General features: G+C 45.1%; 1 protein-coding gene across 6 annotated transcripts; it reads right to left on the bottom strand.

The window, feature by feature from the left end:
• Window positions 1–36,241: 36,241 nt before the first annotated feature.
• MTMR3 (myotubularin related protein 3) lies at window positions 36,242–122,393 on the bottom strand. Of its 6 annotated transcripts, none has more exons than XM_040416690.1 (21): window positions 122,247–122,393; window positions 91,349–91,406; window positions 85,913–85,994; window positions 85,751–85,840; window positions 85,524–85,640; window positions 84,887–84,969; window positions 77,054–77,220; window positions 76,480–76,576; window positions 58,404–58,517; window positions 57,735–57,943; window positions 57,508–57,633; window positions 55,935–56,046; window positions 55,619–55,814; window positions 54,177–54,362; window positions 52,115–52,285; window positions 51,611–51,756; window positions 49,668–50,985; window positions 49,133–49,243; window positions 47,050–47,138; window positions 46,868–46,894; window positions 36,242–37,895 (listed from the first exon to the last, which is right to left on the bottom strand). In XM_040416690.1, exons 3-21 carry the CDS (start codon window positions 85,913–85,915, stop codon window positions 37,739–37,741), a joined length of 3,519 nt encoding a protein of 1,172 aa, XP_040272624.1. In that variant the 5' UTR covers window positions 85,916–85,994; window positions 91,349–91,406; window positions 122,247–122,393; the 3' UTR covers window positions 36,242–37,738. The 6 variants fall into 6 exon arrangements, with proteins under 6 accessions (XP_040272624.1, XP_040272623.1, XP_040272626.1 ...); XM_040416689.1 differs by having other exon boundaries at window positions 122,262–122,393; XM_040416692.1 differs by lacking the exon at window positions 91,349–91,406.
• Between the last annotated feature and the right edge of the window lie 21,786 nt (window positions 122,394–144,179).

Here is a 144,179-nt window from a genome sequence, read left to right as displayed (position 1 = left end):
CGGAGCCAAACGGATCCGTCCTGAATTACAATGCAAGTCAATGGGGACGGATCCGTTTGACGTTGTCACAATATGGTGCAATTTCAAACGGATTCGTCCCCCATTGACTTTCAATGTAAAGTCAGGAGTCCCTATTATACCATCGGATCTGAGTTTTCTCCAATCCGATGGTATATTTTAACTTGAAGCGTCCCCATCACCATGGGAACGCCTCTATGTTAGAATATACTGTCGGATATGAGTTAGATCGTGAAACTCATATCCGACAGTATATTCTAACACAGAGGCGTTCCCATAGTGATGGGGACGCTTCTAGTTAGAATATACTACGAACTGTGTACATGACTGCCCCCTGCTGCCTGGCAGCACCCGATCTCTTACAGGTGGCTGTGATCCGCACAATTAACCCCTCAGGTGCTGCACCTGAGGGGTTAATTGTGCATATCATAGCTCCCTGTAAGAGATCAGGGGCTGCCAGGCAGCAGGGGGCAGACCCCCCTCCCTCCCCAATTTGAATATCATTGGTGGCCAGTGTGCGGCCCCCACCCCCGGCCCCCCCTCCCTCCCTCTATTGTAATATCATTGGTGGCCAGTGTGCGGCCTCCCCCGGCCCCCCCTCCCTCCCTTTATTGTATTATCATTGGTGGCCAGTGTGCGGCCCCCCCCGGCCCCCCCTCCCTCCCTCTATTGTAATATCATTGGTGGCCAGTGTGCGGCCTCCCCCGCCCCCCCCTCCCTCCCTTTATTGTATTATCATTGGTGGCCAGTGTGCGGCCCCCCTCCCTCTATTGTAATATCATTGGTGGCCAGTGTGCGGCCTCCCCCCCCCCCTTCCCGATCATTGGTGGCAGCGGAGAGATCCGATCGGAGTCCCAGTTTAATCGCTGGGGCTCCGATCGGTAACCATGGCAACCAGGACGCTACTGCAGGTCTGGTTGCCATGGTTACTTAGCAATATTACAATATTAGAAGCATCATACTTACCTGCTGCGCTGTCTGTGACCGGCCGGGAGCTACTCCTACTGGTAAGTGACAGGTCTGTGCGGCGCATTGCTTAATGATCTGTCACTTACCAGTAGGAGGAGCTCCCGGCCGGTCACAGACAGCGAAGCAGGTAAGTATGATGCTTCTAATATTGTAATATTGCTAAGTAACCATGGCAACCAGGCCTGCAGTAGCGTCCTGGTTGCCATGGTTACCGATCGGAGCCCCAGAGCGATTAAACTGGGACTCCGATCGGAACTCTCCGCTGCCACCAATGATTGGGGGGGGGAGGCCGCACACTGGCCACCAATGATATTAATACAATAGAGGGGGGGGCGGGGGGTGGGGCCGCACACTGGCCACCAATGATATTACAATAGAGGGAGGGGGGCCGGGGGGGGCCGCACTGGCCACCAATGAAATTAAAACTGGGGAGGGAGGGGGGTCTGCCCCCTGCTGCCTGGCAGCCCCTGATCTCTTATAGGGGGCTATGATATGCACAATTAACCCCTCAGGTGCAGCACCTGAGGGGTTAATTGTGCGGATCACAGCCCCCTGTAAGAGATCGGGTGCTGCCAGGCAGCAGGGGGCAGTCATGTACACAGTTCGTAGTATATTCTAACTAGAAGCATCCCCATCACTATGGGAACGCCTCTGTGTTAGAATATACTGTCGGATATGAGTTTTCACGAAGTGAAAACTCATCTCTGAAAAAGCTTTTATGCAGACGGATCTTCGGATCCGTCTGTATGAAAGTAACCTACGGCCACGGATCACGGACGCGGATGCCAATCTTGTGTGCATCCGTGTTCTTTCACGGACCCATTGACTTGATTGGGTCCGTGAACCGTTGGCCGTCAAAAAAATAGGACAGGTCCTATTTTTTTGACGGACAGGAAACACGGATGCGGCTGCAAAACGGTGCATTTTCCGATTTTTCCACGGACCCATTGAAAGTTAATGGGTCCGCGAAAAAAAACGGAACAACGGCCACGGATGCACACAACGGTCGTGTGCATGAGGCCTAATGCAACTTAAAAGGTGAAACTAACATATGAGATAGACTCATTACCTGCAAAGCGAGATATTTCAAGCCTTTATTTGTTATAATTTGGATGATTATGGTTTGTGAAACACCAAAGTCACAATTTTGAGGTACCCTCAGGGGATTAGCTGACTAGAGTGTGACATATTGAGCCTAGAATATTGAACCTTTTCACAAAATTCTAATTTTAAGCTGCATTAATGCAATTCCTTTTAATTTGCATTACTGAAATAAATGGACTTTTGCATGATATTCAAATTTTTTTGAGTTTTACCTGTATATACAGCCTATACCTATACAGTCTACGTACACATAGCTACAAAAGTTATAGTTTTTATTTTCTTATATAAAAACTGAATTCAAGCCACAGTACACTGAAGACAGTGAAGCATGGTGGCGCAAGCATCATGATATGGGGATGTTTCTCACACTACGGTTTTGGGCCTATTTATCGCATACCAGGAATCATGGATCAGTTTGAATACATCAGAATACTTGAAGAGGTCATGCTGCCTTATGCTGAAGAGGAAATGCCCTTGAAATGGGAGTTCCAACAAGACAACCACCCAGGGCCGGATTAACGTAGGGGCTGATGGAGCTGCAGCTCCAGGCCCCTACCATAAAATAGGCCCATCTGCCAGCCAAAAGGCCGTCCGGAGGGTTAAAAGTCCTGTGTTGTACACAGGGCACAGCACACAGTCAATGCAGAGACGCTCACCTCACGCTGGCAGCAGGGAGCCTGAGGGCGGGACTCGGGAGGAGCGTAATATGATCCTAGAGTGGAAGCTGCTTCTGCCAGCCCCTCCCCTCCCCGCCCACCAACCAATCAGAGCTGAGGCAAGGCAAGCACTAGCAGCTCTGAGTAGTACAGGGAGTCTTCACAGGTCCTGTAAGGGAACTGCACAGTGTAAAGTGTAGTTCCCAGGTTAGAACAGTGCATCTGCCAGGACCTGTGATGACATCATCTTCAGCATCACAGGTCCTGCAGAATCTAGCAAAGGAACTGCATCAAAAATGGTGTAGTTCCTAGGTTTGAAAGGTACATCTGCCAGGACCTGTGATGACATCATCACAGGTCCTTCAACCCCTAACAGCAAGTATTAGAAGTTCACAATCAGCTCTGCAGTGATCCATACAGACTGGAATGGAGTGGTAAGAGGAGGTCCTCCACTTTTCATCATTTACCCCCCCCTCCATGCCCTGTTTTTACTGATTGCTCACTCATGTATAATACTTCAGACAGTTACAGTGACCACTACCTGATGTACTTCACACACACAGTGACTATAATGCATAACTGACCACATATTTCTATAAACACTGCATCTACAGTATTATACCTTGTATGCCTCATATATATATATATATATATATATATATACACACACACACTGCATATATTAAACAGTATTATAGATGCAATATGTACAGATATATAATATATATTGCAGTGTACTGATATGTGAGGTACAAGGTATAATATATGTTTCAACAAAGAGAATCGGTACAACATGTTTACCTAATAAAGTTAAATTTTTATTGTGACATAAAACAAACATACAAACATACATGTAGAGCCCATACAGTGTGCCTCTAGAGGCAGTTCACAATGCATTCACTAGTAGCAGATCTAAATTGTTTGAATGCCTGCATTCACATGGAGGGTGTTGTGAGTGCAGGGCCTGGATCAGCATGTATTATTTGAAGCTATATCCAGCCCTGTGATCATTCCTTTCTCCAATTTAAAACAGGTATAAGTGTGTATGCAGGCAGGCATAGGTTGCATATATATGCTATGATCGTGACTATTCAAATCATTAATCATCAGGCACTAAAGCCGTGTATATCAGACCGATCTAAATCCTTCACCTACCCGATATCCAGTGGCGTGCGTGTGAGCTGTCTCTGTGCGGCGTACTCCCCGACGTACGTTCCGCTTAATGCTTCTTCAGGAGGATCTGAAGAAGCATTAAGCGAAACGTACGTCGGGGAGTACGCCGCACAGAGACAGCTCACACGCACGCCACTGGATATCGGGTAGGTGAAGGATTTAGATCGGTCTGATATACACGGCTTTAGTGCCTGATGATTAATGATTTGAATAGTCACGATCATAGCATATATATGCAACCTATGCCTGCCTGCATACACACTTATACCTGTTTTAAATTGGAGAAAGGAATGATCACAGGGCTGGATATAGCTTCAAATAATACATGCTGATCCAGGCCCTGCACTCACAACACCCTCCATGTGAATGCAGGCATTCAAACAATTTAGATCTGCTACTAGTGAATGCATTGTGAACTGCCTCTAGAGGCACACTGTATGGGCTCTACATGTATGTTTGTATGTTTGTCTTATGTCACAATAAAAATTTAACTTTATTAGGTAAACATGTTGTACCGATTCTCTTTGTTGAAACATATTAAGGAGGTACACCCTTGTTAACGCAAGGCTGTTTCGATCCAGTTGAAATATAAGGTATAATATATGCAGTGTGTACAGATATATTGTATATACAGCAGTGTACTGATATGTTAGGTACGAGGTATAATAGATGGTGTGTACAGGTATATTGTATATACAGTATTGGATTGATATGTGAGGTGTAATTTATACCTCATATATCAGTACACTGCTGTATATACTATATACCTGAACACACTGCATATATTATACCACGTTCCTCACATATCAGTACACTGCTGTATACACTATACATCTGTACACACTGTATCTATTATGCCTCTTTTGTGTGCCAGGCCTGTTTTGTAATCCCAATCCGGCCCTGATGGCATAAATTATAAAACAGCAGCGAACATAGTTCATGGAACAAAGAGAGAGGCCTGGAATGGGTAGTGGGAGGGGCTATAAAAGGGGAATGGGGGCCCAATTTAGATTCTTGCTATGGGGCCCAGTGATTTCTATGTACGCCTTTGACAGGAGCAGAGAGATAAGAGAAGTGACAGATGACACAGAGTTTAGATTACAGGTTGAATTAACCCTTTAGGATCAAATTGGCTTCTCAGGAGATAAATATGTTAAAGGCATCTCATTCAGTAGCTATATAACTAAGGGTGGGTTCACATCTCCTTTATGGATTCCGTTAAGTGGGGACTGTGGGGACTATTTTATTATCAGCCAGTGACTGTTACTGTAATACTGTTATCAATTCAGCACATAGTTTTCCCTGTGCTGCATTCACATTTCACTTCACTTGGTTCGTTGTACTACTGTCAGTGTCAGACTGTTGTCACTGTGGGGAACAATGCACAACAGACAACAATGCACACCACAGTGACAGCTCCTGACTCCTGTCCCGAGTCCTCCTGTCCGGCGTCAGCCTCAGCTTCCCTTCACCATCACTATAATCAATCACTCTTCCTGATCCGGACTCACTCATTAGAGAGCTGAAGAGCCGACTGAGTCAGCAGCAGCAAGTTAATCGAATGGATAGCATCTGCGCATGCGCACCGGGACCTAGAGTCTTCGGTTCACTTGCGAGTCAGCTCAGCAGTCAGTGACTCAGCAAGTGAACCGAAGATCCGATTCATGAACCGATTCATCTGAAAGATCCGAACTTCCTATCACTACTGAGGTCATATCCGGCGGGCCGCGGCATTACAGGAACAGCACCAGCTGCTCTGACGTCCTGCCGCCGGATATACGTCACAGGATATCCGGCGGCAGGACGTCAGAGCAGCTGGTGCGGTTCCTGTAATGCCGGCCCGCCGGATATGACCTCAGTGCGCCCGCGGTTATCCCTCCTGCACGCTGCGCTGTGTACAACCTACTCAGCAGTTTCGACCAGCACACGGCCCACAGCGCTCAGCCACACCAGCCCATGAGACAGCAGGAGCTTCTGGAGCAGGGCAGGTATCAGATAAACTCATCCAGTTGGAAGGGAGGGCAATCATAGTGCTGTTATGATTTATGGACACAGCTCTCAGTATGCTTAGCCAGCCTTCTATCTGGCTGTTTCTGAGCCTGTGGACTGTGACTCTCAAGAAGCACAGCCAGATAGAAGGCTGGCTAAGCATGCTGAGAGCTGTGTCCATAAATCATAACAGCACTATGAAAATTACTGACTGGCTAAGCATGCTGAGAGCTCAGTCTAAATAACATAACACATTAAAGAAATTACTGTTTCTAGCTGCTAGTCCACAGCAGCTAGAAACAGTAATTTCTTTAAAGGGATTCTGTCACCAGGTTTGACCCCTGTCAGCTAAACATATGCTAATGTTCAGGGCGTCTTCACTATTCCTAATGTGGGCTTATAAATGTCATCTGTGGGCCTATTTAGCTAAAAAACAGCTATTACTAACCTGTCAGTCAAACAAATAAGGTGCCCAAGGGGATGTTAATGGGTGCAAGATGCCCGCCGCACCCACCGCCGTTCGTGCCCAGCGCCGCCTTTCCGGACTTCTGCACCGCCTCCTAATCCTCTGTGCCGCCTCTCGCTCTCCCTCCCTCCCCCCTCCTTCTGCTGTAAGATCTCGCGCTTGCGCACAGGGCTCTGCCTGATGCGCCCGTGCAGACTTCTCCATTTGGCTTCTTACAGCGAAGTGCACATGCGCCGGCACTTCGCTCAACCCCTGTATGCGCGAGATCCTACAGCAGGAGGAGGGGGGAGGGAGGGAGAGCGAGAGGCGGCACAGAGGATTAGGAGGCGGCGCAGAAGTCCGGAAAGGCGGCGCTGGGCACGAACGGCGGCGGGTGCCTCCTAATCCTCTGTGCCGCCTCTCGCTCTCCCTCCCTCCCCCCTCCTTCTGCTGTAAGATCTCGCGCTTGCGCACAGGGCTCTGCCTGATGCGCCCGTGCAGACTTCTCCATTTGGCTTCTTACAGCGAAGTGCACATGCGCCGGCACTTCGCTCAACCCCTGTATGCGCGAGATCCTACAGCAGGAGGAGGGGGGAGGGAGGGAGAGCGAGAGGCGGCACAGAGGATTAGGAGGCGGCGCAGAAGTCCGGAAAGGCGGCGCTGGGCACGAACGGCGGCGGGTGCGGCCGACACCTTGCATTCATTAACATCCCCTTGGGCACCTTATTTGTTTGACTGACAGGTTAGTAATAGCTGTTTTTTAGCTAAATAAGCCCACAGATGACATTTATAAGCCCACATTAGGAATCGTGAAGACGCCCTGAACATCAGCATATTTTTAGCTGACAGGTGTCAAACCTGGTGACAGAATCCCTTTAATGTGTTATGTTATTTAGACACAGCTCTCAGCATGCTTAGCCAGCCTTCTATCTGACTGGCTAAGCATGCTGAGTGCTGTGTCCATAAATCATAACACAGCTCTATGAAAATTACTGTTTCTAGCTGCTGTTGTCCACAGTCCACAGCAGCTAGAAAACAGTAATCTTCATAGTCATGTTAAATGATCACTATAGTGTCAGGAAAACAAAGCGGTTTTCCTGACACTATAGTGCCCTGAGGGTGCCCCCACCCTCAGGGTCCCCCTCCCGTGGTCCCCCTCCAGTGGTCCCCCTCCATGTTGCCAAGATAGATGCCAAATGAAGGGGTAGTTGCAGGAACAAAATACTTTAATGGTATCGATAAAATATATATGTAATTAAGACACTGAGTGCAGTTCCATAAAAAGGCCCAGCAAAATCCTCAGCACCAGGCCCATGATGCTCTTAATCCGGCCCTGCAACCACCCCAAACACACCAGTAAACGTGCAACATCATGGTTCCAGACCAACAAGATTGACATTATGGAGTGGCCAGCCCAATCCCCGGATCTTAATCCAATAGAAATCTTGTGGGTGACATCAAAAATGCAGTTTCTGAGGTAAAACCAAGAAATAGAGAAGAAATGTGGAATGTAGTCCAATCATCCTGGGCTGGAATTACTGTTCACAGGTGCCAGAAGTTGGTTGACTCCATGCAACACAGATGTACAGCAGTTCTCAGAAACAGTGGTTATACACCTAAATATTAGTTCATTGATTCAAAGGAAAGCAAAATCTTCAAACATTTTTCAGTTTATATAGTGAATGTTTGAGTTTGTAAAGAATAATACAAACACTGCTATTTTTTTTGAACAGTCTAATATTCACTTTTCTTCATTTTTTTTAGAGGAACAACACAAATTTGATATATTTTTCTTCATGTTTTGATTTGGAATATAATGTGTAGTGTTCCCAATGCATTTGTGTGTATTGAAATAAAAGCTATTAGAAGGATTTTGAGTTTTATTCACTTTTTTAAACACACTGCTATTATTTTGAACACAACTGTATGTGCATATTGAAGGATGGAATAAAACACCACTGAACACCATGCAGAGTAAGATACGCCAAATGTAATGAAGAGGTACACCGCTCTCAATAAATACACTGCTCAAAAAAATAAAGGGAAGACTTAAACAACACAATGTAACTCCAAGTCAATCACACTTCTGTGAAATCAAACTGTCCACTTAGGAAGCAACACTGAGTGACAATCAATTTCACATGCTGTTGTGCAAATGGGATAGACAACAGGTGGAAATTATAGGCAATTAGCAAGACACCCCCAATAAAGGAGTGGTTCTGCAGGTGGTGACCACAGACCAATTCTCAGTTGCTATGCTTCCTGGCTGATGTTTTGGTCACTTTTAAATGCTGGCGGTGCTTTCACTCTAGTGGTAGCATGAGACGGAGTCTACAACTCACACAAGTGGCTCAGGTAGTGCAGCTTATCCAGGATGGCACATCAATGCGAGCTGTGGCAAGAAGGTTTGCTGTGTCTGTCAGCGTAGTGTCCAGAGCATGGAGGCGCTACCAGGAGACAGGCCAGTACATCAGGAGACGTGGAGGAGGCCGTAGGAGGGCAACAACCCAGCAGCAGGACCGCTACCTCCGCCTTTGTGCAAGGAGGAACAGGAGGGGCACTGCCAGAGCCCTGCAAAATGACATCCAGCAGGCCACAAATGTGCATGTGTCTGCTCAAACGGTCAGAAACAGACTCCATGAGGGTGATATGAGGGCCCGACGTCCACAGGTGGTGGTTGTGCTTACAGCCCAACACCGTGCAGGACGTTTGGCATTTGCCAGAGAACACCAAGATTGGCAAATTCGCCACTGGCGCCCTGTGCTCTTCACAGATGAAAGCAGGTTCACACTGAGCACATGTGACAGAGTCTGGAGACGCCGTGGAGAACGTTCTGCTGCCTGTAACATCCTCCAGCATGACCGGTTTGGCATTGGGTCAGTAATGGTGTGGGGTGGCATTTCTTTGGAGCGCCGCACAGCCCTCCATGTGCTCGCCAGAGGTAGCCTGACTGCCATTAGGTACCGAGATGAGATCCTCAGACCCCTTGTGAGACCATATGCTGGTGCGGTTGGCCCTGGGTTCCTCCTAATGCAATGCTAGACCTCATGTGGCTGGAGTGTGTCAGCAGTTCCTGCAAGACGAAGGCATTGATGCTATGGACTGGCCCGCCCGTTCCCCAGACCTGAATCCAATTGAGAACGTCATGTTGCACCACAGACTGTCCAGGAGTTGGCAGATGCTTTAGTCCAGGTCTGGGAGGAGATCCCTCAGGAGACCGTCCGCCACCTCATCAGGAGCATGCACAGGCGTTGTAGGGAGGTCATACAGGCACGTGGAGGCCACACACACTACTGAGCCTCATTTTGACTTGTTTTAAGGACATTACATCAAAGTTGGATCAGCCTGTAGTGTGTTTTTCCACTTTAATTTTGAGTGTGACTCCAAATCCAGACCTCCATGGGTTGAAAAATTTGATTTTCATTTTTTTATTTTTGTGTGATTTTGTTGTCAGCACATTCAACTATGTAAAGAACAAAGTATTTCAGAAGAATATTTAATTAATTCAGATCTAGGATGTGTTATTTTTGTGTTCCCTTTATTTTTTTGAGCAGTGTATTTGGCCGCCCATATGCCTGGTTGTTATCTAAGTATTTCCACTGATTTCAAAGCTTCTCTTTCTACAACCTACCACAGGTCATAAAATGTTCTTCCAAAACTTTCTCAGGAAAGGACATCCCTCGGATACAGCCATTGAGCAAGAGACTGGATGTACTCTATGGTATTGAGACTTCTTGACAATGCTCCATTGTGCCTAAGCTGCTTTCAATGCATTCCACTGACCCAGCCAGTATCTTACTCCATGCTGATGAGGGGCAATCAGCACAAAACAGTTGCATATGCATGGGTATCTGGCTTCCCTACGTTCCCTTGTAAATCTCAAGGCTTGTTGGAAAGTCGGATCTTGACTGATATGGTGCCACTTCCAATAGGTGTTGCTGGCGAGATGATTCTTCTTGGGACAAGAAAGGGTGGTGCTGGCAAGATGATTTTTCTTGTGACAAGAAAAGATTTTAGGCAACTACAAGGCTGATAAGAGGAGATTTATGAAGAGAAATAAGCTAGATTTCTAGTTCAGTTTGATCTAAAAAGCAAAGTAAGTTAACTAATGAGTAGTGTGAAGTTAGACAAACTTTACAAACCCATACAAATCAGTGGGGCTATTCACAAACCCATTTAGTGGATCTGTGTGCCACATTTGGAGTTCTGTGCATTGCATGTTTTATTCTGGTCCATTTTTGCAGATCAGAATTGCCCTTTAACCACCTCAGCCCCCAGTGCTTAAACACCCTGAAAGACCAGGCCACTTTTTACACTTCTGACCTACACTACTTTCACCGTTTATTGCTCGGTCATGCAACTTACCACCCAAATGAATTTTACCTCCTTTTCTTCTCACTAATAGAGCTTTCATTTGGTGGTATTTCATTGCTGCTGACATTTTTACTTTTTTTGTTATTAATCGAAATTTAACGATTTTTTTGCAAAAAAATGACATTTTTCACTTTCAGTTGTAAAATTTTGCAAAAAAAAAACGACATCCATATAGAAATTTTGCTCTAAATTTATAGTTCTACATGTCTTTGATAAAAAAAAAATGTTTGGGTAAAAAAAAAATGGTTTGGGTAAAAGTTATAGCGTTTACAAACTATGGTACAAAAATGTGAATTTCCGCTTTTTGAAGCAGCTCTGACTTTCTGAGCACCTGTCATGTTTCCTGAGGTTCTACAATGGCCAGACAGTACAAACACCCCACAAATGACCCCATTTCTGAAAGTACACACCCTAAGGTATTCGCTGATGGGCATAGTGAGTTCATAGAACTTTTTATTTTTTGTCACAAGTTAGCGGAAAAAGATGATTTTTTTTTTTTCTTACAAAGTCTCATATTCCACTAACTTGTGACAAAAAATAAAAAGTTCTATGAACTCACTATGCCCATCAGCGAATACCTTGGGGTCTCTTCTTTCCAAAATGGGGTCACTTGTGGGGTAGTTCTACTGCCCTGGCATTCTAGGGGCCCAAATGTGTGGTAAGGAGTTTGAAATCAAATTCTGTAAAAAATGACCTGTGAAATCCGAAAGGTGCTCTTTGGAATATGGGCCCCTTTGCCCACCTAGGCTGCAAAAAAGTGTCACACATCTGGTATCTCCGTACTCAGGAGAAGGTGGGGAATGTGTTTTGGGGTGTCATTTTATATATACCCATGCTGGGTGAGAGAAATATCTTGGCAAAAGACAACTTTTCCCATTTTTTTATACAAAGTTGTCATTTGACCAAGATATTTATCTCACCCAGCATGGGTATATGTAAAAAGACACCCCAAAACACATTCCTCAACTTCTCCTGAGTACGGGGATACCAGATGTGTGACACTTTTTTGCAGCCTAGGTGGGCAAAGGGGCCCATATTCCAAAGAGCACCTTTCGGATTTCACTCCTCATTTTTTCCTGAATTTGATTTCAAACTCCTTACCACACATTTGGGCCCCTAGAATACCAGGGCAGTATAACTACCCCACAAGTGACCCCATTTTGGAAAGAAGACACCCCAAGGTATTCCGTGAGGGGCATGGCGAGTTCCTAGAATTTTTTATTTTTTGTCACAAGTTAGTGGAAAATGATGATTTTTTTTTTATTTTTTTTTTTTCATACAAAGTCTCATATTCCACAAACTTGTGACAAAAAATAAAAACTTCCATGAACTCACTATGCCCATCAGCGAATACCTTGGGGTCTCTTCTTTCCAAAATGGGGTCACTTGTGGGGTAGTTATACTGCCCTGGCATTCTAGGGGCCCAAATGTGTGGTAAGTAGGTAAATGACCTGTGAAATCCGAAAGGTGCTCTTTGGAATGTGGGCCCCTTTGCCCACCTAGGCTGCAAAAAAGTGTCACACATCTGGTATCTCTGTATTCAGGAGAAGTTTAGGAATGTGTTTTGGGGTGTCTTTTTACATATACCCATGCTGGGTGAGATAAATATCTTGGTCAAATGCCAACTTTGTATAAAAAAATGGGAAAAGTTGTCTTTTGCCAAGATATTTCTCTCACCCAGCATGGGTATATGTAAAATGACACCCCAAAACACATTCCCCAACTTCTCCCGATTACAGGGATACCAGATGTGTGACACTTTTTTGCAGCCGAGGTGGGCAAAGGGGCCCATATTCAAAAGAGCACCTTTCGGATTTCACAGGTCATTTTTTACAGAATTTGATTTCAAACTCCTTACCACACATTTGGGCCCCTAGAATGCCAGGGCAGTATAACTACCCCACAAGTGACCCCATTTTGGAAAGAAGAGACCCCAAGGTATTCGCTGATGGGCATAGTGAGTTCATGGAAGTTTTTATTTTTTGTCACAAGTTAGTGGAATATGAGACTTTGTATGAAAAAATAAATAAATAAATAAATAAGCATTTTCCAGTAACTTGTGACAAAAAATAAAAAATTCTAGGAACTCGCCATGCCCCTCACGGAATACCTTGGGGTGTCTTCTTTCCAAAATGGGGTCACTTGTGGGGTAGTTATACTGCCCTGGCATTTTCCAGGGGCCCTAATGTGTGGTAAGTAGGTAAATGACCTGTGAAATCCTAAAGGTGCTCTTTGGAATATGGGCCCCTTTGCCCACCTAGGCTGCAAAAAAGTGTCACACATGTGGTATCGCCGTATTCAGGAGAAGTTGGGGAATGTGTTTTGGGGTGTCATTTTACATATACCCATGCTGGGTGAGAGAAATATCTTGGCAAAAGACAACTTTTCCCATTTTTTTATACAAAGTTGGCATTTGACCAAGATATTTCTCTCACCCAGCATGGGTATATGTAAAATGACACCCCAAAACACATTCCCCAACTTCTCCTGAGTACGGCGATACCAGATGTGTGACACTTTTTTGCAGCCTAGATGCGCAAAGGTGCCCAAATTCCTTTTAGGAGGGCATTTTTAGACATTTGGATACCAGACTTCTTCTCACGCTTTGGGGCCCCTAGAATGCCAGGGCAGTATAAATACCCCACATGTGACCCCATTTTGGAAAGAAGACACCCCAAGGTATTCAATGAGGGGCATGGCGAGTTCATAGAAATTTTTTTTTTTTGGCACAAGTTAGCGGAAATTGATATTTTTAATTTTTTTCTCACAAAGTCTCCCGTTCCGCTAACTTGGGACAAAAATTTCAATCTTTCATGGACTCAATATGCCCCTCACGGAATACCTGGGGGTGTCTTCTTTCCGAAATGGGGTCACATGTGGGGTATTTATACTGCCCTGGCATTCTAGGGGCCCTAAAGCGTGAGAAGAAGTCTGGAATATAAATGTCTAAAAAATTTTACGCATTTGGATTCCGTGAGGGGTATGGTGAGTTCATGTGAGATTTTATTTTTTGACACAAGTTAGTGGAATATGAGACTTTGTAAGAAAAAAAAAAAAAATTCTGCTAACTTGGGCCAAAAAAATATCTGAATGGAGCCTTACAGAGGGGTGATCAATGACAGGGGGGGTGATCAATGACAGGGGGGTGATCAATGACAGGGGGGTGATCAATGACAGGGGGGTGATCAGGGAGTCTATATGGGGTGATAACCACAGTCATTGATCACGCCCGTGTAAGGCTTCATTCAGACGTCCGGATGCGTTTTGCGGATCCGATCCATCTATCAGTGCATCCGTAAAAATCATGCGGACATCTGAATGGAGCTTTACAGGGGGGTAATCAATGACAGGGGGGTAATCAATGACAGGGGGGTGATCAGGGAGTCTATATGGGGTGATCACCACAGTCATTGATCATGCCCCTGTAAGGCTTCATTCAGACGACCGGATGCGTTTTGCGGATCCGATCCATGTATCAGTGCATCCGTAAAAATCATGCGGACATCTGAATGGAGCTTTACAGGGGGGTGATCAGGGAGTCTATATGGGGTGATCACCACAGTCATTGATCATGCCCCTGTAAGGCTTCATTCAGACGTCCGGATGCGTTTTGCGGATCCGATCCATCTATCAGTGCATCCGTAAAAATCATGCGGACATCTGAATGGAGCTTTACAGGGGGGTAATCAATGACAGGGGGGTAATCAATGACAGGGGGGTGATCAGGGAGTCTATATGGGGTGATCACCACAGTCATTGATCATGCCCCTGTAAGGCTTCATTCAGACGACCGGATGCGTTTTGCGGATCCGATCCATGTATCAGTGCATCCGTAAAAATCATGCGGACATCTGAATGGAGCTTTACAGGGGGGTGATCAGGGAGTCTATTTGGGGTGATCACCACAGTCATTGATCATGCCCCTGTAAGGCTTCATTCAGACGTCCGGATGCGTTTTGCGGATCCGATCCATCTATCAGTGCATCCGTAAAAATCATGCGGACATCTGAATGGAGCTTTACAGGGGGGTAATCAATGACAGGGGGGTGATCAGGGAGTCTATATGGGGTGATCACCACAGTCATTGATCATGCCCCTGTAAGGCTTCATTCAGACGTCCGGATGCGTTTTGCGGATCCGATCCATCTATCAGTGCATCCGTAAAAATCATGCGGACATCTGAATGGAGCTTTACAGGGGGGTAATCAATGACAGGGGGGTGATCACCACAGTCATTGATCATGCCCCTGTAAGGCTTCATTCAGACGACCGGATGCGTTTTGCGGATCCGATCCATGTATCAGTGCATCCGTAAAAATCATGCGGACATCTGAATGGAGCTTTACAGGGGGGTAATCAATGACAGGGGGGTAATCAATGACAGGGGGGTGATCAGGGAGTCTATATGGGGTGATCACCACAGTCATTGATCACGCCCCTGTAAGGCTTCATTCAGACGTCCGGATGCGTTTTGCGGATCCGATCCATCTATCAGTGGATCCGTAAAAATCATGCGGACGTCTGAATGGAGCTTTACAGGGGGTTGATCAATGACAGGGGGGTAATCAATGACAGGGGGGTGATCAGGGAGTCTATATGGGGTGATCAGGGGTGATCAGGGGCTAATAAGGGGTTAATAAGTGACGGGGGGGGGGGGGGGTGTAGTGTAGTGTAGTGGTGCTTGGTGCTACTTTACTGAGCTACCTGTGTCCTCTGGTGGTCGATCTAAACAAAGGGGACCACCAGAGGACCAGGTAGCAGGTATATTAGACGCTGTTATCAAAACAGCGTCTAATATACCTGTTAGGGGTTAAAAAAAACACATCTCCAGCCTGCCAGCGAACGATCGCCGCTGGCAGGCTGGAGATCAACTCTCTTACCTTCCGTTCCTGTGAGCGCGCGCGCCTGTGTGCGCGCGTTCACAGGAAGTCTCGCGTCTCGCGAGATGACGCGTATATGCGTGACTGTGCGCAGCGCTGCCACCTCCGGAACGCGATCCTGCGTTAGGCGGTCTGGAGGTGGTTAAATTGACAGAGAGTGAGTAAAAAAAACAAAACATAATACACACTGAATATATCAGTTTTTCACTGATGCGTTTTTGCTGATGGATAATCACTTTTGTGAATAATCCCTTCTATGCAGATTTCATCCTTTGCAATTAAATAAGCATCAAAATCATTCAAGATGATTTTGCACAGTTTTGTCTGAGGTATATAATTGCGCTATGTGGGAATTCACACTCATCCACTCCTCAGTAAAGAATGGACAGAATAGTTCCACACTCCCTTTAGTGGGTTTTGTACTGCTCTTATGCGTGCAGTAGCAGGTTAACACCATCTTGACAAGCACAGGAATATAGATCTTCTAGAAGATATTACTAGAAGGTCAGAAGGGAGTTGTCAGAAAGCTGGGCCACATCTATTGTACATTAACTTTCATTATGGAGAATGTCCGGATTAATTCTAATTTCAGAGGAATAATGTCTAACCAATCTACTCCATTAGTGAAATGAACCAAAATGAATGCACTACACAGTTCAACTGAATGCCAAACAACTGATGCATATTACTAACCACATAGTTAAAATTCTGTGGTTTCATAATGGCCACCTAAAATAATCTAGAGTACAGGATCTCCTGCTGAGCAATTCAAGTAAACTAAAATTACAGGCGTCTTCTGCCACATAAAGACTTTGTAGAGCAAGCTGGACAATTGGGAGAAGGTTATTGCTATCCAAAGCAGGCTGAATCATATTCTTAATTTTTTTTTTAATTTTAACATTAATTCTATATTTGTTTGAATTGGTGCAACTGTTACCAAAAAGTTATAAACCTCTGTATGGTGAATCATTTTAACAGAACGTTGTAACTGATGGGAGACCAGCACAGAACAAGTTACACCGCTTCTGTAACTTCTGATGCTACAGACTCCCAGAGTACTGTTCTTCTGCTATGGTGTTTGCATAGCTCCTATTCACTACAATAGGATTTACAAAACATTTCCCCCCTTCACCCCATTAATCAGAAATGGCAAGAAAAGGGGGTATGCCACAGGCCCGCAAAAATTATCCAAAAAACTGGCGTAAAGAAAATTTTTAATCTATGGTAGCTAGGAGGTTACCATAGATTTAAAGGGGTTTTCCCGGATTTTAATACTGATAACCTATCAACTGTTCGAGAAGGCAGATGCGCTCTGCTTTTACACTAGACCAGTGATGACACATTCATCGGTCACATGGCCTAGATGCAGCTCAGCCCGATTGAAGTGAATGGGGTGAAAGGATCTCTGGAACCTAGAGAAAGAAATGTTTGGGAATCCCATTTTTCTATTTGCTACCTTCTCTAATGGTTCATCCAGAGCTGGTCCAAAAAGAAATTCACCTTTATATGGGACCATACAAAGCCTACTTTTAGAAACATTGTGTGTGTGTGGGGCGGGGGGGGTTGTCAAAGACTGTTTTATGCTGGTCTGTGAAGAAGCACAGGCCTCATCATAACTTCCATGCATCCTCCAGCGGTCCATTACTGGGTGGTTTAAATAACATCTTTATAATATAGTTTGTGTCATACATGGTGATACCATATATGTGTGCATGGTTTCTTTTTTTCAGTATCACCTGACCCAAGGGAGAGTCACAAGAACCACCCCATAAATGCACATCCGACAATAAGTCAATATAAAAAAAAATATATATATAAAGTTTATTAGACACACCAAGAGACATACATTAAAAATTGTATACAATTAGAGCAAGGTGCGGTATGCAATATAATATATGTAACCGACACACACAGGTCCACTGAATTGCCGCAAGATGGGCATATATACTATAAACCAGCATATAAAAATCCAAAACAAAACATAAGGCAAATGTAAAATGAGGTGAGACCACTAGAAATACACACAGACCATGATGAGGTCTAAATAAGAGAGCCAAACCTACATGAGCCGCTGGTACAGTGGACCTGGAAGAGTGAGAAAACGCCCAACGCGTATCGCCGGAGCAATCCGGCTTCCTCAGGGGTGAAGAGCTGTATGTTGGGGTATCACATTATATAGGATAATAAATGGAATAAATGTACATTCACCTGTGCAGCAGGATATTGTAAGCGGTGTGGAGGCATATCAGGCAATCCATATCCGGAAACCGGAAGTGTGGAGGTCACATGATCGGCAGGTGGAACGCATATGCGTTTCACCTGTCAGATCACAGCCGCGCATCAGAAATGCAAGTGGGGAGGAACATGTAATATGATCTGGTCTAGTATAGTACGATAAACATGTGTACATTTAGAAATTATGTTCCACAGTGGGGAAATACGTTTACCAGCTGAGCTGGTTAGCATGTATAAGCTGGGATCGCAAAAACCGGATGTGTCAGAACACATGACCGGAAGTCGGATGCCGCAGTGGAACGCCTGGTGGAACGCATAATGCGCTCCACAAGGGATAGTGGAGCGCATGATGCGTTCACCACACCGATAGAGGGGCCTGGGCAGCCCAGTGTGCCAGAGGGGATGCAGAAGGGCATGCTAAATAAAAGGGCAATATTGTAAATATAATATATGATATAGTATGATGTAGTGTGATTGTGCCTGCACTGGGGACAGTTTATTGTACATGTATGGATACAAGGGTGCTGATAATAAGGCAACCATACAGCTGCATGTACATAAATACAAATAGAGAGGTATATACATATCGGGGGTCAAGCAATGAACAGCAGATGTATGATTCCCATCCTATATACAGAACATAAAGCAGTCATGAATGATTAAATAAACATATGAATTCATGTTATGACCATAACATCAACATATATTCCTACAGGACAAATTGATGATGAATAATCATAGACAATAATATAAATATAAACGTAAGAGGACCCTAATCTATGATCCAAGACTTGTATCAAACCTAAAAGGAAATAGGCAGTGAAGAAGGGGCAAGTACCCCGAAACGCGTTTGGTGAGGAGCCCCCTGGAACAACCCCAAGGAGTACGTGCTTGTATTATCCAGAGCCGTGCGGCAATTTGAAGTCTTTGTGAACTCCGTGCCTGACTAAACCCCTGAGACGCCGGGATCTACAAGTGCAAACACACGAGGGTGTGTCGCACATTAAACCGACGAGGGAAAAAGCATTCTTGAGTCCCAGTGCTGACCGACTTCTTGTTACCACGGAGCGGCAGTCAGAGGACCGTAAAGGCACAGAGAAAAGACACAGTATCTTTCAGGCTTTGCAGTAGCAGCTGATAAAGACAATTTGTTTCCAATTTTACCTGCACAAGGAATCGCACTGAACAGTGAGTAGTAGCGGGACGCCGCAAGTATACCCACTCAAGTGAACTCTGTTTGACTATAGCTGCATTATTTTCTTCCAGCGAATCAGGACTGTGACCCTGGTAGCACTTTGTGGAGCCAGCCACCACACTAGCTCCAGCTATCAGTGGAGATATACTTCCATTTTTTCTATTCATTTATTTTTCTAACTTTTGTATGGACTGATATATACCATCTCCATCCTATTCATCACTGGTCCTACTATTTATTCTATACTTATGGGTTTTACTGTACTAATGTGTTTTTATATTGCTTGATTGTATTATATGTTTATTAACCTTTAATTAATATTTTTTTTTATATATAAAAAAGAAAATAAATGAATCGCACATCCAGCTGCTATGCTTTGATCTAATCCCTGCTACTTTAGCAGAAAACAGGACTAAATAGCGCATGTGTACCGCCTCCTATTCTACATGCTAAATGAGGCATTAGTTTACATTTTGATCAAAAGGCATAAGCCCACTCACCACGCCAAGGTTGCCTCTATGAGTGGGTCGTCCTACTCTAAAATTGGCGCGGAGCTGCACGGCGACCACCGACGCTATGGCGCCAATCCGGCAGGACCCAGCAGTCAAACAGCACCCCTGCTGCCCGACTATGTGATACCTAGCACTGGGCCCCACCAACCCGCCAGAAAAATAGCACAGTGGACCCCATGCAGTACCGCACCATGTGAACAGTTGTCAAAGTTTAGAGATTGCCACATCTATTCTACTATTAGCCAATTTGGTTGTAAACCCTTTTATATGGTTTCTTCCATTCTTTTTTAAGACAACGCTTTTATGAACATGAAGATGTCTAAGTGGACAGTCTTCTGGCTCCCTAAAATAACATCCTACATGGACCAATGTTCTATAACATTCTTGAAACACATAGGGCCAGATTTATCATTACTCTGACAGCTCACGCCACTTTCACATATGGCTAAAGTCAGTTTTAGCCAAGTCAGATTTATGATCGGCCCTTTAAGACTGTAATAAATGTGATTTGACGGTAGCAGTTTATCCCTCAGTAAGCAGCTTTACAAAAGTCGCACGTCTTTACGAAAAAGTCGCATGTTCTATTAAAAAGTCACATAAGATAAGCATGGTCCTCACTGGAGTGAAATTGCGCATTTTTTGTGACTTTTTTGCGATTTATTAAATAGTCGTGTGAGGAATATGGATTAATATTTACTGTCAGCCATATCCTCACACCCCCATTTGCTGACAGATAGCAGAGGTAGTGAACTCCACAGGAGGACCCTGCTTCAAAGCCCCAGCCCTGATTGTCATTTGATTCACCTCTTAGCATGTTCATCAGTGTACATGCAAAATAAGTTCCCACCCCCCAGCCATCTGAGTGTCAGCTGGCAAGGAAGAAAGCCCCAGGGGTCCAGGCTTCAAGGAGGCCCCAGGTGGAGAAAGTCACACCCCAGTCAACCAGTTTGGAGGCAAGCTAAATCTTGCAGGAAAACCTCCCAGCAGGAGGTATCAGCCCTTGCCAGGATCAAGGATACCTTCCAGACATGTTGGCACCTACATTTCATAAGGGATTATGAATCGCCCGACCATCGCAGGCACAAACCGGATACATATTTGTGTGCCGGTGGCCACGATGTACGTGCCCATGAGCTTTATTTGATGGGGCATGCCAGGGAAAGGAGATATCCATATCTCCCCATAGAAACCACATAATGGTAGCAGGTGTGGACTCTGCTTGTAGCCAGAACCCAGGCAGGTCCGTTGGTCCCAGAACCATCTCCCTGTGACCCTCTGGTCTGGAGCTATGAACCCTAAAGGGTTTTGTGGGTCATTTGCTGCCAGCCCAGAAGAGGGGGAGTGGACCCCTCCCTAAAGCCGGGAGCGGAGGGGCCGGCTACAGATTAAAAGGCTTGTGCCAGCAAGCGGGCGTGTCTTTTCTCTGAAAGGGGGTCACATCGTGCAAATGTGTTTGGAGAGACCTGGAAACCGCTGACATCACCGCCCCCACGTGACTGAAGCCAAGGGCTATTCCACCCTTATGACCCAAAGAAACTTTCATCTACCCGGTAACTGACTTTTACTCTGCTTAACCCTGTTGTACCCAAATAATCTGTATCTGTAACCTCAGACCACTGTATATATTCTCTGTGTATGTTGTGTTAAATCTAGTGTGCCCTTACGGCGATTAAATATATAATTTTATCTTGTGCTATCTTGTATCTCGATCACGAATCCCCACGTCTGTGTTTTGGCCTAGTTATAAGCTACCGCGGGTTGGTTTCTCACCCTATATAATCCCTTTAGCGGACCGTGCTTATATCAAACGAGAAGCTGGTGGCAGATTTCCCGGGCTGAGACAGCGCTGTTTTCACTGTGGCCGTCAAAAGGCTCTCTCAGCTTGTTGCCTCCCTGTGCCTGTGTGGACAGGTGTGTGTGTAAACTGTACCAACCTGACCTTACCTGCTCCTCTGGAGAGCGTAACGTCACGTTTTTGGTAACCCGTGACTATACCGCGTCTCGTGAGCTTGACGTAGGTGACGTCAAGCGGGCACGAGGTGTGGTATTCGTCACAAGTCGCAATAGTAAATCTGTTTAGAGATTCATTTACATAAGAAAACACATGCAGAGCCAATAAAAGTCACAAGTTTTTGCGCAGTTTAAGCGATTGCGCAAAAATTTGCGACTTTTTCACTCTATTATTCTGACTTGAGCTAATGATAAATCTGGCCCATAGTATCCTCTTCTGGAAAGCAGGGGAAACACCTTTCATCTGAATAGGACAAGATATTAGAATAAAGATCATCACATATTGATGTTTCTTTCTATGAACTACCATTCCTGCTGGTGTTGTTATAGCATGCCCACAAAAAGCATGAGCACACTCTTAGAGTGCTCCAGCCAAATCCGGAAGTGCTGCTCCCTTTCTCGGCACTTTCCACATGACTACACAGGTCATAGGCCCATAATCCAACTTCATTAAGACTATTTCAAAGCTCAGCAGAAGCCTCCAACTCATCTGCATATCTCCATGTGGAACAACCAAGGACTGTAGGTCTCTCCCACGGACATGACACCATGGGAGCATATGGATGGCTTCTCTTCCTTTATCTGTAGATTTCTGATAGTATACACAGACCATTGTCATGAGTGGTGCTGTTTCTTTGGGCGGATGGGGTAAAAGCAAAAGTAAACCAGACCTTATTTTTATAAAGTTGTACAACCCGTTAATGAGTACACAGAGGGATATACCAGGAGGAAAAGCAAAAAAACAAAAACAAAAAAAAAATGTTTGCATATTTTTTGGGGATTGATACTGTTGTATGTAATAACAAGTCAGAAGACACATTAACCACTTCCAGACCAGGCCATTTACTCCCTTCCTGACCAGGCCTAATTTTGCAAATCTGACATGTGTCACTTTATGTGGTAATAACTTTGGAACGCTTTTAATTATCAAAGCCATTCTGAGATTGTTTTCTCGTGACACATTGTACTTCATGTTAATGGTAAATTTGAGTCAACTTTTGGATTTTTTTTATAAATAAAGGTAAAACATGTTTTCTAAATTTGAATCTCTCTGCTTTTAAGACAGTGATACCTCATAAACTATTCATTAATTAACATTACCCATATGTCTACTTTATGTTGGCATAATTTTGGTAATGTAATTTTATATTTTTAGGACATTAGAAGGTTTAGAATTTTAGAAGAAATTTTTGAAATTTTTAAGAAGTCGGCTTTTTTAAAGGGGTTATCCGACTTAAATAAATCTATTCTAATTGCATTTATTGTAGACCAGTGAAAGATTCTTAAAATCACTTTCATTACCTATCTATCACTGTTTGGCCAGTTCAGTTCAGGGTCATGTTACACCTGACGTCAGTAACCCTGCTCTGCTGGTGTCCAGGCTCTGTAAACGAGACGTCAGAGCCTCTGGTGCCCTCCCCCTTTCCCCCTCCAGCTCTCCTCACACTGCCCGGCTCTGCTCTGCTGCTGATGTCTCGTTTACAAGCTTTTCCCTGCTTGAGGGATTGGCCAGGCTCTGTAAACGAGACGTCAGAGCCTCTGGTGCCCTCCCCCCTCCAGCTCTTGTCACTGCCTCGGCTCTGCTATGCGATCACTCATGTGCAGTACATACCAAGGTGATCTCTTCTCCAGCAGCACAGGGTATGTTTGTCCATCCTGCATTCACTGGGGCTAGAGGTGACAGTTTGTAAACGTTCCCCTCTGCATCTGGGGATAGTTATTACAGCCCTGGGTCGTTCATTATTCAGCTATATAAAATCCTTATCTGCCACCAATATATGGATTTATCTAAGCAATATCCATATTGAATATATATTTGAATAATATAGATATTGCTTAGATACAGATAATGCTAATGATATTTTCACACTAGCGGCAGGACGTATCCGACAGGCTGTTCACCCTGTCGGATCCGCCCTGCCGCTATTTGACGGTGCCGCTGGACGGATCCGTTATTGCAATTCATTTCTAGACGGATCCGCACCTGGATCCGTCTACAAATGCTGTCACTTGTCACACTGATCGGCGGATCCAGCAGGCACGCAGCTCCGACGACGGAGCTGCCGTGCGGATCCGGCGTTGCAAAACAACTGAAGGACGGATCCGCCCTTCCGGTCTGCGCATGCGCAGAACATGAAAAATGTGAAAAAGACTGACAGAGGGATCCGTCCATCCACATGACAAGCGGATAGACGGATCCGTCCTTCCGGTCTACGCATGCACAGAACATGAAAACTGTGAAAAAGACTGAAAGAGGGATCCGTCCATCCGCATGACAAGCAGATAGACGGATCCGTTATTGCAATGCATTTCTAGACGGATCCGCACCTGGATCCGTCTACAAATGCTGTCAGTTGTCACACTGATTGGCGGATCCGGCGGACAGCTCCGATGATGGAACTGCCTGCCGGATCACACTAACGCTAGTGTGAAAGTACCATAAAAAGTCGAAAATCCAGGACTTTTAGTCAAGTGGCCGCTCGCTGTGCACTGCCGTGCTGCGCCATAGCTCCACCACCGTCCCCTTTATAGTCAATGGGGACAGAGCGGCAGTCCAGCGGCACGGCAAAATAGCGGCTGGCCGGATCCGACAGGGTGAACAGCCTGTTGGATCGATCCTGCCTCTAGTGTGAAAGTACCCTTCACACATCCGCAAATTCACACATCCGCAAATGGGTCCACATTTGTTCTGCAATTTTGCGGAACGGGTGCGGACCCATTCATTTTCTATGGTGACGAAATTTGGAATTAGTGCAAATACGTCCTCCTTGATATACTGTAATAACAGAAAGAAAATTTTTAGACTAGAAACAAAACCAAACATGAAAGAAATGTATGTAAAATAACAACTTACACTGTGCAGCTGCAATGTGACAGGGAGATCTTCTGCCCTGTGTGTGTATTTATTTATTTTTATGCAAAGTGCAGAGCAGGGGGCGGGAAGGTCAGGTTGTTCACGCCCAGAAATATTCATGAGGCAGAGCTCAGGCATTGTTGTTATACGCCCCCTCACCTTGTACTTGAGCATGTAAACAAAGCAATGACAGGACCATGAAAAGGTGCAAATATGGGTTTTAACTTGATGAAATCAAGCTTAACCAAATTATATGTATATCCTGATGGATTTTAAGTGTTGTGTTATACACCCCACAATGGTATTTGTGGTGTACACTACGCACAAATCCACCATTCACACATCCGCAAATGGGTCCACATTTGTTCTGCAATTTTGCGGAACGGGTGCGGACCCATTCATTTTCTATGGTGACGAAATTTGGAATTAGTGCAAATACGTCCTCCTTGATATACTGTAATAACAGAAAGAAAATTTTTAGACTAGAAACAAAACCAAACATGAAAGAAATGTATGTAAAATAACAACTTACACTGTGCAGCTGCAATGTGACAGGGAGATCTTCTGCCCTGTGTGTGTATTTATTTATTTTTATGCAAAGTGCAGAGCAGGGGGCGGGAAGGTCAGGTTGTTCACGCCCAGAAATATTCATGAGGCAGAGCTCAGGCATTGTTGTTATACGCCCCCTCACCTTGTACTTGAGCATGTAAACAAAGCAATGACAGGACCATGAAAAGGTGCAAATATGGGTTTTAACTTGATGAAATCAAGCTTAACCAAATTATATGTATATCCTGATGGATTTTAAGTGTTTTTTTATTATTAACTCGGATAACCCCTTTAAGGACCAGTTCAGTTCTGAAGTCACTTTGTGGTGCTTACATAATAGAACCAACCCATAAATGACCCCATTTTAAAAACGACTCCCCTCAAACTTTTCAAAACTGGTTTTAGAAATGTTGTTAATCCTTTAGGTATTCCATAGAAATTAAAGCGAAATAGAGGGGAAATTTCAAAATTTACATTTTTGTGCAGATTTTCCATTTTAATACATTTTTTCGTGGAACACATCAAGGGTTAACAACAAAACAAAAACTCTATATTTATTACCCTGATTGTGCAGTTTACAGAAACACCCCATATGTGGTCATATACCGCTGTATGGGCACACTGCAGAGCAGGGCACCATTTTGCATTCGAAGAGACCCTGAAGTACCCCCACAGTGAAAACCCCCAAAAAGTGACCACATTTTCTAAACTACACCACCCAAGGAATTTTTAAGGTGTGTAGCGAGGACTTCACTCAACAGGTGTTTCATAGAATTTTTAATACTTGGGTGTGAAAATGAAATTTTTTTTATTTATTTTTTTTACAAGAAAATTGTTCATTTTGGTCCAAACTTTCTTTTTCATAAAAGATAACCGTAGAATTTGCCACCCATTTTCTCCTGAATACAGCAAGACCCCAACTGTGGTCGTAAACTGTTATTTGGGGATATGCCAGAGCTCGGAAGGGAAGGAGCGGCATCTGGATTTTCTAACATGGAATTTTCTGTCATGGTTTTTAAGAGCAATAACTTTTTTTTTTATTGAATGAGCTGCGTGAGGGCTTATTTTGGTTGCTTTTTATCTAATTTTTTTGGGAGGTGAAGTCACAAAAAGAGTTTGGTGTCATTTTTCATCATTTTTTTTTACACCGTTCACTTGATGGGGTAGATCATGTGATATTTTTATAGATCTGGTCATTACGGATGCAACTATAGCAAATATGTCTAATGTTTTTTTTATTTTTACATTTTACACAATAAAAACATTCTTAGAAAAAAAAAATCATGTTTTTGTGTTACCATTTTCCTAAAGCCATTTTTTTTTTCATTTTTCTGGCAATATTCTTGTGTGAGGGCTTGTTTTTTGCGGGATGAGGTGATGTTTTTTATTGCTACCATTTTGGGGGTACATACGACATTTTGATTAATATAATTGATATGTTTTTGTTAGGTGAGGTGACTAATAAAAGCTGTTTTGGTATAATTTTTTTATTTTTTTTTACAACGTTCACTTGATGGGGTAGATCATGAGATATTTTTGTAGAGCCAATTGTTACGAACGTGGCAATACCAAATATGTCTTTTTTATTTATTTTTTTACATTTTACACAATAACAGTATTTTTAGAAAAAAAAAATTCTGGCTATGGTCTTGTGTGGGCGCTCATTTTTTGTGGGATGAGGTGACGTTTTTATTGCTACCATTTTGGGGTACATACGACTCTTTGATTGATTAACATTATGTTTTTTGTGATGTGAGTTCACTAAAAAAATCATTTTTTTTTTTTACGGCATTCACCTGATGGGGTAGATCATATGATATTATTATAGAGCCGGTCGTTGCGGACGCGGCGATACCAAATATGTCTCTTATTTTTTTTCTTCTATTTTTAGCATTTTTTAAATAACGTATTTGGGGAGAATTTTTTTTATAAATGTGAAACTTTTTTTTATTTTATTTTTTCAAAACTCTATTTTATTTTATACTTTATGTTCCCCATAAGGTTATACAAGACCTCTGGGGGACATTTAACTTCATTATTATTATTTTTTTAACTGACATAGTAGCCCCCCCCCCCCCCCCCAGAGAGTCTGTACAGCATAATACTGTGCTGTACAGCCTCAGTGCAGGGCTGATCGTGGTTTATGGAAGACCAGTCAGCTGCTCTCCCCCGGCGGTCACATGGACAGGAAGCGGAAGAGAGCTTCCTCAGCTCATTGAGCGCTGTGTACAGCAATCTAGAAGGCAGGGACACCCAAGAACAGTCCCTGCCTTCTCCCTGAGGTGCCCTGCTGTCACTGACAGCGGGCCCCCCGCTCGGCAGCTGCAAGATTAGCGTGCAGCTGCGATCTCTGAAAGGACTTTTATAGTCAATGGGCGGTCGGGAAGTGGTTAAAAAAAATAAAGCTGTGCACACCTAAAATATGCATCAGAAAATATCCAACTTTATTGAAAAAGCCATAGATTTTGATAGTTATTTTATGTCTTCTTTTTAGTATACCATTAACAAATGTGGAGTGAGCCCTTTCCTACTGCAGTGAAATGTCTGAAGATCATTTTAGGTGTACTTTAAAAGCTTTTGTAAAGTCAGAATTTCCAGCTTATCAGCAATGAACTTATATGAATACATATACTGATCATTTGTGCTTACTATACCACACGGTGGTTTTAAATATATTGTTACTTTAGTAAATACATTGAGGTTTATTTGAGGATTGCTTTTAGCTTGGAGTTGCTATGTGCACCTGTGCTAAATTTATGAACATGGTGCACAGTAATAGTTTTGGTGTAAGTGCAATGTGGTTGCGCCTATTTCAGTAAAAGTATGTCTAGGGGAAACCAGGAGTTCCAAATTTTTAACAGTCGCACTTCAGAGTTGTGTCACAAAAGTGATCTACTCTGAAATTCTGACCAAATTTTCACTGGAGCGTAGTGCTCCAAAAAGTTTGTCCAAGTGACCCCAAAAAGTCACGAAGCATTGCAGGGCTTGATAAATTCCCATTATTTTTATAAAAATGAAGCTACACTTACTTTTATATACACTGTACTCTCCCAGGGTCCTTGATGGGAGTCCACTTTACCACTAAGTATGACAAGCATAAACTTAGTCTTGCAGGGCCGGATGTCTCAGACAGTGATTCTGTGCAATATATCTGCCTGTAAACTACATAAAGCGACCCTATCTGGGTATAGGTATATGACTACACTATAAGCAAAAGAGTCCTCTCGGACAGAATACCAACTTTACCCAGATACCAATGTATCGTAAAACATAACTTTTAATTGTGACTCTAAAATTGTATAATGTGAGCTGAGCCAAAAGAAAAGAGTTAAAAATAAACTGCTCCCTTACTCCATTGGCTGTAGTGTATTTTATGTATCACTGTGCTAACAGGGGTGTGCACAGTCCCTGCTTCAGGCACTAATATCACTTTCTAAGTACTAACAAATTCTGCCTGTGATTAAGCCTAATGTAGAAGGTGAACAGATACATTTAAAACCTAAGAACTGCCCCCCGACATGTTTCACCAGCTAACCTGGCTTCTTCAGGGGTTTAGGGCAGCATTGGATTAGGAACACCAGAGTTGGGGTATAAATAACCTCCCTAAACATGACTGACAATTTGAAAGGCCATACAGCACAGTGGATGTCAAAGAGTGGGGCTGGATAATCTGCATGGTCAACCAATACAAGGGATCCCAAGTGATGACAGAGCCACCTCACCTCCAATCAAAACAACAGTGGGTGTGGCTACCATAACGAGCTGCGCGAGGTACCGATGCGCCCGGACTTAGTGGCTAGTAGTGGTGAGTACATGGAGACTGCCCTGGAACTTCGATTCTATCTCCTGGGTGTACCGTCTAGTGCGCATGTCCTGCACGGTGTGCAGGTACGCCGGGACTTAGTCCAGCTACAATCTTTGATCCAGATTCTAACCAGAAGATGCGCAAAGACTTAAGGGGGGATTTATCAAACTGGTGTAAAGTAGAACTAGCTTAGTTGTCCATTACAACCAATCAGATTCCACCTTTCATTTTTTACAGCTTCTTTGGAAAATGAAAGGTGGAATCTGATTGGTTGCTATGGACAACTAAGCCAGTTATACTTTACACCAGTTTTGATAAATCTACCCCTTAGGGTCAGATCGATGAGATAATAACTCTGACACCACGTCAACAGCATAACCCATATCGCCACACATAAATGCTAACCCAAAGTGAGATAGGAGGTAAGAATATAGGGAAATGGATAAAAAAAAAAAAGACCATGTGGAGCCAACAATAATGGCAAAAAGGGGGGGGGGGGGGGGGAAAGCTACCCCCTATATGATCAACAGCCAGTGGTGATAAACTGCATATCCAGATATTCCCCACAGCTTTAAATTAGGGCTTCCTACAGCTCACAAAAGGCGCATACACAAGACCAATAGGTCGCTGAAAACATATTTGTATGTATTATTGTGTACATCCACAGTTATAAGAATGAGGCAAAAGTGAAGTCTTCATTCAAACCTTTTGGACTTAAACTGTCCAAACGGTAAATCCATTTAGTTTCTTCTTGTAGTAAAATTTTGTCCAGATTACCTTTTCACAACCCCAGAGCTTTCTTGCAAATTCCCCGAAATTTCAAACATTTGGGGTCCCCGTCATGAAATTGTCTCACATGTCGGGAAATTGTTGTATCTGCTTTTGTGTTGATGTTGTCAGATAAGGCGTCTGAATTCTTGAATGGTCTTACCTATGTAAAAAAATTTGCATGGACACTCTGCAATATAGATGATCCCTGTGGTTTGGCAATTTATACATTTATTGATGAAATATTCTGTTGTCCAGTGGGTTCTTAAATGTCTTGGTTTTAACAACAAAGGGACAAAAGGAACATCTGCCACAGGGGGTGTTGTGCCCTTCACTTTGGATGCCAGCCATGTTCTCTGAGGCTGTGCTACACTGAATACACTATGAACCAGAGTCCTTAAGATTTTTTGACTATCCGCTATAGATCATTACTCTCTCTGAGCTCTGATATACTGACCTACAGAAATGCCTCTCTTAAGCGGTATTGGATGAGGACTTTGCCAGTGTAACAATTTGTTAGTGGACGTGGGTTTACGAAACACCTCCGTTAAGATGCGACCACCAGAATCCACGGAGATTCTTAGGTCAAGGAAGGTCAATGTGTGACTATGAATATCTGACGTGAATCTCGTGCCTATATCATTGCAATTTAGAAGTCTCACAAATTCATTAAATTGTGCTACAGTTCCATCCCATAGTATTAGATCATCTATGTATCTGCCCCAAAATAAAATGTGATTGGTGTGATTTTGAAAGTGTTCCGTGAAACCAAGTGTTCTCCCACCATCCCAAAAATAAATTAGCATAATTCGGTGCACATTTACTACCCATCGCAGTGCGATTGGTCTGTATATAATAGTGACCATTAAACAAAAAATAATTGTTAGTGAGTAGGAAACATAAGAGAGTGAGAACAAAATGTGTTATGTTAGTGAAATTGAGTGCCTTTGGTAAATAAAAACAAAGACAGCTGAGATTCCCAAATCATGTCTGATATTTGTATATAATGCTTCTATATCCAAGCTCGCCAGCTTGGTATTAGCTGTGACCTGGATCTCTTGGAGACTGGTGACCGCATGCTTAGTGTCTCTTATATAGGATGGCAGGCCTGGGACAAAAGGAGATAGGAACTCATCAACATATTGACTGACATTTTCTGTAAAACTGACAGACACAATTGGTCAGCCAGGAATAGTACTTTAGGAATGGCGTACAGAGTGGCAATTGTTGGACATGGATTAAATAGATACTTGAACTCATCTATATCTGCCTGTGCCCAGAACACCGGATGTGCTGCTGGCAGCAGCACAGAGTGCAAATTCTTCCTTTTTCTATGAGAAAAGGGGATGGATCTTATACAGTCAGGTCCATAAATATTGGGACATCAACACAATTGTAACATTTGTGGCTCTATACACCACCACAACGGATTTGAACATAAACTAACAAGATGTGCTTTAACTGCAGAACGTCAGCTTTAATTTGAGGGTATTTACATCCAAATCAGGTGAACGGTGTAGGAATTACAACAGTTTGCATATGTGCCTCCCACTTGTCAAGGAACCAAAATTAATGGGACAATTGGCTTCTCAGCTGTTCCATGGCCAGGTGTGTTATTCTCTCATTATCCCAATTACAATGAGCAGATAAAAGGTCCAGAGTTCATTTCAAGTGTGCTATTTGCATTTGAAATCTGTTGCTGTCAACTCTCAAGATGAGATCCAAAGAGCTGTCACTATCGGTGAAGCAAGCCATCATTAGGCTGAACAAACAAAACAAACCCATCAGAGAGATAGCAAAAACATTAGGCGTGGCCAAAACAACAGTTTGGAACATTCTTAAAAAGAAGGAACGCATCGGTGAGCTCAGCAACACCAAAAGACCCGGAAGACCACAGAAAACAACTGTGGTGGATGACAAAGAATTCTTTTCCTGGTGAAGAAAACACCCTTCACAACAGTTGGCCAGATCAAGAACACTCTCCAGGAAGTAGGTGTATGTGTGTCAAAGTCAACTATCAAGAGAAGACTTCACCAGAGTGAATACAGAGTGTTCACCACAAGATGTAAACCATTGGTGAGCCTCAAAAACAGGAAGGCCAGATTAGAGTTTGCCATTCGACATCTAAAAAAGCCTTCACAGTTCTGGAACAAGATCCTATGGACAGATGAGACCAAGATCAACTTGTGATGGGAAGAGAAGAGTATGGAGAAGGAAAGGAACTGCTCATGATCCTAAGCATACCGCCTCATCAGTGAAGCATGGTGGTGGTAGTGTCATGGAGTGGGCATGTATGGCTGCCAATGGAACTGGTTCTCTTGTATTTATTGATGATGTGACTGCTGACAAAAGCAACAGGATGAATTCTGAAGTGTTTCAGGCAATATTATCTGCTCATATTCAGCCAAATGCTTCAGAACTCATTGGACGGCGCTTCACAGTGCAGATTGACAATGACCCAAAGCATACTGCAAAAGGAACCAAAGAGTTTTTTTAAGGGAAAGAAGTGGAATGTTATGCAATGGCCAAGTCAATTACCTGACCTGAATCCGATTGAGCATGCATTTCACTTGCTAAAGACAAAACTGAAGGGAAAATGCCCCAAAGAACAAGCAGGAACTAAAGACCGTTACAGTAGAGGCCTGGCAGAGCATCACCAGGGATGAAACCCAGCGTCTGGTGATGTCTATGCGTTCCAGACTTCAGGATGTAATTGACTGCAAAGGATTTGCAACCAAGTATTAAAAAGTGAAAGTTTGATTTATGATTATTATTCTGTCCCATTACTTTTGGTCCCTTAACAAGTGGGAGGCACATATGCAAACTGTTGTAATTCCTACACTGTTCTCCTGATTTGGATGTAAATACCCTCAAATTAAAGATGACATTCTGCAGTTAAAGCACATCTTGTTCGTTTCATTTCAAATCCATTGTGGTGGTGTATAGAGCCAAAAATGTTACAATTGTGTCGATGTCCCAATATTTATGGACCTGACTGTTTATTGAGTGATCATGTATGCTGAGCACTTTGCTTTAGTGCCCATCTCTCTCATATCTTTCCAACAAGGCACAAATTTAGCCTTTTTTTCCCATTTTGTCTGGTAACCTAGTTCCTCATCACATAGCTGAATTTAGCATTTAGTCTCTGTAGTATAGTTTGAAGGGGTGTATGTTCTTCTAGGCAGTGCACTGGGGTGGGGTCATTATAGACTATCATTTTAATATATCATTATCAGAAGAAAGAAATGTACAGTTATTCTCATGTCCCCTAAAATGTAATTAGTGATATACAGTACAGACCAAAAGTTTGGACACACCTTCTCATTCAAAGAGTTTTCTTTATTTTCATGACTATGAAAATTGTAGATTCACACTGAAGGCATCATAACTATGAATTAACACATGTGGAATTATATACATAACAAACAAGTGTGAAACAACTGAAAATATGTAATATTCTAGGTTCTTCAAAGTAGCCACCTTTTGCTTTGATTACTGCTTTGCACACTCTTGGCATTCTCTTGATGAGCTTCAAGAGGTAGTTCCCTGAAATGGTTTTCACTTCACAGGTGTGCCTTGTCAGGTTTAATAAGTGGGATTTCTTGCCTTATAAATGGGGTTGGGACCATCAGTGGTGTTGAGGAGAAGTCAGGTGGATACACAGCTGATAGTCCTACTGAATAGACTGTTAGAATTTGTATTATGGCAAGAAAAAAGCAGCTAAGTAAAGAAAAACGAGTGGCCATCATTACTTTAAGACATGAAGGTCAGTCAGCCGAAAAAATGGGAAAACTTTGAAAGTAAGGGCTATTTGACCATGAAGGAGAGTGATGGGGTGCTGCGCCAGATGACCTGGCCTCCACAGTCACCGGACCTGAACCCAATCGAGATGGTTTGGGGTGAGCTGGACCGCAGAGTGAAGGCAAAAGGGCCAACAAGTGCTAAGCATCTCTGGGAACTCCTTCAAGGCTGTTGGAAGACTACCTCTTGAAGCTCATCAAGAGAATGCCAAGAGTGTGCAAAGCAGTAATCTAAGCAAAAGGTGGCTACTTTGAAGAACCTAGAATATGACATATTTTCAGTTGTTTCACACTTGTTTGTTATGTATATAATTCCACATGTGTTAATTCATAGTTATGATGCCTTCATAGTCATGAAAATAAAGAAAACTCTTTGAATGAGAAGGTGTGTCCAAACTTTTGGACTGTACTGTACACACACACAGGCCTGTATGCTTTTTCAAAAACAGACTGTAAAGTGCATATAAAGCTAAACAGATGTAAATCACCACATCATGGAGCTTAGGGCAATGCAGCATTTAATAGAACTAGGTTCTGCCAGTCATATGTAAGCCAATTGAACTAGATATAAATATATCACCATCTAGTGGTTAGTTATTCTCCTGACCTATTTACAACCCAATAGAAAACCATAACCAATAATGAAAAGGCAAGCTTAATAAATGAAGTCTATTTCACTACAGACAGCACTGCGAACTCTGAACTTTATTTCACTTTATTATTTATATTGTTAACAATGCTAAATTATTTACCTCTTGCTTTGACACAAAAGAAAAATATAGAAGCTCTTAATCTACTTCATTAGAAGGGCAAGAAAGTGTTTTTATATATATATTTATATATAGATATATACTGTATATACACACACACAATCTAAGTAGTAACAAGTCAGCTCCCATACAGAAAAAAAGGGGAGAAAAGTGCTTTATTGATCAGAGACTGCTACCTAGAATCATCTTCACAGGTTAGAGGCAGCTCCACTGGCGATGCCAACAATACAATGAATGCTAATGTACAGAAGACAAGGGCTGTAGTCCCCAGCATTTGTCTGGTCTTTTTAAAAAGCTATTACCCAAGACTGATATATTAGATTAAGTTTCACACAACTTCATTCTGAAACTTACTGAGCACACCAATTACTTTTATTGGGACTTAAAGGATATGTGCACCTTTGCAAACAATTTGGTATATTGTCCCTATGTAGCTACAAGAAAAATGAAGAAACTTTGTAAATTTCAAAAAATTCCTATGGTCTATAGCTCTTATGCAAACCTGTGTGTCTCCATGGTTACAAAGTACAAAAACTTTGGGGTCATTTACTAATCTGAAATATGACTAAATCTGCGACTTCGTCCCGCTCACAGCAGGTTTAAAATTGTGGGTGTGGCATGGGAAGGGGATAGGCCGGTAGGTCCCTCTCATTTACAATTTTCTACGTTCGTTTTAGGTGTAGAAAATGGTTTATATGTAAGCCTCTTCATAACTTTATTAAGACCGCCATCTAAAACGCTGGTCTTAATAAATGTGCCCCTGTGTGTTGTACAGACATGAGTTACTCCCTTTCATCTGTCCTACTACATTACCAAGAAGTCAGGGGAAAATAGAAGAAAGTGTGACTGCTAGGAGAGAATACTCAATTGTTTGTAGTCTGTTACCACGTAACATCACAGAGAGAAGCTGTAGACACAAAATGATAAATTTTTCAGTTAAAGCCATTTCTAATTTATTTCAGATTCATTGGGATCAATAAAAAAAAATGGTTGCAAAATTGGACGTCCTTTCATTTACATTTGTGTTTCTATCACTTTTACTACTAACCTTGGGCACACTGCAAAGTGAAATCACTCTGCTAAAATATAATAAGCCACATTTTATTGAGGGCCACTAACTGTAAGAGCGTTCTACTAACCTTAAAGGAGTTTTCATTGTGACAGCCTTACTTCATGGGGCTGTTTACATGCACGCAGTCTACTTAGAAGGGCGGCTCAGGGTATAGCAGCTTTATCCCATTTACATAGGATAAAGCTACAATACCCAGCACTTCCATTACCAAAGAGACAGAGTGCAAGCAGATGACCCTATGTAAATTGAAAAGGCCACAGCGCTTGCATGAGTGCTAGGACCTTCAAACAACTGATCATCGAGGGTGCCGAGAGTTGGACTGCCACTGACCTAATATCGATGGCATATCCTGGGCATAGACTATCAATACCCTGAGGTCAGAAAATCCCTTTAAGAGTTAACCACCCTTGACCACAGCTAACATCACAAAATTCCTTGTTTTCTTGACACCATGTTATTTTTTTAAATTTCACTTTTGCTGCACCGCAGTAGAGAAAACATGGGTTTATTGCCCCATTTCATAATTTATTAGCCCTCCTGTCCCCTAAAGCAGACCCAGAGGGAATAACTGCAGGTTTGCTAAGTGCACTCGAGTAGGGGGAGGGGGATTCAAATAAATATCTATAAAATAATGGAAAAAAAAAGTACCCAAAAAAATATTCCCCTCTTGAATCTTCCAATACTTTCCTTATGTCATTCTGTTTCTATAGTATATACTGCAATTTATTTAGATATCTTTCTGCTGGTTTCAGACTGCCACAATACAGGTCAATCTTTACCTCTATACTATAAACTGGGGTTTTCCAAGATTTTTTAACTGATGACCTATACTCTGGATAAGTCATCAAATATCTGATCAATGGCAGTCCAATGCCTAGGACCCCCGCCAATCAGCTGTTTGAGAAGGCTCCAGCGCTTGTAGTAGTGCTGCGGCCTTCTTGCAGCTTTGCCTAGGCCATGTTACGTCACTTTCATCAGTCACATGGCCTAGGCGCAGCTCAGCCCCATTGAAGTGAATGGTGCTGAGCTGGCATACCAAAAACAGCCGCTATACAATGTACGGCACTGTGCTTGGTGAGCTGAGAGAAGGCAGCAGCGCTACAGTGAGTGCTGGTGCCTTCTCAAACAGCTAATCAGGTGTCGGACCCCCAACGATCAGATATTGATGACCTATCCAGAGTAAAGAAGTCTCAGGCCATCCCATGACAAACATTACTCCCATATACAGGATAGGTGATAAATCATTAAAGGGACCCCCCACAACCACAAGAACGGATTTAAATGAAGAGGTGGTCACTCATTCGTTCTTCAAGTGCTGTTCTTTCTGTGCTGTGTTCTACTGATCTGTGGGCTCCCACTCCTTGGATCCCCCTTAATCATACAGCTCAACTATCCCAGATCTTTGCCGTTGGATAACCCCTTTAGTACAGATCTCTGAAACTGGCCTAAGACATATTGTGGACATGGTAACACAATGCATTCCAATCGCTAGGGAAGAGGGGGCAGGTGGTCAGCCATTGAGAAAACCACAGAAATAAAAATCAGGTAAGTGCTGCAGTAGATGAGGTGCTTATAGTCAGGAATCCTCATAGGTTGATCACTTTATGGGGACGGTGGCAAAAGGTGCTTAGAAGAACTGTGGCATAACACGTTGGCCCTACAGTGTTGCCCAGTTACTGAGAGACGAGCGAGGAAATTAGGAGTTTCTTTCTCAGCGGTCTCACTTGTGCAATAGGCTTTCCTGGCAGAAACGATACAAATATCCTTGTGCAGAAAAGCAGAATTATTCGGCCAACCACAAACTATGTCAAGAAGAAATCCTCTCATCCGCCAATGCCACCAAGCAATGAATGTAAACACACGGGCACAATTAGAGCCCATGCTTTTATCAACATGTGCCAATCAGTGAAAAATAATAATAAAATAAATCAGACAATAAGCTTGGTCAATTGTATTTGTCATACAATGTCTACAGTACATACAGTTACATATGAGCCTAGTACTGCTTCCCAGAGTCTGACAAACAGAGGCCTGAACTAGACATCACAGACTGGGGTTAGGCTAGAACTATACTGACAGATGGAGAATACCTTGACACAGATGCAATTTCAGGCTCTTCTCTTTACTGAATCATCATCTTGTGGCTAAGTAGGGATACATTTAATAAAGGATTTGGGCACCTTGGTATCATACTTAGTGTGACATTCCTCCACAATATGCATAACTGCATGCCCCCTATTGGGTTCATGTTACATATTACCCATGGTGTTAACAGAGGCCTCAACTGTCCTTTCATATATACTGAGCTCCTGCAGCTTCCAAAGCAGATATGAAAGCGCAGATTCCGTGATGTCTCTCCCCACCAAGCACAAACGCTGCTCCTACATAAGACAGAAAATAAAGTATGTAGTATGCAGAAATAAAAAATAAAAAAAGAGAGAGCAGTCAATAGAAAAAGAAGATGGCTTTGTCTTAGTATTCCATCTTCAATAGCTTGTTCTTCCAACAGATTCGGAGACTGAGCTGTCTTCTTGCTCTACCCATCTGGAAGGATGATTGCCTAGTTAGAAGAAGCTGTGATTGGGTTGTCCAGTTCCATGCTGGAGTGAAGATTGTTGTAACATGACTTGCACACACGGTTGGGCTCAAACAGTTGCTGACTTGGAACAGGAACCTTCTGGTTGCAGCAGCTCGAACAGAAAACATTTCCACAATTCCTTTAAAAGAAAACAAGCCGTTAAAAAGATATAGTTACAGTGAAACTCCGGATAACATTTCATAATTAGATAAAAACGGACTAACATGGTTAATAATGTACCAGGGGCGTTAATTTTTTTCACTATGGTCTCAGAAATGCTAGGGCTCAATGACAAAGAATCTGTAGTGTACAGATTACCTTGGAAGCTTACATTTGAAGGACCAAAGTGAAGTCATTAACAGCCCTGGCAGATTATATGACCTTATCAGATGCATTTTACTAATAATGACATTTTAAAAAGCAGTTTCACTTGAAAGGTAAAAAACTTAAAATGGTTTTATGGGACTTTAATATTGATGGTCTACCCTGAGGATAGGCCATCAATATCTGATCAGGGGGATCCGAGACCCTGCCGATCAGATACAATAGCTGCAGTGCCAGAACTACACAGCCTTGTCCGTTGAGTAGTGCACAGAGGTCATAACTGTAGTGCTGATGCCATTCAGGCCTCATGCACACGGCCGTTTCCGTATTGCGGCTTGCAAACAGCGGGTCTGCAATATACAGCCCCCGGCCGTTTGTGCACCGCATCATGGATGCGGGCCCATTCACTTGAATGGGTCAGTTATCGAGAAGTTGCTGTCCGGAGGCACGGAACCCCATGGAAGCACCACGGAGTGCTTCCGTGGGGTTTCTCTCCGTGCCTCTGCGCCGCAAAAAAAATAAATAGAACTTGTTCTATTTTTCTGCAGTGCGGACAGATCACGGATGCATTCAAGTTGAATGGGTCTGGATCAGACTGCGGCAGCCGCACTGATGCTGCCTGTGTATTGGGGACCGCAAATTGCCGGCCAATGGCCTTGTGCATGAGGCCTCACTTTCATAGGAGCAGCACTGCAGTTACCAGCTCTGATCACTGCGCAGTGGATGGAGCGGTGTACTCCAGTAGCCTATGCTACTGCAAAATAGCTGATCAGCAGGGGTACAGGGCATATGGCAACAAAGATCAGATACTGACGTCAAAAACAAAACACAAAAAGCAGAGTTCCCCAGTAAAATCCTTCAGCATTTCTGTGCCTCCACTGTTTGCCAAGTAGTGACCAAGTTCAGCTCATTGATTAGCAAAGAATGCCACCGCCAACTGGTGAATCAGCCATGCTCCTGTGAATAAATCATGGTGTATCTGACCATGCTGACAGCATGGGCACTGGCAAGGACAGTCTCCCTGCTTATCCCCTTATTTCAAGGAGTGAAATCGTGCGTTCTGTAGGGAACTTGTAAAAAGCACAACCAAACAAAAAAACACACGGAACAAAACCTCTTAATACTGTGTTACAGCTATAAGATGGCAGCAACATTGTATTTGTTTTTATGGGGTCAGCCTCCTATCCTTGATCCAGCACTGTGGCTATTACTGCCTGTGGACATGTGAACCACGGACTGCATTAGGCCTCTTTCACACTTGCGTTGTTGGGATCCGGCATGCACTTCCGTTGCCGGAGGTGCCTGCCGGATCCGTAACAACGCAAGTGTACTGAAAGCATTTGAAGACGGAACCGTCTTCCAAATGCTTTCAGTGTTACTATGGCACCCAGGACGCTATTAAAGTCCTGGTTGCCATAGTAGGAGCGGGGAGCGGGGGAGCGGTATACTTACAGTCCGTGCGGCTCCCCGGGCGCTCCAGAATGACGTCAGAGCGCCCCATGCGCATGGATGACGTGATCCATGTGATCACGTGATCCATGCGCTTGGGGCGCCCTGACGTCACTCTGGAGCGCCCGGGGAGCCGCACGGACGGTAAGTATGCTGCTCCCCTGCTCCCCGCTACACTTACCATGGCTGTCAGGACTTTAGCGTCCCGGCAGCCATGGTAACTATTCAGAAAAAGCTAAACGTCGGGTCCGGCAATGCGCCGAAACGACGTTTAGCTTAAGGCCGGATCCGGATCAATGCCTTTCAATGGGCATTGATCCCGGATCCGGCCTTGCGGCAAGTCTTCAGGATTTTTGGCCGGAGCAAAAAGCGCAGCATGCTGCGGTATTTTCTCCGGCCAAAAAACGTTCCGTACCGGAACTGAAGACATCCTGATGCATCCTGAACGGATTACTCTCCATTCAGAATGCATTAGGATAATCCTGATCAGTATTCTTCCGGCATAGAGCCCCGACGACGGAACTCTATGCCGGAAGACAATAACGCAAGTGTGAAAGAGCCCTTAGACAACACTACAACTTCTAGCAGACATGCAAGAAAGAGGTTCAGCTCATGCAGTGAAGAGCTAAAAATCAGCATCCTCAACCCACACCGCCAATGTTTATTAGGTAGCAGGCAGCATGCATGTATTTATGTCACAGAAACTACTACTCTACAATGATACTAGTTTTTTGCGAGTCACAAAGAGTCTCCAATTGCTTTACTTATTGTATCTTCTTACAGTTCAAGCTGTGTACATGGGGAGTAGCCAGGGCACAGGGGGTGGCAGCTACCCAGCAGTGGGTACTGCCTGCCCTTACAAATAACATCACTTATCTAAGCAGCTTTACATGATGGCTAATGGGATTTTTTACTAATCTAATTTCCATGAGTCAGTTTTGATCCGGCATGCCCTAGCTGATACCTCTTTATTCTGTATTGCACAACTGGGACAATAGTGGTATGACGAAAATGAAAAAAAATATATATACACTGCTCAAAAAAATAAAGGGAACACTTAAACAACACAATGTAACTCCAAGTCAATCACACTTCTGTGAAATCAAACTGTCCACTTAGGAAGTAACACTGAGTGACAATCAATTTCACATGCTGTTGTGCAAATGGGATAGACAACAGGTGGAAATTATAGGCAATTAGCAAGACACCCCCAATAAAGGAGTGGTTCTGCAGGTGGTAACCACAGACCACTTCTCAGTTCCTATGCTTCCTGGCTGATGTTTTGGTCACTTTTGAATGCTGGCGGTGCTTTCACTCTAGTGGTAGCATGAGACGGAGTCTACAACCCACACAAGTGGCTCAGGTAGTGCAGCTTATCCAGGATGGCACATCAATGCGAGCTGTGGCAAGAAGGTTTGCTGTGTCTGTCAGCGTAGTGTCCAGAGCATGGAGGCGCTACCAGGAGACAGGCCAGTACATCAGGAGACGTGGAGGCGGCCGTAGGAGGGCAACAACCCAGCAGCAGGACCGCTACCTCCGCCTTTGTGCAAGGAGGAACAGGAGGAGCACTGCCAGAGCCCTGCAAAATGACCTCCAGCAGGCCACAAATGTGCATGTGTCTGCTCAAACGGTCAGAAACAGACTCCATGAGGGTGATATGAGGGCCCGACGTCCACAGGTGGGGGTTGTGCTTACAGCCCAACACCGTGCAGGACGTTTGGCATTTGCCAGAGAACACCAAGATTGGCAAATTCGCCACTGGCGCCCTGTGCTCTTCACAGATGAAAGCAGGTTCACACTGAGCACATGTGACAGATGTGACAGAGTCTGGAGACGCCGTGGAGAACGTTCTGCTGCCTGCAACATCCTCCAGCATGACCGGTTTGGCATTGGGTCCGTAATGGTGTGGGGTGGCATTTCTTTGGAGGGCCGCACAGCCCTCCATGTGCTCGCCAGAGGTAGCCTGACTGCCATTAGGCACCGAGATGAGATCCTCAGACCCCTTGTGAGACCATATGCTGGTGTGGTTGGCCCTGGGTTCCTCCTAATGCAAGACAATGCTAGACCTCATATGGCTGGAGTGTGTCAGCAGTTCCTGCAAGACGAAGGCATTGATGCTATGGACTGGCCCGCCCGTTCCCCAGACCTGAATCCAATTGAGCACATCTGGGACATCATGTCTCGCTCTATCCACCAACGTCACGTTGCACCACAGACTGTCCAGGAGTTGGCAGATGCTTTTAGTCCAGGTCTGGGAGGAGATCCCTCAGGAGACCGTCCGCCACCTCATCAGGAGCATGCACAGGCGTTGTAGGGAGGTCATACAGGCACGTGGAGGCCACACACACTACTGAGCCTCATTTTGACTTGTTTTAAGGACATTACATAAAAGTTGGATCAGCCTGTAGTGTGTTTTTCCACTTTAATTTTGAGTGTGACTCCAATCCAGACCTCCATGGGTTAAAAAATTTGATTTCCATTTTTTTTTTTGTGTGATTTTGTTGTCAGCACATTCAACTATGTAAAGAACAAAGTATTTTAGAAAAATATTTAATTAATTCAGATCTAGGATGTGTTATTTTTGTGTTCCCTTTATTTTTTTGAGCAGTGTATATTAAATGTACATATAAATCTTGAGCTCTGTAACAGAACGCGGAAATGTGCTTTTCGGTTCCCCCACAAACTGTTCCAGGAAAATGTCTTAAAACACCATCATAAAAGGGGTTCTCTACCTTAAGACTCATACACATGGCCATATTATGGACTAGTAACATGGCAGGCATTTGTATCTCGGTAAGGAAGACAATTATAGCATGTCCCTTTAAATGCTAATACTCCCCAAAATTTCAGGAGTATGTGATCTCCAAGCCAGTGATCTCCAAGTAAAACTGCAAGGCCCGAACAACGTCCAATCGGTGAAGTGTCCGTTCCTGGGGGTGGGAAGGGGAGGATGATAGAGGTTGAGATGAAAGGCAGATACCACCTTCAGAAGGAAGGAAGGGACGGGATGGAGAACAGCCCTGTCCTGGGGAAGGACAGAAGGCTCGGAACAAGAAGGGCCGCCATTCAGACACCCGTCTGAGAGGCACGATGGCTACAGAAAAACAACAGTACAGGACAGAAGGAGTAGAGAGAACTTCTGTAACGACTCCAAAAGGAAAGCTTGGAGCGCCGAGAGCTCAGTATGTAGTTCCCAGGGCGGTACCGGGGACGGTACAGAGGAACCAATGAGCCACTCCGTGGAAGAAGGTCCTGACAGGCCCAAGAGGGGCCAGGAACGCTGGAAGATGGACAGTGCCGACACTTGCCCTTCAAGGAACAGAGTCCCAGTCCCAGGTCCAGGCCGGACTGGAGAAGGAAAGAACCATGGGGAGAGAAAGGCAGAGTGGGGAAAAGCTCAGCTTCCCACAGAACCTCAGGTAAGAACTCTAAGTCCGATAATAGATCCTGGATGAAGCATGGCCGGGAGCGAACACTAGCGTGCCCGCTGGAATCGCCTGGGCAAGTGGGGAAAAAACCCAATATGATCAGGCGCAGACCAGTAACACGGGCAGACGAGTCCGGCAAAACTGGTCCCGTCAGCCCCCGAGCAACGTCGCCCCGTACCCACCCGGAACCTGGGCGGGGCAGACGCCACATCGGAGTGATATGGCCAGAGCGGGAGCCAAAACAGAGCCGGCAAGAAAAAGCAGTCGAGACAGAGGCCGGCATAACACCCTCCAACCGAAAGGAGGAGTGGGCAACAGGGAAGTCATAGTAGGACAGCTCAAAGGCAGAACACCCACTACTCTGAGACGCCCGGCTCACCGCCTCACAGAAGGCGAATACCCTGAAGAACCCAAAGTGGAGGTCCCACGGACCTGGACAATCGAGCACCCAAGAGAAGTTGGATGACCTTCCTGAGAAGAGCGGCCCGAACCTGGTAACAGAGCAGAAATGAAGCGCAAAGGGCGCCAACAGGAAGGACTCATACCACACTGCATCCGAAGAGGAGGAAATGGTAGTAGGCGAGGGAACCGTAGTCCCGCCAAAGCCAACGTAGATTTCGAGGGGCGATGCAGACAGCACTCTCGACCATGTGACCGCTTGCGCAGGAAAGCAATGCCGCGGGAGGACGAATGGGTACGCATCTAGGAACCACGAGCACTCCCCAGGTGGAAGGGCCAACAAACATGGTGGATACCGTCACAACGGAACCGCAATATACAATCCAAACCCGAAAACGAGTACCGCCGAGCTCGGTGCAGTAGAGAGCAAGTAGAGCCCGTCCGGGTCAGGTGGAAACAGAATGATCTCTTCAGAGAAGAGTGCAAGGCTCGAGGCCAGCATCGTATGCCTCCCTTCGCAGGAGGAAGGGAGGCATACGTACGAGCAGCCCCGTAAGCAGTGAGAAGGCCAACCCACCTACGGGAGGAGAAGGCATACACGGCCCAAACAACGCACAGAGCGCACAAGAACGTCCGCTCACTGCAAAATAGTCACTCAGCGAAGGGGGCCAGCCACAGAGTCCCACAGTATCTACGGAAGTGCGAAGTGTAGCCTGAAAGGTAGTTATGCACAAGACTAGTATGGCATGCGATGGAAGGCAGGCAGTCCGCCCAGAAAGGGGAGAAATGTACCTGGCAAACACTGCAGTCAACAAGAGTGCAAAGGCCCGCCCCAAAAGGGGGTGATGCCTAAGGCCAGTACCAACTTCAGAGAAGTAGGACATACCATATTTTGCCCAGAAGGGGACCATGCACATGGCCGCACAGTATCCAGCAGGAACGCAGGAGGTCCGCCTAGTGAAAGGGGGACATGCACAGGGTTATCCTAGCATTAAGTGATTGTGCAATAATCCACCTGACACCGAATTCTGTGAGAGTGCAACTACTCCGCCAATGAAGGGGAACATGTACGAGTCCAGCACAGCATATACAAGGACAGCCATGAGTCTCGTGAGCGTGCAAAATTCCGCCCATGGAATAAGGGGTGGTCATGCACAAGGCCAGCACAGTATCCAATGGGAGTACAAGCATTCCACCCATGGAAGAGGGCAATGTTCATGGCCAGCATCGCATCCAGTGAGAGTGCAAGCACCCAGCCATGGATGAGGGTCATGCACATGGCCAGCAACGTACTGGCGAGAGAACAACCACAGTCAGTGAGAATGTATGTATGTATGTATGTATGTATGTATGTATGCATGCCGCCTGAGGAAAGGAGGCATGCCCTTGGCCGGCAGCGAATCAAGTGAGAGTGCAGCACACCGCCCATGGAAGGGGGGTCATGCACATGGCCGGCAGCGGATCCAGTGAGAGCGCAGCATACCGCCTATGGAAGGGGGTCGTGCACATGGCCTGCACCGTATCCGGTGAGAGTGCAGTATTCCGCCGACAGAAGGGGGTCATGCACAAGGCCAGCCCACAACCAGGGAGAGTGCAGTATTCTGCCTAGGATGGGGGGTCATGCACATGGCCAGCACCGTAACTGGAGAGGGTGACGAATTCTGCCTATAGAAAGGGCGGCCTGCACCTGGCCAGCGCCGTATCCTGGGAGAGGGCAAGGATCCGCTCAGAAGGGGAACATGCACCTGGCCAGCGCCGCGGCCGAGGAGCGCGACATGCCGCCTATGGAAGGGGGGCTTGCATACGGCCAGCACTACTGAGGTCAGGCTGCAGCGTCCTGCGCAGCCAACAAGAATTCCGTTATTTCTCTTTTTTTTATTAATTTTTTTTTTTTTTTTTAAACACAGCCTCTCTGAGGCAGAAAGGGGGCCACCATACAGGGGCACAGCCTCTCTGAGAGGCATCTTAGTTTCCTGCCAGACATCTTAGGGTCTCCTCTAGATGGGAGCCGGCCGGTACCCAAAAGGTTAACAGGGATCCGGCCTGGGGGGCGGCGCAGCGAAGAAGAATTCGCACCTGGAGAAGTTCCCGCCCCCTCCAATCGAGGCCGGAATTTTGCGGCCTAGTAGGCCGCGAAGCCGGGGCCTGAATTTTTGCGGCGCCCGGGAGGTACCGGCCGGGACCTGGAGGGAGCCGGAGTGGCGCATGCACATACCGGCCGCGGGTACCCACCCCGCAGGCCGGAAGAGTCAGGTGGCCTGGGAAGGAGCGCCGGAATTGCGGCCCAGCGTAGGGCCGGAGAAGCCACTCTCTCACCATCAGCTGTCTTCACCCTCGGTCCGTTCCAGCAGGGTCGCCCCTTCAGCTTCTGGCACCGTAGTGGCAGGACGCTGGAAGAGAGACTTGCCGGGCGGGCGGGCGACCCTTGCGCTGGCGGGATGCAGGGGAGCTAGGCTGCCCTGGTCCACCTTGCCTTCTGTGGGGGAGGCAGCAGTGCGGGTGACCGGAACTGGCGCAGCTCAACCCCACCCCGGGAGAAACAGAGAGGTCTATTGCATCTTTGTTGTCCCTGATGGTCTGGAAGAAAAAGAAAAAAGTAAAAATCAAAATTTAAACAAGGAGAAAACAGTCCTGCAGAGCAGGGAGTGTCTTGCCTCCTTGGACACTAAGCAAAAACTGACAGTCTCTCTCTCCAGGCTGAGGGTATAGCTGCTGGAGGAGGGGCTTAACAGTTTTCACTTCGTGTCACGCCTCCTAGGGAGCTGAGCTATACCCATGGTCTCCTGTGTCCCCCAAGGAAAATGGGCGAGAAATCCACCTTTCAGAGATATGCTGCACTGATTTCAGTTTCAGCCACAACACAGGTATCTAGTGTATACATGTTAAGGGCTCATTTAGACAGTCGTATGCCATCTGCAAAAATGCGGATCCATTTTTTTGCGGATTAGATGCTGACCCATTCACTTCTTTGGGGCCCTTTTCTATTCCACAGTTCCGCAAAACAAATGAAACATGTCCTATACTTGTCCGTGAAAATTTAGGACATGGCCCCATTGAAGTCTATGGGTCCGCAAAAATACTGAATGCTATCCGTTTTTTTTTGTTTTTTTTGCGGATCTGCAAAAAAATGGATAGCATTTAGTATTTGTGCGGACAGCATACGGCCGTCTGAATGAGCCCTAAATGTGACATGACCTCTTTCTAAGGCCTCATGCACACGGCCTCAAGTCACAAATTCACATGACTCGAAAGAATCTATGCATTAACACACAACTCTAGTGGTCACCAAGTTTGCACACAAGACATCAGAATGATGATCCAAACAGTTTCATGTTCTCAGTTGCTAAACCTTTCTGGCGAATATTTCCTACTGTACACGTAGCGGTCTTTGCTTCTTTTCTCAGGACATGTTTTGCACGTGAAAGGTGTAGGATTGCAAGGGGGCAGATGCTGTTAGTTCTGGTGATTGCAAAAGAACAAACTGTCTAACCAACCTCAACAAAAAGCTCACCACGTTTCGGCACCGGCTCCTGCATTCCTGCAAGGAAACATGGCTGAGATGGAGGAAGGTTTCATTGGCGTTGTAGTTTATTTGTGTGCTGGTGAATGTAGTAACTAAGCAACATTTAAAATATGAATTAGCAATCAGTGGGTAAACAGATTAATGTCCTTGGTACTCTTGACGGTACTTACCTACAATGGTGTTTTCTGCTCGCCAACCAGAACTTGCCATCACAGTTGTAACAGTTAGCTGCTAAATGGTCTGGAAGCCATCTTGTCACCTGCAATCAAAATTGTTTTTGGAATAAATTTCAGATATCTCCTCTACATTATGGCACCAGAAAAGCTGACCATTTTGGGGTGTGTATGACTTTTTGCTAACTTTTTATTACATTTTTCTGGGAGGTAAAAATGACGAATCGGCCATTTTTTTTCCAATTATACCATTCACCGTATGGGATACATTTTTTAATACTTTAATAGTACGGGCATTTTTTGCACACAGTGATGCCCATTATGTTGATTTTTTAAGTATTTTGATTTTGGAGGAAGGGTGATTAAAATTTTTATATTTAAAAAAAAAAAAAAAAAATTATTTTTAGGTCCCCAAGTGGACTACAATATGCAATCATCAGATTGCAATTTGTATAAGGTAATGGAATTTTGTCCTTTATCATATACAGAAATAGCCATGTTACAATTCAGTGCTGGCACCTGCTGGCCTGAATTGTAACGTACAAGTAATGAGCCTGGAAGTCTAGTACAGGCGGACATTAGCCACGGGTGTCTGCTGTATGAAATAGCTGGCACTCACTCCGCTCCGGAGTGAGCACATCTTAAAAGATCCGACATCTGTCGTACATGTACGGCGGATGTTGTGAAGGGGTTAAAACATTATACTGGAGCTAGGCTACAACTAGTGGGCAATATGGGATGGGATGTCACATCTCAGCCACAGCAGCAATACTGCCAGCCTGGCTGTATGAGAAAAATGTAGGCAACCATTGGTTTCTAGGAATTTCATCTGTACTAGTCATTATAAAGCTTTCAATTATGAACTTTGACTGCCCTTCCATTCTCTAACTGCATTCTGGTTTGCAAGTATCCATAGGTTGACTTTTGCTGCAGTTTGGCAATCCACCCCCCTCCCCCCGGGCAGACGTGCAAAGACAAGCATACTTACCTGCTTCCCATCACTGTCTCCCAGCTCCTTCTCTCCCCAGCGTTGGCTGCTCCACTGTGCAACCAGGATGTGAACTTCTGTTTTGATGCCGCTGCAGTCAATCACTATCCGCAGTGGTGACCTGCTCCCCTTGCATCACGTGAAATCAAAACAGAAGCTTACATCCTGACAGCACAGCGGAGGCCGGGAACAGAAGGAGGCGGGAGAAAGCAACGGGAAGCAGGTAAAAATACTTCCCTTCGCAAGTCTGCCGAAGAGGGGGTGTTTGGCAAAGACGCACAACCCCTTTAATGACACCCTCCTGTATGTCCATCTGAAAAAGGCCATACTTACTGATACAAGAGACTAGTTCACTGCTGCATGCAGACCTGCCACAATATTATATGAGAGAGCATAATAACCTGCCCTTGTATAGGTGAGTATAGCTTTTTTCACTGATACAATGTAGTTTTGGCTTCCTTTTTAGTGACTTGCTTTTGCTTTTTAGTGTAGAGACAATAAAACGTGACCTGCAAGTTGCATGGGCAAAATATCCACTAGTACCTCTGGTATATCATTTACAAAGGATACAGCCAGCCCTGTAATCTTGGGGAAGTAAGAGCTGGCAGTACCTGTGGGATGCACAAACAGAGGTGCTGAGTAACCCATCTGATCCAACAGTATGAGAATGACCAATAGGCCTTTAGCCCGCATGGTGCATTTCATGTAACGGTGTGACTAGCACCTTAGAGGAACCTTATCTGTGTGCAAGGTTAAAACAATGCATCCACCCAACTGACAGGCATGTAAGTGGATGTTCATCAGTACTCTGCACCAGTGCAATCTCTGTCCTAAACCATTGGGGACTGTCTGCATGCGGTAGTAAACTAGTAATTTACCTTCTATCCCCAAGTATGGTCTTTTCCAGTGAGAAGCTGTAAATCTGACTTCCTTTTCAGGGACCATCTACTAGTGGTACTCACATGCACAGGAACAGATATGATAGCAGAACAGTCACTTCATGTATAATTTGAGGGCTGAATAGCTATTAGCTCTGGCATCCTCTTCGCACGTTAATTATCAAGGTGATGGTTCCATTGAGTGCTGTCATACCTCTGTGTCCCGCTTGTCCACCTGCTCCCAGCTGGCTTCTGAGAAGAGTTCTGTACTGCAGCCTGACAAACAGCTAGGGTCTCTGTTGCTTTCTGAGTCAGGAATTGAGGTCTGTAAAGAGCAAAAATGTATGTTATCTAGAAATGTTAAGCGACAATACCGATATTTTCAATATATTTAATAAAAAAAAGATTTCTTTTTTTTTTTTTAAAGCAAAATACATCAGATATCTGTTTCACAGTAAAGCAATGTTCCCAAAACAGTGGCTGTGAATCCACCTGCAACTCTTGGCCTTTTCAGCCACTGACAGATGCAGGCAGTATGGTTCCAGGGATGACAGGCTCAGGATCATACAACTGGCACCATACAGGATCATAAAACATCAGACATATTCAGCAGCGCAGAACAGAACTTTGCTGCAGTATTTGCATCAGTGCCAATGGCCCACACTGGTACAGATACCACGATTTACACAAATCACGGCAGGGTTTATTATACAAACTTCACAATTCAGTTTGAGCCTCTGGGAACTCACCACCTCATCTGTAAAATCTCCACTGAAACGTAGAGGGCCGTTATGCAAATGGCTTTCAAGTCGACAGCGCAGCTCTTGCACTTGCTTTTTTAAAGTTTCCACTTCCTGCTGATGACCACTTTCCATCTGCCTCAATCTCTGCTGGATGGCATCCACATACAAAGGCATCCCATCGTCATCCAGATGATTGCGGGCTGGCTGCTCCGGGGAACTCCCAATCCGGTGTCTTCCACAACTGTGCAAGGGGCACTTGTGTAGGAAGTTTCTGAGATTAACCTGGGGGTTGTTTGAACTAGAGTTCTGCCTTGAGAGTATCTGCTTCCCCCGACGATTGTCCACACTAAGACATGGTCCATCAACAACAACGGGAGGGGAAGATTGGTCCCTATTGCACACATTTTGTGTGTTGCATTCAGTAGGGGGAAAGGCACTATGAATATGGGGATAAGAAGAATGCGTCCTTTCATTATGGTTTTGAAACCCTTTCAAACCGGTCATAATTATGCCCTCATCTGACACATGCTCGGATTTCAGTGAAAGTTCATTTGCTGCCGTCACATGGTCTAGTTTGCATGGCCATGATTCTGAATGATCATCGACCAAAGTTTCTGTTGAGCCTTCAAGGACAAGATGTGGCGACAGTTTCTGTGAGAATTCAGAACCTGGACAGCATTGAATTTCCCCGTTTAATAAGTCCAAATCATGCTTTTCACTTTCCTCTAGCTCAGAGGGATCAGAACACTGTTCTCTAATAACCTGACTCACTTCCCCCTCACACACCATGACAGAGACTTCTTCAGACTGGTTGGAAATATCAGCTTCGAAAGGTGCTTGGTCTAAATGTGTACATAACTGTCCAACGGCAGGGTTTGTGTCTTCCTCTTCTCCATCGGTTTTCCCTGCGTTGTCACTCTTCGATGCACTACTATCCATAGAAGATTCCTCCTCCTCCTCGTCTCCCACAGTTTTTTCAGGGTCCCGTGTTTTTTCAGTTTGTTCAACCTTAGCCTCTTTTTCCCCATGAACTAATTTTGCATTCTGCTCTTCTCCACCCCCCTCCTCTTTGCTGGCTTCTTGCAGTATGTTTTCTATTTGCCCTTCGCCAACGCCAGCTGCCATGGAAAGCTGAGCCCCCGGTAGTAGTCGCTCTCCTTCTTGGCACTCTTCTGCAGAATTTGCCAAGCCATTCAGTTCCAAAGAGCGCCGATGCTCCTGCCACTTCTCATTTAGACTGGGGTCACTGCTGCGCCTATTCACACAGGGTACACTTATGTCACAAGCAGTTGGGAGATCATCATAGGATCGAGTCTTGGGTAACCTAGAGGAAGGATATAAATACATTATATATATATATTGCAATGTGTATGCAAATCTTAAAAGAGCTTTGCAAGGTTTTTAAAAACTTGACCCAGAGCAGGTGTCTAAAATAAAGAAAAAAATAATAAAAACAATCCCTTTTTGATTTTTATATGTTCCATCCATGCACTTCGGTCTTAGTCACTTTGATGCTTGCTGGGTTGGAGTGACTGGCAGCAGCAGTCACATAAACGATGGATGTAAAGTCATTGAAGTGCAACCAGTGTAGTGGAGTAAGGAGTTTCCCTACATGTTGGACAGCCCCCTGTTCTGGGCAAAGCTTTTTAGAGATCTCTGAAAACCCTTGACATTTTAGTAACATAGTTTATAAGGCCGAAAAAAGACATCTGTCCATCCGGTTCGGCCTGCTATCCTGCTAGTTTACTGGAAAGTTTTAATTTATCCTTTTTCTCTGGTTACAGAGAATTTCCCGCTTCACTCCACAGGACCTGCAGAATCTAATACACATAGTAAATGCTGCTTGATAATAGGAACATTGTCATAATGCAATAACTAATGACAAGTTGATATCCCTTTGAGATCAGACGAAAAAGAAAATCAAATACACCTACGTTTCGGTCTCTCACCTGCACGGAGGTGGCTCCTCCCCAGCAGATCCAGGTGCTGGGTATGGGGTACAGGATTCTTCACTAGGTGTGGATGGGGAAGAGCCTGGGAGGTAGACCGCACTCCACAACATTAGATTGCGAACGTGGCACACAGGATACAGCACCTGAAAAATATCAAGAACATTAAGGAATTGTCTGCAACTTGACAATCTCAGGTGGCACTTCATTTTGAATTTGATACACATTACAAAGTACAATAGGTACACAAAAGACATAGAAGCTATTATAAACTGAATTCTAATAAGGCCACTTTCACACAGTCAGCATTTGGTCAGTGTTTTCCATCAGGGATTGAGAGACAAAACCAGGTGTGGCTCTAAACACAGAACAGGTGCAGATCTTTCCATTATACCTTATTTCTGTGTAGGACCCACTCCTGGTTTTGGCTGACAATCACTGATGGAAATAACTGATCAAACACTGACTGTGTGAAAGTGGCCTAATACAAGCAAAACTACTTACAGTTTCTGATTGAGAGGAATACAGCAAGTTCTTGAAGGAACGGTTCCCAGCTCTTAGCAGTGACCAAACTGAGCATGTCCGCTCCTGAATGTGTTTTTCACTTCTTTCCTTGGCATTATTACAAAGAAATGTCCCAAACAAACAGGAGTAAGTGTGCTGCACCAATTTCACCTATAAAAAAAAAAAGGTACAGCTAATAAGTAACCACTGAATGCCAATACACAAATGGGCAAATTGCCATATCTCTGACACACAAGACATGGTGATCAAGGGAGGTCCACTCAAGCACCAATATTAACAGGTTCACAGACTCTCAAATGACCACTAGCAAATACCATACAGAATTTATTCACTTAAAGGGGTTGTCTCACTTCAGTAAATGGCATTTATCATTTAGAGAAAGTGAGTACAAGGCACTTACTAATGTATTGTTATTCTCCATATTGTCTTCTTTGCTTGGCCACCATTATTTTTCCATCACATTTAGTGATAATCGAAGCGAGCTTCGTATGCTACATCCGAAGTCGCTTCGTTCAAAACTTTAGACTAAGGCTACATGTACATGAGCGTTGGTTGTTTCCGTGTCCATTCCGTTTTTTTGGCGTATAGGATGCGGATCTATTAAATTCAATGGGTCCGCAAAAAATGTGGACAGCACACCGTGTGCTGTCCGCCTCAGTATGTCCGTTCCGTAGCCCCTCAAAGAAAATAGAACATGTTCTATTCTTGTCCGTTTTGGGCATTGTTACAATGGGTCAGCAAAAAACAAACGGATGGCATACGGAAGTCATCATTTTTTTTTTTTGCGGATCTGCAATTTGCGGACCAAAAAAACACATACGTTCGTGTGCATGTAGCCTAATGCCTCATTCACACGTCAGTGTAATCGGTCAGTGATTTCCATCAGTGATTGTGAGCCAAAACCAGCTGCCGCTCTAAACACAGAACAGGTGCAGATCTTTCCCTTATACCTTATGTCTGTGTAGCTCCACTCCTGGTTTTGGATCACAATCACTGATGGAAATCACTGACTGAACACTGACTGTGTGAATAAGACTTAATACTGTACAGAGATCCTTCTCCGTACAGTATTAAAATGAATGGGCTCTGATGAGCCGGTCAGTTATTCGCAAGTCGCGCAAGACTTTGTTGAATAACTTTGGTAATTGATTTTTAAAGTGGAAAACCACTTTAAAATTGAAACCGAACTTGGCTTAAGTTCTGACTGGTACCTCGGAATCGAAGCAGAGTTTGGTTTCAAGTTTTCAAGTATTTTTCCACAATAATCATTTACCGAAGTTACTCTACAAGGTCACACGCAACTTTGTGAATAACTAACCGGCGCATTGGAGCTCATACATTTTAATAGTGTACGGAGACTGATCTCCGTACACTATTAATTCGAACTTTTGAAGGAAGCGGCTTCGGATATGGCATCCAAAGCTCGCTCATCACATTATAGATTGCTTGTATACAGGGGTTACGGCTACCACTGCAATCGAGCAGCAGGGTGAGCACACTATAGGAAAAAGTGATGGCCGGGACGGTGGGAGTGCTCAGTCACACGTCCAGGCCACCTCGTATCTGCACTGCAGTGGTGGCCGTAACCCCTAGATATGAGCAGTTTATAAAGTGATGGAAAAATAATTCAAGCCAGCAAAGGAAGCAATATGGACAATCGCAATACATTAGTAAGTGCTTTGTATTAACTTTCTCTACATGATAAATGCTATTGGCTGAAATGAGACAATCCGTTTAACCAGGACATTTTTTCCTTTTCAGAAATGTTATTAGATGCTCTTTCTAAATCAGTGTCATTATTCAGTGTAGAAAAGTACCCTTCAGTGTTATTAGCAGAGTGGCCCCGTGTGTCACAGCCGCCACTCCCACTCAAGACTACCCTTTGTTGCAGTTTCGAATGAGCATCTAGATGTGTTGTGACAGATTCTCTTAAAGAAGTGCTCTGCTAGGGCATATATGAGACAACACTATTGAAGAATGTGATAAGGAAGCAGCTAATACGGTTGATATACTTGGATCACCTATTGCAGAACACACTTACCAGAAAAGCCTCATTGAACTCAAAGGAACAAGGGAATTGTCTCTGTAACTGGTGAACACAGTCTAGCCACTGCAGGAAGACCGGACAGCGCTCATTCAGGTCTTCAGAGTTTTCCCCATGCCCACAACGATCGGCAAACTTGTGCCCAAAGTCCAACCACTCTGTCTCCACCAAAACTTGGAAACCCTAAAAGGTGTGTTAAAAGCAGAAAATCATAACCACGTAAACTGTTCATCTGACACAGAGCAGGAAAAAAAATAAAAAAATAAAAAAGACAACCCAAAAAACTGGAAGGAATTTATCATTCACTCCACACCAGTTTTCTGTCATAAAACCATGTTTGCAACTTTTTAAATGCCACTGCCACATCAGACCCTTTAGGACACTGTGTGCTGCAGCACATTAAAGGTCTTTTTGCTAGTCAGCATTAGGACCTGTGCACAGAGCTCTGAACAAAAGAGAAGCCAGGACAGGTATGTAAATGCCTGTTTTTTTTTGTGTCTGATCTGAGATCCGATTCATGATGACTAAGCATGTGAAAAGGCCGTCTGGGATTTTAATATATAAGCAAATTGTATAATGGCATGCTCTGTCACATTAGAAAGACTTTAACTGCAGCACCAAATAAGAGTCAGTAGCTATAAAGGGATGACTTTTGAAATAAACTTTAAATAGGTTGTCCAGGATTAGAAAAACCTGGCTGTTTTCTTCCAGAAACAGGACCACACTTGTCCAATGTTTGTATTTTGTATTGCATCTTAGCCGCACTGAAGGAAATGAAGCTGAGCTGGAATACTACATACAACCTGTGGACAGGTTTAGTGCTGCTTTTGGCGCAAAGTAGACATATTTTTTTTCGGAACCTGCACAACTCCTTTAACTGCTAAATATTCAGTGATGTAAAATTCAGTGCACTTGTATTTTTTAGGAGTGCTCTGGTATGAGCAGAGAATAAACCATAAGCTTATGTTTCTATGTATGTCGCCAGTTTAGAGTCTACAAGAAGCAACAAGCTCCAGTTTGCTCTTGCTATATAAGAGGTCGTATCCCATAATGTATATCACTGGCCAAGAATAAGCATTCTCACTATGATGTACTGTACAGTACACAGAACGACCGTGACAGTCAACAGGTTGTGTTTGTGTGCATAGCATAAGAAAAAATCTGCAGATCTGTGCAAACTCTGTAATCCCATGATTTGTGTCTGCTACAACCATTTTGTGGTATGAACCGAGTACACATTTTATGTGCCCACCATCATTTTACCTGTTACTCTCAGCTGACATCTTCTATAGAGCTTTAATAAAACAGTTCAACATTTTTTTTCATTCCTACAATCCAGTCAATCTTTCTCTGGATGACTGATCAGTGTTCTAGGAATAGTAATCATTTTATTGCTCTTTACCTACAGTAATGTTGGAGTAACAGTGTAAACCAAATACCTCAATGCTCCTGTAATATGGATCCAACAGGAGCTTGGAGAGAGCAACAATTTGTGGAGTGCGGTCCCATCCGTCTGAGCAGTGCACAAGAACAGGTCGCTGATCACGATCCAACGCATGCACTACCAGCAAAGAGGACTTCAGCAGCATAGACAGGTGTTGTAGCCACTTTGTCCCTTCCAGGGCAGACAGCCAACTGAGGAGATTTAAAGAAAAAGGACAGTTGCAGTAAATTGGTAGGTAGATATCTCCTGCATGGAGATGGTTAGGAAGAGAAGCACAACTAGATATGAAAAAGGAGGGGGAAATAACTTACTTAGCTGGGTCTGGCATCTGAGTGCATAGGAGCCGTAAGGACTGGAAGCTCTTGCGGATGGAGTGTATATTAGCCATTCCCATAAACACTACTTCACAGTTCGGATAATACTCTATATAAAAATAACAAAAAAAAAAACAACAACTTTTTTTAATACTTTCTTAAACACTGGACAGACCTTGTCTATTTAACTGTAAAACCAGTACCTGCTAAAAATTCTATTCGTCAGACAAAAACTTTATGCTTAAAGACCCTACATAAAGAGTAATTTCTCATAAAGTATTATAAAAGACAACCCCTGTTTATGTCATATTAGGGCATATGGACACCATATAGGGGGTCCTGAACCCGCACTGCCATGTGATACTATATTTCTTCTGCAGTGGCCTCTTTCTGGCTGAGCAGCTGCCAAAATCAGCAGTTTGCCAGGGCAGCTCTGATGGGTTAAACAGTTTAAGCAAAAATTGTCGGATAAAACGCTCTGTCTGATTCATCTTGTAGATTGTAAGCCCTCGCGGGCAGGGCCCTCTCTCCTTCTGGTCCAGTCTGTAACTCGTCTTGTTCATGCTTAGTGCAATTCTCTGTATTATGTATGTGCACCGCTTATGTGTACAGTGCCATGGAATGAATGGCGCTTTACTAATAAATAATAATAATAATTTCAGGATGTTCATCAGATTCCTGGAGAGTGATTTAGAAATCACTGGGTGTCCTTTATCAAAGACCAGTGTTTTACACCAGTCTCTAATATGCTCTGCTGGAGGATACACTTAATTTATGACGAAGATCAAAGTGCCTCGAATGAAATCAATTCTAGCCCCATAATTGGAGTAGATTTCAATACTCATTTAAGCCAGAAAACTGACGTAAATGTTAGTGCATTTGCCAGGACTGATGGCCCTGCCTATTGCCATGCCCCCACTCACCCCAGTCACTCCCCAGTGTTGATGGTGGTGGGAAAAAGTAAAAAATGGTATTTACAAAACCTTGCATACAGAATTGTAATAAATGAGCCCCTCCCCACTGTGTACCTACATTTTAACCTAAATCCACCAGTTGTTTTTATTTCAGCACAGTCCCAGACTTGATGCCCTAGCAATTTTCAGACATACACAAATTTTGACTGCACAGTCCACTGACTCAATGCCACTCTCAATACAGTATTCTTAAAGGGGTTTTCTGGTCACAAAAAGTTATACCCTATACAAAGGATTGGGAATAACTATTAGATCAGTGGGGTCCTACCGCTGGGATCCCAACTGATCACGAGAACGGGGGCCCCAAACCCTGTGGAGCTCCACCTGAAATGGACAGAGTGGCTAGTCAGAATGCGCTCGCATGTAACCAGAAAACCCCTTTAAGCATCTTAGATATTGATAAGGACTACCCACACAGTTCTGTTGTCCTAGGATGGCAAAAAACGAATTACGCAAAAAACATTGGCATATGACAACCATACTGGGGCAGTGGCACTCATAATAATCAGATTATCCTGCAAGTGAAGTCCTATAATTGGAAAAAAAAATATAAAAATAAATGTATAGTTAGTTACACATTACAAAAACAGACTCACCAGGGCATTCACAGCCTCCACCTTTGGCACGATTAGCCACTGCAGCAGCATAAGACCGCGCATCAAGAATCAATAGCTTTTGAGGCTGGCTCTCAGAAGATGGAGGTACATTAGACAAGGAGGAATCTAAAGGAAACAATACAAGACAGTCACACAACAGAATAAAAGCAACAGTTTTCATATTAATTGGCATTGGAAACTTGTCAATAATATACTATAGCACTTACCAAAATCAATATCAGTAAGCACTCCTCCATTCATATGGCTACGAGAACACGAGCCGTTGGACAATTTCCCTGAACTGCTTCTACTACTGTCAATTGCACAGGACTTGGCTATGGATTGAACAAGGTTCTCATCATCTGCATTCCTCCATCCCCACCAACTAACCTCAGGCTGTCCACAGCGGGCAATAACAGCTCCATTATTCTGGTGCCTGTATGATAGAAGCCAAGATAAAAGGAGTATAACACAAACTTTGTATAGAAAGTGACTACAATACGTTCAGCTTTCACGATGTAAAAATCTTCTACAGATTTGGACTCAGGATATCCACAGGATAGGTCATTATCACATTGGTTTCACCGCATAGCAGCGGTGTTTGGTATTGGAGCTTAGCCCCATTGACTTGAATGGGGCTGAGTTGCAAATTGTACATCAGTCACATGGCCTAGGAAGAGGCCACAGCGCTCAGAGCGTCTAGACTCTTCTACCAGCTGGTCAGTGAAGGCGTCGGATCCACGCTGATCTGATATTGATGATCTATCCTGAGCACAGGCAATCAATATTAACGCCAGGATAACCCCTTTAAGGGGCATTCCCATCTCAGGAATTCATGGCTGAGATCAGACCACCATATAGTTTAATAGTGTTAATAGACTACACTTCTGGATTACCTGTACACCACAGCGGGAATACGTTTCCAAGCGCGAAAACTGGCAACGCTCTCCAGTTCTGGGTCTGTTATCCATGCTGGAACAATCAGTTCTTGTGGATAGCTAGAACACAGTCTTTGAAACAAGAAATTTGTTTCATTAAAAAAAAATACACCATAAAATATCACTTATTAAATGTACACAGCTTTCTATGTGGTAATTTACATTCCTTATGTATAATAAAGCACTGGAGTCTTAAACTCCTATCAGCCTGATCATTGATATAATACACTGCAATACTTGCGTATGGCAGTGTATTAGGTTGTCACACCCTAAGAAGCATACACTGAAGGCAGACCTGGATGCCACTGTTAGCCTCCGGGTACCGAAGCATCTCATCCACATCCCACAATCATGTTGCCAAGAGGTTGATATGCGGGTACGCGGTGACAGAGGGAGCACAGCATCCAAGTAAATATACCAGCCAAGTATCTCACATGGATCTAGATATCTCTCCATTCATTGTTCTACTAGATTGTGTTTTAAAAAAAGGCTGAATTCTTAGAACTAAACAACATTAACGCTTATGTAAAGGTGAAGAATTCAGATTTCTCACTCCCCTTCCCTCAAAGCGGACCTGTCACCTCTCCTGACATGCCTGTTTTCGAAACTACTTGTATCCCCTAAAGAAATTTTGGAGCATCTATTCTAATCACAATATAAAGTGCCATTCTTTAATTATTCCTGCTAGAAGTTATGAATGATTTTCTAGAGGCTCGCAGTGAAGGTCCAGGTGGTGTCTCTGCACTGTATAAGACCATCCTATCAGAGCTTCCAGTGTCAGACTGTGTAGGGACACACCCTTAACTAGTAACACTCATCTGTACCTTCACTGCAAACTGCTACTAATTTATTAATAACGTCTAGCAGGAATAATAAATTAACTGCACAACACACAGTCATAAGAATAGATGCTCCAGAATTATTACATGGGGATGTAAGTAGTTAATAAAACAGACCTATCAGGAGAGGCGACAGGTCCTCTTTAATTCACATCCATACCCATCCCTTGGTTAAAACTGATAGAAAAGTTTTTTTTTCAACTGCACTATAACATTTTAATGTAGGGTCATTTTTCCTTCTAGTAGGCCTCCTATCTGAAGAAAATGAACTGTAACAAATGAGTGATCCTATTCACCGGGCCATGGAACAATTGCACAGAATAACCGTCAAGGAAAAATTAACAGCATATGTTATTTGAATACTTGTGTCCCTCTCTATTAGGGCTTGTTCACACGACCGTGTGCTGTCCGTGCAGTCCGCAATGCACGGGCACCGACCGCGGGGCAACCGCATGCAGATCGCGGACCCATTCACTTGAATGGGTCCGCGATCCGTCCGTTCCGCAAAAAGATAGAACTTGCTCTATCTTTTTGCAGTGCAGAGGCACGAGATGGAACCTACCAAAGCACTCCGTAGGGCTTCTGTAGGGTTCCGTTCCGCATCTCCAGATTTGCAGACCCATTCATCAAGTGAATGGGTCCGCATCCGTGAAGCGGAATTCACATGGCCGGTGCCCAGTGTATTGTGGATCCGCTGTATGCGGGCCGCAATACGGCAACGGAGGGGCAACGTTCGTGTGAATGAGCCCTTGATGAGAATCTGTCATCACGGAAAATATCACTCCATGAAAGTAACAGCTTCAGAAAATGTCATTTTTACATCTTTCTGCTCACTTGCATTCCCTCGCATTAAGCCTGAAAAGGATTCTCTCTATTATATTGCTTAGAAGTCTTCGGTATGCATCAAGATACAGTGTAAACTGCACAGTCCCTTGGTAAGCTTAAAGGGTTTCTGTCACCCCACAAAACTCTTTTTTTTTTTTTTGGATAGTTAGATTCCTTATAGGGCGATATAGGAGAATATAATAGTCTTACTTACTTTCATGCGGCCAATTCTTTATAAAACTAAGTTTTATAATATGTAAATGAGGGCTCTACCAGCAAGTAGGGAGTCTACTTGCTGGTAGCTGCTGCAGAAATCCGCCCCCTCGCCGTGTTGATTGACAGGGCCAGCCGTGATCTCCTCCTCCGGCCGGCCCTGTCAGTAGTTCAAAAATCGCGCGCCTCTGGTCATTCGGCGCAGGCGCACTGAGGGAGTGCTGAGGAGACGAGCCTCCTCATCTCAGAGCGCCTGCGCCGAATGACCAGAGGCGCGTGATTTTTTAACTACTGACAGGGCCGGCCGGAGGAGGAGATCACGGCTGGCCCTGTCAATCAACACGGCGAGGGGGCGGATTTCTGCAGCAGCTACCAGCAAGTAGACGCCCTACTTGCTGGTAGAGCCCTCATTTACATATTATAAAACTTTGTTTTATAAAGAATCGGCCGCATGAAAGTAAGTAAGACTATTATATTCTCCTATATCGCCCTATAAGGAATCTAACTATCCAAAAAAAAAAAAAAAAAAGAGTTTTGTGGGGTGACAGAAACCCTTTAATGGGAGGATGGCGAAATGAAAGGGAGGAGGAAAAAAAATTGTGACTTTCATGTTCCCCTGAGATGTTCATGTTGGCATGAGCTATAAGAATAAGGCTGGGTTCATATCACGTTTTTTATTACATTAAACCTATTAAAAAAAAAAAAAAAAAACACGCATACGTTAAACTGATACCTCCGAAGGACGCCATACAGTATATAGTTAAAAAAATAAAATAAAATTATTGGATTTTTTGTACTCACCATAAAATCCTTTTCTCGTAGTAGGCATTGGGGGACACAGCACCATGGGTATATGTCCAACTACCACTAGGAGGCGACACTAGACATAAAAGTGTTGGCTCCTTTACCCTCTCCACAGACACTAGGGAGCTCAGTTTGTACCAAAAGCAGTAGGAGAGAGAAGAAAAGGCAAGGAACCAACAACTCCCGTACCGGGAAGATCAAGAGACCAGCCCGGAGAAGCGGAAGTAAAACAACATAGGGTGGGATCTGTGTCCCCCAATGCCTACTACGAGAAAAGGATTTGACGGTGAGTACAAAAAATCCAATTTTCTTGTGCATGGCATTGGGGGACACAGCACCATGGGACGTCCCAAAGCAGTCCCCGAGGGTGGGAAGAACAACCATGCCACCTGTTGGGCATACAGGTGCGGGAAAACCATGTGACCCAACAGGAGAAAAGCACGGAATAGGCGGGAAGCCTCAAAACAAGGGAGAAACCCCAAGGAGGCCACAGTGACGACTGCCAGCACCCCAGGACAAATGCCTGGGAGAAGGTCCTAAATGCAAGAAGAAGGCAAAGGGGAACACCGAGCTCAGCCGAAGGCTGGAGAGAAAGTAGGACAGCATCGCGTATTGGATCTACCTAACATCCCAATTGTCTCAGGCGAAAGCACAAACACCCTGAGGTCAACCCCTGAAGGGTCAGGGGAGCAAGGGAACATGGAATCACTGAAGGCCAAACGAGTGAGGGAAGCCATAGCAAGGCTCACATGTGAGTGGAGCGGGTCTCCCCTCACCGCAAAGCAGGTGAAAAAGTTAAGCGCCCTATTGAAAGGAAAAAATCCCAAAGGCGCTAAGGGAAACCGCCAACCCCTGGAAGGGGAGGGGGTTGTAAGTAAAAACCAGGAAAAGAGAAAAGATAAGACCTGCATCCCCAAACCAGGAGACGAGGAAAACAAAATATCGCTGAGAAGCGCAAGACCGGAGAAACTCCGGCGAAACGAATTATCAGGGAAGAAGGGAACCAGATGCAAGCCCAGGAAATCTCAGCAGGGGCACACAGGAGTGAGGGAAGCCATAGCAAGACTCACATATGAAGGGAGCAGGACTCCCCCCACTGCGAAGCAGGTGATGAAGTTAAGCGTCCTATTGAAAAGAGAAAACCCCAAAGGCGCTAAGGGAAACCGCCAACCCTTGGAAAGGGAGGGGGTTGTAAGTAAAGGCCAGGAAAAAATAAAAAAATAAGAGAAGACCTGCATCCCAAAACCAGGAGACGAGGAACGAGCCCCTGAAAACAAAATATCGCTGAGAAGCACTAGACCGGAGAAACCCCGGCCAAATGAAGCATCAGGGAAATGCAGGCCCAGGAAATCTCAGCAGGGACACACTGGACTGAGAGACATGAGAGGAGAAGGAGAGTACTCCCAACAGTCTAAGGAGGAAGGTTCTACAAACAGGAGGAAGTCCCTCCCGAAGGAGACCATAAAGGTGGAAATGCAAACCGTAGCACTAAACCACTCAACACCAGGTCCTAACGTGGGAGGATGGGAAGATAGACACGGATCCCAAGAGGTCCACAAGGCTATTGGAACCCGCAAGGGGAACAATCAACCCAGGCCCCTCCCAAACAACGATAATCCTACAGAATCTGTGTGGTCAAATAAACGGGGACAGGGACTCCAGAAAGGAGTACCCGCAATGGGCTCACAAGGAACCATGAACTGAACCACCAGAGGACAACAAAAAACTGAATATCCAAGAAAAAATGAAAAGAACCACCATATGGGAAGGAATTGGCCATGGACAACTAGCCATTCAAAGAATAGTGGCTAGCAAACTGCATACATTGTCCCGGGGGAGGGCAAATACAGCGGCTTGGGTTGTACCACTAAAACAACAGACGCCATATACATAAGGAATGGCGAAGTCGCTATAAAAGAAACAGGAGTGACTACACGAAATGTAGAAACCAGCTGCGACCGACATACAGAAGGCTCCCAGGGAGAGAGAGTACCAGAAAGGTGCAGACAATAGCAAGGTCCCAGGGGACTGCCCTCTGTTAGATAGTACAACTAAGCAGAGAATATAAGGGAACACCTGGACCCAGAAGGAACTGTCCTATGTCAGAGCAATAAGCAGAAATTCACCTACCAGGCAGGTGTGTGGCGCTCAGTGGTTCTGTCCCTGACTCATCAGGGAGGACGGCCAGCGAGGATAATGTCGCTGACCCCAGAAGGATTCCGTGTGGCGGAGGACATCTAGTGATGGCCGAAAACTGCTGCAGCGGCCGGTGCTCACCAAGCTACTAACCATAACAAGGAGAAGATCCAGTGGAGATCACTGTACTCCACCAGGAATGGTCCGCCCTGTAATAGAAAACAACGTGGGTACTCCTTTATAACATGGGGAACGCGGAGTGCAGCCGAAAGTAGTATTTGATAGGGATGGCAATAGCAACCTTAGCACAAAAACCAACAACCACCTGGCCATGGTGTAGGGAGCGTGGTTGTATGTGGACCACCCACCAGACCAGAACAGATCAGCCATATACTGGGTACCCAGAAGTAGCAATAGACCGACAAGGTGGAGGTGGGGGTTGGGCTGGCCCACCCCTGCCAGATATGGCTACCATGTTCATGCTGAACCAGGATGGCCGAAAAGGGAAGTAACCAACATCCACAGCACAGATTAGAGCCCGGGGAAGGAAGCACCCAGTAATACAGAAACTGTATGGGCCACAGATTGCACCATAGGGCCCAGCACATGGGTACTAAAAATACACGCCTAAAACGGAGGTAAAGAGGCTGCATGTTGCACTCTAAGGAGGGTGGAAACAAAGCCACAGCATCCAGGAATGCGACCGCATTTGGAGGGTACAGGTCCTCAACCTGTAAGGTAGAAATACGGCTGTGTAGTGCAGAGATACGACCAGAGAGGTGCAATGGGTACAGCATCTGGAGATGGCAGAGGTACTAGGTCTAAGATTAGAGCAATGTGGCCGCATTGAGCACCCTAGGACCAGAGAAGTGCAACGGCTGCCACGTTAGCTATGGCACCTATATTTCGCTCGGGAAGGGAAAAATAGGGCCGCACGGTACCACAAGGAACGACAGGTGCACACCACAATTAAGTAAGTGCAATGGCAACTGAAGGATGCCCACTATTTCACCTAAAAAGAGGGAAACAGGGCCGCATAGTACACCATAGAGCCCGACAGGTGTAACGGCTGCAGCATCAGAGACGGTGGAGGAACTCTACCTAAGAAGGGAGTAAGATGGCTGTTTGGTGCACACTATGATGAGGTTGCAGTGGCAACGGCACTACAAAGTGGCCTCAATATCTCGTCCGGTAAGGGAGAAATAGTGCCGCAAGGTACACCATAGGGCCAGACAGGAGCAACGGCAACAGCCCCTGGAGATAGAGAAGGTAAATAAAAATGAAGGGAACAAGGTGGCAGCCTGGTGCCCACTAGAACCAAACAAAGGCAATTGCTCAGCAATTGAGAGTGGCCTCTATATCACGCCGAGAAGGGAGAAATAGTGCCGCACGGAACACAATAGAGCCCGCCAGGGATATTGGATACAGCATCAGGAGATGGTGTAGGGACTCTACCCATGAAGGGAGCAAGGTGGCTGGAGACAGACAGGTGCAATTGCTACGGCAATTGAAGGCGGCCTGTATATCTCGCCGATAGGGGGAAATAGTGCCGCATGGAACACCAGTCAGCAGGAACTAGAAACAGACAGATGTAATCGCCACGGCATAGAAGCCGGCCTGTATTCTCAGGTACAGGCACTACAAAAGAACCTATAGAGGCCGAGAAGGGTTACCAACCCTACAAGTGGCATTTGCCTGAATTATCAGCCTGCCTAGAACATAGCCCCTGGATAGGGGAACCGGGAAGGTCTGTTGTATACAGCCTACGAGGGCGTATGTACCAGAGACACCCTGTAGGTGTGCCAGTTGCTAAGCACGGAGCCGGCTGCCTTACCAGTGCGGAAATGATCTGTGCAGGCAGGAGAGCGCCATCCGAAAGTCCACTAGAGGGGCGCCAAACCTGGTAGGGTAGGTACCACCATGCACGTTTGACTTGACCACGCAGAGGGATTCTGCATGGTGGAAGACCGCCTGATGCTCTGTTCCGAGGGAATCGGTGCAGAGGTGTCCCCAGATAGAAGGCTTCGTCACCAGTCTCAGGCCTGTCCTGGGGGACCCGAGGATGCCGAGGAGGGGTGGAAGCTAGTTGAGACCACCCGAGGTTGGTTCGTGGGCTACTCCTTGCGTGACCCTGTATCTGAGCGTGAGCGTGGCTCAGGGGGGAAGGAGACCGCAATTTGTAGGTAGCGCTCCAGCGACTCCGCCAGGGATTGGGCAAGTCAGGCAAGGTTCCCATGGTTCTACATGGAGGGAGCCCATTCAGGGGGGACCTACACACAAAAGGGTGGGAGGGGGGACAAGGCGACCACGTGGAAACCTCCGTAGACGACGGACGCACGTAAAATACGTGGCGATCCGATAGGGAGGCTGGGAGAGGAGGCCCCACAGAGCAGCAGGGCTGACCTACCCCGGATGCCACAGTTCCCAAGAGCTGCTGCAGCAGCTATATAGCAGGTGGCAGGGCTGCAGAAGAATGCAGCAATCGAGAGGGGAGAGAGGGAAAGGAGCCAGCGGAGCAATTCAGCCAGAGGCTGCCTACCGGACCCCAGGAGCTGTGCAGCGCACCCCAAGCAGGAGAACAGAAGATGGCGACCGGAGAGAGCAGGAGCCGACAGCCGGAGGAAGAACCGCCCCTCAGAGAGAGCAGGGAACCTGGGGCTGGCTTGGCAGGCAGGAGAGGCCCCTCCCAGGCTCCCCCCACGGAGGGGAGGAAACGGAGTAAGCCCGGGAAGGGAGAAAGTGGGCGGGGAGTTGCGGCCCAGTAGGCCCGAAAAGCCGGGGACTAAATTAGTGGACCACGGCCGGGAGCGAACGGCCGCGATAGCGATAGTGCCCCAGAACTGCCGCGACGAACGGGGGGCCAGGTGGGGGAGAGAACTGAAGAAGAGACCCCCAGGGAGAGAAAAAAAAGAAGAAGGCCAGGGGGCTTCTGGGGCCAGGATACAGCTGAGAGAAAAACCCACAACCTAATGTATCAGAGGCAAGGCACTTATCAGAGGCAAGGCATTTACCCACACAGCAATGAGAGCTGTTTAGGTATCCGGGAAGGGAGGAGAGGGGGGGGGGGGGGGGCGCCCCCGGGAAGGAGGGTGGGATCCCTAATCTAACATACTCACCCTCAGACGTCTTCAGGCGCAGCAGTAACCACCCCCTCGGCGGACTCAACACGGGAACCGTGGGACTGACGGAATTCCACTGCGGAAGCAGATTTGGGGACTGGGTGGCTGCCAGGTACCTGAGTAGGCGCCCGCAGGGGGGCAACTAAAGTGGAACACGATGGAGCCACCCCTGCAGCAGGCCAGAACCTGCAGAGAAGAGAAAATAAAAATGATTGAATAAAAAAAAAAAAAGTAGCAGGATGACCTGCACAAAAAGCAGGTCAGGTCTGCCTCCTACGGACACTAGAACAAGACTGAGCTGCCTAGTGTCTGTGGAGAGGGTATAGCCCAACGGGGAGGAGCCAACACTTTTTATGTCTAGTGTCGCCTCCTAGTGGTAGTTGGACATATACCCATGGTGCTGTGTCCCCCAATGCCATGCACGAGAAAGTATACTTTTTTTGATGGACTCTGCAGGATCATAAAGCGTAGTGTAGTAAGCTTTTGCATCCTTTTTTTATCCCAACATCTATGTTTAGGGCAAAAACGTGATGTGATCCCAGCCTAAAATATATTGATCAGCAACCTTCAACATTTCATCTGTTGTTAAAATACAACTCCCAGCATGCACACATACTGTTCTTGTAACTCCCAAAGAAGTGAAAGGAGGATTCCGGGAGTTGTAGTTTCAGAGTGCCAGAGGTTGCTGATCCCTGACTTAGCCTACATTCATACAATCGTAAGTGTTTTGCTGTCCGCAAATTGCAGATCCGCAAAACACATATACCGGCCGTGTGCATTCCGCATTTTGTGGACCGCACATGGCAAGCACTATATAGAGAATGCCTATTCTTGAAATTAATGGGTCCGCACCCGCTCCGCAAAATTGCAGAATGGATGCGGATCCATTTATACGGTAGTGTGAATGCACCCTTAAGCTGATAGAAAATAATTAGAGCAGGGCAGTAGTCAAACGTTCCCATTAAAGGGGCTCAGATATAAAGACTATTTTATATGTTTAGCTGCAGTTGAATGATTTCAGGCAAGTATCAGATGGGCATTATAAGTGCTTTTTATTTTTTTTATTTCTCCTGTGAATGTGAGATTTAAAGGCTATGTGCACCTTTGAACTTAATTTTTTAGGATTGCATTTAACTTATTTTTGGCTAAAAATCATATTTTCAAATGGCCTTTATTAAAAATATTGCTGTTCAGTGACAAAGGGTTAACTGTTTTTCTAACTGTGTGACTGGTACTTTCACTTTCACTTTGCTCTGGTCATCTAAAACCTTCTCTCTAAACTACTGAGATGCCAAACACTTTTTTTAAGCCACATTCTTATCAGTAAGATAAGGATTGAGCTACAGTCAGGTCCATAAATATTGGGACACTGTCACAATTCTAAAATTTTTGGCTCTATACACCCCCACAATGGATTTGAAATGAAACGAACAAGATGTGCTTTAACTGCAGACTGTCAGCTTTAATTTGAGGGTATTTACATCCAAATCAGGTGAACGGTGTAGGAATTACAACAGTTTGCATATGTGCCTCCCACTTGTTAAGGGACCAAAAGTAATGGGACAATTGGCTTCTCAGCTGTTCCATGGCCAGGTGTGTGTTATTCCCTCATTATCCCAATTACAATGAGCAGATAAAAGGTCCAGAGTTCATTTCAAGTGTGCTATTTGCATTTGGAATCTGTTGCTGTCAACTCTCAAGATGAGATCCAAAGAGCTGTCACTATCAGTGAAGCAAGCCATCATTAGGGTGAAAAAACAAAACAAACCCATCAGAGAGATAGCAAAAACATTAGGCATAGCCAAAACAACTGTTTGGAACATTCTTAAAAAGAACGAATGCACGGTGAGCTCAGCAACACCGGAAGACCACGGAAAACAACTGTGGTGGATGACCAAAGAATTCTTTCCCTGGTGAAGAAAACACCCATAACAACAGTTGGCCAGATCAAGAACACTCTCCAGGAGGTAGGTGTATGTGTGTCAAAGTCAACAATCAAGAGAAGACTTCACCAGAGTGAATACAGAGGGTTCACCACAAGCTGTAAACCATTGATGAGCCTCAAAAACAGGAAGGCTGACTGACCTCTGGTTGTACCCCTCTATGCATATTATTGCTCTCTGTACCGTTGAACATTTGAGTGTATACTCTTAATTGTACGCAGCTTCGACTTGTCATCGAGCTGATTTTGTCTTTTGAGGTACTGTCCTTTTATGCTCTTTTCAATAAAAGAAATTGAACAACAAAAACAGGAAGGCCAGATTAGAGTTTGCCAAACGACATCTAAAAAAGCCTTCACAGTTCTAGAACAACATCCTATGGACAGATAAGACCAAGATCAACTTGTACCATAGTGATGGTAAGAGAAGAGTATGGAGAAGGAAAGGAACTGCTCATGATCCTAAGCATACCACCTCATCAGTGAAGCATGGTGGTGGTAGTGTCATGGAGTGGGCATGTATGGCTGCCAATGGAACTGGTTCTCTTGTATTTATTGATGTGACTGCTGACAAAAGCAGCAGGATGAATTCTAAAGTGTTTCGGGCAATATTATCTGCTCATATTTAGCCAAAAGCTTGAGAACTCATTGGACGGCGCTTCACAGTGCTGATGGACAATGACCCAAAGCATACTGCAAAAGCAACCAAAGAGTTTTTTAAGGGAAAGAAGTGGAATGTTATGCAATGGCCAAGTCAATCACCTGACCTGAATCCGATTGAGCATGCATTTCACTTGCTGAAGACAAAACTGAAGGGAAAATGCCCCAAGAACAAGCAGGAACTGAAGACAGTTGCAGTAGAGGCCTGGCAGAGCATCACCAGGGATGAAACCCAGCGTCTGGTGATGTCTATGCGTTCCAGACTTCAGGCTGTAATTGACTGCAAAGGATTTGCAAACAAAGTATTAAAAAGTGAAAGTTTAATTTATGATTATTATTCTGTCCCATTACTTTTAGTCCCTTAACAAGTGGGAGGCACATATGCAAACTGTTGTAATTCCTACACCGTTCACCTGATTTGGATGTAAATTCCCTCAAATTAAAGCTGACAGTCTGCAGTTAAAGCACATCTTGTTGGTTTCATTTCAAATCCATTGTGGTGGCGTATAGAGCCAAAAATTTTAGAATTGTGTTGATGTCATAATATTTATGGACCTGACTTTATAATGAGTGGTTATAATGTCAGAGAGCAGAGATAAGGAGTCCGTCTGCTCCTTAGATGACCGAAAAGATAAAAAATCCTCAGGCAGCTAGTAGAGTATGTCAGCTATGTACAGAAAAAAAGGATTCCATATTGTTAATAAAGACCAATTGAAAAATATATATTTTTAGCTCAAAATAAGTATAACGCAATAATAAAAAATTAATAATAAATAAAAATTGCCCCCAAAGGTGTACATAGCCATTAAAAAGAAAACTAGCCATCTAGAGTCAATCAACACTGCAAGAATTAAAAGCTGAAATTTCCACATACTCATCTAAGATTGATTGTCTATAAAAAATATTACGACTATGGAGGACAAAATAGTATCCTTACATTCTAGGCTAAAGGGCAAAGATAATAAATGGTTAACAACAAAACTGGACGATCTTAAGAAAAGATCAAGGAGCAATAGTATAAAATGGTTATGCTGGATATTCCCAAGGTTCTCGGCCTTAGGGCTCATGCACACGAACGTGCCGTGTTTTGCAGACCGCAAATTGCGGATCCGCAAAACACGGATGCCACCAAAGTGCATTCCGCAATTTATGAAACAGGTGGCCAATTATAGAAATGCCCATTATTGTCCGCAAAAGGGACAAGATTATGTCCTAATCGATAATTTTTGCGGGGCCACGAAACAGAGCAACGGATGTGGACAGCACACGGAGTGCAGTCTGCATCTTTTGCAGCCCCATTGAAGTGAATGGGTCCGCATCCGAGCCGCAAAAGATGCGGCTTGGAAGCGGAACCAAAAAATGTTAGTGCGAATGCGCCCTTAAGGAAGAGATAAAAGTTGAAAAAGTTTAAAACAGGTACGTTCAGTTAAAAGTACAAAAATTCTAAACCAGGGGTGGCAAAACTACTGGATTTTCATGATAAACTAAAGTTGACGAAGGACTATAAAAAGGCGCAGCCTTTGATAATGGGTGGTCATAAAATCCTTATTTTTACAGATTATTCAGCAGAGACCCCAAATGTGGTCCAAACTTTGCGGAAAAAAAAATAAAAAAAAGATTAATTTCTAGGAGTTAATAATCAAAATGGTTCAAAGACGACAATAACTGAATTCACAGGCCAAGGATTTCGTGTGTGTGGGATTAAGGCCCCTTACACATGGGCGAGTTTTCCGTGCGGGTGCAATGCGTGAGGTGAACGCACTGCACCCGCACTGAATCCGGACCCATTCACTTCTGTGGGACTGTGCACATGAGCGGTGATTTTCACGCTACACTTGTGCGTTGCGTGAAAATCGCAGCAAGCTCTATATTGTGCGTTTTTCACGCAACGCAGGCCCCATAGAAGTGAATGGGGCTGCTTGAAAATCGCAAGCAAGCATTTTCATGGTTGCTAGGATGAAAGTCTATTCAGTGTATTATTTTCCCTTATAACCTGGTTATAAGGGAAAATAATAGCATTCTTTAATACAGAATGCTTAGGAGAAGGTCAATTGAGGGTTAAAAAATAAAAAAAATATTAACTCACCTCCTCCAATTGATCGCGTAGCTGCCGGTCTCCTGTAGTTTCTTCAGGGCCTGTCAAAGGACCTGTGGTGACCTCACTGTGCTCATCACATGATCCATCACCATGGTGATGAACCATGTGATGAGCTCTGTGACATCACCACAGGTCCTTTGACAGGTCCTGAAGAAAGAACAGGAGACCGGCAGCTACGCGATCAATTGGAGGAGGTGAGTTAATATTTTTTTTATTTTTTAACCCTCAATTGACCTTCTGCTAAGCATTCTGTATTAAAGAATGCTATTATTATCCCTTATAACCATGTTATAAGGGAAAATAATAAAATTTACAGAATACTGAACCCAAACCTGAACTTCTGTGAAGAAGTCCGGTTTCGGGTCTGGGTACCAAACATGTAGATTTTTCTCACACGCGTGGAAAACTCATTAAAACGCTTTGCACTCGCGGGGGGAAAAAATCGTGCATGTTCCCTCAAAGCACCCGCATCTTTTCCCGCAGCCCCCGTGTGAACTCAGCCTAATGTGCTAATTTCCTCCTCTAATATGCTATAGTAAAATTAGCCAGGGATGTGGGGCATGAGTGAGGGAGGGAAATTAAGAGTTATTCAATGGTTAAATGTTTCCCTTATTATTTTCTCTTTCTTTTCCTTTTTTATTTTTTTTGCGAGGGTGTCTTTCTACATAATTATTATTTATTTAAGTTTTTACCCATTTATTGCAGGTAATTAGGGAAAAGAATTAGAGAGGTGGTCACAATATAAGGATAAAGTTGGGGGAGTTGAAGAAACTGCAGCAGCAGGTGATGGATTGGTAATAAGCTATAAATACATGTGAGGTATAGAGGTATCAAAGGAGGATTAAAGCACATTTGGGTATTTTATGGTTGTTATAGTGGTATGTTTTTAATCTAATAATTTAAGTTTGTTTTTTTAACACAGAAGTAATAGTTGGGTTAATAAATAGATTCAAGTTGAGTAAAGTCAGAGAAGGAATATTTAAAAAAAAAAAAAAAAAACATTTCATGCCTTGCTATGTATTTTATTGATTGGATACATCAAAAAGATAACTTGTAGACAAAAATTTGAAGCACTGGAACAGTAGACAGGGTAATTACATCTGAAAACTGGAGAGAATTTTTTTTTTAATTTAGTAAATAAGATATTATGATTTTGGCAATCCTTTGGAGACATATGTATTGGACTATAAAAGACAATGTCCTATGTGGTAAAAGTAAGGATCCACTGTTTTTTGGGAATGTTATAAAATCAGAATTTTATGCCGAGCAGTAGAACACTTGATATTTTCTATGATCAAAATTTCAGTTAATAAATAGCTTTTCTTGTTGCATAATGAGGATATGAATGTTCTGAGGAAGAAAATTATATTAATACACTTGGGATTATTGGCCACCAAAAAAGTGATTGTGATAAATTGGATGAAGGTTGTGGTTGAGTTATTAGCAAAAATAATGAAGTTGGATTTGGAAGCAAGTAAAAATAAAAGGAATCAAGAGGATTACATAATATTTAAAGAAAAATGTTTTTTTTTTTCCAGAGATTATATAGTGTAAATTCCTAAGATTTATTCATCCAGTTGATGACGAATGGCCAAAATTAAGATAGGCAAAGCCATATATCAATATATCAATTAATAAAGCATGAGAGACAATGATCAGCAAAGGGTATATATTTATTATGCTATAATGTTGGAGATAAATAAAAATTCTAATAAAAAATGTGTGTCTTTTCAGCTGTACAGCAATTACAGTGGTGGAGGTGGGGTTCCATGGTGACAGATTCTCTTTAAAGGGATACTACCATCAAATTTTTTTTAGTCACATATGAAGAGCTTCTATGTGAATATTGTATGTACCGTATTTTTCGCTTTATAAGACGCACCTGATAAGACGCACCTAGATTTTTGAGGAGGAAAATAAGAAAAAAAATTTTTTTTAACCAAAAGGTGTGCTTTTGGAGGGGTTTTGAACTAATGGTGGTCTGTGGATGACGCACTGTTATGGGGGGACCTGTGGATGACGCACTGTTATGGGGGGACCTGTGGATGACGCACTGTTATGAGGGGGATGTGTGGATGATACACTACTACGGGGGATGTAGCATCATATGTAATGGGGGTCACTATTCACACAGGGACAATATACTGTGACACATATGATACTGTGACCAGCATAAGATGATCTTATGCTGGTCACAGTATCATATGTGTCACAGTATATTGTCCCTGTGCGAATAGTGACCCCCATTACACCACAGGGCACACAGTAGATTTTATATGTAAATTCTTTTAATGGCTCTGCTTTCTTCTATAACAGTACTCACTATAAAAGCAGCAGTCTGGCCAGCACGTGACGTCACTCACTCATTCAGTCACGCTCCTGCCAGCTTCATTAATGAAGTGGGAGGAGCATGACCAAGTGAGTGACGTCACGCGCCGGCTGGACCGCTGCTTTCATAGTGAGTACTGTTATGAAAACTGCTTCATTACACTCTGCTTTCTTTTATATGTAAAGTCTATAATCTTCAAGCAGTGTCTTTGCTTTAAACTAGGGCAATCCTCTGTAGTAGTACAACTCACTATGAAAGCGGCAGGCAGAGCGGCAGCGTAACCTCGCGATTCTCCCTCATTCACGCTCCTCCCACTTCATTCATGGGAAGGAAGTGGGAGGAGCGTGAATGAGGGAGAATCGCGAGGTTACGCTGCCGCTCTGCCTGCCGCTTTCATAGTGAGTTGTACTACTACAGAGGATTGCCCTAGTTTAAAGCAGAGATACTGCTTGAAGATTATAGACTGTACATGTGATAATTGCCGTGAGCGGGGCCCGATGTATTACAGTACAGTTACTGCACTGGGCCCCGCCGCGAGTGTTGCCAGCCTCCGTCCCCTCTTCCCACCCCTCTGATACATCGCGGCTTGCGATGCATCAGCGTCACCAAAGTAAACATGGCAGTGTTCGCTTTATAAGACGCACTGCCATTTCCCCCCCACTTTTGGGGGGGAAAAAGTGCGTCTTATAAAGCGAAAAATACGGTAATTTTTGTTTCCAAACATGAGTAAGGCTACTTTCACACTTGCGTTAGATGCAGATCTGTCTGGTATCTGCACAGACGGATCCGCACCTATAATGCAAACGCTTGCATCCGTTCAGAACGGATCCGTCTGCATAACAGCTTTTTCAGATCAGAGTTTTCACAAATCGTGAAAACTCAGATCCGACAGTATATTCTAACACAGAGGCGTTCCCATGGTGATGGGGACAATTCAAGTTAGAATATACTAAGAACTGTGTACATAACTGCCCCCTGCTGCCTGGCAGCACCCGATCTCTTACAGGGGGCTGTGATCCGCACAATTAACCCCTCAGGTGCCGCACCTAAGGGGTTAATTGTGCGGATCTCAGCCCCCTGATCGGGTGCTGCCAGGCAGCTAGGGCCAGATCCCCCTTCCTCCCCAGTATTAAAGCATTTTTTCTTTAATATTATGTAATCCTCTTGATTCCTTTTATTTTTACTTGCTTCCAAATCCAACTTCATTATTTTTGCTAATAACTCAACCACAACCTTCATCCAATTTATCACAATCACTTTTTTGTCGGCCAACGCTACTGCAGTCCTGGCTGCCATGGTTACTTAGCAATTTTAGAAGCATTATACTTACCTGCGCTGTCTGTGGCCCGCCGGTCGCTCCTCTTACTGGTAAGTGAAAGGTCTGTGCGGCGCATTGCTTATAGCACAGACCTGTCACTTACCAGTAGGAGGAGCGACCGGCCGGCCACAGACAGCGCAGGTAAGTATAATGCTTCTAAAATTGCTAAGTAACCATAACAGCCAGGACTGCAGTAGCATCTGGCCACCAATGAATTTAATACTGGGAAGGGAGGGGCCAATGAATTTAATACTGGGGACGGATCCGTTTGGCTCCACACGGCCAGGCGGACACCAAAACGGCCAGAGCGGAATGGAGGCGGAACGGAGCCAAACTGATACCTTATCCATTCAGAATGCATTGGGGATGAACGGATCCGTTCGGGGCCGCTTGTGAGAGCCCTCAAACGGATCTCACAAGCGGAACCCCAAACGCAAGTGTGAAAGTAGCCTAAATTGTTTTTGTTTTTTTTAGATAATTTTTTGAAGTCACGCCATGTATTCTACTTAATGTTCTGGCTTCTAACTTATTCCTTTGTTTGGACTAGCACAGCCTCAATTCGCTTTCTCAGTCAGACCTTTCACAGTCACCAGAGAGGGAAGGAGATCAGTGACTCAATTAGAATATCGCACATTACACTGATGAGTCTAATGCTCTTCTGGGGGTCATCTTTTTCTAGGTCTATCAGAAGAACAATAGAGCGGTCATATTGTTATCCCAATTCTACACCTACTAATGATAATTTACTTCTTCACTTTACAGCAGCAGTAAACTGACAATGGCTTACCTGTCTGTCTAGAGCAGTGATGGCGAATCTATGGCATGGTGCCAGAGGCGGCACTCAGAGCCCTCTCTGTGGGCAACCGCACCCTGAAAAAAAAAAGTCTATGGTGTACCAACATGCCTTAGACTTTTCCTGCCATTCATCAGCGCAGGACGCACTATGAACAGCACAGGCAAAGCATTGGATGTAGGCAGGGTATTATAGCTAATTGATAAAGTACATGGAAGATATACTATATTGGAGTGTAATATTCAGGTTACCTTGCCATGTTGGCACTTTGCGATAAATATGTAAGTTTTGGGTTGCGGTTTGGGCACTCTGTCTCTAAAAGGTTCGCCATCACTGGGCTAGAGTATTATCTCTCTGTGCCAACTACTACCAAAAGACAATATTATGCATTTAATTTTCAATAGTACTGCTGAAATGAAAAAGAAAACAGCCAAAAATTGTTTTTGAATATTGGGACAGATTTATCATAACCCTGAAGTGTACTCCAGGTTATCTTACCAGTCGCACTGCTGGATGCCTCGCCTGATTTATGATGAGGCGTAGGCCACGTCATAAATTAGGCGCGGCATCCAACAGTCCATGCGCCTGAACTGAAATCTATGCCAGTCAGTCTTCTTCTATGTCAGAAAACTGGCACAGAAGATGATAAATGCCCGCTTCCTCAGCACACCCCTTTTTCGGGTAAGATGCGAGACAGATGGAGTAACTTCACTTGCGCAAAAAATTGGCGTATCTGTATGATAAATGCGGCCCGCTGAATACCTGTCGGAAATGTGTCTGAAAACTTTTTTTTTTTTACACATACACACTGCCTTAAACCCCTTTGAGCATTGGCTGTTTAACATACAATAAGGGAAATGCAGTGATCAAATGCTATTAATATTACAAATAAAATATTAATATGGCCAGTGTACACTAGTATAATCTCTATACTTGTATGGTTCTAATAAAGCTTATGTACCTAAATTTTTCATTGATGTTAGAGATTCTCCAAGCATTATCCATGTCAAACCCCATCCGTTCCACTTCATTCTTGAAGCGTGAGATCACATGATCACCTGCAAAAAAAAAAAAAAAAATTTAGCACATAAGCAAAGAGGAAAACAAGAGATATACATATCATTGTCTAAATGAACAGCACAAGACAGTGTTGATTTATTTATAAATGAGCTGATAATTATATGATAGTCCTGGACATAAATAGGTCATTTGGCTGACAGCCATCATCACCAACTCTTTAACAGGACTAATAGTGTGGCCAAATTATTTCTAAGCAAAGCCAGATAATTGTTCCTCCTGTCAGGGGAACACCAACTCAAAACTGGCGATATATGTTTTTCTTGCTGTGGTATAGGAATGCGGCATGTGCCTGAGAACAAAGGCGCCTGCCAGATCCCATTTACTATACTATAATATATATCGGGCGGGATTCTGACATGGAGGCTTTTTTTGTACAGTATATTTCGTGAGAGAGGCAGCTATTGGAACCTCTGCTGCAGATGTGAACCTAGCCTAAGGATAATGTCTTTGCATACCTGGTCGACACAGGTCTCCGTGCTGCTCTTTTTCACTGGCATAAACCTCCATGCACCAAGCATGGTAAGCAAAAGAAAAGAGATCTTCTATACGACTGGGTGGACGCAGTGCAGCATTGAGACGTTTCTGCCATTCCTGAACCTGTTCAAAGTTGAAAAACTGACACCTAGGATTAAAGAAAACCTTTATTAGTTTCTCCATAAATCCTATATAGATCTTCACATGGAAGCTGAAGCTTGTCTCACTTCAGCAAATGGCATTTATCATGTAGACAAGGTTAATACAAGGCACTTACTAATGTATCGTGATTACCCATATTGCTTCCTTTACTGGCTTGATTAATTTTTCCATCCCATTATACAATCCTCGTTACTAGGGGTTATGACCACCCAGCAATCCAGCAGTGGTGGCCGTGCTTGCACATTATAAGAAAAGGCTCCAGTCTCTTTGGTGGCTGAGATTGTGGGAGTACACACAGGCCAGGCCTTTTTTTCCTATAGTGTGCAAGCACGACCACCGCTGCTGGACTGCAGGGTGGTCGTAACCATGGAAACAAGCAAAGTATAATGCGATTGAAAATTAAATCAAGCCAGCAAAGGAGACAATATGAACAATAACAAGATTTTTTTTCATAACTTACCAGTAAAATCTCTGTCTCGCTCTTCCTTGGGTATAAGCGCAGCCCCCTAGGAGGAGTGACACTGAGTGAAAACTGTTAAGGCCCTCCTCCAGCAGCTATACCCTCAGCCTGGAGAGACAGACTGCCAGTTGCGTGTCCAAGTAGTGAGGAAAGGCAAAGACCAACAAAGTGGAACCAACAAGTCAACTACCCGACAGGGGCAACCAAACCGTAACCTGTAGAACAAACAACGATGGGTGGGTGCTGTGTCCCCCAAGGAAGAGCGAGAAAGAGATTTTACTGGTAAGTTATACAAAAATCTTGTTTTCTCGCCCATTTCCTTGGGGGACACAGGAGACCTTGGGACGTCTGAGAGCAGTCCAAGAGAGGAGGGACCACAGCCCAAGGCGAAGCCACCGTAGGCATCAAGAAACAGCCGCCTGCAAGACCAGGCGGCCCAAAGCAGCATCCGCCGATGCATGAGTGTGCACCCTGTAGAACTTGGTAAAGGTGTGCAAGGAAGACCAAGTTGCCTTGCACAATTGTTCAGCCAAAGCCCGATGTCTCTGGGCCCAAGAGGAACCGACCGCTCTGGTGGAATGAGCGGTGACACCGAAAGGCGGAACCCTGCCCTTGGTGCGGTAAGCCTCAGCAATAGCTAATTTAATGAAGCGGGCGATAGCCACCTTGGAGGCCGCCAACCCCTTGCGCGGACCCTTCGGAATCACAAAAAGAGTCCGTGTGTCGAAAGGAGTCGGTGATCTCCAAGTAAATCTTCAAGGCCCTAACAACGTCCAAGCGGTGTAGTTCCCGTTCCCAGGGGTGGGAAGGGGATGGGCACAGAGAGGGGAGGACGATGTCCTCATTGAGATGAAAGGCAGAAACCACCTTCGGAAGGAAGGGAAGGGACGGAGAACAGCCTTATCTTGGTGAAAGACCAGAAAAGGCTCGGAACAAGAAAGGGCCGCCAATTCGGACACCCGTCTGAGGGATGTGATGGCCACAAGGAACATGACCTTACAGGACAGAAGTCGTAGGGAGATCGTCCGTAATGGCTCGAAGGGGGAAGCTTGGAGTGCCGAGAGCACAACATTCAGGTCCCAGGGCGGAATCGGGGAACAATATGGAGGAACCGAGTGAGACACTCCTTGAATAAAAGGTCTTGACAGGCCCGAGAGGGGCCAGGGGACGCTGGAAGAGGATGGACAGCGCCGAAACCTGACCCTTCAAGGAACTGAGGCCCAGGCCGGACTGTAGGAAAGACAGAACCGTGGGGAGAGCGAAACGGAGAGGGGGAACGTCCAAATTCTCACAGAATCCCAGGTAACACCTCCAAGTCCGATAATAAATCCTGGACGAGGCAGGCTTCCGGGCGCGGATCATGGTGCGAACCACATCCGCGGAAAAACCCAGTTGCGTCAAAACTGCAGTCTCAACAGCCACGCCGTCAAACATAGCGACCTTAAATGCTGGTGGAAAATCGGCCCTTGAGAGAGGAGATCTTCTCTTAGAGGCAGCGGCCAAGGCGCATCTCCCAGGAGCAGCATCAGGTCGGCGTACCAAGACCGGCGATGCCAATCTGGAGCGACCAGTATCGTGGGAATGCCTTCTGCTGCGATCTTCCGGAGAACCCGAGGCAGAAGGCGGATGGGCAGGAACACATACAGAAGGGAAAATTCTTGCCACGGAGGAACGAGGGCGTCGGCGCCATACGCCCTCGGGTCCCTTGTTCTGGACATGAAGGTGGGAAGCTTGTGGTTGAACCTGGAGGCCATGAGGTCCACATCCGGACGACCCCAACGAAGGCAAATGGACTCTAACACGTCCGGGTGTAGCGACCACTCGCCCGGGTCGATGGTGGTCCGGCTGAGGAAGTCCGCCTTTCAGTTCTCCACCCCTGGAATATAAAATCGCTGACAAGGCCGGAACGTGAGCTTCTGCCCAGAGGACAATGCGGGTAACCTCTCGCATTGCCGCGGCACTGCGAGTGCCCCACTGGTGGTTTATATACGCCACGGCTGTGGCGTTGTCCGATTGTACACGAACAGGATGGCCCTTTAGTAGGGGAGTCCAGTGTCGGAGCGACAAGAGGATCGCCCTCAATTCCAGTATGTTGATCGGCAGCTTGGACTCCGATCGAGACCAAGTGCCCTGGACGGACCAGGGAGGAAACACCCCCCCACCTTGCAGACTGACATCGGTGGTAACCACCAGCCAGGTCATTGGAAGAAAGGATTTCCCCTGGAGAGGGGTCCGTAACCACCAGAGGAGGGAGGCCCGAACTTGGGGAGATAGAAGGAAGGGCCGGTCCAGACTCTCCGGCAACTTGTCCCAGGCAGAAAGGATCGCCCTTTGAAAGGTGCGGGAATGAAACTCGAACGAACGCCTCGAAGCAGGCAACCATTTGCCCTAATACCCGCATGCTGGATCGGAAGGACTGACGGCAGTGGAGAAGAAGATTGCGAACCGACCGGAGGAGGGCTAGTCGCTTTTCCAGTGGAGGGCTAGTCGCTTTTCCAGTGGATGAGGTCCACGCTGGCGGACGTCTGATAAAAGGAGGGTGCCTCCTAACAAGAGTTACTTAATGCCACCCAAAAATAAACATCCAGTGGAGACATACATCTCCTTATCCCAGAACTTAGTACATAAAATACTAATGGAAAACACACAGGGCCATTTCAAACACACAAATAATTTGTCCCCTGGCGAGAAGTTAGCAGTCGAAGCGTTACAACGTAACAAAAACATTATCATAAAACCCACGGACAAAGGGGGAGCCCTGGTTGTCATGGATAAGGTAGACTATATGGCAGAAATCACGAGACAACTTTCAGACACCGATACATATGAAATACTGCCGAGAGATCCCACTATACAGATACAGGGACTAATTTCCAGCACAGTGGACACATATTCGAAGTTAGGGATTATAGATCCCAAAACGGCCATTTTCCTTGTTAAACAGAATCCTATCACTCCGGTTTTCTACACGCTACCAAAGATCCATAAAAGTCTCATTAACCCCCCTGGGCATCCAATAGTTGCATCAACTGACTCTATACTTTCCCCTCTAGCTATCTACATGTAAAAAATCCTCACACCATTAATCAAGACGTCTAGATCCTTCATACTGGACACATCTGACTTCCTTAAAAAACTAAAGGGAACAACACTAACACCAGACAGTACCCTATTTACTCTAGACGTCAATAGCCTATATACATCTATAGTGCACGACAAGGGCATACAAGCTACAGCAAGACTTTTACAAAATAACTCCAATTTGATTGCCATACAGCAGGAATTTTGCCTTACGATCCTTGAGATAATACTCAAGAAAAACTTTTTCCTATTTAGTGACACCTACTATGGCCAGAGAAGGGGTACCGCTATGGGGTCCAAAGTGGCCCCGCCTTATGCAAATGCCTTTATGATAGCATTCGAGGAGGATTTTGTCTACATGAATCCCTTGTTCCGTCAATACGCCGATCTATGGTATCGTTTTATAGACTATGTCTTTTGCATCTGGAGGGGACCGGCATCTACTATAAACAGATTTGTAGAGGACCTTAATCAGGTATATAGCGAGCTAGGCTTCACCTTGCATACTAGAAAAGACGAGATCAGTTTTCTAGACACACTCATAAAAATTGACCAAACAGGAGCACTATCAATAGACCTTTACAATAAACCTACTGACCGCAACAGTCTCTTACACTACAGGAGTTGCCACTCCCGAGCCACAAAAAACTCCCTATCACGATCACAGTTTACGCAAGTTGATTGGATCGTCACTGACGACACGACCAAAATCACGCGCCTGGACATGATGACTCAAAAATTTTCACATAGGGGCTACTCTGAGACTACTCTAAAAAGGGCCTTAAATAGTCTTAAAGAGACCCGTAGGCCGCAACCGACCAGTCAAAAGAGAATAGCATGCATAACCACGTACCACCCTTTAATGCCAAAGATACAACAGGCTTTTAAAAAACATTGGCCTTTATTGGCTAAAGCTTTTCCCGGAATACAGGAGTTTCAACAACCCCTATTAACTTGCTACAAAAGACCCCCCAATATCAGAGACAAATTGGTCAAGGCCAATATAGGGAGCCTCACTAAACCACTGATACAGACCCATTTACGGAGTAGACGACACGGCACATATTCCTGCCTACACTGCGCTCAATGCTCAAGTGTGATAAAAGGGGAATATGCAACGCATCCACGTACCGGAAAGATTTTCCCAATCCGAGGATTCTATACCTGTGATTCCAGTTATGTGGTCTACTTGATAAAATGCCTGTGCGGTCTCGCATATGTTGGAGAGACTATTCAACATGTGCGAGACCGAATAAGCAAACATAAATCAACCATTAGACTTGGTCATAATTTTTTGCCTATATCACATCATTTCTCAGACAAGAAACACCAAATCTCGCAACTCCGCTTCCAGATCCTGGAACAAGTCGATCGACCCAGGAGAGGTGGTAACTGGACACTCCTCCTGAAACAAAGGGAGGCTTTTTGGACCCACAAGTGACTTTTTTATCAATACTTGATTGTACCGTGGTTAATGTTAAGAATATGGTCTTAATACTACTCCATTTTCTCCACAGACTCGCTGAGAATAATTTTTGTCTGCATCGGGTGTGGGCGAGATCATTTCACCCTCCCTCCCTTTTCCTCCCCATTGCTCGAGCCTGATTTCCCTCCCTTTTTTCCTAATGTTCTCTTTTCCACCCTGCTTTACCTGCCCTTTATCTCCCTTTCATAGTAAATTAACCTTTATCATATATTGCCATATGGTAGTTATCTATCACCTTATCATGCATTTACTAGCTGATTATGCTGAGTTACATTTCCTATCTATCTCTTTTATATTGGATACAAATTTCCCTTTCCCAAGATTAATGTAGTGCTCATCATATAGAATGTGGTACGCAGCGCTCATGTGACTTCACCATGGATAGAAACCTCCCTCTGCCAAGATTAGAACTAGCGCCGTGCCCATAGCATAGAATGGTGGAACGCAGCGCTCACATGACGTCGCTATTGGAACGCACACGCTCGTCCCAGGCGTCACGTGACTTCCGATCACATGACCGGAACTACCATCAGCCCATACGATTTTAAACCGCGGCAATGCGATCCAGACGCCATGCATCCAGCGTCCCACTTGCCTCCATACCTGTCAGAACAGGTACCGCTGATACTTACCAGCCCTAACAAGACTTTTATTCCCCACAGGTTATCGATATTCAGCATTCGATCAACATAGAGGATTATAGAGCGGGTCGCTAGAGGTGAAATTATTACTATGAAATCATTACAATGCATTTTATGATATGAGTGGCTACAAGGGGCAAAAATGAAAAATTTTAAATGTATGTCAGTTTGGGAGAAATCTACATGTGGAGTGTTTGGAGAACCTGCTCACATAGCTGCAGTAATCCAAACATGAATCGCATATACCTCATCATACCATATGGATTTCATTTAATGTAATCAGGATTCAGACTATATATTCTGGCATATATGTGGTTAAAATAACCCCATTGCTCACCAGTGGCATTTAACACTTTGTTATACACAGATTTAGCAGGTGTTTATTATGAGATTGGGGGGTACTATATAGACAAATGCTCCATTACTCATGAACCAGTATTAAGTATATTATCATTGTTTTGATAAATATAGACGTGTATTATATGGTCGATATGAAATAAGTACCCAGCACTAACAGAATTCCCTATTATGGACTCTGTGGATTTCTCACTCCATATTGACATTTGCTATTTAACACATTGTAATATGTTTGAATATATGTATCTAGCTTGATTGTTTTAATAGTTCTAATCCAGCTCATTATTATTGTGTTATAGATAAAAATGTGACTGCAGATGAAGGTCCTATGTGACCGAAACATCTGGTCCAAGAATACTGTTCATATTCACTAAAACAAATATTGGGCAAAAGGATGAAACTACTATGTGATTTGAATGAATAAATCCTTTTGAGATTGCAACACTGAAAACTGTGTGCCTCAACTTTACTACGAGGACAGGGGCTAGGACCTTGGTGAACACCCGAGGAGCTGTCGCCAGGCCGAAGGGAAGGGCGACGAACTGATAGTGAGGCTGAAGACCATCTTGCTGTCTTCACCCTCGGTCCATTCCAGCAGGGTCGCCCCTTCAGCTACTGGCACCGCAGTGGCAGGACGCTGGAAGAGGGACTTTGCGTGCGGGCGACCCTTACGCTGGCGGGATGCAGGGGAGCTAGGCTGCCCTGGTCCACCTTGTCTTCTGTGGGGGAGGCAGAAGTGCAGTTGACCGGCCCTGGCGCAACTCGACCCCGGGAGAAACAGAGAGGTCCGGGCGTCTCTGTTGTCCCTAAAGGAAATAGAAAATCAACTTAAATTAACAAATAAAAAATAAAAGTAAAAGTAAAAGGTAAAAAATTAGAAAAAAAACAAAAAAAAAAAACAGGGAGTGTCTTGCCTCCTTGGACACTAAGCAAAAAACACCGCGGTGATGGACCATGTGATTGGAGCATGTGATCTGACGTCACCAAAGGTCCTTTAGCCCATAGTTCATCTTTTGAGAAGTAAAGAAGAGACCGGGACTTACGCGAACAAACGGAGAAGGTGAGTTAATTTTTTTTAACCCTCAACTGATCACCTACTAAACATTCTGTTTTCAGAATGCTATTATTTTCCCTTATAACCATGTTATAAGGGAAAATAATACAGTGAATAGACTGTCACCTAGCAACCATGCGTGAAAATCGCACAGCATCCGCACTTGCTTGCGGATGCTTGCGATTTTCACGCAACCCCATTCACTTCTATGGGGCCTGCGTTGCGTGAAAAACGCAGAATATAGAGCATGCTGCGATTTTCACGCAACGCATAAGTGATGCGTGAAAATCATGGCTCATCTGAACAGCCCCATTGAAATGAATGGGTCCAGATTCAGTGCGGGTGCAATGCGTTCACCTACCGCATTGCACCCGCGTGGAAATCTCGCCCGTGTGAACGCAGCCTTAGTGTTACGCCTCCTAGGGAGCTGAGCTATACCCAAGGTTCCTGTGTCCCCCAAGGAAATGGGCGAGAAAACAATACATTAGTAATTGGCTTCTATTAACTTTCTCTACATGATAAATGCCATTTCCTGAAGTGAGACAACCCCTTTAAGTTTACTTTCTGTCTTACCTAATTACTTTGCAATCCTTGCAGGTCAAATGGAGCTGAAAGAGATCACGACATTCTACAGATTCTATCAGCTGCAGTGGAACCTATGAGAAATTAAACGTCACTACACTGTACGACACATAAAATGGCTGCACAGCAATTACAAAACTGTACACTTCTTATTCAGACTGCAATATACTTCGTGCATAGCTCGGGTACCATGTGGAATCTGTGCGCTGGAATTACTTTTTTGAATTAGCACATCCCAAGCACAATAAGAACCGGTTTATTAGGATGCCGTGAGAGATCACATTTCTAGAGAGCCGGACCTCAGTCATGCTGATTGTTTCTGGAGATAGTCGGCAAGCATGTTGACAAACACCCAGCAATACAACAGGTTACTGGAGCTCTTAGAAATGCAAGGACACGGCTTCTTTTCTGCTTCGATAGGTTACTGTGTAGCACCTGGTCTAAAGATGGCACTTTCAAGAACACAAATCACCAGAGCAAACTCTGGACAGACACTCAACCAGCAAGGATTGCTGAGACATTAGTGCCGAAGCCCTTAGACCTGTGAACTGTGTCTCTTAAAATATTCTGAATCTGTACATAGTATTGTATACACAAGGATACAGTGTAAGCCAGTGAACGTACTTACATTGTTAGAGGACTCCTTAAATTTGATGTTCAGACGATAATTGGAGAGAGAAATGACGGCATCCTCTGCTCGACCCACAAATTCTGTGCTCTCTCCATGCAGCTCTTGGAAAGGAATCTGAGCAGGTACATTACGAAAACGAACCCCAAAAGGTCATTATACATGGACAAGAAGATGATATCTGGCATATTACCTATTCACAGTGTGACTATTTGTGGCATCCTTACCTGAAGATTTTCATCTTCCCGGATCAGCTGCTTGCGAGGAAAAATCTGATTTGCTTGGATACACTCAAGACTACTTTGACTTTCTTCATCCTAAGAAGGTATTCAGTGTGATTTTCCCCATCTTTATGATAATCTATTCATAACACACATCACATGTCTTACCATGTTTTATCCAGGACAGATATGGAAAGCAATGGTGGATGACTGCTCTTCCCTGAGGCCTCTCCACCAAACAGAATTTCTCCTAAGATACAGAAAAAAAAAAAGTCAAACACCAAAATCAAAAGAGGCAGCATAGCAACACTATGCAATCAATGAAATAAAAGGCTTTTTCTTAATGTCTGTTAGCACAGTGCCACGTGGATCCACAAACCCGAATGAACAACGAACACGTAGTTCTCAAGTAGAAAAAATGTCATTTGCAGGATTGGAGTATCTAGCATTACAATGTATGAGACCACCTAGACTTTACTGGGAGTTCTAAAAGTTTTCATTACCACAAAAACCTCTACTGCTGGATATTCAACCAAATGTCCACAGCACTGATCTGAAACTTGTTACTTCTCCAGCCAAGGCTAGTTTCACACTAGCAGTCACAGATCGGGCAGGCTGTACCGTTCGGGAACAGCCTGCTGCATCAGTCACTGCCGGAATGCTGTCTGGCCCCATAAACTATAATGCAATCGGCTGAGGCCCTGCTGAAATCCGGCAAAAATGCTGAGAATCGGCCAGAGAAATACCGCTGCTGGGCGATTCCCGTCATTCTATGCTGCGATGCTCTAACGGCAGTGAGAAACAGGCCTAACATGAAACTACAACTGCCGGCAGTTCAAGCATGCTGGGAGTTTTACATCAGAAGGAAAGCAACAGGTTGCAGGATATACGTTTATTTCCGAAAAAGCAAAAGGAAAAGCAAATGAAAACAATAAGAAATGATCGAGATACCATCGAAATCACCGCTACATGTGTCACATGTTCCACAAAACATTTTTACAAAAGGATAAAGAAGCTGGTCCTAGTCTAAGATTCAGATACTAATATTTCATCCTCTAGTGTCATGAGGGCTGGACTTCCTAACAAAGACAGGAAAGACATTAGTACTGGTAGAAAGGTAAACATCATTGTACCATACTACCCAAGGCTACTTAGAAATCCTCATCAGGCATAGTTTTAGGCTTGGCTTACACTCCCGCCAAGAGCTTCCTTCAGGGATGTATTGAGGTTTTTGTTAATTTTTAACACAAGGATAGAGCAGGACAGAGCATGACAATGGCCAGGAGGGGGCGTGACCAGTCGCCTCAACAAATTTATGTTCATGTTCGCCAGTTTTCTGACTCAAATGAAGCCAGAAGTACAAATTGATCTGCTCACATAGCGAGGAGCATCCTGTCTATCATCACACGACCTGCTCTCAGCTGACAGCCTAGAAATCATCTATGAATATATGACCCTTCACCTGGGGAAAAAGAGAAATGATTGTAGTCCGACATCTCTGTATACAGGAGGTTCACACATCTGTATATACAGTATAAAGGGGGTCACAAATTACCAGTGTACACTGGTACCTTATAAACAGTATATAGTTGTATGTGTCCTACCTGTACACTGTATATAGAGACACCCCCTTCCCTGTACACTGTGTACTATGATAATAATAATGAGATCCTCCGGTGCAGGGGGTCACACATCTCTATATACAGGGTACAATGGATGGTGGTGGTGGGGGTCACATATCACTGCATACAGTATACAGAGGGTCACACATCTCTATATACAGTATACAGTGGTGGGGGTCACATATCACTATATACAGTGTGCAGGAAGGAGAGGGCACACATTTACAGATGAGACCAGTGACTGCTGCTGATATCACTGACCTCAGCCATATTGACAGCTCAGAAGGGGTTAAACTCATGGTCTGACTGTAATAAACATGTCTGTGATAAGATCACAGAGCAGAGGGGCCATAAACAGGACAGACACTGGGATTGCTCACAGTTTGTGTTCCACAGCACCTTCCTGGCTCTGCTACATCCTCACATACAGCAGTAGCCTCTCAGTACAGGAGACAGAGTGGATGGAGTCTATAGACAGTCAGCTTCCATCAGCCATCACAGCTTCTCCTGCAAAAGTTTCTTTATTTCTGCTTGAATCTTCCTGCTTAGGCTCCATTCACACGTCCGCAAAATGGGTCCGCATCAGTTTCGCAATTTTGTGGAACGGGTGCGGACCCATTCATTCTCTATGGGGACGGAATGGATGCGGACAGCACACAGTGTGCTGTCCGCATTTGCGGAGCGCGGCCCCGATCTTTGGGTCCGCAGCTCCGCAAAAAGATAGAGCATGTCCTATTCTTGTCCGCAGCTGCGGACAAGAATAGGCATTTCTATAGGGGTGCCGGGCGGGTGTGTTGCAGGTCCGCAACACAGCACGGACGTGTGAATGCAGCCTAAGCCCCTCCAGCCCTGCACAGCTAGGAGTGTCAGACACAGAAGGAAAGCACATCTGATACAAGCAGGGTGCTTTAGGACCCAGGGAGCAGCACACTCCTTCAGGCATGGACAAGCTTGCTCCTCCATGGCACTGCAGCTTTGGACAAGACAGGCAGCTGTGAGAGCAGGACAGGAGAAGGCATGGCTGCCAATAGCAGGAAAACCAGGCAGATCTGCTTAAGAAGATATATTAGTAAGTGTAATATCTCCCTACTTTCTTTACAGTTGTAATAAGTGCTAACAAAGTGACCAACCCCTTTAAGCAGTATTAATATTCGTACGACGCCCTTATAATATGGCGCTGATGCACAGATGTTTACATTAAATTCACATACCAAAGTTTGTAAGATAGTGCAAAATGAACAAGTGTTATCTCTTTTCTTCTTATCTCTTTTTCCTTCTTAGCCAATGAAATAATGGCATGAGCCTCAGAGGGGGCCGCCCCCCCTGAAGATGTATAAGCCGCTTTAATCATTGTAATACACAGAGATAGATTTTGACTCACCTGTGTGCGTCGGTGTCTGTCTCTACCACGCGTGGATATTAACCCCTTGGGGTACCCTGATTTGGAGCACTAGAGTGTATCTTAAATGCTTTAATTAAAGCAACTTCTACAGAGCTGACACTGGATGCAAACTGTATTGGCTCAGCTCCTGAGTAGGAGCCATTGCGATACTGTAAATGCCATGGTGTATGAACATGTTTGCTGCCATGCCATACATTTACGGAGTGGTTCAGGAAGGGGTTAAAGAGTAACTGCAGTTTGTAAAAACATTTGATATTTCATAGGACATTATCAAAGGTTTTCATCTGTGAGGGTCCAGGCACTGAGACCTCCACCCCATCAATTGCTAAGACGGGTGTTAGAATCTCTCAACAGAATGCGCTCACTCCTCGCTGCAGAACACAGAACGTAAGATGGCATCAAAGAGTTTCTAATGAGGCAGTCTTCATTTCAGCATTCAACAGCAAAGAAAGAGTGCTCAGCTGAGCATTTCTAGCTCCTCGTTCTTGCAATTAGTGGTCTCAGCCAGTAATTAAAACCTTTAATATGTCACTATGACATATCAAAAGTTTTTACAACGTGCAGTTAGGGCTCTTTCACACGAGCGGATGCCGTGCGTGGAATCTGCTGCGTGAAAGAGTGCCAAGCCCCGCTCCGGACAGCAGAGACATGGAGCATTAACATGATTGATAATGCTCCGTGCCTCCCTGTGATGCTACAAAATCACAGTGAGTATTCCATGCGGGTGCAATGCGAACGCATTGCGCCTGCACGGAACCCGGACCCATTCCTTTCAATGCGTCTGTGTACATGAGCATTGGTTTTCAAGCATCACTTGTGCGTTGTGTGAAAATCGCAGCATGTTCTATATTCTGCGATTTTCACGCAACGCTAGCCCCATAGAAGTGAATGGAGCTGCGTGAAAATCGCATCGCATCCACAAGCAAGTGCGGATGTGATGCGTTTTTCACGGATGGTTGCTAAGAGATGTTGTTTGTATACATTTAGTTTTTTATCACGCGTGTGAAAAACGCATCAAAACGCATTGCACCCGCGCGATAAAAACTGAACAACTAAACACGAATGCGTTCAGTGAAAAATGCGCAACGCATCCTGAGCTAATCCAGACACGTTTGTCTGCAAGGCGCCTTACTCTTTAATTTTTTACATCACTATATTAAAAATCCTGAGCCTCATAATAGACTGGCACTTTGTTTTACAGAGATCACTTCTCAGTAGATATCTTAGGATCATCACAGGCAGGATTACAATGACAGGTGGGTTGGCAAGCAATACTTCCGCTGGGTCAGTACATTGTGCTGCACTATGGTATTTAGTTATTTGGCTGGGGCAGTAAATTGTTCCGCACTGCGATATTTGGCGCTGCTGGGGCAGTATATTGTGCTGCACTGTGGTATTTGGTTCTGCTGGGGCAGTATATTGTGCTGCACGGTGGTATTTGGTTCTGCTGGGGCAGTATATTGTGCTGCACGGTGGTATTTGGTTCTGCTGGGGCAGTATATTGTGCTGCCCTGTGGTATTTGGTTTTGCTGGGCGGTATATTGTGCTGCTCTGTGGTATCTGGTTCTGCTGGGGCAGTATAATGTGCTGCTCTGTGGTATTTGGTTTTGCTGGGGCAGTATATTGTGCTGCTCTGTGGTATCTGGATATGCTGGGGCAGTATATTGTGCTGCTCTGTGGTATCTGGATCTGCTGGGGCAGTATATTGTGCTGCCCTGTGGTATTTGGTTTTGCTGGGCGGTATATTGTGCTGCACTGTGGTATCTGGTTCTGCTGGGGCAGTATATTGTGCTGCTCTGTGGTATTTGGTTTTGCTGGGGCAGTATATTGTGCTGCTCTGTGGTATCTGGATCTGCGTGGGCAGTATATTGTGCTGCTCTGTGGTATCTGGATCTGCGTGGGCAGTATATTGTGCTGCCCTGTGGTATTTGGTTTTGCTGGGCAGTATATTGTGCTGCACTGTGGTATCTGGTTCTGCTGGGGCAGTATATTGTGCTGCTCTGTGGTATTTGGTTTTGCTGGGCAGTATATTGTGCTGCACTGTGGTATCTGGTTCTGCTGGGGCAGTATATTGTGCTGCTCTGTGGTATTTGGTTTTGCTGGGCAGTATATTGTGCTGCACTGTGGTATCTGGTTCTGCTGGGGCAGTATATTGTGCTGCTCTGTGGTATCTGGTTTTGCTGGGGCAGTATATTGTGCTGCACGGTGCAGCAGACTCAAATATCACAAAATGATGGGCCAGCAAAACCACCAAATAGCAAAATAATGTAAATGTACATCTTTCTCTTGAAGAATAAATGCAACTCTTCGCCTCCAGTAACAAGCAGGCAGTTGTCGGGAAGGTGTGCTTCCATCCCAACAATCATCTAAATGCAGCTTTAGCATCTATGAACTGCTTTTTTTGCTTAGGGTATATGCCATATGTGGTGGAAATCCTGCAGATTTTCCACCACAGATTTCCATTCGCAAAAAAGCCGCACAACTTAAAATGCAGTGTGGATTTTCAGCTAGCCATTAAAAGGTTTCTTTTATATGTCTCTGCCATATAAAAGATTTCTCAATTACATGAAGCTTACTTACCTGCAAAAATGTCCGCCTGATGAGAAACTATTTCCTTTAATACATTTTACCCCAGGACCTGTGAATATAAACCATTATGTTAGTGTGTGTGATGTACATGGCTACATCTTCACAAACCTAAGAGAATATTCTGATACAAGAACGCAGCACACCACGTTTTTATCCTGCACAGTCCAGTAAAAAAACTAAAAAACGTATGTTATTTTCACAATGGTAAAAAAATAAAAATTAAAAATAAATAAAAAGTATACTTTTTTTTTTATAATGGAACTCTAAGGTGAACAGATGCCACTGTATGGCATCAGTCTGAGGCATCCGTTTAAGGCTACTTTCACACTAGCGTTCGGAGCGGATCCGTCTGATGTTTCATCAGACGGATCCGCTCCGATAATGCAGACGTTCGCATCCGTTCAGAACGGATGCGTCTGCATTAAAACTTAGAAAATTTTCTAAGTGTGAAAGTTGTCTGAGCGGATCCGTTCAGACTTTACATTGAAAGTCAATGGGGAACGAATCCGCTTGAAGATTGAGCCATATTGTGTCATCTTCAAGCGGATCCGTCCCCATTGACTTCCATTATGAGTCTGGACGGATCCGCTCGCCTGCGCACGGCCAGGCGGACACCCGAACGCTGCAAGCAGCGTTCAGGTGTCCGCTCACTGAGCGGAGCGGAGGCTGAACGCTGGCAGGCGGATGCATTCTCAGTGGATCCACCTCCACTGAGAATGCATTGGGGCCAGACGGATGCGTTCGGGGCCGCTCGTGAGCCCCTTTAAACGGTGCGCATGAGCGGACACCCGAACGCTAGTGTGAAAGTAGCCTAACATGTACATTAAAGGGGTTGTGTCGCTTCAGCAAATGGCATTTATTATGTAGAGAAAGTTAATACAAGGCATTTACTAATGTATTGTGATTCTCCATATTGTCTCCTTTGCTGTCTTGAGTCATTTTTCCATCACATTATACACTGCTTGTTACCACGGTTACGGCCACCCTGCAATCCATCAGCAGTTGTCGTTCTTGCACACTATAGGAAAAAGCACCAACCTATGTGCGCTACCATTAGAGAGGTTGACGCTTTTTTCCTATAGTGTGCAAGCACGGCAACTGCTGATGGGTTGCAGGGTGGTCGTAACCATGGAAACGAGCAGTGTATAATGTGATGGAAAAAATGAATCCAGCTAGCAAAGGAGGCAATATGGATAATAACAATACATTAGTAAGTGCCTTGTATTAACTTCCTCTACCTGATAAATGCAACTTACTGAAATGACACAACCCCTTTAAAAGGATGGGAAAAATGTGATGTGAACCCAGCCTTAGGCCTCTTTCACACGGGCGTCGCGTGAGAGCCGGATAGGATGCAGGTGCGTCGCGGGAAAATGTGCGATTTTTCCACGTGAGTGCAAAGCGTTTTAATGCGTTTTGCACGCGCCTGAGAAAAATCGTCATGTTTGGAACCCAGAGGTTAGGTGTTGTGTATATTTTATTATTTCCCCTTATAATATGGTTATAAGGTAAAATAATAGCATTCTTAATACAGAATGCATAGTACAATAGGGCTGGAGGGGTTAAAAAAAATAAAATAAATTTAACTCACCCCATGCACTTGTTCGCGCAGCCCGGCTCGTCTTCTTTCTTCTTCTTTGATGACCTGGGAGGAAAAGGACCTTTGGTGACGTACTGCTCTCATCACATGGTCCATGACCTGGTACATCACCATGGTGATGGTCCATGTGATGAGCGCAGTGACGTCACCAAAGGTCCTTTTCCTCCCAGGTCATCAAAGAAGAAGAAAGAAGGCGCGGCGGGCTGCTGGAACAAGTGGATGAAGTGAATTTAATTTTTTAGCCCCTCCATCCCTATTTTACTAAGCATTCTGTATTAAGAATGCTATTATTTTCCCTTATAACCATGTTAGAAGTGAAAATAATAAAGATCGGGTCCCTATCCCGATCGTCTCCTAGCAGCTATGCGTAAAAATCGCACCGCATCCGCACTGGCTTACGATTTTTACGCAGCCCCATTCACTTCTATGGAGCCTGCGTTGCGTGAAAAACGCACAATTGATTTGTGAAAATCACCGCTCATGTGCAAAGCCCCATAGAAATGAATGGGTCCAGATTCAGTGCGGGTGCAATGCGTTCACCTCACACATTGCACCTGCGCGGAAAACTCGCCCGTGTGAAAGGGGCCTTACACAATTTACTGTGACTCATTGAGACTTTATATATTTTAATGCAAAGTCCAAGCTGGAAGCATCCAATATAAGAAGGAGCACATCGCACTATGGACTCATATCTGGGACGAATGGAAAGGGAATCCAGTCAAAATGATCACCCGTTCTGTCATATAGATGTGAGATGGATAACTGGAAACACCTATGACTTCCACAAAGAAAAAACGCTCTATATATTTCTGGTACAAAATAAGATTTCAAGGATCCTTTGCATGGAACATGTCCCGGACTTCCAGTAACAGTAGTGCAGTGCCAAAAGGGACTTAAAAAGGTTGTACAAGGTTTTTATTCATTTATTTTTAATTGGCAGAAATGTGATTAAAGTAAAGAATATTACTAACTCTTTAAAGGGAACCTGTCACCTGCAAAACGCATATTAAACCGACCACAGTACTTTACAGTATCCCCCAGTGTGTTGCTAATCATATTTTTCTTTGCTCTTTGCGTTTCTTCATACTTGTTAAAAACGTTATTTTAATGTCGGTTGGCGCTGTCTCCGAGTCAGGCTTGAAGTCAAGGGGGCAGCGGCCTCCTTGCTTCAAGTAAAACTAAGCCCGCCCCTTACCCCTCCTCTACAATTAGATGGACATGCTGCCGGGATCGCGCTCTTCTAGCGCATGCGCGGTACGCCGCCTGTTACAGCGCGATCCTCACTCACCCGCCTACATTTTGCTGACTGCGGATGCTCCGGACAGTTTGATTGCGCGCGCGCCCGTCACGCTGTAACAGGCAGCGTACCGCGCATGCGCTAGAAGAGCGCGATCCCGGCAGCATGTCCATCTAATTGTAGAGGAGGGGTAAGGGGCGGGCTTAGCTTTACTTGAAGCAAGGAGGCCGCTGCCCCCTTGACTTCAAGCCTGACTCGGAGACAGCGCCAACCGACATTAAAACAACGTTTTTAACAAGTATGAAGAAACGCAAAGAGCAAAGAAAAATATGGTTAGCAACACACTGGGGGATACTGTAAAGTACTGTGGTCGGTTTAATATGCGTTTTGCAGGTGACAGGTTCCCTTTAAAAAGAGTTTTTTTTTGTTTGTTTTTTAACTGAGGGCCTATCCTTTAGATAGGTCATCAGTATCTAGGTCATCAGTATCTGGATGGGGTCCTAGGTGTCTGACCCGAACCGATCAATCAGCTGTTCGAGAAGGCAGCGCTCAGGTCATCAGTTAAAACAAAAAAGAAAAAAGAAAACCCTTCTAAATATCTAACTGCTAAAGTTCTTGCAGATCCAGCAGTGACTATGTCCGATTCATTGCACATGCGAGCTCTTTAGCCAATAACTGGCTTTAGAGATCACATGCCGTTCATGAACACTTGACTACTAAGGTCAGTGACTGGCTGCAGTAGTCATGTGAATACTGGGCCAGAGGGGACTGGAGCGGTGAAACACTTAAAGACTGTAGACCCCTTTCTAAATCATTGCATTCTACTAATTTTGGGCTAAAGATGGTTAAATATTTTGATCTACACCTTTGGCCTCTTTCACACGGGCGTCATGTTTTTTGCCCGGATAAGATGCGGGTGCGTTGCGGGAAAATGCACAATTTTTCCACGCGAGTGCAAAACATTGTAATGCGTTTTGCAAGCGCGTGAGAATGTTGGTACCCAAACCTGAACTTCTTCACAGAAGTTCGGGTTTGGGTTAGGTGTTGTGTAGATTGTATTATTTTCCCTTATAACATGGTTATAAGGGAAAATAATAGCATTCTTAATACAGAATGCATAGTAAAATAGGGCTGGAGGGGTTATAAAAAAAAAATAAAAAAAAATAAAAAAGAGTAATTAAACTCACCTTAATCCACTTGATCGCGCAGCCGGCATCTCTTCTGTCTTCTTCTTTGCTGTGCACAGGAATAGGACCTTTGATGACGTCACTGTGCTCATCACATGGTCCAATCACATGGTTCATCACCATGGTGAGGGACCATGTGATTGGATCATGTGATGTGACGTCACCACAGGTCCTTAGCCGGCAGCTCAACATTACAGAAGACAGAGATCCGCAACTACGCAATCAAGTAGACTCGGTGAGTTAATTTTTATTTATTTTTTCAACCCCTTCATCACTATTTTACTTTGCATTCTGTATTCAGAATGCTATTATTTTCCCTTATAACCATGTTATAAGGGAAAATAATACAGATCGGGTCCCCAGCCCGATCGTCGCCTAGCAACCATGCGTGAAAATCGCACCGCATCCGCACTTGCTTGCGGATGCTTGCGATGATTTTCACGCAGCCCCATTAACTTCTATGGGGCCTGCGTTGCGTGAAAAACGCAGAATATAGAACATGCTGCGATTTTCACGCAACGCACAAGTATTGCGTGAAAATCACAGCTCATGTGCACAGCCCCATAGAAATGAATGGGTCAGGATTCAGTGCGGGTGCAATGCGTTCAACTCATGCATTGCACCCGTGCGGAATACTCGCCCGTGTGAAAGGGGCCTTTCAGTTTCAGTGCATTTTTAGCAGACTGCTTTCTGCTTCACAGTAAATCAGTCAGAGAGCTGCTCTGATGGCTCGATCGATAGCCCACATCTGTACTTGTCGAATAGCTCAAACAATCAATAAAGCTAAATTATCATTTTTATACAAATTTAGCTTATAAGAACTCATTTAAGCTATCAGGAGTTCAGAGATGAGGGTTACAGATCAAACCATCAGAGCCGCTTTGTGATGGGTTCACTGAGAAGTCTGCCAGATACACAGAGTGAAAACTAGAAGAACAAAATGAAATACAGACCAATTGAAAAATTATTTTTTGCCAAAAATAAAATCGAATGCAATAATAAAAAATACGCCCTTAAAAAGGTGAGAAATATGTTCTTGTTATTTTATAGAAGTTCCTGCACTTGGCCAATTTAGAAAAAAAATCTCCAAACAACCCCTTTAAATGTTCATTCTGGAAATCATTGTAGGTCCATGGTGCCCCTTTAATGGATCTGCACAGATGGATCCGTTCAGATAATACAAACGTCTGCATCTGTTCAGAACGGATCCGTTTGTATTATCTTTAACATAGCCAAGACGGATCTGTCTTGAACACCATTAAAAGTCAATGGAGGATGGATCCGTCTTCTATTGCGTTTGGCTAAGTTTCATCAGACGGACAGCAAAAGGCTGCAAGCAGTGTTTTGGTGTCCGCCTCCAAAGCGGAATGGAGACGGAACTGATGCATTCTGAGCGGATCCTTTTCCATTCAGAATGCATTAGAATGCAAACTGATCCGTTCAGGGCTCTCGCAAGCGGTCCAAAACGGATCACACAAACGGAAAGCCAAAACCTGTGTGAAAGTAGAACAAGCATTACAAAGTTGTCAAGACTTTACATATGTGCAAAGAGAGCTGCAAGAGTTGGTGCACACGTCCAAAAGCTCGAGAAAAGTCGTGTCAGATCCAAAGTCTAGCAATCCCAGTCCGGAAAATGTTTCACTCCTGTTCATCATTTAAGACACCGTTGCTCCTAGTTGAAGGTTCAGTGGCCCTTTAAGTGACTAAGCCCAAGAAAAACTAAACGGTAGTAAATGCAGATGACATTGGTATAGCAAAGCTCTTCCAGGTTCCTCACTTGTACTGAATTGATTGCACAACCTGTAAATGGAAACAGTTGCTCCATAAAGGTCTTGAGTTGCATGAAATGTACATATGTAGCACACAAAGTAAGGATGAACCTGTACATCTCTTAAAAATACCGATTCCACCTTTAATTTTCCACTGGAGCTGTGAAACATGAAAGGAGGAATCTGATTGGTTGCTATGGGCAACTAAGCCAGTTCTACTGTACACTAGTTTGATAAATGACCCCACAAGTCTTCTCCATCCTTTCCTATACATCCTGCTAGTTATAAGGTATATTGGTCCACACATTCACGGCGACGGATACGATATTTACAAGATTACTACTTTAGGACATATTGCTAACTACTACTACATCATGTTCAAGAATTGCTGATTCAATCCTGAACACATCTTTATTCTACCCAAAGATACTGCATATAGCGGTAGAGGAAAGACACCTATTCCATCTCCACTCCATAAAGAGCTGCGTAACAATGAAGTCTCCAGTACTTGGCTGGTTAACCCAATACTATGCACATCACGCAATATGTTGCAATAAGTGGCCAGACATGAACCCGTCTGTCTATAGGAGCCATGGGGAGCACAAAGCCCGCTCTGTATGTAATAAATACCTGTTCTGTCTCCAGAAAGCAGGGCTGGCAGATTTTATTTCAGCTTGAATTACGGACTCTCTCTTTCCAACCAAGAAAATACACACTTTCTATTTCCACAGCGCTGGCCTCACTGGTCAGATCCCCTAATCCACGGTCCTGTATCTCAGAAGGGGAAAAGATCCCAGCAATGTCAGTCAGGAAGACATAATTACCTGCCACCTCTTCCTATAGTCAGCGTCAGGCGCTCTGCCAGGGAATATAATGAGCGGGTACAGCTACTGCCCGAGGACAAAAACATGCCTGGCTTCTAAATGTCGGCTGCTAGGTTTTAGGTAGGGGGCGACAGATTACGGGCAAGCCTCTGTTCATCCAAATGCTGTTATATCAGAAACGGTCACCCCTGATGAGGATTTACCACGGATTCTGACTGCACTGGTTTTAAAGGGGTTCTCCGGGTCTGAACAAATGGTGACATACCCTTAGGGTAGGTCGTCAATATCAGATTGGCGGAGGTCTGACTCCTGGCACGCTCAGCTGTTTGAAGAAGAAGTTCTGGGTGCCTGAAACAGGAACCAGAACTGCACAGCAGTGGATGGAGCCGTTACTACAGAGCGGTTTCCATTCAAGTACGTTAAGGGTATGGCGACACGGGATGGATTTTCCAGTGAATCTGCACGTGTGAAATGTGGACTTGTGCTGGATTTTGCAGCAGGTGTGCACCGGATTTCACTCCATGCGTTGAAAAAGGTGCAAATCTAAAGCCTTAAGGCCCCATTCACACAAATGTATTTTGGTTCCACATCCGATCCACATTTTTTTTTCGTGGATCGGATGCAGACCCATTCATTTCTATAGGGCCGCAAAAAATGCGGACAGCACATCGTGTGCTGTTTGCATCTGTATGTCCGTTCCGGAGCCCTGCAAAAAAGGGAACAGGTCCTATTCTTGTCCATCTTGCGGACAAGAAAAGGTATTGTTACAATGGATCCTCAAAAAAAAAAAAAGGGGATGCAATACAATGTCATTTGTACTTTTTGCAGATCTGCGTTTTGACCATATGTATTTTGAAGTCCGCAAAACGTGGATCTGCAAAAAAGACGTACAGCGTACGTGTGGCATCCATTACTTTGTGTACCCATTGTAACAATGCCTATCCTTGTCAGCAAAACAGACAATAGGAAATGTTCTATTTTTTGCGGTGCTACGGAATGGACATATGGATGTGTACAGCACACGGTGTGCAGTCCGCATTTTATGGGGCCCCATGGAAATAAATGGGCCTGCATCAAATCCGCAGATCAGTCATGTGAATGAGGCCTTGGTTAACATGCTGCAGACCTTAAATCTTCACCCACTATTCCACAACAAGGGCTCATTCACACGACCGTGCAGTGTTTTGTGGTCCGCTAATTGCAGATCCGCAAAACACGGATGCAGACCGCGTGCCTTCCGCAATTTACGAACGGACTGCCCATTATAGAAATGCCTATTCTTGTCCGCAAAACAGACAAAAATAGGACATGATCTATGATTTTTGCGGGGCCACGGAACGGAGCAGCGGACAGCACATGGAGTGCTGTCCGCATCTTTTGCAGCCCCGTTGAAGTGAATAGGTCCGCACCCGAGCCGCAAAAAAAAAATGCAGCTCGGATGCGGAACCAAACCACGGTCGTATGAACGAGTCCTCAGACATCAGCGGCATATACCCCTCATGTGAACATCCCCTTCAGAGTACATATTCAGGAATGTGTCCCATTAAAGTTTTTCAGCGTTCTGGTGCACATGCAGTCCCACATGCAGTTCTATAAACCACGGCGTGGGACAAGATAATGGACATGATTATTCTTTGTGTGGGTTCTGAGCTAAATCCATGTGCAAAACTGCCACAGAAAAGGGCAAGGCCAAAAACCGTGCAAAGTTTTGATCCAAATTCCACGAGATGCAACTGACATGGGATGATTAGGAGCAGTTCATAGCAAAACCTGCAAGTAATTTGGCTTGTGCTTATGGTCTAGCTGCTCTTAACCCTTTAATAACCCCAAAAAAAGGTTTTGATTTTTGCCTCTCTGCATTTCAGCAACCATAACTTTATATATTTTTTTGTGACTTCGCGTAATAACGTCATAAATGAATTTGTACTGTATAAAACCATTTACCGAACTCGAGTTCGGGAAAGGTTTGTTTTTTTACTGTAAAAATGTCTGAAGTTATTATAAGTCTTGCGAGACTTCGGAGCAATAACTTCGGCTCATCGGAGCCAATACATTCTAAGGCCTCTTTCACACGACTGTATGGCTTTTTGAGTGTTTTGCGGTCCGTTTTTCACGGATCTGTTGTTCTATTTTTTGTTTCTGTTTCGTTTTTCCGTATGGCATATACAGTAATTACATAGAAAAAATTGGGCTAGGCATAAAATTTTCAATAGATGGTTCCGCAAAAACGGAACGGATACGGAAGACATACGGATGCATTTCCATATGTGTTCCGTTTTTTTTTTCTGACCTATTGACTTAAATGGAGCCACGGAACGTGATTTGCGGGCAATAATAGGACATGTTCTATCTTTCAACGGAACGGAAATCCGAAAACGGAATGCATAAGGAGTATATTCCGTTTTTTTGCGGAACAATTGAAATGAATGGTTCCGTATACGGAACGCAAAAAATGGCCCATTAACGAGGGAAAAAAAACGGTCGTATGAAAGAGGCCTAATACTGTAAGGAGGGAAATCACTTCCTCCTGTGCTGTACATGTACGATGCTGGTCAGGAAGGGGTTAAACAATTGCTCATTTTCTAATGACACACTCCAATTAAAATGTGTACATTAATTAGGGCACTTGTACCGTCACCTCTCCTGTCTGCTCAAATAAGAATTGCATTCCACATTAAAGCGGTTTTCCAGGATTTTCGTACCGACGGCCTATCCTCAGCTGTATGAAGAGGCCACAGCGCTTCATGAGCTCTTCCTAGCCCAGTGACGTCATGAACATTGCTCACGTGGCCTAGGTAAAACTCATTCAAGTGAACGGGCCCGGGCTGTGATACCAAATATAGCCACTATACATCGCACATCGCTGTGCTTGGTAATCCGCTCTCACTGGAGCGCCGTGGCCTCCTCAAACAGCTTATCGGTGGGGTTCCGGGAGCTGGACCTCCGACAATCTCATATTAACGACCTATCCTAATCCCAGAAAGCCACTTTAAATGACAATTCTGGGGGAACTATTCTAATAACTGTATATTGAGCCGTTACTCTATTATACCCATTTAGAGGAGACAAAGAGCAGTCTATTATACAGGATGAAACACTGCTCTCTCACTGTATGTGGAAAAAGAAGATCTAAAGAGATAGGCTAATGCCATAAGGACCTTTTTGGATTTGATGGTGGGAAATTGAGCCTTTTCTTTTTTGGGCATGCTGGCATCCATCTGAGATTGACTGGGTCAGTCTGAAGATATGAATAAATCCCCAACTAGGTGTTACCAGTCTGGCCCTGGCAGCACTAATTGCATAATCAGGAAGTTATCTGATTGCCTGATTGGAGTCGGGAAGGAATTTTTTATTCCCCTAAAGTGGGGAAAATTGGCTTCTACCTCACAGGGTTTTTTTTGCCTTCCTCTGGATCAACTTGCAGGATGACAGGCCGAACTGGATGGACAAATGTCTTTTTTCGGCCTTATGTACTATGTTACTAGTGCAAGTCCGTGCAGCGACATCCCCCCCAAATGGGGATACCTAGATGGCCTTTATTCATAAACTGCTAATTGGAATAATAAAGGAATGAAACAATATAGATTATCACAGTCATCAGAAAAGGACCTATTTAAATCCCAATATAATGCTCAACATATTTAAAAAATATATTTTTTTTTTATAAATTCTGCAGTTTGGCCACTAGATCTAATATTAGTCATGATTTCCTGTTTTGTACATACATAGGCACAGAAAACCCTGTAGTCAAACATTGTGAAAAATGACCACTATAGCTGTAGTGAAGTGTGCTCATCCTGTAGGAGGTAAAGACCTTAAAGACTGATGGCCTATTCCCAGGAGAGACCATTAATATCTGATTAGAGGGGGTCAGACACCATGCACCCCCGCTGAACAGTTGTTCTTCAGTAGCTAAGGCCGGTTCGGCTACACAGGGGACCAGTGCGGCAGGGCAGCAGGAGTGGAGATGAGCACTTCCATTGTGAAGCACTCATCTCTAGATTCATCTGTATCGCCGTCCTCAAGACAGTGATACGGATGAATGGTGTGGTGGGGCAGGGGAGAGGAGTCTCCCTTGCCCGTTCCTCTGATAGGTTACAGGCCCCATCAGAGGCCGGTGCAGGCGGCACGATGACGTCATTGTTAGGGCTGCAACGAGTACTCGATTAAATCAAGTAATTAGACACAAAAAAAATCCTCTATGCAAATTTTTTGCATCGAGGATTCGTTTGTGTCATGTGACCACGGAGCGGGAGTGAAGCGCTTGCTATTACTCCCGCTCTGTGGTCTCCCGCTGGCCCGCAATGCACTCATCTTTCCAGCAGGGGGACTCCGGACACTCCACAGCACGTCCATGGTCCCGCGCTGCACGGACCTCCTGACGTACGCACGCCGTGACCTGACGCACTGCGACATCAGGCCCAGAGCAGCGCGGAACAATGTGGTGTCGGCGGCACCCCTGCTGGAAACATAAGTTGGTGACACCGAGGGGATGGGGGCGCGACTAAGGCTGGGCGCCTGGAGTGCATAGCGTTATAGCAACAAATGACACTGTGCACTTCAGGTGTCAGGAGGAGAGCTGAAGGCACTGGGGGATGGTGGAGCTGAAGGCACTGGGGGATGGTGGAGCTGAAGGCACTGGGGGATGGTGGAGCTGAAGGCACTGGGGGATGGTGGAGCTGAAGGCACTGGGGGATGGTGGAGCTGAAGGCACTGGGGGATGGTGGAGCTGAAGGCACTGGGGGATGGTGGAGCTGAAGGCACTGGGGGATGGTGGAGCATGTTGGGGACTGATGGCAGGGGGTCTAATGAGTTTTTATAAAGGAAAACAGTCCATTTTTTCTTATTAGATTACTCGATTAGTCGTAAAAATAATCGGTAGAATACTCGATTGCTAAAATAATCGTTAGCTACAGGCCTAGTCATCGTGCCGCCTGAGCTGTACAGTGCGGGACACAGGCCGGAAAAGGCCTGCATCACATCACTGAAAGCAGCATGGAGGTACGTATGCGAGTTTATTGTTTTCATAATTTTTTGTATAGTATGGGGTGGGGGGGTCCTATGGGGCGCACTATGGGAGCCCTATATATTGGCACATTATGGGGGGCATCTACTGGGGGCCATATACACTGGCACACATTATGGGTGGGCACTATGGAGAAGTGGGGGGAAAGGAGCACTACGGGGGCATCTACTGGGGGCCCTATATAATGGTAGATATTATGGGGGGCACTATGGAGAAGTGTGAAGGGGATGAGGCGCATTATGGGGGCATCTACTGGGGGCCCTATATACTGGCACTCATTATGGGGGGGGGCAATATGTATATAGGGGCATTTAATACTGGAACCCATTTTGGTGCCACTATGGTCGAGGGGGGAGAGGAGCATTATGGGGGCATCTATAGGTGCATTTTATACTGGCATATTATGGAGGGCACTATGGGGATGGGGGAGGATCATTATGGGGGCATTTTCTGGGGGCACTATATAGGAGTATTTTATACAGGCACAAATTATAGGGGTACTATGGGAACCTAAGCTCAACTGGGGGCACTAAAAGTGCTTTTTGTAGTGGCACACATCCCTTGTCCTATTCACCCTGATAGAGATCTACCTCACACTATCCCTGCTGCTCTGTGCACACAGCATCAGGGATGTTACCATGGCAGCCAGGGCTTCAGTAGTGTCCTAGCTGCCATGGTAACTGATTGGAGCCCCAGGCTTACACTGCTGGGGCTTCGATCAGAAGCTGCCACTGCCACCAATGAAGAGGAACGGAGGGGACCCTGTGGCCACTGCCACCAATGATTTTAATACTGGGGGGCTGAGAGGGGCGGACGCACTGTGCCACCAATGATAATTAGCCCTTAATACAGGAGGCGGGTACTGGCAGATCAGCGTCAGTTAACCCCTCAGGTGCCGCACCTGAGGGGTTAACTGCGGCTGATCGCAGCTCCCTGTCAGAGGCAGGGTGTCAGCAATGTGATTCTGCTGCCAGCACCCGCCTCCGGTAATATGTGGTAAAGACTACTTTTCCTGGGTCCAGACTTTAAGTATTAGGCTACACAGAGCGGCACCCAGAGATGTCCCAGCACTTACCATTATTCCTGGGCGCCACTCCGTTCGCCCGCAGTGCCCCATTACTGTCTCCACTCCTGCTCCATATTCTAATTACTATCTTAGCAATGGGGAGGAGACATCAGCTTCTCTAGTGGGTGTTCCTTCTCCCTGGCTGTAGCGCTGTCCAATCGCAGCGCAGGGAGAAGGAATGCCCACTAGAGAAGCTGATGTCTCCTCCCCATTGCTCTGATAGTAATTAGCATATGGAGCAGGAGAGGAGACCGTAATGGGGCACTGCAGGCGAATGGAGCGGCGCCGCTCTGTGTAGGAAAAGTCCTATCATTGGTGGCGCAGTGTGCCCGCCCCTCCTCCGCCCCTCTCTCCGTTCATTGGTGGCAGTAACAGGGGGAGAGACTGCTTCCTTCTCCCCTGTGCTGCTGAGGGAACATGAGCGCGCTGACAGCAGCGCTCTCATGTTCAGAGATACTAGACTGCGCAGCAGCGCAGCCCAGTATCGAAAAAATGGAAATCCCAGTATCTTATCGATACCGGGACAAAAGTATAGATTGGGTATCGAAATTTCAATACCCGCAACAACCCTAGTCTGAATGGAGAAGATGAAGAGAGAGAACATCTACATCAGAGGAGAAGTCACTGGATGTACGAGGTATGTGGCGCTGTATTAGGCTACCTGCACATCTGCGTTAGTGATTCTGGCAGGCTGTTCCAGCTGAGAACAGCCTGCCGGAATTCACTGGATCCGACATTGCTGGATGCAGACGGAATGCCCGCCGGCCCTATTAACTACAATGGGGTAGAGATCCGGCCACAATCTGGCAAAAATGCAGAGAATCAGCGGGACACAAGCCGATGCATGCTGTGGTTTGTGTCCGGCCGATTTCTTGCATTTTCTGCCGGATCAGGTGGCCGGATTGTACTGCCACAGGTGTGACAGTAGCGTTACCCTGTATGTTTTGTATTGCTGTATCATGTAATGTTAGAAGGGAATAGGTTAGGTTGAGAATTTGGCATTGGGGCCCTCTGCTGTGACCGCCCCTGCTAAGGCACCAATATTACACAGCTCTGTCCACTGTGTGGTGGATGGCGCTGGTTACTGCAGCTCTGCTCCTATTCAAGTGAATAGGAGGAACCTGCAGTAACCAGCTCTGGCCACTAAACTAAGGAGAGAGCTACTGCAGGACAGCTGATTGACAGGGATGTGGGGAATCGGACCCCCTCATCAGATATTGATGGCCTATCCTGAGAACAGGTCATCAACTGTAAAATCCTGGAAAACCCCTTTAAAGGACACCTCCAGTCTAAAATTCAAAATCAGCCATCACCTGGTATTTATATGCATTCCTTACTTTTACATCAAGTGTCAGCCAGCTACATGACTAGAGACTGAGTCAGCTGCATAGCAATTACCTCTTAGTACATAGATGTCAGTGGGCGGTGCACACGACTAAGCCCCTCCCCCAGAGGTGAAACTGGTAGTCAGAAATGATGCATCATGGAGCCCAAGAGACATTAACCTGAGGTCATTTTACATCTTAAAGAGGCTCTGTCAGCATGATCAACCCTATTAATCCTTGCCTGGAATTACCCTTCTGCTATATTGATGCCCTATCCTCAGAATAAATAAGTACATTTATGACTAACAATGTTCTTGTTCTTAGCTTGCATGTATCTATTGCTTTAGGCTTGCAGCTCTGCCCAATGAATAATAAAGGGGTTCTCCCTTTAATATTGGAGTGTGGTGTAGACGGGGCCATCTGCCTCACCACCATTTATGCCAGTTTTGGCTAGTTTCTGGATCTATCTGCATTCTGGCATTGCTATCAGGCCCATTTACTATAATGCGGACTGGCGGAGAACGTTCAGCCAATTCTCTACATGTTTAGTGAATGGGACCGGTAGCATCCAGCAATGCCGGATCCAGACATCCCCGGCAGGCTGCTCCATGCCAGAGATGTCTAACGCTACTGTGAAACTAGCCTTAGGCACACGGCCCACTGGAGGTCCAGCACCTCATTATAAATGAAGTTCATCCTCCGGCGGCGCAGGGGATATTAAAGACCGGTCTTTGATAAATGACCATCAGTGTGATATTTTACAAACTTTTTGGTTTGATAAACTTTGAAATTTACAGTATTTAAAGATAATCATACATATTTGTGTATTTGCAGTGGAAATTTGATTGAACTCTGAAAAATGCTGCTGACTGCACATCTTTTGAATAAAATAAATAAATATGCAAACTGTATGGGGGACGAACAATCGTACTAATGATCATTTGTTCCCCATACAGTTTGCATCGGCCTATGTAAAGCATGGGTCTCCAGGAGGTATCCACAATGCGGCAGTAGCAGATTCGCCCGACCATGGCGAGCAATTTGCAGATTAACAGAGGTATTACCTCCAAATACATGTCAGGTCTAGGTTGGCAAGGTAGCGAGCACAGCATTACAGCCAGCTCATGGAGACCCTGCACAAAATGCTCCCTATTAGTCCTCATGCACACGACCGTTGTTGTGTTCCGTTCCGCAAAATGGGGTTCCGTTGTTCCGTGATCCGTTTTTGTTTCCGTGTGTCTTCCTTTATTTTTGGAGGATCACCAGACATGAAGGAAAGTAAAAAAAAGTCTAAGTCAAGTTTGCCATGCAAATGATAGGAAAAAAACGGACGCAGACGACAATCTTGTGTGCCTCCGCGTTTTTTCACGGTCCCATTGACTTGAATGGGTCCGCGAACCGTTTTCCGTGAAAAAAATAGGACAGGTTTTATTTTTTTGATGGACTGGAACCACGGATCACGGATGCGGATGACAAACGGTGCATTAGCAGAGTTTTCAACGGACCCATTGAAAGTCAATGGGTCCGCAGAAAATTACGTAAAACGGAACAACGGACACGGAATAAAACAACGGTCGTGTGCATGAGGCCTTAACCTGATTGACTTGTTAAACTGTCGAGCATTGTTCATATTCCAGGTTGAAATCAGCCATGTAAATTGACCTTAACTCATGGTGCTTGACAGAGCGTGCACCGACCCTCCTGTCTATCCCCGCAACAAGACACCGCATCGCTGTATGTAGCGACATCACTATAGTAGCCTGTCATTAGGAGTCGCATTGGAAATCTCAAAGTTAGCAACTTCAATGCATCTTTATTCACTCCTTCACCTCCTGAACTTGTCCTAGATGATCCCTCAAAACAGTTGAGTTCTGTGCCAAATCTACTTATGGTCCTTGGATGCGGACTCACAATCTAGCCAATTATCGGGGACGAGCGTTTGCAGAAAAGCTCATTCCCGATAAGCGCCTGGCGATCACTTGATGAACGAGCTGACTATTAGATGCTCTATGCTACATGTCACAATTTTATAGCGCACTAAGCCAGTTTATAGGCCTTGTAATGTAATTGGTACTGTATGTACATTGCTTCCAGATGAGTGCAGTCAGCTGACAGGCAGCGAGGAGAGAAGCAGGTGACAGTCACCCCTGGCGTGACGTAACACACAGGCACAGCACAGGTAGTAAACACTGTCAGGCATTCATCAGATGGCTAGGGAATGAATCATTTACCATCCCAGGAGGCGGATACAGCGAGGTAGTAAAAATCTACTAGCTACGGCTGGTCTGCGCTGTGCCAGAGCAGAAAATACATTAGGGCACAGATACAAAGGGGTAGATTCAGTTTGTATGCCTTTCTGAAATCTTCCCCATGTCTGTAATGTGAAGATAAAATGTGGAGGACAGTGTGACAACAACACGTGATCGGGATAGCTCAAAGTCCTACGAACCAGGAGATCAAGTGCTGACGGGGGCAGATCTTGAAATCTGTAAAATAAGTAACAGGGAAGGAGGTTTGGCCTTTTACAGAAGAGGTTAATAATACACTGAAGGAGGAAGACGGCAGAGTCACTGGTCTGTGCAGGCATTCACACTTTATTACCCACGTCTAGACAAACAGCAGCAAGAAGCTCCACCGCCTCAGCCATGTTGACAGCTGGTGCTGAGCGATAAGCGTCAAGTCTGACACTATTGCTCCATACGGTCATGCTATCACCCTGTGCACAGACCATACTGGAACTGGCTGCAACAACACAAATGTAACTGCGGGTCCATCCCAGGACATTCCCATACGGCCCGAGGGTCACAACCTGCTAGATCAGCAATCGGCACTCTGCCCATGGAAAAGGACCCTAAACCTCAAGCACAAAAAAACAACCACACTAAGGCTACTTTCACACTAGCGTTTTTTGCGGATCCGTCATGGATCTGCAAACACGCTTCCATTACAATAATACGACTGCATGCATCCGTCATGAACGGATCCGGTTGTATTAGGTCTTCTATAGCCATGACGGATCTGTCATGAACACCACTGAAAGTCAATGGGAGACGGATCCGTTTTCTATTGTGTCTTGCTCCGCGATGGGGACGCAACCAAACGGAACGGAACTCAATAGCGGAATTGAAAACGCAGATGTGAAAGTAGCCTAATGCAAGCAAAAATTGGGAGATGTTAGGGCATTTTCATGTAGACTTTTTTCGACATGGGTTTTTGCACAGATTCTGTGCGAAACACCTGCAATTCAGCTTAATTGAATTAAATAGGGAAACCATTTATTAATTCATATGGTGCTTTTTTTCCCCGCTTGCGGTTTCAAAAACACAGATCAGATACTGATGGCCTATCCTGAGGATAGGCCATCACTATAAAACAGGCATCCTCCAACTGCGGCCCTCCAGATGTTGCAAAACTACAACTCCCAGTATGCCCGAACAGCCTACAGGTATCAGCCTACAGCAGGGCATTGTGGGAGTTGTAGTTTTACAACAGCTGGAGGGCCGCAGTTTGAGGATGCCTGCTATAAAAGGAGTGGACAACCCCTTTAAAGGGCAATGCATCATTACCTGGTGACAGATACCTTTAGCAAAACACTGTTCAATACACAGTGCAAACCAGAGAGTCCATATATTGATGAAGTACCTGCCATTCCCCCTACAGAGGACTGACATTTGTGTCTCCAGTAATCAGAGGGCGGGGGGAGGCAGGAGCTCATTAATATGAGGACTCAGCAGCGCGCAGTATGTACTGAACAGTTCCTGCGCAGGATTATATACATTTTAGCAAAATGGTTGGGTCAGCTCAAGAAAGTGACCCAACCTTTTGCTAAGGGGATCTGTCACTAGTTTATGCTGCTCATAGGTAGGGCACCATAAAACTGGTGACAGATTCCCTTTAACTATCTGAGTTTCACCTACGTCAAGAACAGGGATCCTGACACCTGTCCCACCAGGTGAGGTGGTAGTCAGCTGCTGCACTGAGGTGGCTGCATATACCAGCGCACTCTCAGGATCACTTCAATACGAGTTATGTAAAAGCCAAGTAAAATGTGAGCTTTATATACACGGCAGTATATATATGATAGAGCTATATAAAAAATATAAAGTAAAAAGGAGCAGTCACTTCTCCTGACACGTCTGTTTTAGTAACACTTATGAATGAATTGCCAGAAGTCTGCAATCCAGGTAGGACCAGGACATTATCCAGTCAGTGCTGCCAGTCTGAGACTGTGCAGGGGCACGCCCCAAACTGGTAACGCCCAGCTTTATTGCAGACTGCTGGCAATTCATTCAGAAGCTTCTAGTAGGAGCCATAGTGCAATGGCACAACATACAGTTACATGTAAAGATGCTCCAGGATTGATGTCAGGAGAGATGACAGCTCCTCTGTCAAAAGAAGAATCTTTCACCAGCAAAACCAACTGTTTCTGAGACCACATTTGTTGCAATTTTTATGGTGCATTTCTTTGCAAAGAAAATCTACAGCATCCAGACAATACATACAATGTGAATGAGATCTGTAATGAACATGGGATAAAAACAATCACCAGGGGCGGACTGGCCATAGACCTTACAGGGAAATTTCCCCGTGAGTGGATGCCCACGGGGCTGCCAGAGCCCTCCTTAGGCTACTTTCACACTGGCGTTTCTGGGTCCGCTTGGATCAGGATAAGGATCCTTAGATAAGGATCCGTTCAGAATGCATCAATTTGGCTGCGTTTGGTCTCAGTTGCGTTTTTTAGACGGTCACTAAAACGCAGCTTGCAGCGTTTTGGTGACCATCTGACGAGGCGGAGCCCAACGGGTCTGTCCTGACTTACAATGTAAGTCAATGGGGATGGATCCGTTTTTCACTGACACAATATGGTGCAATTGAAAACGGATCCGCCCCCCCCATTGACTTTCAATGTAAGTCAGGACGGATCCGTTTTGACTTAGACTTTTTTTTCCATGAATAATGCAAACGGATCCATTATGAACGGATACAAGGGTTTGCATTATTGGTGCGGATCAGTCTGTGCAGATACAAGACGGATCTGCACCAAACGCGAGTGTGAAAGTAGCCTTACATCGCTGATCAGGCACATAACGATCTGATGCTCTCAGCATTAATGAACACTAGGAGCACGATGTACTTAGGTAGGCGGCTGCAGGTGCCCTCCTGAAGACCGCAGGACAAGGACAATGATACAGTTGAACACTGCAGCGAGAGTGTGTTGCGCTGTGGTATTTGGCGCTGCTGGGGCAGTATATTGTGCTGCGCTGTGGTATTTGGCGCTGCTGGGGCAGTATATTGTGCTGCGCTGTGGTATTTGGCGCTGCTGGGGCAGTATATTGTGCTGCGCTGTGGTATTTGGCGCTGCTGGGGCAGTATATTGTGCTGCGCTGTGGTATTTGGCGCTGCTGGGGCAGTATAGTGTGCTGCGCTGTGGTATTTGGCGCTGCTGGGGCAGTATAGTGTGCTGCGCTGTGGTATTTGGCGCTCCTGGGGCAGTATAGTGTGCTGCGCTGTGGTATTTGGCGCTCCTGGGGCAGTATATTGTGCTGCGCTGTGGTATTTGGCGCTGCTGGGGCAGTATATTGTGCTGCGCTGTGGTATTTGGCGCTGCTGGGGCAGTATATTGTGCTGCGCTGTGGTATTTGGCGCTGCTGGGGCAGTATATTGTGCTGCGCTGTGGTATTTGGCGCTGCTGGGGCAGTATATTGTGCTGCGCTGTGGTATTTGGCGCTGCTGGGGCAGTATATTGTGCTGCGCTGTGGTATTTGGTGCTGCACTGTGGTATTTGGTGCTGCTGGGGCAGTATATTGTGCTGCACTGTGGTATTTGGTGCTGCTGGGGCAGTATATTGTGCTGCACTGTGGTATTTGGTGCTGCTGGGGCAGTATATTGTGCTGCCCTGTGGTATTTGGTGCTGCTGGGGCAGTATATTGTGCTGCACTGTGGTATTTGGTGCTGCTGGGGCAGTATATTGTGCTGCACTGTGGTATTTGGTGCTGCTGGGGCAGTATATTGTGCTGCACTGTGGTATTTGGTGCTGCTGGGGCAGTATATTGTGCTGCGCTGTGGTATTTGGCGCTGCTGGGGCAGTATATTGTGCTGCGCTGTGGTATTTGACGCTGCTGGGGCATTATATTGTGCTGCGCTGTGGTATTTGGCGCTGCTGGGGCAGTATATTGTGCTGCGCTGTGGTATTTGGTGCTGCACTGTGGTATTTGGTGCTGCTGGGGCAGTATATTGTGCTGCACTGTGGTATTTGGTGCTGCTGGGGCAGTATATTGTGCTGCACTGTGGTATTTGGTTCTGCTGGGGCAGTATATTGTGCTGCACTGTGGTATTTGGCGCTGCTGGGGCAGTATATTGTGCTGCACTGTGGTATTTGGTGCTGCACTGTGGTATTTGGTGCTGCTGGGGCAGTATATTGTGCTGCACTGTGGTATTTGGTGCTGCTGGGGCAGTATATTGTGCTGCACTGTGGTATTTGGCGCTGCTGGGGCAGTATATTGTGCTGCACTGTGGTATTTGGTGCTGCACTGTGGTATTTGGTGCTGCTGGGGCAGTATATTGTGCTGCACTGTGGTATTTGGTGCTGCTGGGGCAGTATATTGTGCTGCACTGTGGTATTTGGTGCTGCTGGGGCAGTATATTGTGCTGCACTGTGGTATTTGGTGCTGCTGGGGCAGTATATTGTGCTGCACTGTGGTATTTGGTGCTGCTGGGGCAGTATATTGTGCTGCACTGTGGTATTGGGTGCTGCTGGGGCAGTATATTGTGCTGCACTGTGGTATTTGGTGCTGCTGGGGCAGTATATTGTGCTGCTGCATTGTGGTATTTAGCCTATTTTATTGCCTCACATTCTTTAAGTTTAGACCCACCTACAACATGGGGCTACTTTTAGTTTTTTTCCAGGGCCACTTAGAGTTCTCAGTCCGCCCCTGGTGACCACAGTCAACCGCACTTTTCCTGCAATGGTTGCTAATTACATATGTTTTAAGCCTCATTCACACGTCCGTGCTTAAATCCATGAAAAGGTAATCAGTGATGCCTCCGTGAAGATGTCTGTGATGGATCAGTGTTGGGTCCGGGTGCCATCTGTTTTTCACCGACACTGAACAGCTGAGAAATTATTTTCAAAGCAGCTCTTCCTAATGATCCGTAAAACACGGACGGCATCTGTGGCTTTCACGGACCCATAGACTATAATGGGCGTGATGGATTTGTGAACAAAAAAAAAAACTGATGTGTGAATACATACATTAAAATTAATAGGGATGTGTGCTGTCCGTGGAGAACGCGTACAGCATGCATACATGGAACACTGACGTGTGAATGAGGTTTTACAAGGATGTTTTTGGGTCGCGATGAGAAAAGTGCAATACACATGGAGGTAAATCCGCCCGCTGAGGACCACTGTTCTAGAGACGCTTCACCCTCCACCACATGTAATAGAAATGCCACACACATGATAAAGGACAGCAGCGAGGATCAGGAGGACTGGAGGCTTCTGCCGCCGTGCTGATGTGTGACATTTACACAGACTATGTCCATGAAAAGAATGGCTGAGAACAATATGCAGTCTAATCCCTAGGGCTGATATCAGCAGAACCAGCCAGCAAGGCAATGAACCTGGCACAAGGACAGTAAAATGTGGATGGCCCAGAAGATATGCTGGGGGGACGGGGGCAGATATGTGTAATGATCAGCATCTACCCCGCAGGGGGCACACATTTACCAAGTATTTTCACTCCCTTGAAAATCAGTTTGGTAGTCCATAAAAAACATTCAGGGGGCGGAAAAAGGAATTGTTAAGACAGCGCTTGTCATGCACCTTACAGGTGACAGATGAGACTGGTGGCCATTCACAGATCACCCTGCTTTACTGCACGCTTGTACATACGTGTTTCTATAAGAGCTCTGCATCAGTCTTCATACAGTCAGCAGAAGACAGCTAGAAAGTTGGAGGAAAAGCTAGTCTTCTGGTGCCAGATGTACTGCAGATACCAGGATGTCATTTACACCTCGTCACCTTCCCCGAGTATACTGCTACGCGCGCCACTGTGTGCCCATACACCTTAAATTATAATACAGAGTCACGAGCTGCTGTGTGCCCATACACCTAAATTATAATACAGGGTCACGAGCTGCTGTGTGCCCATACACCTAAATTATAATACAGGGTCACGAGCTGCTGTGTGCCCATACACCTAAATTATAATACAGAGTCACGAGCCACTGTGTGCCCATACACCTAAATTATAATACAGGGTCACGAGCTGCTGTGTGCCCATACACCTAAATTATAATACAGGGTCACGAGCCACTGTGTGCCCATACACCTAAATTATAATACAGGGTCACGAGCTGCTGTGTGCCCATACACCTAAATTATAATACAGGGTCACGAGCCGCTGTGTGCCCATACACCTAAATTATAATACAGGGTCACGAGCCACTGTGTGCCCATACACCTAAATTATAATACAGGGTCACGAGCCACTGTGTGCCCATACACCTAAATTATAATACAGGGTCACGAGCTGCTGTGTGCCCATGCACCTAAATTATAATACAGGGTCACGAGCCACTGTGTGCCCATACACCTAAATTATAATACAGGGTCACGAGCTGCTGTGTGCCCATGCACCTAAATTATAATACAGAGTCACGAGCCACTGTGTGCCCATACACCTAAATTATAATACAGAGTCACGAGCCACTGTGTGCCCATACACCTAAATTATAATACAGGGTCACGAGCTGCTGTGTGCCCATACACCTAAATTATAATACAGGGTCACGAGCCACTGTGTGCCCATACACCTAAATTATAATACAGAGTCACGAGCCACTGTGTGCCCATACACCTAAATTATAATACAGGGTCACGAGCTGCTGTGTGCCCATACACCTAAATTATAATACAGGGTCACGAGCTGCTGTGTGCCCATACACCTAAATTATAATACAGAGTCACGAGCTGCTGTGTGCCCATACACCTAAATTATAATACAGGGTCACAAGCTGCTGTGTGCCCATACACCTAAATTATAATACAGGGTCACGAGCCACTGTGTGCCCATACACCTAAATTATAATACAGGGTCACGAGCTGCTGTGTGCCCATACACCTAAATTATAATACAGGGTCACGAGCTGCTGTGTGCCCATACACCTAAATTATAATACAGGGTCACGAGCCACTGTGTGCCCATACACCTAAATTATAATACAGGGTCACGAGCTGCTGTGTGCCCATGCACCTAAATTATAATACAGGGTCACGAGCTGCTGTGTGCCCATGCACCTAAATTATAATACAGGGTCACGAGCTGCTGTGTGCCCATACACCTAAATTATAATACAGAGTCACGAGCTGCTGTGTGCCCATACACCTAAATTATAATACAGGGTCACGAGCCGCTGTGTGCCCATACACCTTCAAATAGCTCTCAGACAAATGGTCATTTGGCCAACAGCTACCCCCCCCCCCCCTTCCATAGACATACATGGTTTGTCAGGTTGGTTTGTGTGTGTGCTTTCAATGGGAAGTGATGAATACACCGCTGCCAGTCCCACTGAAAATGGCGGGTGTGAATGGCAATACAATACATTACTGGCCATGAGGGCCCTTAGTCCTTCAGGCCATCTACTACCAACTCACATTGGAGAGGACCTGTCACCTACAAGAACTATTTTAGAAGAAAAAAAATAAGTACCGTAGTTGTATTCCCCATGAAATAATAACGCTGATGAACATTTTTTTTCTTTTTAGAACTCTACTATGTGCAACTCCTCTGTTATTCCTCCTGGAAATGTAATAAGTTGACAACCAGGTGTTACCTTTTGCGGTCATGTCTCTATACACAGTCGGACAGTGTTCTCTGTTGCACTTATACATATTCTGGAGGAATAATAGTGGAACGACACAAAAAAAAAAAAAAAAGATGCTCCAGAAATACAATTACCGTATTTTTCGCCCTATAAGACGCACCCCCCCCCCCCCCCCAAAAAAAAAGTGGGGGGAAAATAGCAGTGCGTCATATGGGGCGAATTCTGCATTTTGCCGAATTTTCAATGATACGCTGCGAGGGAGGAGGGGCTGGGGGCCAGCATCTGGTTTTATTATGACAGCGGGGCCCGTGCAGTGAATGTATTCTACTACACGGGCCCCTTATGGGCAGGTGCGTCTTATAGGGCGAAAAGTACGGTATGTGTTTTTTTTGCCTTTTGAGTTTAGAAAAAGATTCCTTTCACACTGCAGGTATTCTGTTGTTTCCATGGTTCATTTGTTGCAGTGTTATTCCTGCAATCATGAATATGGGAACCCTTTGCACACAGACATGACTACGAGCCGAGAGGTTAGTGTGGATTCTAGTGCCAAGGCTTATGGATTTTTTTCTTTACTAACATACACTATCCTTTCTTCTCTCTAGTACTATTTTTCGGCCACATTCACACAGCTGTATCCGTTTTGCAGTCCGGGGTGCATTCTGCACTTTGACGGCCCCATTTTCAAAATACCTATTCTTGTCCGGACAAGAATAAGACATGTTCTGTAATTTGCAGGACGGCAGCGGGGATGACATCTGTGTGCTGTCGGCATTTTTTTTTGTGGCCCCATATAAATAAATGGGCCTGCATGCAATTCGCCAAAAATATGGTCATATGAATGTGGCCCTATAGTGATTACAGACTTGTAACCATAGTAGTCACGCATATGACATCACTCAGGAGCAGTGTCACACAGATCCTTAAAGGGATTCTCTGGGCTATAGATATTGATGACCTATCCTCTGGATAATTTATCGATATCAAATCGGTGGGGGTCAACATACGGCATCTCCACAAACATCGGGTTCAAGCTGTCACGGCGCTCTGTATACCGTGTAGTGGTCGGTCCCATTCAAGTTCATGGGAGCAGATATTCAGTACGTTGGCGCCGCAAACTACACAGCGGACAGAGCCTTCTGCTTCCACTCCTAGGTTCAGGTGCTGGGTGTGGGACCCCCACTGATCTGATACTGATTACTTCAACATCTGGAGCCCAGAAAACCCCTTTAATATTGTGCCCACAATGTATTCACTTTTCACACGGAGGTCTTTTGGCTCTCCATCTCATGCCATATTATAGATGTATTCTGGAGTTCACATAGACCTAGATGTCATGCACCACCACTGCAGTGTCTCCAATCATTTAAAGCCCATACATAAGAGCCTCAATCACACGTCAGTGATTTCCATCAGTGATTTTGAGCCAAAACCAGGATTGGAGCCTCCACAGACATAAGGTATAAGGGAAAGATCTGCTCCTGTTCTGTGTTTAGAGCCGCACCTGGTTTTGGCTCACAATCACTGATGAAAATCACTGACCGAACACTGACATGTGAATGAGGCATAATACTGCAGTAATACTACGGTACATCTCATCTACCATTAAAAGGGGTTTCCCAGGATTTTTAAATTGATGACCTATCCTCAGGATAGGTAATAGATATCAGATCGGCAGGGGTCCGACACCACCGCCGATCAGCTGGTTAAACAGAAGGCCACGCTCTGTGCCAGTCCTGCCTTCCCTTCATAGTTTACCTGCGCACCGTCAACATCGCAGCGCTGAGCAGGTGTAAAAACAAGAAGCCGTCCCATTCACTTCTATAGGACAGCTCTGTAGTTGAATAGGAAGGAGCCGTGCCATAGAAGTGAATGGGATGGCTTGTAATTACACCTGTTCACTGCTGCGATGTTTAGGGCGGGTAGGAGAACAATGAAGGGAAGGCTGCGCTGGCACAAAGTGCGGCCTACTCTTCAACTAGCCCCCACCGATGCCAAGTATAACCACAAAAATTCTCTCAACCCAAACACATGGACACCCATGTCAGAAAACATCCCCTACTATCTGTCTGGTCAGACGGCCGCAGGCTGGCACGCCGTAAATATTGATCGGGGCACTAAATTGCTGGGTCTAGCTACACATAAAGCAGACAGTCTCAAGGACAAGGATTTGCTGAATTTCCCACCATGAGATAACGTTACACATGGTCATCAATGCTTGCACTTCTGATAAAAGATTAGAGGTTTTCCCAGCAACTAAAACCGATGTGAAGCATGGCTGGCACACCAGGCTCTGCCCAATACTGTGACATGTCATCTGCATGGCCCATACATCATCATGGCAGCCAGCACACAGAAACACATCCAAAGCATCAGACATGTAGTTCACTGTTCTGGCTTCAGCTACCTTGATATAAATGAAGTCTTAAAGGGAACCTGTCACCTGGATTTTGGGTATAGAGCTCAGGACATGGGTTGCTAGATGGCCGCTAGCACATCCGCAATACCCAGTCCCCATAGCTCTGTGTGCTTTTATTGTGATAAAAAAAACGATTTGATACATATGCAAATTAACCTGAGATGAGTCCTGCCCCTGACTCATCTCATGTACAGGACTCATCTCAGGTTAATTTGCATATGTATCAAATCCTAGTTTTTTTACACAATAAAAGCACACAGAGCTATGGGGACTAGGTATTGTAGAAGTGCTAGCGGCCATCTAGCAACCCATGTCCTCAGCTCTATACACAAAATCCCGGTGGCAGGTTCCCTTTAAAAGGGGTTGTACAGTGGCATGTAATACTGAAGACTCTTAGACCTAACTTCAGGATAGGTTATCAATATCAGAACAATGGGGTCCAACTCCCGGCACCCCCGCCGATCAGATGTCTGAAAGGCTCGTGTCCTCTTCACTTTTTACCTGCACGCCGTCTCCCTTGCAACTACTCCCCCATTGTGTCTTCTCTTATACCCTCTATAGTCTGTGCTCTTAAGGGTATAATAGGATATCTGCATTTTTTGTGGACAGCACACTGACCCATTCATTTCTATGCGGACATGTGCAACATCCGTGTGAATGTGGATCCGTGTGGCAGTCCAGCAAATCACAGAACATGTCCTAGTGTGGTCTGCGTTGCCGATGGGAATAGTCCTTTCTCTAGATGGAAGCTAGAGAAATATGGAGCGCACACGGGTATCTGTATTTTGTGGGTCTGTTTGCGGACACGGTAACGGCGTGGTCCGACCAACTCGGCCAAGCACAATGTATTTTATTTTTTATCTTAAGCTAACTCCGCACAAACACCCCATGGAGAATTGACCGGCCGCATTCTGGACTCCTGCGGGCCCCCTACAAACACACACCAATCATTGGGTCAGTTATCGGGGAGCAACAGCTCGCCCTGTGTAAAGAGGGATCGGCTCCCCAGACATAATGAATGTGTAAGAGATCAACCGATAACGGTAGCGATCGCTCGTCCCCCTGCAGGAGATGCTGCATGTCAATATGTGATCAGGCAATTATTGGGAACATATGGTTCATTTCTGATACTTGCCTAAAACATCGGTCCATGTAAAAGAACCATTAATAACTCCATACAGGGAGAAGCAGGCAGGAGGGACAGATCTGTACATGGCAAACCCTAGAAGGAAATACAACCCCAAGTTCTGGGTCTCCCTGCTATTCAGTGACGTCATCAGAAAGGGGCCCGACAGACGCTCTTTATATATGGAGCTCTCAAAAAAACACTATACACATTTTGGCAAAAGAACAAAAACACCCAATAGGTAGTAAAGCAAGTTTACCGCAGCCGGCCTTCAGAAGCCGAAAGCCCGCTGCTGCAGATCATTGCTCTTTGTACTATATAATAAAAATGGGCGGATAAATAGGAGCGCGTCCACAGAGACGTACAGACAGGTCTCTGGAGATTTACAGCAGGCAATGTATTCTTGTCTATACCTATAAAATCATTCCTCTGGGAAAGTTCTGCCTCTGAAACGCGTAGAAATCTGAGCTGACCCCAATATCTATTGCACCCAGTTCCAGTAAAGCTGGCAATGCAAAGAAGCGGCGCCCGATCGTACGGAGCGTAACAGGGCTATACACAGGTACTGGAAAACTAAACTGCAGCGCCAACATTCCTGACACGAAAGGCATTTCTTTCTATGACACAGTAAGGAGATGTGCCAGAGAGTGCGTGGTTCACCCCGATGGAATTCGGATTTTGCATCTCACCTCAGTCACATGACTACTTACTGAACTAATGGAGTTTGCAATTAAAGGGACTTGTACTGCAGCAGGGAAATGCCGTGTGGCAGAGAGAAATGGTGCCAAATATCAGAATAGCGTGGAAGCAGAACGAGTGCATGGTGGGCACATTCCAGTTACACGTCGTTCTTGTCAAAATTGGGAACAGACCCCATCCGAGGACCTGTCATCTCTCCTGACATGTCAGTTTCAGGCCTCATGCACTGCCAAAATGCTGCCAGTGTTATCCAATATGTTCCAGAATTGTAATGGTTACATAGCATCATAAATCAATATAATGCTATGTGATCCCCAGCAGCGCTGGGAGGTCAGGCCGGGAGCTGTGCTGTGGTCTCGCTGTGGGAGGAACGCTGGTCTGCAAGGGGCCTTAGTCTTGGCTGCAGAATGCGGTCCACTGACCCATTGAAGTCAGTGGGTCTGCAAAAAAAGGATACAACACGGACGTCATCCATAATACATACGATCATGTGCATGAGGCCTGAAACAGACATGTCAGGAGAGATGACAGGTCCTCGGATGGGGTCTGTTGCCATTTTCGCCAAGAACTATACCTTCCTCCCATGACGTGTAATTGGAATGTCCCCCACCATGCACTCGTTATGCTCGACATGTTCTATCTTTCGCGGAATGGACATACAGATGTGAAAAGCGCACAGATGATCCGTATGGCCGTTGACGTCAATTGGTCCGGAAAAAAATATTTAAAAAATGCAACACGGACATCATATTATGAAGACCGCAAAATAGATAGTCGTGTGCACGCTTAGTCACTACTTGCATTCACCATGTAATAATTCTATTCTATCTATTCTGATGACCATGTTGTACCATTACTCTATTATTCCTGCTGGAAGCTATGAAGGAATTGCTAGGCGTTTGCAATAAAGATCCAACCAGTCGGGAGAATGTCCCTGCAGTCTGACACTATCCAATCAGTGCTGCCATTGGACACCCCTTAACAGGTAACACTTATCTGGACCTTCACTGCAAACCTCCAGCAATTCATTCATAACCTCCAACAGGAATAATAAAGGAACGGTACATCACAGAGCCATAAGAATAGAAGATCCAGAATTGTTCTCACGTGGGGAATGCAAACAGACATGTCAGGAGAGGTGACAGCTCCTCTTTAATGGGCAGATTGTCCTGGATTCCTCTGATAGGATCTGCCCTCAAAAGTGGCTCTCTGAAGAGATCACCTCCCAATTTCTGAAAAAAAAAAAAAAAGACCTCCCATGGACTGGACGTATTTAGAGCCACAGACAGGAATGGATCCCTGCTCTTGGAAGAGCTATCCTGAGTGCACAGGATCTGATCCCATCCTCGGCTCTACATATAATATGGACGGATGTGTGCACGCCCCAATAGCAACTACTGGTAATTTAAGTAGGACCCTACACTGACACCACAACTTGGTTTTCTCCTTACGGCGATGTCTGATAAAACGGGAGCAATCGCTTCCCTTAGTTCAGTCTGGCATCATGCACAGTTCCCTTAGGCCTCACGCGCACGACCGTATCCATTTTGCGGCCCGCAGCTGCAGATGTTGCATTTTTTCTACTAGAACTGCCTATTCTTGTCTTGACGCCCCTGTGCGGTCCTCATTTTTTGCAAACCCACAGAAATTAATGGGTCTGGGTGCGAAGCGCAAAAAAATGCAGATCTTACGCAGACCAAAATTAAGGTTCTAGGGTAGGGATCAGCAACCTTCGGCACTCCAGCTGCTGTGAAACTACAACTCCCAGCATGCATACCTATTCGGCTGTTCTTGTAGCTCTCAAAAAAGTGAAAGGAGGATTCTGGGAGTTGTAGTTTCAGAACAGCTGGAGTGCCGGAGGTTGCTGATCCCTGTTCTAGGGTATGTTCAAACAGCATGTATTGGTTGTGTGTGAGAATGTATTGAGGATTTTTCACAAAACTGGCATCAGAAATCTAAATCGGTAACTAACTTCTGCCGTGCATTGGCCCTGGGATTAAACCCGTCATAACCTGTGGCAATATGAACATGCAGCGGATTCGAAAATCTGCAGCCCGTTTTTTTTTTTTCCCCCAGCTTGGGGTAAAATACCCCCCATTCACATCCACTGCAGACGACAAGTCAATGGATTCTGGCAGGATCGACACCTACGTCCTGACACAATCCTGAACGTGTGAACATGGCCCAATAACAGGTCCTGGTGTCAATTCCACTATAAGCAGCGTTTGAGGAACTCACATCGCGGCCATATTCTGTAACGTACGTCCTGTCGCAACCGTCCTCTCAATGCAACCTAAGAGAGCAAATCTAGGGGTCAGGATGAGAAAGCAGACGCCCAGCACGGCAGCGGTTAATGGTGCGGCACTGTTTGCTCAGGATATAATACTGTGTGCATAGTATAGTGCGCTGTATACACACACACATTAAGTCAATGCATACTCCATCCTGTAACAAACAGAGCACAGCGTATAAGCAAATATATACCGTAGCGGAGTACAAGGAAGGGCAAATGCAGCACAACATTACACAAGTCTATACATTATCAGAATACACCACACAGAGGCTCCTGGGGGTGACAAAGGCAACCCAAATCACCTCAATATACAAAGCCAGGGCTGAGGAAGGCAAAAATGAATTAAACATGAGAGTATAATGGCACACCACGTGACCACACCACATCCAGTGTATACACACACATACACTAAACAGACAGAAGCTGCCCCTGTGCATTTCCACCACATATGTACAGGACATGTATGAGAAGGCGGCCGTGACATGCTACAAACCGGCTGTCTCGTTACCGTGCGGCTCTGAGGGATAATGTCCCCGGTGTCAGCTGTCTCGCCCCCCCCTCCCCGTTGTCGGTTGCTGTCAGTCCGAGCTCAGGGTTCTTCCTTCCTCCTCACAACCACAACAACATGGCGGAAGCGCGGGCACGCAGGGAAGGGGAGGGAGGGAGGGGGGCCAACGTCACGGACACGCTCACGCACACAGACACACCCACCGACGACAGACGCGGGAACGCGCAGACACGCCCCTTTTGCCCTGTAGACGCAGCTGTGACGACCCTCAGCCAAAGGCAGAAGAAGCTGGAGTGGGTGTGTCGCTAGAGGGCGGAGCTTAGCGTGTTATGACATCTACCTGTGACAGGCATTATTCCCGGTGGTGGGCGGAGCTGGGGGTTGGAGTGGGCGTGCACAACTTAGACCCAAACATACCATTTAAAGGGACAACGCACCTGCCGCGTCTGGTTGGCAGTCAGCTTGTATGCTGTTTGTCTGTGACAGTTTATTGCAATGGACCATACAAAATAATGTTCTGAATGTGATATATGAGAAACTTGTTAGGGTTTGTAAAAGTTATATGGTGTCAGGTGATTTATGTGAGGTTTCTTCATTAGCTTCCATACACCGTAGGTCCTCTCTGGGCCTAGGCTCAATACAGGGCCCCTGTTCTAGCAGAAGGTAGTTTGGAGCTAACCTCCGAACCGATAACCAGCAAATATCTTATTACCCCTTATATATCAGGGATCAGCAACCTTTGGCAATCCAGCTGCTGTGCAACTACATCTCCCAGCAAGGAAACATGTTTAGCAGTTCTTTTAACTCCCATAGAAGTGAATGAAGTATTCTGGGAGTTGTAGTTTCTGAAAAGATGGAGTTTGCTGATCCCTGTTATAGATGTGCAATGGTAACAAAAATAACTTAAAGGGGTTCTGCAGTTTTTTTAGATAGATCATCAGCATCTGATCGGCAGAGGTCCGACACCCGGGACCCCACCGATCAGCTGTTTGAGAAGGCAGCGGCGCTGGCAGTAGTGCCACGGCCTTCTTGCTCTTTACCACAGGCCCAGTGATGTCACGACTAGTATCAATGGCCTGAGCGGGCTAATTTAAAAGGCAATGTGAATATGTCCCATGTACACAGAGGGGGGGCCAGGGTTAAACTGCCCCACCAGAGGATCCTCCGCTGGCCCTCAATGGTCCAGGAGAAAGAAAGAAAAAACACTTGTAGCTAATCAAATGCCCACTAGGATCCATTTCTTTGATTCAAATCCTGTTAGACCGTATAGATGATTTAGGGCTTCGGCCTTGAGAATAATTTCTTCTGGTGGGCCTAAGGAACCCAAGTCCAACAATTTGCATTAAAAATCATAAATGAATACATATTACACTGACACCACAACTCGGTTTTCTCCTTACGGCAGGTCCCTTTGACTATCAGCCTTGACGTCTGATAAAACGGGAGCAACCACTTCCCTTAGTTCAGTCTGGCATCATGCACAGTTCCCTTAGGCCTCACGCGCACGACCGTATCCATTTTGCGGCCCGCAGCTGCAGATCCGCAGACTACAGATGTCATATTTTTCTACTAGAACTGCCTATTCTTGTCTTGACGCTCCTGTGGTGTCCTGATTTTTTGCAAACCCACAGAAATGAATGGGTCTGGGTGCGAAGTGCAAAAAACGCAGATCTTACGCGGACCAAAATTAAGGTTTTAGGGTATGTTCAAACAGCACGTATTGGTTGTGTGTGAATGTATTGAGGATTTTTCACAAAACTGGCATCAGAAATCTAAAGCGGTAACTAACTTCTGCCGTGCATTGGCCCGGGGATTTAACCTCGTCATAACCTGTGGCAATATGAACATGCAGCGGATTCAAAAATCTGCAGCCCGTTCATTTTTTTGCAGCATGGTGTAAAATACCCCCCATTCACATCCACTGCAGGCAATAAGTCAATGGATTCTGGCAGGATTGTCACAACTACGTCCTGACACAATCCTGAACGTCTGAACATGGTGTCAATTCCACTATAAGCAGTGTTTGAGGAACTTACACCGTGGCCATGCGCAGCCGTCCTCCATTCATTTCTACGGGGCCGCCGAAAATAGCCGAGCGCAGGCTCGCTATTGCCGTCTGCCCCATAGAAATAAATGGGAGCATGGGCCGCGCATGCGCGGCACGCTCCCATTCACTTCTATGGGAGAGGTGGGGATTATCGCTTGGTGGTGGACGGACCCCGGGAAATCTGGGGTCCTCCAGCCACAGCGCTCCCTGCTCTGTTCTCGATATAGGTGCGGGTCCCAGCGGTGGCACCCGCACCTATCAGACAATGGGGGCATATCCTAGCAATATGCCCCCATTGTCTAAGATGGGAATACCCCTCAGTGGCGAATCCAGGGGGGGGGCAATGGGGCAATTGCCCCCCCCCCCCCCCGAGCTGGCGGCGACAGGGGGCACAGGGAGATGAGCGCTTCCATTGTGGAAGCGCTCATCTCCATAGTCATCTGTATCGCCGTCCTCAGGACAGCGATACAGATGGCTGTGCTGAGGCAGGGGAGGGAGAGGCGTGTCCCTTTCCCTTCCTCTGATAGGCTGCCGGCACCCTATCAGAGGCCGGCGCAGGCGGCGCGATGACATCATCGAGCCGCCTGAGCCGTACAGCGCGGGACACAGGCCGGAAGAGGCCTGCATCGCATCGCTGACATGGAGGTAAGTATAAGTGTTTTTTATTTTATTTTTATATATACAATACTTTTACTGGCACATGGGGGGGCTGTTATTGCTGGCACAGGGGGGGGGCTGTTATTGCTGGCACATTGGGGGGCTGTTATTGCTGGCACATTGGGGGGTGCTGTTATTACTGGCACATGGGGGGGCTGTTATTGCTGGCACATGGGGGGGCTGTTATTGCTGGCACATGGGGGGGGCTGTTATTGCTGGCACATGGGGGGGGCTGTTATTGCTGGCACATGGGGGGGGCTGTTATTGCTGGCACATGGGGGGCTGTTATTGCTGGCACATGGGGGTCTGTTATTACTGGCACATGGGGGGGCTGTTATTGCTGGCACATGGGGGGCTGTTATTGCTGGCACATGGGGGGCTGTTATAGCTGGCACATGGGGGGGCTGTTATTGCTGGCACATGGGGGGGCTGTTATTGCTGGAACATGGGGGGGCTGTTATTGCTGGCACATGGAGGGGCTGTTATTGCTGGCACATGGGGGGGCTGTTATTTCTGCCACATGGGGGGCTGTTATTAATACTGGCACATGGGGGGGCTGTTTTCATTGGCACATGGGGGGGCTGTTATTACTGGCACATGAGGGGGCTGTTATTACTGGCACATGGGGGGCTGTTATTACTGGCACATGATTGGGGGTTTTGCTCTTGTTACTGGAACATCATTGGGGGCACTATAGGGGCATCTACTGAGGCCACAAAGAAGGGGTATTTTATATGGGGGGCTCTGTACAGTACAATTTTATACTGGGACACATTATGGTGGGTACTATGGGGAAGGGGGGAGAGTAGTACTATGGGGTCATCTACGGGGGGCACTAAGAAGGGGTATTTTATACTTGCAAATTATGGGGGACACTGAGGGCATCTACTGGAGCATTTTATACTGGTACATTATGGGGGGCACTAGGATGAAGGAGGGTGTGGAGCACTATGGGGGCATTTACTGGGGGCACTATATAGGGGTATTTTATACTGGCACATTATGGGGGCACTATGGGGACATTAGCTCACCTGGGGCATTACAAGGGGGTATTTTTTGCACATTATAAGGAGAATTATTTCTACTGGGGGGGCATTATGGTGGGCTTTATTACTCCACCATGGTATGACCCCCTAGTAGCAGCACCATCCTCTCCCTGCTCTGCTATCCCTCTGCCCCTTCTCCAAATCCTTATTATGAAATCTTTCTCATTAGGATAAAACACATCAGCTCCGCCGAGCCCCCGGCCAAAGTGTTGAAGTGGTGTCCGAGATCCCCAAGGGCCAAGCCAAGTAATTGTAAGTTTTCATGTGAAATATGTTTGTTATACACATATAGCATACACTGTGCCACACAATATACAGTATACCGCTACACTGTGTAGTCTGTTCTATAAGCACCATTGTTTTGTGGCGGCGGACAGAAAATAATCTGGAAGTGCCCCTCCCGAGACCAGGCTCTGAATCCGCCACTGATACCCCTTTAAGGTCTACAAGACTGTAGCCAACCTCCCTGAATGTGGCAACAAAAGGAAAATTGATGACAAATTGAAGAGACAGATAATACGAATGGTAGCCAAAGATCCCAGATCAACTTCCAAAGAGATGAGAGGTGAACTCCAAGGTCATGCTATATCAGTGTCAGATCGTACCATCCATTGCTGTCTTAATCAAAGTGGATTTATAACTGTTGAAAGCATATAATAAAAAGCGAGACTGGAATTTGTCAAAATGCATAATGACAACTCACAGAGATTCTGGGAGAATGTCCTTTGGACAGATCAGAGGAAACGGGAGCTTTTTGGCAAGTCACAGACACAAAAAAGAAGCATACAAAGAAAAGAACATTGTACCTGCTGTGAAACATGGGGGAGGCTCAGTTATGTTTTGGGGCTGCTTTGCTGTATCTGGCACAGAGTGTCTTGAATCTGTGCGGGGTACAATGAAATCTCAAGATTATCAAGGCATTCTGGAGCAAAATGTGCTGCCAAGTCTTAGAAGGCTTGGTATCAGTTACAGGTCATGGGTTCTCCAACAGGATAATTACCCAAAACACACAGCTAAAACCATCCAAGAATGGCTCAGAGCAAAGCATTGGACTATTCTGAAGTGGCCTTCTATGAGCCCTGATCTAAATCATATTGAACATCTGTGGATGAGATAGAACATGCAATCTGGAGAAGGTACCCTTCAAACCTGAGACAGCTGGGGCAGTTTGCTCAGAAGGAGTGGCTCAAAATACCTGTGGACAGATGCAGAAGTCTCATAGACAGTTACAGAAATGGCTTGATTGCAGTAATTGCCTCAAAAGGTTGTGGAAAAAAAAATTAAAGTGTAACTGTCATGTTTTTATATATATATATAAAAAAAAATCTTTAGTTTCTTCACATACCACAGTTTCCTTGCGTTTTTCCTTTAGTTACTGCTGTGTAAACCTCTACAATATGCGGATCTTCTCAAGATGGCTCCTGCGACAGTTCTCTGAGGCCAAAACTGCGTTCCCTCAGGTCACATACAAACTTGCTGTAGCCAGCAGCTATCTGCCAGCCAATCAGATTGGAATACTGAGACACGCCTCATCACTCTGAAGCCTAATGCAGGCATGCAGTGTGAAGGACCGCCCCTCTGTCTTCTGTTTACACTAAGGCTGGGTTCAGACCTGAGCGTTTTACAGCACGTTCCTACGCGCTGTAAAATGCTCAACAGGCAAGAACCAATGTTTCCCTATGGGCATGGTTCTCACTTGAGCGTTTAACAGCGCGTACGAACGCGCTGTAAAACGCCCTACGCCCCAAGAAGTACAGGAGCTTCTTTGGGGCGTATTGTGGCAGTTTTTCATTGGATCAATCACACAAACGCGTACTACGTGCATTTCCAAAATACAAAAACGCCCCAAAATAGGCCTCAAAAACGCCAGATAAAAACGCTTGTAAAAGCGCTTATCGAATACGCTCAGGTGTGAACCCAGCCTTAAGGGAAGACAGACAAGCCATAGCAACGGTCTTTTAACCCTTAGGATACCGGAGGTATTTTCGTTTTCATTTTACTTCCCTATTTTCCGTGAGCCATAACTTTTTTATATTTCCGGTCACATAGCTGTATGAGGGCTTATTTTTTGTGGGATAGGTTGTACTTTCTAATGTCACCATTAATTATGGCATAAAATGTAGTGGGAAGCGGTAAAAAAAGTCCAAATGGGGTGAATTGGAAAAAACGCAATTCCTCAACCGTTTTACGGGTTTTGTTTTATGGAAAAACTGGGTCACTGGGTTCTCTGGGTCAGTACGATTACAATGATATGTTGTAATATGTGTATGTTTTTTTATGTCTGAATAGTGTAAAAATAAATGTAAACTTTGATAAAAAAATAAAAATTTACATCACCATATTCTGACCCCCATAACTTTTTTATACTTACATCTACTGAGCTGTTCAGGTACTCATTTTTGCAGAACAATCTGTAGTTTTTATTGATACCATTTTGGAGTATGCATGACTTTTTGATCACAATTTATGAAATTTTTTTGTGTAAGAGAAGCAATACAAATTGGCCATTTTGACCCTTTTTTCCGTTACGCCATTCGACGTATTGGAAATGTAAAAAAATATTTTAATAGTATGGGCATTTTCGGTCGCGATGATCCCCATGATGCTTATATTTCTTGTTATTTAGGTATTTATTTTTTAATTATATGGAAAGGAGGGTGATTTAAGCTTTTATATTTTTTAACATTTTTTATTTTATTTTTTGTGATCATTTTGAAGCTCATATATTAGCCTATAAATAATGTTTTTTAATTTTTGATTTTGTTCTATCAGGGATTTTTAAATTGACATTTAAACCCTAACGTGCGAGCGGGCGCCATATTTATACATCGCTCCAGCGCCGTACATGTACAGCGCTGGTAGCGAAAGGGGTTAGGGGGCAGGGGACATTAATGAAAGCTGTTATATTATAAAGTAGATATGTAGCGCCCCAGAGTGGCATTACCACTTCTGCACCCTGCTACTATCTCTAATGGGCTAACATCATGTCATATGTATTTATTGCAGGTCCTTCACAATGTGCATTCCTATTTTTTGTAACTGTCATGTTATAATGTAATGTACCTGGTTCATCAGTAGGTGGCAGCAAGCATGGCAGAGCTACAGTTAAAGGGTTTCTATCACTTCGTATGACATAATTAGCTCTCAGACACTAGCGATCCGCTAGTGTCTGCTCTGGCCAACCATCCTAATATAACAGCTTTTGGGGCAGCCGTTTTGCTAAAACAAATAACTTTTATAAATATGCTAATGAGCCTCTAGGTGCTATGTGGGCGTCATTAGCACCTAGAGGCTCCGTCTACCTTCATACACAGCCACCGCCCAGCGCGTCCCTCCAGCCCACCCATCTCCTGCTGAATGCGATCCTCCGTGTGACGCAACGGATGAATTCTCGCGCAGTTCTCTCGGATCGCTAGTGTCTGAGAGCTAATTATGTCATACGAAGTGATAGAAACCCTTTAAAGAGAATTGAACCCTTCTTTCCATTCCAATTCTCCCTCTAAGGAGGGGAGGGGACTAGTTAGTTAGAGGTCAGTCTAGTACTCCCCCAGCTAGGGGAAGGGTGTGCAGCAGGTGCACGTCCCTGCTGGACGTGCCTTGCCGAAGCCAGCCAGAGCACCTTCAGCTCTGCTGGATGTGGAGGCCACAGCTTGGAGCCTCTGAAGCCAGGAGGAAAAGTTTCCTGGAACTAATTAAGACAGACTACAAAAAGAAGTTGCAGCATAGAGAAGAAGCAAATATTCAATTTAAGCCTGTCAGCACAGCAGAGCCAGAGAGCAACAGATGTAGCAGAAAGGAGTTTGCCTGCCACCGTTTTAATGTTAAAGCCTACTGGGACCAAGAAAAAGTATGTAAATCGTTTGGAGAAACGTTTATTGAAAGTAAAGCTGCTTTTCAACTTCATCACAAGGTCTGGACTCAATTTATTCTTCATCCCCAAGTTAACTTCTCCCCTTTTTCTGCTGCGAAAGACAACGCCTGGGGTCCAGCGTATCCAGGTAGGAGCACCGTGACACGTGCACAAAACATTAAGGGACATTATAGGCAACCCTAAACCACTGGGCCATTCCTACACATGGTTACCACAACCAACACCATTTCTTAAAGGAACTCTGTTCTGTTGTTGCTTCATCTTAAAGGGACCCCTTGCGGAACACACCTCTGTTGCAGATACAGATCTTTTGACAATCATTGACAGACTAACTCTGGTATACATGCCTAACTCTAATAAGCTAGAAAATAAAAAAAATATGACAGTTACACTTTAAGTTAAGGGTACCATCATATTTGTCCAGGCCAATTTCATGAGTTTGTTTTATAAATTATTCTGTTGTACCACAATTCAAAAGCAATGTCTGATTTCCATTAGTTCTGCCTCTGGATTGTTCAGTTATTTTCTTTTTTTTTTTGTTTTGCAATTAGTTTATTGGTTTTGTCTTATTTAGTTAGTGTAGGGACATGCAAGACAATGAAGAACCCTGACATGGGTTGGAAGCTTAAATGGTCATTATACTTTCAGAAAATATGCAAAACTTCAGTACTGGTAAATATAAGAAACTTGCAATGCTTCTTTCTCCTCCCCCCATGGTAAACTAACATTCTCAGCTGAATGCATCTTGACAAGCCATCAGCTCACTCAAGGATCAGAATACTTGTTGCTCATAAAAGTGTATGGAGAAGGGAGAGTGAGCTGCTGATATGATATATTACAAAGTTTCTTATAATCCCCAGTACTGTTGATTTATAGGAAGTTCGTTGAAAGTACAGTGCCAGTTTAAGCATTTTTGCCAAAGTACCTCCCCCACCCCCCAATTTTTGGGGTTTGGGATAGGGTGGTTGGAATGTGGGTCTGAATATTGTCAGATTAGGAAGGGCCAGCAGCTGGAGGGCCTTAATATTCTCGCCTGGAGTATCCAGGCCAGCCCTGAGAAACAGCGAGGCAAACTCTCAAATGGATTGTAATGTGATGACTGTGAAGACAGAGGTCAGGGGTGTACCAGGTAGCAATAATAGTGTATCACTTAGTACATCTCCGGGGTTTATTTTGAGGCACAGCTGCCTCCAAAATGCTGATAATGGCCAACTGGCAGGAGAGCTGTCATTACTGTGTGGTCCTCCTGAGGTGGGGCGCCAAGCTGTTCTGGTTTAGATAATCCAGGATCCTTTAGTCGATAAGAGCCCTCTTCACCTGGGCTGGAACAACAGCGCCACCACAACCCTTTTCAACATGTGGGAAGGAGTTTTTTCTCAAGAAGATTTTGTAGTCCAGCTGACATCCCAGGAAGAGAGGTCTCTTTTTGGGTCTGCTGCAGTAGGGAATGTATGCCTACAGTCGATGGAGTATATGTGCCAACTGTGTCTGCGTTGCATCTGCGTTACATCACATACCCTCCTCTAGTCCTCCTTCTATAAACATTAGATATCCTCCTCCAGTCTTCCTAGATATACTGATGCCCTGGTTCTTGGCAGCCATGTGCGGACCCAGACTCTCAGTGCTCCCATCTTGCTTAGAGAACTAGTTGGGATTGCAGCAGTGTCCTCTCTCCTGACTGTAGAGCAAACAGTTCCATTGACACTATCAAAATAATATGGCAGCAATGGGTCTAGGAGTCAAATAAGGGTAGCACACTCTATATCGGGGCACATGACAGCCATAAAAGGGGGCCACATAATGGTGCTTACTCTATATGGGTCACACGGCAGAAAAGGTCAAAGGGTCCAATTACTTTAGTATTTTTGGAATGTAGAGGAAACAGCTATGGCTGTTCTTACCGATTTTGGAATGCTCTGCCTTGGCATACACTCCCATTGTCATGGGAATAGCTGCCTTCCATGTCCTCCCAGACAGCATCCCTGTAGACACATGTTGTGGTGTTTGTCCTTCTGGGTGTCCTGACGTTCTGGCCTTATTTGCACCACTTCTCGGCGGTTAAATGGCAGAACATCTTTCAGCATATGTCCCAGTGTGGTCACCACCTCTCAGAAATATTCCTCTCTCTCATTTTATAAATACATTCATGATAAATGTCAATTGCCTTTCATTATAATTTATATAAAACCAAATGTATTCTTCAGTATCGACAAATTCCAAAGAATTGATATATTATTGTAATAATCATTAATTAAGTAGAAGTAGAGAAAGTAGAGAAAACAGTACATCTATTTCTGGTAATGCTGGGTGACAACAAATAGGACTTTGTGCCACATTACTTTTTTGTGGGGACATTTTTTTTTGGGGGGGGGGAGGGTTGGTGGTGGCATTTTTCTAGTCACATGCTACATGAGATACCAACTGCATGTGCCGCTGATGTCTGGGTACAACTGGAAGTAGAGGCAGCGCTCCTCCTTCTGGAGCCGCCTCCTCCACTTCCATGTGGACACAGACATCAGCGGCGCATGCACAGTCGGTATCTTTACTGCTCAGGCAACATGAGCAGATCCTCTGTGCTTTTGCTGCTACACAGAGCAATGATGCCGACACAAGGTTGACAGGGCCAAGCAAGATGTCTGGCCCTGTCAATCAAGGGGGAGTTTCTTGAGTAGAGGGTCAGCCTCTTGGTATTCCAGAAGGCTGATTTTTAAGGAATATCTTTTTGTTAGAATCGATTTGCTCATCTCTAATTACTGCAGAAGTAGGCAACTTTGATATTTAGGAATCTGGGAGAGCCACATGGTAGTAATCTTTGTATGAGCTGTAATAGTCATATTGATTGTAACCCAGCTATCCCAAAACTCACTAAAGATGTACACCTTTTAGGGCTTTTGTATTGTTAATATTTTAGGCAGAAATGATCTTTTCCATGTTTAGTATTGTAAGCTCGTTGAGAGAAAAGTGGGACAGAAGCATCTGTAATCTTGGTGGTATTATATACACTGATTCTGCTCCTGATACTCAACTCCATTACTGTCAGACAGACAGTATGAATCCTTATTGATACAGTGCCTCATCTGGAGATGTTGCTCCTGGTAGGTCCTCCCTATAGCAACTCTACTCTACACAGTTCACTAGTCAGCTGACTACAATGGAGCTGCTGGAGGTAGTATCTACCAGGAGCAACTACATTCTAGACAGTTCACTAGTGAGGAGACTAGAATGGAGTTGGAGGAGGTAGGATCTACCAGGAGCAACTCCATTCTAGACAGTTCACTAGTGAGGAGACTAGAATGGAGTTGCTGGAGGTAGGGTCTACCAGGAGCAAATCCATTCTAGACAGTTCACTAGTGAGGAGACTAGAATGGAGTTGGAGGAGGTAGGATCTACCAGGAGCAACTCCATTCTAGACAGTTTACTAGTGAGGAGACTAGAATGGAGTTGCTGGAGGTAGGGTCTACCAGGAGCAACTCCATTCTAGACAGTTCACTAGTGAGGAGACTAGAATGGAGTTGCTGGAGGTAGGGTCTACCAGGAGCAACTCCCTTCTAGACAGTTCACTAGTGAGGAGACTAGAATGGAGTTGCTGGAGGTAGGATCTACCAGGAGCAACTCCCTTCTAGACAGTTCACTAGTGAGGAGACTAGAATGGAGTTGGAGGAGGTAGGATCTACCAGGAGCAACTCCATTCTAGACAGTTCACTAGTGAGGAGACTAGAATGGAGTTGCTGGAGGTAGGGTCTACCAGGAGCAACTCCCTTCTAGACAGTTCACTAGTGAGGAGACTAGAATGGAGTTGCTGGAGGTAGGATCTACCAGGAGCAACTCCCTTTTAGACAGTTCACTAGTGAGGAGACTAGAATGGAGTTGGAGGAGGTAAGATCTACCAGGAGCAACTCCATTCTAGACAGTTCACTAGTGAGGAGACTAGAATGGAGTTGCTGGAGGTAGGGTCTACCAGGAGCAAATCCATTCTAGACAGTTCACTAGTGAGGAGACTAGAATGGAGTTGGAGGAGGTAGGATCTACCAGGAGCAACTCCATTCTAGACAGTTCACTAGTGAGGAGACTAGAATGGAGTTGCTGGAGGTAGGGTCTACCAGGAGCAACTCCATTCTAGACAGTTCACTAGTGAGGAGACTAGAATGGAGTTGCTGGAGGTAGGGTCTACCAGGAGCAACTCCCTTCTAGGCAGTTCACTAGTGAGGAGACTAGAATGGAGTTGCCTGAGGTAGGATCTACCAGGAGCAACTCCCTTCTAGACAGTTCACTAGTGAGGAGACTAGAATGGAGTTGGAGGAGGTAGGATCTACCAGGAGCAACTCCATTCTAGACAGTTCACTAGTGAGGAGACTAGAATGGAGTTGCTGGAGGTAGGGTCTACCAGGAGCAACTCCATTCTAGACAGTTCACTAGTGAGGAGACTAGAATGGAGTTGGAGGAGGTAGGATCTACCAGGAGTAACTCCATTCTAGACAGTTCACTAGTGAGGAGACTAGAATGGAGTTGCTGGAGGTAGGGTCTACCAGGAGCAAAGCCATTCTAGACAGTTCACTAGTGAGGAGACTAGAATGGAGTTGGAGGAGGTAGGATCTACCAGGAGCAACTCCATTCTAGACAGTTCACTAGTGAGGAGACTAGAATGGAGTTGCTGGAGGTAGGGTCTACCAGGAGCAACTCCCTTCTAGACAGTTCACTAGTGAGGAGACTAGAATGGAGTTGGAGGAGGTAGGATCTACCAGGAGCAACTCCATTCTAGACAGTTCACTAGTGAGGAGACTAGAATGGAGTTGCTGGAGGTAGGGTCTACCAGGAGCAACTCCCTTCTAGACAGTTCACTAGTGAGGAGACTAGAATGGAGTTGCTGGAGGTAGGATCTACCAGGAGCAACTCCCTTCTAGACAGTTCACTAGTGAGGAGACTAGAATGGAGTTGGAGGAGGTAGGATCTACCAGGAGCAACTCCACTCTAGACAGTTCACTAGTGAGGAGACTAGAATGGAGTTGCTGGAGGTAGGGTCTACCAGGAGCAAATCCATTCTAGACAGTTCACTAGTGAGGAGACTAGAATGGAGTTGGAGGAGGTAGGATCTACCAGGAGCAACTCCATTCTAGACAGTTCACTAGTGAGGAGACTAGAATGGAGTTGCTGGAGGTAGGATCTACCAGGAGCAACTCCATTCTAGACAGTTCACTAGTGAGGAGACTAGAATGGAGTTGCTGGAGGTAGGGTCTACCAGGAGCAACTCCCTTCTAGACAGTTCACTAGTGAGGAGACTAGAATGGAGTTGGTGGAGGTAGGATCTACCAGGAGCAACTCCATTCTAGACAGTTCACTAGTGAGGAGACTAGAATGGAGTTGGTGGAGGTACGATCTACCAGGAGCAAATCCATTCTAGACAGTTCACTAGTGAGGAGACTAGAATGGAGTTGCTGGAGGTACGATCTACCAGGAGCAAATCCATTCTAGACAGTTCACTAGTGAGGAGACTAGAATGGAGTTGCTGGAGGTAGGATCTACCAGGAGCAACTCCATTCTAGACAGTTCAGTAGTGAGGAGGCTACAATGGAGTTGCTCAAGGAAGGACCTGCCAGGAGCAACTACATTGCTGAACTGACTAGAATGGAGTTGCTACAGGGAGGTTCTATATGCAGTAGCATGCAGCTCTTAATCATCCAGTGAACAGTTTGGCCACAGAGTATGGATGGATAGGATTGTGGGAGTGCGCATAGGCTGGAGCTTTTGTCAATAGTGTGTAAGCATAACAACTGCTGCTGGATAGTAGGGTGGTCATAACCCCTGGATACAAGCAGTGTATAATGTGATGGAAAAATGAATCAAGCAATATTGACAATCACAATACATTAGTAAGTGGCTTGTATTTAAAAGGACCTTTTACCGATCCTGACATTACAATATAAGTATCTGACACTGTAAGGCATTATTAGTAGATGTCATTGCTGTCATTTATTTTTCAGATCGGCTGCTCTGTTGCCCCGCTGTGCCCCCCGTTCTGGTTTTGCGCCCTGTATGCTAATAGATAGCATTGGTACAGGTAGGAGGAGACACCAGCTTTTTTCAGGGGTCATCTCCGTCTCTCTGGAAAAAAGCTTCCCTTCTCCCTGGCTGTGACTGGACATCTCACAGCCAGGAAGCTGAGCTGCTCCTAGGCTACATGATTGATGAACGGCCTAGGAAATCTGGGCTACACACCGACATGTGTTGCACAACAGCAAGTCGCGCTACAAAAAAAAAGTGTGCAGCAGAGGTGAAGTGGGGCGGTAAGCACCTCATTCACATAAGAATAAAAGTAGTAATTATACTTAAGCAGTACATCTAAATACAGCAATAGAGGGCTCATTTAATTCATCATTATCAAGGTTACCACGCAGCATGCAGGGTATAGGGTACATCATGGTGACGGATGCTCTTTAGCAACATAAATCTTTAGAAATTAGTGACATTGAAAAACCATTACTTCTACAAGGTGGGGTACAATATTGTACCTTATGTTTTGCTCTATAAGACGCACCGGCCAATAAGACGCACCTAGGTTTTAGAGGAGGATAATCCGTTTTTTTTTTCCCCATTACACCTCAGGTCAGACCAGCAATCAGACCCCCAATGTTAATCAGACCTCAGCTTACAGCCCCAATCAGACCCCCAATGTTAATCAGACCTCAGATCAGATCCCATGCCCGCCATCAGCCCCCCATGTCAGCCATCAGCGCAAATAAAAAAAAATAATAATAACTTACCTCTCCTGCTTCTGGACGCCGCCACTCCTCACCACCAGCGCTCTCTCTCTTCTTCCTGGTTCTCGGCTGTCAGCTGTGAAGGCTGCGCACAGTGAGCTCACATGGTGTGCAGCAGACAGCCGAGAGGAGGACTAGGAAGTGTTGAGTACAGAGCCTTCACCGCTTACCGTTCCTCCGGTACTAATGAAGCGCTTCCAAAATGGAAGCGCTTCATTAGTATTTGCCCCATAAGGGGGGAAAAAATGCGTCTTATAGGGCGAATAATACGGTAATTCCAAGTGGTCACAGCACTCAACGGTAGCCTGACTTATTTAAGGGTGCACGTCAGGGTTGTGTTCCTTGCTCCACCTCAGGAACCACACTTGTAGTATTTATACCAATAGACAGCACTCCAATTGGTTGATGTGATAATTAGTGAATTTTATTCAGCCGGACATAATGATGCACAATGTACAATTATGGCAACGTTTCGGGCTAAATGGTAGCCCTTCATCAGGCCAGGATCTGACCACACACAAGGGAAGCCGGTGCCGGTATGATTGGTACTATTTTAGGGTGCAGATGACTTTTTGATCATTTGGTATTACCCTTTTTGTGATGTAAGGTGACAAAAAATGGCTATTTTTACACACTTTTTTTTTTTGTTTTACGATGTTCACCTGAGGATTTAGGTCATGTGATATTTTTATACAGCAGATTCTTACGGACGTGGCAATACCTAATATGTATACTTTTTTATTTAAGTTTTACACTAAAAAAGCATTTTCAAAATAAAAAAAAGTTTTAGTGTCTCCATATTCTGAGAGCCATAGTTTTTTTTATTTTTTTGGGCGATTGTCCTAGGTAGGGTCTAATTTTTTGCGGGATGAGATGACGGTTTGATTGGTACAATTTTGGGGTGCGTACGACTTTTTGATCGCTTGGTATTACACTTTTTGTGATGTAAAGTGACAAAAAAATTGCTTTTTTTTACACCGTTTTTATTAATATTTTTTTTAACGGTGTTCACCTGAGGGGTTAGTTCATGTGATATTTTTATACAGCAGGTTCTTACGGACGTGACGATACCTAATATGTATACTTTTTTGTTATTTAAGTTTTACACAATAACAGCATTTTTTAAACAAGCCTATGTTTTAGGCTACATGCACACGACCGTATGTGTTTTGCGGTCCGGAAATGAGTATTACACTCACCGGTAATCCGGTTTCCTGGAAGTCTCCATGACACCAAGTCCTGAGATTGACTTCCTTCTGATTGGACAGGAAAAACACAGAGAGGTTAAAACCCCCACCCCCTCCTCACATCACCAGTGTATTTTAACGAAGAACCCCAGGATGAAAGGATAATAGCTAATAGCAGAAAAAAATATGTGTGGTGTCATGGAGACTTCCAGGAAACCGGATTACCGGTGAGTGTAATACTCATTTCCCCAGTCGTCTCCATGACACCAAGTCCTGAGACAATATCAAAGATACAATTAGGGGGGGGGGGGACTGCCGACAGGACCTTACGTCCAAATCTTAGGTCATTAGTCTGTAGTGCTATGTGAAAGTATGGACTCTTTTCCATGTTGCTGCCCTGCAAATCTGTTGTAAGGAGGCTGAGGCTTTTTCCGCCCAGGAGGCAGCCATGCCTCTCGTAGAATGTGCTTTTAGGGAAGCAGGGACGTCTTTTCCCTGAGCTTTATATGCTTCGGAGATTGCCATCTTAATCCATCTGGAGATGGAACTTTTTGCCGCTTTCTTCCCTTTGTTAGGACCTGAAAATTGGACAAACAGGTTTTTGTCTATTCTCCAAAGACTGGTAGCTTCCAGGTACTTTAGGACCGCTCTCCGGACATCTAATGTGTGGTAAGTGATTTCCTGATCGTTTTTCGGATTGTCACAGAACGAGGGGAGAACAATGTCCTGAGACCTATGGAAGGTCGAGACTACCTTGGGGAGGAAAGTCGGATCTAATTTGAAAATTAATTTGTCCTCAAATATTGCAAGGAATGGTTCTTGGATGGACAAGGCCTGCAGCTCACAGACCCTTCTGGCTGAGGTTATTGCCACCAGAAAAATCGTTTTAATGGTAAGCCATCTGATGTGAATAGAGTCCAGAGGTTCGAATGGATCGGAGGTTAGACCCCCTAGTACCGTATTAAGGTTCCATGGTGGCACCATGTTTCTAATCGTAGGTCTGATCCTATCTGCTGCCTTAAGGAATCTGGATATCCAGGGATGTTCCGTTAGCTTGGTATTATATAGTGCTCCTAAAGCCGATACCTGGACCCTAAGGGTATTGGGGGATAGACCTAAATCTAGCCCTTCTTGAAGAAAATCCAGGATTAGTGAGATGTTGGCTCTAAACTGGTTGAAGGAGGTTCCAGACCAATCAGCAAATTTCTTCCATATTTTTTGGTACTCTGTTTCCTACTAAGGAGTAAGGTGTTCACTACTTTTTTTGATAAACCAAAGTTTAATAAGTTGGATTCTTCAGAATCCAGGCTGTTAACTTTAGTATTTTCAGGTCTGGGTGAGTAATGGGCCCCTGACTTAGAAGGTCCGGCCTCTGAGGTAGAAGGAGAGGGGCTTCCACGCTGAGGGCTTTCAAGAGGGAGAACCAACTTCTCTTGGGCCAGAAGGGGGTTATCAGGATTAGTGTACAATTTTCTTTTAGGAACTTCTGTAACACTCTGGGGATAAGCGGAAATGGGGGGAAGGCATAGACTAAGTTTGTTGTCCAACTCTGGTTGAAGGCGTCTACTGCCCGAGGATGATCCCTGGGGTTGAGGGAGAAGAACTGGTTTAGCTGATGATTTCTCCTGGATGCAAACAGGTCTATCGTCGGCCTGCCCCATTTTTTTTGTGATTAAGTGGAAGGCTTCTGGAGCTAACATCCATTCCCCTGGGTCTAGTCTGTGCCGGCTTAGGTAATCGGCCTGAATGTTTAAGACTCCCTTCAGATGAACCGCTGAAAGAGATTGAATGTTGCCTTCTGCCCAGGAAAAGATTTTGTTTGCCAGGTTCTGTAGCAGGCGATGCCTTGTGCCTCCCTGGTGTTGGATAAAGGCCACGGCTGTAGCGTTGTCCGAGTAGACTAGGACGTGACGACCCTCTGCCAGCTGACTCGTGTGTTTCAGTGCTTCCCACACTGCCCTCAGCTCCTTGAAATTTGAGGATTGCTGACTCACGTAATTCCCCAATGTTCCCTGGTAGGAGTTCCCCTGGACGACCGCTCCCCACCCGTGGAGGCTGGCATCTGTTGTGATGACTAGAGGGAGATCTTGTGCCCAGAAAATCCCGTTTTCTAGGTTCGATTTGCTGAGCCACCAAGTTAGTGATTTTTTGGTCTCTGTATCTAAGAATATTATCCTCTCTAGGGTTAATTGCGATCTGTTCCATTTGTCTAAGATGAACTTCTGGAGTGGTCTTAGATGGAACTGTGCCCAGGCAACTGCTGGAATGCAAGCGGACAGACTCCCTAGTACCTTCATGGCCTGTCTTATTGAACAGAATTTCTCCTTCTTGAACTTCCTCAAAGCTGTCTGAAGTTTTACTATCTTTTGAGGCGGTAGAAAGGATCTTTGGGAGACTGTGTCTAGAGTAATGCCCAGAAAAACCTTCCGTTTGGATGGGATTAAATCCGATTTTTTCCAATTGATGAGCCAACCTAGGCTCTGTAGATGATCCAGGACTAACCCGAGATGGATTCCCATGGTCTCTATGTTGTCTGCCACTACCAGTAGATCGTCCAGATAGGGGATCACACAAATTGCCTTTTCTCTCAAGGTTGTCAAGGCTTCCGCCATTATTTTGGTAAAAACCCTTGGGGCAGAAGAGATCCCGAAGGGGAGACACCTGAACTGGAAATGCTGAATGTTTCCGTCCAATTCTATCGCGAACCTTAGGAATTCCCTTGACCTGTGAATTGGGACATGATAATAGGCGTCGCTTAAATCTATTGTGGCCATCACTGCATCCTTTTTTAAGAGTTTCACTGCTGACTTCAGGGTCTACATTTTGAATTTTTGATATCTTACGTATTTGTTTAGATGTTTCAGATTTCCCGTTTGGTTTCTTTATAATGAAGAGGCGGGAATAGAATCCCAGTCCTGTCTGATTTTTTGGGACGGGCTCTATGGCGGCCAAGGTTAATAGGTTTTTTATGTCGTTTTTTAAGGTCGCAGTTTGAGATGGGGGAAGGGTAGTGATCACATATTTCTGTGGAGGGGAAGAGAGAAGATCTATCAGATAACCCTCTTGTATAATACTTAAAATCCACCGGCTGTTTGTTACGTGCTCCCAAGATCTTAGAAAGGAGCTGAGTCTTCCCCCCACTGGTATTGCGTCATTGTTTGCTGTTGGATGAGGAGGCTTCAGCCCGATTTGGGTTGAAGAGGAAACTTCTCCCCCTGCCTCCCTTCGCATAACTCCACCTCCCAGTCTTCCCTTTATCTTTTTTATTCTCGGGCTGAAAAAATCGGTCACGAAAGGGCTGCCTTTTTTGTTTATATCTTTCCTCTGGAAAACCTCTTTTTTTATTTGTCGCGTTGTCTAAGATTTTATCTAAATCTTCTCCGAAAACATACTGACCGTGGAAGGGGAGTGCGATTAATTTATTTTTAGATGTGATATCTCCTGACCACGCTTTAAGCCATAGTGCCCTTCTCGCTGTATTTGAGAGAACAGCTGTACGGGCGGACAGTTTAACTGATTCAGCTGCTGCGTCTGCTAGAAAGGAGGTTGCCATCTTTAATAGAGGCAAGCTCTCTAGGATTGATCCCGTGGTGTCTTATTGACCAGATGTATCTCCAGCTGGTCTAGCCAAAGGTTTAGTGTTCTGGCCACACATGTAGAGGCAACGCCCGGTTTGAGAAGGGCCGCCGTAGTCTCCCAGGTCTTTCGCAAGAGACTCTCCGCTTTCCTGTCTAGAGGATCTTTCAATTGTGCTGAGTCTTCAAACGGTAGGGCCGTATGTTTTGCTACCTTGGCCACTGGCGCGTCTACTTTTGGAATGGTCTCCCAATCCGTACAGTCCTCTTGGCTAAAGGGGTAGCGCCTCTTAATTGCCCTTGGGATAAAGGATCCTTTATCCGGTTTTTCCCATTCTGACCGAATTAATTTTTGGACACTATCAGGGACTGGGAAAACAGCCTTCTTCCTTTCACCTAGACCCCCAAAAATTTCTTGCTGGGTAGACTTAGGAGCTTTAGGCATCTCCATTCGAATGGTGGCCCTGATAAGTTCATCAATATCTTCAGGATTGAACAGGAAGCGCTTATATTCACCCTCTTCATCTGAAGATACCGGGTGTTTTTGGACAGATTCGGAGTCTGAGACCGCCAGCCCCTCAGAGTCGGAATCCAGGATAAGTGATTTAACACTACGGGGGTCCTGAGTGGGGGGAACTTTGGGGGGAGTAGGTTCCCTGGTAGTTAAGGCTAGCTGAACCTCTTCTTTTACCACTTTTCTAATGTCTTCAATTAAACTAGAAGACTCGGCCTTGATGACATTGGCGGTACATTCTTTACACAGGGGCTTGGATCCAGTGTTAGACAATCTTTTGCAGCAAATACCACATTTTCTAGTTTTTTTAGCTGCAGAAGCCGAATCCTTTTCTCCCTGAAATGGTAAGGGAGGAAAGGATGAGCAGACTGAACCCACCATACAAAGCATGTACCTGAGAACAGGTTAATCACTGTCCCAGGGTTTGATGCAGGCTCGGTTCCAGAGCCTGGCGTGAGGGGGGTGCTCATCCTGACTCCCGACCGCTTCAGAGATGCTTCACCAAATGTGAGAGCCGCGCTATACAGGGCGCCGTTACACAGGTCCTGAGCGTTTTTATAGCGTCTCCATGTGCTTCTCATGCTGCAGGACCTGTGGCGCATGTTGATGACGTCAGCGCACTTAGCTCCGCCCCCGGCGTCTGACGTCATCCGCCTGCCGGCCGGAAGGGACACATCACAGTGCCGATCCGCCGTGTTCCTCCTTCCCTCTGCATCAAGCCCTCCGGGACCGCCGCAGAGGGAATCTTCGCAGGGGCACTACCTATGCGCCCGAGCCCAGGCCTAACCGAACGGAGGAGGGAGAGCTGCACTGCAGATCCGACCTCAGCCTGCAGATGAATAATAACTCCAGGTGAGCCCAAACGAGCTCCGTGCACCTCTCCTGCTTCCTATCCTGATGGGACAGGAAAAACACTGGTGATGTGAGGAGGGGGTGGGGGTTTTAACCTCTCTGTGTTTTTCCTGTCCAATCAGAAGGAAGTCAATCTCAGGACTTGGTGTCAGGACTTGGTGTCATGGAGACGACTGGGGAAATTGCGGATCCGCAAAAAAAAAAAAGTATGCCATCCGCTTATCCGCTTTTTTTTTTGCGGATCCATTGTAACAATGCCTAAAATGGACAAGAATAGGACATGTTCTATTTTTTTTGCGGGGCTACGGAACGGACATACTGATGCACACTGTGTTTTTGCGGACCCATTGAAATGAATAGGTCCACATCCTATCCGCAAAAAAAACGGAACGGACACGGAAACAAACAACGTTTGTGTGCATGGGGCCTTAGTGTCTCCATATTCTGAGAGCCATAGCTTTTAATTTTTCGGGCGATTGTCTTAGGTAGAGACTCATTTTTTGCGGGATGAGATGATGGTTTGATTGGTATGATTTTGGGGTGCGTATGACTTTTTGATCGCTTGGTATTACACTTTTTGTGTTGTAAGGTGACAAAAACATGGCTTTTTTTACATTTTTTTTTTTTTTACGGTGTTCACCTGAGGAGTTAGGTCATGTGATATTTTTATAGAGCAGGTCCTTATGGACATGGCAATACCTTATATGTATACCTTTTTATTTATTGAAGTTTTACACAATAATATCATTTTTGAAACAAAAAAAAAATCATGTTTTAGGATACATGCACACGTTCACAATTCATGTGCAGAGAATCCTCAGGCAAATCAGTGCGGTCAATCCGCATCAATTGGTGCGGATTTGCATGCAGATTTGGTGTGGATTTTCCACATGCAGATTTTACTAAGTGAATGAATAAAATCAGGTCAGGAAAAATAAAATAAACTGACATGCTGCGGATTTTAAAATCCGCACCGCAGGTGAAAATCTGCGTGGAAAAAAATCTGCATCATGTGCATTGAGAATTTCAAATTCTCATAGAATACAATGTACATGACCTACGGTGCAGATTTTTCACACGCAAATCCTGATCGTGTGCATTTAGCCCTAATGTCTCCATAGTTCTGAGAGCCATAGTTTTTTTGGGCGATTGTCTTAGGTAGGGTATCATTTTTTGCGGAATGAGATGATGGTTTGATTGGCACTATTTTGGGGTGCATATGACTTTTTGATTGTTCGCTATTACACTTTTTGTGATGTAAGGTTACAAAAAATTGCTTTTTTGACACCGTTTTTATTTAATCTTTTTTACGGTGTTCACCTGAGGGGTTAGGTCATCTGGTATTTTTTATAGAGCAGGTTGTTACGGACGCGGCGATACCTAATATGTCTTTTTTTTTTTTTTTTTTTTTTAC

Source organism: Bufo bufo, chromosome 2 (genome assembly GCF_905171765.1).
Source record: "Bufo bufo chromosome 2, aBufBuf1.1, whole genome shotgun sequence".
Lineage (NCBI taxonomy): Eukaryota > Metazoa > Chordata > Amphibia > Anura > Bufonidae > Bufo > Bufo bufo.
The sequence above is the reverse complement of the archived record's forward strand: the minus strand, read 5'-3'. Positions and strand labels throughout refer to the sequence as shown.

What these genes read in the sequence shown, in the direction of transcription:
- MTMR3 (XM_040416690.1), bottom strand. An exon ending in GAGGAGCCACCTCCGTGCAG is followed by an intron (nt 50,986 to 51,610) that starts GTGAGAGACCGA and finishes TCCTTCCTCTAG; the next exon opens with GTTACCCAAGACTCGATCCT. An exon ending in GGAGCCGGTGCCGAAACGTG is followed by an intron (nt 37,896 to 46,867) that starts GTGAGCTTTTTG and finishes TTTCTTTTAAAG; the next exon opens with GAATTGTGGAAATGTTTTCT.